The sequence below is a fragment of the Paramormyrops kingsleyae genome, chromosome 21 (genome assembly GCF_048594095.1).
Source record: "Paramormyrops kingsleyae isolate MSU_618 chromosome 21, PKINGS_0.4, whole genome shotgun sequence".
NCBI classification, from domain to species: Eukaryota; Metazoa; Chordata; class Actinopteri; order Osteoglossiformes; family Mormyridae; genus Paramormyrops; species Paramormyrops kingsleyae.
In genome coordinates, this window is record NC_132817.1 from 9,776,976 (window position 1) to 9,881,120 (window position 104,145).

Genomic DNA, 104,145 nt, shown 5'->3' on the forward strand with positions numbered 1-104,145 from the left:
CCTGTTTGTCATGCCACAATCCCTGTCCCATTGCCCAGTCCTGCCTTTGTTTTGTTCTGGCTTGTGTCCCCTGTGGCCCTCTCTCATGTTTCTGTCCTTGTCTCTGTTGTTCCTCCAACTGTCTGCCCTGTCTAGGTGTATGTTTTGCTGGATGTCCTCTTTGTTGTCCCTAGTTTTGTCTGGATATGTTCTATACCCTAAATCGTGTCCTGTGTTTTGTCCCGTTTCCTAGGTTTGTATTCATCTGGTGATCCTGGTATAGTGTATTCTGTCATTTCCTGTCCTGTCAGGGGGCCCTAACACTATGGTATTTTGGGATGTCAATCCCTTGTGCCCTATCAGTCCTGCCATATCCTGTCTTGTCCGGTGTCCTGTCTATCCCCAGTCCTGTGTGTCCACTCTGTCATTTGGTCCCCTTGGTCACCTCCCTGTTTGTTCATGCCCATAGGGCATGCTTCGGGGGGGGGGGGGGGGGTTCTCTCACATCTAGCCCGCCATGTCCACCCAACCGTCCTGTCTTCACCCTGGCATAAATCCTAACAATCCATGCCTGTTGCTCATTTGTTTTACCTCTCATCCCTAACCCTTAGGTTAATCACTCTCCCAGCTGCCTTTCATTAGCTCCCTTGTTAGTCTTGTATATATGTGCTTCCCAGTCCTGTGTTCTACAGTCCAGTCATTGACGTTGTACCTTCTTGTTTCCTGTGTCCCTCATTCCAGGCCCCCTCACGATCCCGCTTGTTTCCAGCCTTTGTTCAATTAGTTTAATAAAACCCCTTTCTGTTTCACCAACACGCCTACTAGAGAATGTGAGCGGAGCGGAGCGGTGAGAATTTCCGCTCCTCGCTCACGAGGCTGTTGGCTCCGCCCGCTCCTCCGCTCTAATTCGCACTAAGCCGCTCCGCTCAACACCGCTCCTCGCTCCACTAAAATGTCCTCCCGCTCCAGTCAATCATGACAGTCCTCATATTAATTATTAAAGGTAACCCTTCCATCTTGCTCTAGCTAATAGTTACCAAGACAATACGGCAAAATAAGAACGTTACATTACCGATGTAAATCCAGCACACAATGTTTAAACATTTATTTTTATTATGCTTTTATAAGGAAAAAAGAATTACAAATAAATAAGATTAAATGTATAAATAGATGATATATTAGAAATATTTCTACAACAAGGCTATACTTTCCAAAATACCACTGATTGCTCAATATGCATAAATTCATAAATAATGATAAAGATGCACAAATAAATAAAAGAATTATAAATATATACGTGTTATATATATATGTGTGTAGAGGCATTTCCAACATCAACTCTTGGCATTTTCATTGACTGCATTGAACTGAACACATGGTTCATACAGTAAGGCTTGTGTTATGATGATGCTGTAGATTGATGTTCATTGTAAAGATATTTTTTCTTAATCAAATAGCTTATCCATGTGTAGACATTGGATAGTAGTACGTGTGATTAGGATGGTGAAGACTTATTTCTTGCTGGTATCTGCTGATATGTAGCTCAGGATTCTACTGATGGTAATTGCACGGACTTGGAAACCCTTCAGTATTTTGCACATCTGCAATCTCTCATCAAAGGTGTGATCTCTGAAATCGGAATTCTGCAAAACATAAATATTACCAGTGGTTAAATGTAAAGTTTTTATTTATTTATTTATTTATTTATGCGTTTTAGCTATATTGTGATTAAGAAAACACATGATGTTTGAATCTGTGGCCTGTACTACGAAGCGGGATTACTGGCTTATCGGGGTAACTTGTCGGATTTAAGGTACCACAGTTTAAATGGACTTCATATTCGTTCATTTACATTTTGCCCAGACTACCTTAAATCCGATAAGTTACCCCGATAAGCCAGTAACCCCGCTTCGTAGTACAGGCCCCTGCTGATTTAAAAAAATCCCTTACCTTTAAAGTTGAAGGGTTTGTAGGTGAAGCTGAGAAGCAATGCTATTCAAGACAAAACGGTAGAGACTTATGGCTCATTTTTATCAGCAACAGACAGCAGTACATACATATATGTTAATAAGTTAATTGATATTTAAACATAGTTCACATTTTAAAAATATGTTATTTTTCACGATACTGTGAGAGTATGTGGTTAAGTAAGGGACATTCTTCATACCTCCGTGAGATCACTGATTGCCCGCACCACAGTGGAGTCCAGGGTGGGGTCTGCGTACTTCTGAAGCAATTCTTTGTAGTGCTCGAGATCCGCAACGACGTTCCGCAAACATTCTTTCTGCAAAAAAAGCATAATCAAGCATAATTAAGACAGGGGTCGGCACCGACCCGTCTAACATGAGATAGGAAAAGCGCGCTTTATTACCCTACATTTTCTGGGTCATGCAAATGCCGAATCATAATCAATCAAACTGACGGGGTCAAGTACCTGATCAAGGTTGCTGTTCTGAAATCCAGCGCATCCAGTTCCCATCTGTGGGATTGATTAAGAGTGGACATGTAGTATATTAATAAGATAACTAAATATTATAGCCCAGTAGTAATGGCGCATAGTTATGCACGTAGGCTATAGACATTATATGTGTATAATATTTGTCTAGTTGTTCGTTCATTCATTCATTTATTCATTCAAACATTCATACATACCTGTACTTCGGAAGGCAGACAGGCCGATACGGTTGAATTTGATGTGTTCATTTTTATACGTTGCTCTGAGCAGTTTATTCCTTTGAACACACTGTCCTGTGTAGGGATGGGTATCGTTAAGATTTTAACGGTATTACTACTTCTATCGATACCACTTATCGATTCGGTACTTTAACGGTACTCTTATCGGTACTTTTTGTTGTGTTTTTTAATTAAAAAACCAAAACAAATTGAGAACAGAAATAACAACATTTTATTTTTTAAATATAAAATAATTATCTATAGCTTAGCAAACACCAATGTTTGAGCAAATATCTATTACACAAACAAAACCAATGATTGTAAAACAAATAAATAAACACAATTTTCTTGTAAATGAATATACAATGATTTAAAGGAACATAGTTGGAGCACGCAGGTAGGCTGCAAAAGAACTAGCAGCTTTTAACCATTCTTCTGGAGAAAAATCAACATCAAAAAAGTTGCAAGATGCAGCTAAACAATCATCTGTGGCTAATGTTTATGTTTTACCATGAACACATTCACATAAATTAGTTAACTGTGTTTGGGATTAAAAGTAATACAGGTTTGGAACCTATTGCAATGTACGCTAAATTGAATGTATTTAATCACTACAAATTAATTTTTAGGTAAGCTCTGCTTTATAATTTCTTAGTTTATTATTATTTATCTAGGCCTATTTGTAAAAGCAGTACTATAAAGGTATTTTAATGTTTAATATTTATTTAGGCTACTACATAAAAAAATACTCTAAATATTTAGCCTATATGTAGGCTATATGTAACTGAATGTGTGTTTTTTAAATTATTAACATTATAATACTGATTTAGAGAGACCTTATATGTTTATGTCGTTATTTTAACATAGCATACATACCTGAGGAGGCGGATGCTGAAGTAGAAGCTAGGCAGTGGAAAACTTCTCATTTCTCTATCTACACATAATGCACTTTGACTAGATGTTTTGATAAATTGCTTGTGTTTCCGACTTTACAAGCAAAAATCTTGTTGCAACGAGCATTGTCCGTGTTCACACGGGTGAAGTGTAACCATACTTTGGATCGTTTGGCTCTCTCCGCCATCGTCACTCCATAAGCGCGAGCTCTCTCGTGTTGTGTGCGCGCGAGTTCTGTGTACTGCGAAACAGACTACATTTCGTGCGTGAGATTGCAAATAACAGCAGTGCAGGCGAATAACGAATATTATCGCAAATTACAAAAGGCTGGTCAGGTAAAATATGCTAGGTAATGTTTATTTAACAATAATAAATGGGATTTATTTTTATTTTTTTTATTTCTCCAGTACCGACAGCAGAACCGTTAACGTCAGAGCTTATCGATACTTCGGTCTTTTATAATTAGGCACCGGGACCGATTAAGTACCGGGTTTCGGTACCCATCCCTAATCCTGTGCATAGCAAACATTGCCTCATTAAACCACCGAAAGCTCTGTTCAGTTTTAAAATTATTTTAGATTTTAATATGTACAGGGAATATTTTTTCTTAATTTCCCTCAGTGAACCCGAACGATAATAATCACAACAACGACAATAATAATGGTTCTGTCACTATGACTGGGAATTACTTACAAGTGCCATAACCTCCGTGACATTCCACAGCAATGCTCTGGAAAATGTTGCACAATCCCCATTGTTCCCTAGACTCAGTTTGTCGAGCGCTCCCAGCGGGCTGGTCATAGCTGGCTGAAAGCAGAGCTGGACGAGCAGCAGCCAGGGGATGAACGCTATAGTACGGCGCAAACAAACGGACAACAATAAACAAATAAGATCTCACGTTTTGTTTGCAGGTGATAAATTAAGGTTAACAACATATTCAATCCACGAGAATATTTAAGATGTCATTGAACAGTATAATATCTTCTTTTAAAATATCCTAAAAATACCCTATATTATTTCATATGCACGCACAAATAAGGTTCACAAGGTGCACTTATTATTTAAATTAAGGTTAACAACATTCAATCCACGAGAATATTTAAGATGTCATTGAACAGTATAATATCTTCTTTTAAAATATCCTAAAAATACCCTATATTATTTCATATGCACGCACAAATAAGGTTCACAAGGTGCACTTATTATTTAGCTGTATATTTCGCTTGCATTTGCTAGTACAACAAGGCGGAGGAAATGTATCTCCTAAAATAGTAATTTAAAGTTAAAAATACTTACAAAATTTGATGTTTGGCAGCATTTTGTATCTCCGTGGCTCTGAAATTCGTTTTTGTCTTTTCGGCTCATTTCTGTTTATATATATTGTTTGACAGCTTAGGGATTTTCCTTCAACAGCAAAATAATAGAAAAAAAACAATACACACCATCTAAGAATTTGTCCCCTGCGTGTAGTTTCCTGTTTTGCCGATACTATTAGAAATAATACGTAGAAACTGGAATTAACGCTGCGACGCTGTTTCGATTTTACGGTGTTGGGAGCAGAATCAGTCGTCTGGAACTATAAAGCGATATTAATTCTTTGAAAGAAGTAACAAAGTCAGAAATGACTTGGTGGGTTAATAACATTAATCAGTAGACCTATTAGAGAGGAACTTCATGACAGATTGTTAATGAGAACTATGATGACGTGATTGGGGAAATGTCATCAGGTGAGTGTTTAGCGGTTCAGAAAATTAGCGGGGCTCGATTTTGATTGAATGACAGACACCTTGAGGAAGTTATAAGGGTAGAGACCTTGTTCAGAAAGGGAGAGATACGGCGGGTTGTTTCGTGAGGCAGGGACGTTGTTGGACCGCTTAAAAAAAACTTGGTGGCAGCTTAAATAAAGAAATTGCTGTTACATTACACTGGGAGCGATTCCACACGAGTGCCCAATGAATTTGGTCCAGGTCGGTCAGATAATGTGCAGGATCTGCAACCTGTTGAACCTATTGCACAGCCATTACAACCTAAAACCCATACAGAGACCAGTTTTTATGCCAGAGACTTTAACTGGGATGGGGGGGGACTGGTTCTGAAGTCAATCATTGGAGTGAAGAATTAAAGTTAAAATTTATGTCTCTATTACTTTAAGGATGAGCCTGGGAGATAAGAATTCAGTTAAGAAGTGCTAAGCCACCCACCCTAGAGGAGGCCATTAGTGTTGCAACAGAATTAGAGTTGATTCATGATTTAGATCAAACCGAAGCAAAGGTAGAATCTAAAGTCATGGGAATGAATCACAGATGGGGGTTTTATTAAGTGTTGTAGAGGGGTAGAGACAAGAATTAAAAACCTTATAAGCTACAGTCGTCAAAATGAAAAACTTGCAGGGAAATTTACATCGAAATATAACCCAAGGGAATCACCCACATCCTGACCTAGTAAATCCCGTTTGACCAGACCCTTCAGTAAATCATAATGGTAGGGAACGGGGGGATGGGTGTTGGGAATGTGGCTGTAATAGACACATCAGAAAGAACTGTCCTTATTTTAAATAGATGGGGCTGGTACAGAGGGCCAAATGCCTGCCCCTCATCATTGCTATTCTGGCCTAAGGATGGAGACTCTGGGAGATGCATGTGGGGTGGGGGTTTATGTATCTGCTAAAGTGGGTGGGGTTAATTGTTCCCTTTTGGTAGACACAGGAGATCAGCTGTCAATTATATCTCATACTTTTTGGTTGAAGAATAGGTCGGAGGGGGCTCTGTTAATTGGGTATAATGGCAAAGTGTCTGTGGCTAATGGGGGTATATGGAAATATTTGAGAGGTGGCAAACAGTTTGTGAGTTCGATAATTTAGCCTTAATAACAGATTTTCTAGTAGCAGATATTGCACCAGAAGAGGGGTTGCTGGGAACAGATTTTTTATGTAAATTCAGAGAGGTAATTGATTTGAAGGGTGAGTTTTGGTATGCTAATGGGGAAGAAATTGCCGTTATAACTCGTTCATTCTTTAGGGGAGAGCAGGCCAGTGACTGTTGAAAAGGATATTGTCATTCTTTCTCTGAGTGAAGCGATCATTCCAGGGAATGTCAATGGGGCCTGTATGGAAGTTAAGCTGGAACCCTCAGGAGCCCTCCCAAAGCATTTTGATGTATTAGTTGCTAGAGTGGTGAGTAAAGTGGAAATGGGCTTGATACCTGTTAGGCTTATAAATGTGGCAGAACATGCACATACGTTGAAATGGGGATGTCAGTGGGTACTTTTTATCCTGATGTCCACGTGGAAGAGGGATTAACAGAAATCGTTAAGACCCATGAAGACCAAGGAGGTTGGTCTACAGACTCCCTGGCGAAAGAACTGGGTTTGCACAATACGGTTTTTGTGCATCTGATATACAGGGAATTTATGGACTTTTGACCAGCCACTTGTCTGTATTTAGTAGGGACGACTCTGATTTGGGAAGGACTCATCTGATTCTCCATCAAACTGATACTGGACAAGCGCCACCTCTTAAAATGGCACCTAGTCATGTGCCCTTGCATTTGCAGCAGGAAGTTACGGATTTGAGACAGTTGTCGCATATGCTAGTCAGGCTCTTACAAAAACAGAGCGTAAATACGCAACGATCAAAAAGAAATTGTTGGCAATGGTAACTTTTAAAAACTTTTAAAGTTTTTTAAGTGTTATTTGCTTGGGAGAGAATTTATTTTAAGAACAGACCATAATTCCTTGCGTTGGCTATACAGTTTCCATGGGTTAGAGTGCCAGTTAGCCCATTGGATGGATCAGCTTGCAAGTTTCCAGTATTATATTGTGCAGTGTCCAGGTAAGCAGCATAGAAATGCTGATGCGCTGCCTCGGTTACCCTCCACAACAGCTAGTAGGGCTGAAGTGACAGCTGGTCAGGTGATAAGATCGCAAACAACCATTACGTCTGTAAGGGCATTGCAGGAAGTCCTGGAGCAAGGTTTACTCTGCGGGGCCTTCATAGACGAAGGGCCTGGGCTATCAGAGAAGGGGGCATTGATGTCACAAGGGCGTGGCGTTGTAAGTGGGGAGGAGTTGAAGATGGCTCAACAAAGTGATTCCAATATAAACTTCTTGATACAAAAAAAGTCTACTGTGTGGGAAACTGACACTGGTTGTCCGGCGGAGCTGGGGAAGTTTGCTGGGGTGTGGAGCCATCTTCAAGTGCGGGATGGGATGTTTGTGCAGGTACCTTGTAGTCAAGGAAATTTAGAGTGTATGAGCCGAGTGGTGCTTCCTAAAGCTATGGTGCCATACATTCTTACACAACTCCATAATTAATTAATAGGTGGTCATTTAGGGGTACAGAAATTGCGAAATAAGGTAAAAGACCGCTTTTTCTAGCCAGGTTGGTCCGGGAATGTTAAGAGATGGTGTGTTGAATGCAGAGAATGTGCTTCAAGTAAAACTGTAGGTCAGGGACCTTGTGCCCCTTTACAACCCACTGTTACGTCACACCCTTCTGAGCAGATTGCCTTAGACATCATACATTCTGATTATTGGTGACTACTGTGGACAGAGGCCTTTTCTATGAAGAATCAAGAGGCATGTACAGTTGCAAACATCTTGACAGAGGAATGGGTATGCAAGTATGGGACACCATATACCATTCACTTTGATCAAGGGAGGAATTTTGAATCATTGTTATTTAAGGAACTGTGCCGGTTGCTGGGCATACATAAATCCAGGACAGGTCCATATTCACCTCAGTCAGATGGAAGGGTAGAAAGATTTAATCGAACACTGGTGTCTATGTTGTCCTCTTTTGTGGATGTGAACCAGTTGAACTGGGATGCTCTTCTACCTTATGTCATGATGGCGTATCGGAGCAGTGTGCACTCAAGTACTGGTTTTCTCCCTTTCGGGTTCTCTTTGGGCAAGATCGCGGCCAGCTGTTGTACATCCTGATTCAGCTCCTGCCTCTGTGGTGCCTGCTGCTGCTCCTGCCCCTGCCTCTGTTTTGCCTGCTGCTGCTACTCTTGCCTCTGCCTCTGTGGGGTGCCAGCTGCTGCTCCTGCCTCTGTTGTGGTGCCTGCTCCTGCCCCTGCCCTTGCTTTGGTGCCTGGCTCTGCGTCTGCGTCTGCCATTGTGATGCTTGACTTTGCCTCTGCCTCTGCTGCAGTGGCCTTTGACTCTACCCTTGCCCCTGTTGTGGCCTCTGACTTTGCCCCTGCCTTAACTGTGGTTCCTGATTCTGCTATAACCCCTGGTCCTGCACTAGCCATGGTTTCTGCCTCTACCCCTGCCCCTGTCTCTGCTGATGTCTTTTTTTGGCTCCGACTCCATGATGGCATCTGTTTCTAACTCTGCTGTGGGGCCAAACCAGGATGAGAATGATGTGATGCAGTCTAGGTGGACAAGGAAACCTCCAGCATGGACTAGGGACTATATATTATAAATGAGACTCTGGGACGAGTCTTTAGTCAAAGGCGGGGTAGTGTGATGACATGTGATTAGGAAAATGACATCAGGTGGGTGTTTAGCGGTTCAGGCTATTAGCGGGGCTTCATCTTGATTGAATGACAGACACCTGGAGGAAGTATTAAGGGTAGAGGACCTTGTTCAGAGAGCAAAAGAGACGGCGGGGTTGTTTCATGAGGCAGGGATGTTGTTGGACACTTAGTTGACAAGAAAGGATGTTTGGAGCTATGTTGGATTGACCTTCGGATGGAGTGACTGGTGAGGGACGTGCGGGATGACCTTGTGTGCAGTGTATTGTTTTTTTGTGTGCGTTTCTTGGTGGGCATTCAGGACACCGATGCCCACAGACTGATCTACAGACAAACCGGAGGGTCTTGGTGGCTGCTGGACAGAGAGAAGTTCGGTGGTTGTTTTAATCTTGTTAAGTGAATCGTGTATGTGTGTGTGAGAGAGAGAGAATGAATGAGTGTGTGAATGAATGAATGAGTGAGTGTGTAGGGAAATTGGAAAAGGGATATTTACTATGGCTTAGCGTGGAAAGTGGGTGGCTTATTGGGAATGTTTTATGTATTGAGCATTTAAGCCTAGTAATTACCCTTTTTAGAGTGACTGCTGTGCCTTGTGTTACTGAATTGAGGTAGTGATTTATGCATAATAATGGAGTGTGTTAAAGTCTAACCTATCCCGTCTTTAGACCTTTTAGGGGTGTGATAGTGGGTGGCGCTAGTTGCTGGCTTGGTGTTCCGTAGGTTAGATAGCATACCGCTATTCCTGCCTGTATTCACATAAACCTGGTATTCTTTATTAACAGTATATTTTTTAAAGAATAAAGGAAAGTGTATTTGTTACCGTTTTCTGTGTGTGAGTTTTTATGGGGAATCTGGGGATGACTACTGGACCGGACTGGTTAAAAAAAAAACATGGTGGCAGCTTAAGTTAAATAAGGAAATTGCTGTTACATTACAGAGCGTTGAAAAGACACCGTTGGCAGATTCTGGCAAGGGCAAGATGGGAAACTGGGGGCCAACTATTTTATCATGGCCCTTCCCTGACTGACAACCTCTACTTTCACCAGCTGGAGTACAGGTCCAGCAGACTTACGTTTATCTGCAGGCATTTGGGAAACCAGGCTACTGGTATTAAATCCACCTGAACAATGAATAATGTAATAATTTTTTTTTTTTGTCATGAAGAATAACGTGCATTATTTATTTGTTTGTTTATTTGGCAGATGTTTTTTTTCTAAAACAACATACAAGCCAGGCAGACTAATAGGTTTATGACAAGCATACCACTGTCAAAGGTCCAGTTTAAATACAAGTGTAGCTAGGCTGAGCTTCCAGTGAATAATCAGTAACAGAGCACATTATGATTTATGGGTTTGGTATTTCTGTATCTGCTGCCTTTGTAATGTGTGTGTTGGTATAATTCTCAGCTCAGGTTTTACTCTAATTAATTAACTGCATTTAACTAAGATTAAGCACAATGTATATAAAAGAACAAATGCTTCAAACAATCAAAGAGTAATTCAACTTAAATTAGAAATTATATTACAATAAGAAATAATAGAAATACAATTAAATCTACCATTATTTAAAAAGTAAAAAAAGAGACAAATTGCGTTACAAACAGTGGGTTCTGGAAAAGGATTTTGTTGTCCTGACAATTAATTCAAGGAGTAAAATGCATATTTGTATTACACCAATAACCAAGTGTTTTGTGTTGATTCCTGTCACTATGTGGTGACAGGGGCTGCATGGTAGCTGGTGGGTAATACTGTTAGGTTATGCGTTCCGGGTGGAGCACCCTGCCCAGATTGTGGTAGCGGCATTTCCAAAGGCAAACCTCACATTCATGCGAAACACTTGTGAAGGTGAAAACACTGATGTCAAGCACACTATCCGAACTTATGACATTCTTCTTCTACATCTCTCATTTGTATGTATACAATCTCATTATGGTGGGACTCATAAGACAAAAAATACTTGGTGCAATACTTAAAACAGTTTTGTAAGTTTGTAATATTTTGTAGTCAAACTATGCTGTCGGGGCATGTATTTAACGAAATAACTAGTATTAAAATTTCATATCTCAGTGCTTTACAGTTTGTGATTGATGTTTCCTTCAGATTACCCAATTTAAAAATACAAGATGCACACAAGACACATATATGGCACTTAAAACCAGAATTTTAAAATGATACTTTTGAATTGTTACTATTTTGCCATATACTTTCAGATAATGACAGTATATCAATACTGAAATGATACAACATACACTTAACGATTACAAAAATATGGCAAAAAATCTTGTTTAATAAAGTTACACTATTGGCTTGATCATACCCAGACCTGCTTCCAGCTCTGACTTGTAGCATGAGTCACAGGATTCTCTGGAAGGGCCAGAGGGGGATGTTTCAGTTAGGAATCAGTGGCTTCCTTTCTATTTGCCACAATAATAATAACAATAATGTAATAATATTTGGGATTTGGGATTTTTCGTTTTTTGATTGCATTCACAGATCTTTGTGGAGACCTGAAAAATGGTCCCCATAACGTCAAAAAAATAGGATTTTATTGCCCCCCCACGTCAAAAAATAGGTTTTTATTGCCCCCCCTACACACAGGTCTGTAATTATATATTTTTCCATTCATTTCTATGGGGAAAACTTGAATCCCAACATCTCAACTAGATGGCCTTAACCCCTATCCAGCCCCAACCTTAACCATAAGTAACCAAACAAAATACAAGACTTTTGGTATTTTTAGATTTTTGATTGCAGTCACAGATCTTTGTAGGGACCAGAAAAATGAACCCCACAGTGTCAAAGTAACAGGTTTTTATCAAATTATGGGGGGCATTTGGTCCTGACAATGTAATATAAACATAATCCATACACACCCCCCAATACACACAACCTAGTTAAACCTAGTTAAAACATACAAAATCTAAGACCTAAAACACAATATCAGAGTAATTTGGTGAATGTCATAAGACCGAAATTCTGGCCTTTCACACAATGGCAATAAGGTTAGTCACAATATTATCACAGCCTCTTAGCAGAGTTACTGCTTTCTGATCACATCATTCTTCACTGTCATTGAAAAGCCAAAGCATTCCTTCTGCTTGCCATTGCATCACACTAACAACAATGAACATACTCAATGCATACACTTAATAGGGAAAATGTTATTTAGGTCCTATATAATGCAATACTTATTAATATATATTACTTTGTAATGTAAACCAGATTCTGTGAAAAACTGTGCAGTGTCAACATCCATAGTAATATCCATCCATCCATCTATCCATTGTCTAACTTCTTATCCTGGTCAGGGTTGAGGCAGGGCTTGAGCCAATCTCAAGCAACACAGGGCACCAGGCTGGGGTATACTGCAAAAACTGTGCCATTGTGATATTAAAAATGAATATATTTGGGCTGACAGGAGGTTTTAATAGGTTCTAATAGGTTAAACTAATATTATTCAGTATATAGTTGGAGTATTTGATGACTGAAATGTTGTGCTTACTCTACACCTTTTGGATCCAGTTAATCTGGTATCTGGAGGGGTGACTGCAGTTACAGTATAAGCAACATTGAGAAGTTTACTTTTGACCTCCAGTAGGTTACAGATTACTAGCTACCCTGTTAAAAATGTAACTATTTTGATTACTTCATCAAAGTAATGTAACTTATTACATTTGATTACTTGATAACTTGACAAATATTTCAAAATGAGCAATAGAGCTGAAAAGTTAAATTTCTGCTAACAGCTTTGCTGACCCATTTTGCCTAGAAACATGCCAAAAGAAGGCATTTCTGCATGTCAAAAAGATGGAAAGCAACAAAATGAATGTTATATTCTACATAAATAATTTTACCTAAAATAATATATTTGGAAGTTACCCCTTCATAGTAAACACTATTTTGATTAGTAACTGTAACTTAATTACATATTACACCACTAATAGTACCAAAAGCAAAACTTATGTAAAATGGCATGAATTTGTCATGAATATTCCCTCTTGTCCAGGAGTTTGTAATTAATAGTCAAAGTCATCTGGAATTTCCATCTTAATTACAAGACAGCACATCCACTAATTCTGCACTAGCTTTTTCAGGCTCATCGACAAACGTGGCCTGAGTGAGAGTCTTTTTGTTGTCATATAAAAGCCACTGTGAGAACTCGCACTTCCTCAAGGTCCACCTCACTTTAGCTTCCCATTTAGAGGAACTTTGCTTGTTTCTGTGAAGTGCTTGGGCATGCGAGAGTAAGCTTGTCTCTTCACAGGGACAGCCCAGTTTGGCTGCAGCTCTTACTGGAAATGGCACTTTTTCTCCCTATGACTCTTGCCTGGTTGATTATGGTTTTAAATATGCATAGTCTGCTTTCCCGGGGAGCTCACAATGTACGGCCATTCATAATCTCAGCAAAGTGAAATGAAATGGAATGAACTGTACTGCACTTTGATGACTCCTCAATTCAAGTAAAGAGTGAACAGATAAATCATAACACTACCTTACAAAATTGAACAAAATGTTTCAACCAGGAATACCTCTAAAGAGATCCTTTATAATTATGCATTTTGAATATCGTATCTGCAGTATCTAGGTATGTAATATTTATATTGGCTGCACTGAGTGGCGTCAGGAGGAGTTTGACATAGGGTGGGGGGACTGAACTTACCCGGGTGGCGATTGGTGGAGGGTGGGGCTGCAATATATATTGCAACCATATCCCAACAATAGTCACATGCACATGCAATAGTCACATCGTGAAAGGATGCGATGTCAGAAAAAAATAAGGTAATTTTATAATAATAAAGATTTCATCATTTTAAAAAAGACTAGAACTGTTTAGAGTACAGTTTCACAAAAAATAAAAATAACTGATCCTGTCTGATTCAGGACTACAATCTTCATTAGGAATATTTCGCCTCGGGCTCAGCCTGCGCAGCGAATTGGCAGATTCATAGTAAAATATAAGAACATGCTCTTATTTGTTTGTTTGTTTATTGGGGAGGGGGGTCTGCCGATATTGGGGGGGATGCTTCCTTCCTATTTCTGATGCCCCTCAGTGTGCCACACTGTCATCACTGGGACGGAGAAGCTGTTGTGACGGTCCACATGTAATGTCTGCGTGGGATCCTCTCTGACATCATGCTCTCACGCCCTGTCATAGTCATGTGAGTGGCGTCATGCGGGAAGTGAAAGCCCCAAGTCCCAGGTAACATTGCCGCGACCTCATCCTGCGATACCAAGCATTTGTCCACCGTCATTATGAAACGTACATACATAGAAAGAGACTTGGCCGTATTTTCCATAGCGTCCAGGCATTACGTGGCGGCATACGGTACTCCGACGGTATTTTAAAGAGGAATTCTATTCCTACGGAAGAGGATTAGGGCCACCATGAAAATATTATTTGAATTCTGACTTTTATCTCAGAATTCTGACTTTAATGTCAGAATTCTGACTTTAATGTCAGAATTCTGATTTTAATATCAGAATTCTGACTTTAATATCAGAATTCTGACTTTTTTTTCTCAGAATTCTGACTTTTTTTCTCAGAATTCTGACTTTAATCTCAGAATTCTGAGTTTAGAAAAAAAGTCAGAATTCTGATATTAAAGTCAAAATTCTGAGATTAAAGTCAGAATTCTGAGAAAAAAGTCAAAATTCTGACATTAAAGTCAGAATTCAAATAATATTTTCATGGTGGCCCTAATCCTCTTCCGTATATTCCACTATTTGAACATTGTTCGATAAAATTAATTCACCGCGCGAGGGCGTTTCCCCCAAGATGCAGTTTCTCTGAAAGAAAACACCGCGGTTTTCTGTCGATTTATGCTGCCTTGTCGAAAAATGCTATCGTAGTGCTAATCGATAGCCCTAACTCTAACTCTTACCCAAACCCCCCAAAACCCCCTAAAATCCTTACCTTAACTCTAACCGTAACCCCTAAAACCTAACCATAATCCCAAGACGGTGACTGCACATGGCTCGATAGCATGTCTCGATAGGTAGGATTTTATGACAGAACAGCGGTATGTCGTCTTAGCCTAATCCCCCCCAAGTTTTAATAGTAATTCTACTAAAGAATGATGTAGTTGATGTGAAAAATGTTTTCAAGTACAAACATGTAAGCCAATTGTGTCGATGCAGTAGTGTAAATGGGTTAAAGCACTCCAAGCCATGCATTATACGTTTTTCGCTTCCATAGCCATGCATTTAAACGGCAAAGTACATAAAGTGTACAGATACAAACATGTAATGCAAAACAGACAAAATGTAAAGACAGGACACAAAGTGTAGACGACTAAACAGTGCAAATAAGTTTTAAAAGTACATACAGTTCCAGTTTGATCACACCTATCCATAGCAAGGTTTATTTGTACGATTCTCTACCTTTAAGAATAATTACAAAGACATCAAAACAATAAAATACCATATTAAATTATATGCTGACTAAATATATATGTATATATTAGTATATTTGTATGTGTGTGTATAATTAATTTGTTGGGGGGTGGGCAGTTCTGTGGGTGGGACTTAGAAGGTTGCCACTTCAGATTCCTGGGTTGCCAGAGTGATCCCACCATTGGACCCTTGAGCAAGGCCCTTAACCCCAATTGCTCCAGGGCCTGGCTGCCCCTAATGTCTCCTCTACACCACTTTCATGAGGTGGCCTCCTGGGATGCTTTTCCAGCTGTCCTAAAGGGGTTCCCACATGCTGAGCACTCATTGGCCACTTTTCCTTCACTCTCTTGTCAGAGTCCTCCAACCCCATTCCTACTGGGTTTATGTCAGGCGGCCGGGTCCTGTGATGAAAAACATAAACAACACTGGGACTTTTACTACGGGATTTTATTATGCTTTACAAGTAACATGTGCGTGTGAGTGTGTGTTGTCCAGATATACATTACATTGTAGGGACCAAATAACCCCACAATGTGATAAAAGCCTGTTATTTTGTTATTGTGGGGACCATTTTTTTGGTTCTCACCAGTGTTAATTTTGACAGCAAATTTTTATTTAGTTTTAGTCATAGTCTTTTGCCCTTAAAGGGGCCAGGTCCATTTGGGACGCTATCCCGTGGGTCCCCAAGTTCCCGAACTGGGCAGCCTCCCCAGTGGCTCCCGTGCCTGCAGCTGCGACGCCCCCAGTGGTTCCTATGCCTGTGGCTCCGCCCCCAGTGGCGCCCCCTGCTGGTGCTGAGCCAGCGGTTTCTGCGGCGCCCCCCACTTCACCGCCCGAGGCTCCAGCTGCTCTGCCCACCGGGGATCCTGCTCCAGCCATGTCGCCGACCCCCGAGACCTCTGCTCAGCCCCCAGCGCTCCCGGAGGGCCCTGTACTGCCCCCTGCTGGTCCGGAGTCGGCGGTTGCTGTGGCGCCCCCTGCTGGCCAAACTGCCAAAACGTTACTTTTTATCAGTGAAACATGGAAAGTTTTGCTTTCCCACTGTATTACTAGGGTCTTTGCTACAACTATATAAACAATATTGCCCTGGTCATGTTTTCCAAAGTGACTATGTAATAAAATAAATAATTGGCAGCCTTATCACACAGGTGCAAGGATTATCTGAGCCCTGGAAAGGGAGGCACCTTGATTGCAATTGGTCCAAAAGGTGATGCTTGGAAAACCCCTGTGATAAATATCTTGATAAGAGATATGAAAAGTGTATAACAATCAGGGTAATTCGCTATGGGACACATTCCTGCAGGGGGTCCAGCCTTGGTTGTAACTTTGATGTTGCAATAAAGAGCAGCTCTTAACTCCTGATTGGCAGGGAAAGAAAAAAAAAACACAGCACCACAAGGGGAAATTCAACTTAGTAATAATATGTGACTGCAATCAAAAAACTAAAAATGGCAAAAAAACTTTTGGTTACTCATGATATGGTGGGCTGGGTAGGGGTTAAGGTCATCATGTAGTTTTCCCCATCGAAATTAATGGATTGTCCTTACAAAAATATAATTACAAACCTGTGTGTGTGTGGGTTATGGTTGTCGTTGTTGGGATTAGGGTTTTGCCCAAAGAAATTAAAGGATGGTCCCCACAAAGGTATGAGTACAGGTCTGTGTGTGTGTGTGTGTGTGTGTCAGCAAGCATGTAGGCCTATATATTACATTGCAGGGACAAAATAATATCACATTATGGGGATGTGGTCCTCACCATGGGCAATTCAATTTAGTAATTTAGGAATCTAGTATTTTGTGATGGTTACTTATGGTTAAAGTTAGGGCTGGGTAGGGGTTAAGGCTGTCATTTCTGGAATTAAAGTTATGCTCATAGAAATGAATGAAGAGTCTCCACAAACATATACAGTCAGCAGGAACAGTTCTATGGTTTTACGTATCACACCTATAGTTTTGTCATACCACAATCTGTTCCTGCTGATTCACCTGGATGAACGTTTAATTTTTTCATCCTGAACATTTGTGAAGATGTGACATTTATCTGCATTGTATGGAGAGGGTGGAACCTGCAACAAGAATATGTTACTTACACTTATAGGACCCAAAGTTTCACCTGTCATTTCATCAACATAATGTTGAATAGCATTGATCATCCATGATTTTTTGTTTATTTGGATCTTTTGGCACCAATTAGTCGTGGCTTGTTTGAAGGTTTTTCTGCCTTCCGCCTATAGGGAGGTAGTAGAAAATAGGCTGTGCAGGGTGATCTTCCTGGTCCCAAGCTGAGGAGTTGCTACAGTAGGTGTATGAGATAAAAAAAGATAATGATGCAGCTAGTAATGGTGACTCCCAGGGACTTCAAATCTGCTGACCCACTGCACAGCTTGACACTGTGAAACACTGAGTAAATTGATGTCTTCAGTATCTAAATGTTTGAGAAGGATAAGTTATATTACAAAGTGGTAAATTCTTTACTGTCCAGACTCTCTTTGGAAAATGTACAAGTACAAAAATGAAAATGAGTGCTTATTTCCAATAAATAAACAAACAAGGAAACAAACAAACAAATAAATATAAACTGTTAATTGAAACATGAAATAATGTGGTTTTCCCATCCACCCAAGAACTTATTCTGATCAGTGTCATGTGGGGGGGGGGGGGGGGGGGGGGGCACAAGTGGGGTCTACCCCAATAAGCATGGCCAGGAGATTGGGGCACATCATGGATTGGATGCCAATATACATACACACACAAGAAAGAAAGAAAGAGAGAAAGAAAGAAAGAAAGAGAGTGCCCTCCACAATTATTGGTACCCCTTATATAGATTTTACAAAGGGTTAGAAAAAAACACCTTTTTGGTGAAGTAGCTTCATCTCACACTGAAAAATTAGGAAAATCCAACCTTTCATTGAAATACATTTAATTAAAAAAAAAAAGAAATCCATCATCAAGAAATAATTATTTTTAACAAAAATGCATGTGCCACAATTATTGGCACCCCTGGAAATTACACTGAACACAATGTAACTGAAGCATGTCTCCCACGTATTTGTACATCTTTGAGTTGATTGGAGTATGTAGGAACCTTCAGGCTGTAATCCATGACTTCCTGATTAACTGGGGTACAAACATGAGGAGACACAGAGGACAAATTCCATTAGTCATCCATCTACATATGAGATAAGACAACATACCAACCAAATGAGGGAGAATTGTGTTGACCTTCATAAGTCAGGAAATTGGTATTAAGAAAATAGCTAGTCGCCTAAAAATGCCCATTTCAACTGTTAATAACTGATAATAATAAAAAAGTGGACATCAATTAGAACTGTTACAAACCTGCCTGGAAGAGGACCCACGTTTATTTTGCCCCCACTTACAGTGAAGAGGATCATAACAGAGGCAAAAAAATTCCCCAAGGATCACTGTTGGTGAATTACAAGACCAAATCAAATCTAGGGGTGACTACGTCTCCGAAAAAATGATCAGATTATTTGGAAGGTATGCCAAAAAGAAGCTTTCTTGTCACTTAACCACAAATGTAAGCACCTGGAGTTTGCGAAAGACTACAACTTTGACTGGAACCATGCTCTTGGTCTGATGAAACAAAAATAAAGCTTTTTGGTAATAAACATTCAAGGTGGGTTTGGCGTAAAAAGAAGGATGGTTATAATGAAAAGAACCTTATGCCAACTGTAAAGTATGGTGGAGGTTTTGTGATGTTGTGGGGCTGTTTTTCCTCCAAAGGCACTGGAAACCTTGTTAAGGTACATGACATTATGGACTCCATGAAATGCCAGGACATTTTAAATCAAAATTTGGCTGCCTCTGCCAGGAAACTAAAACTGGGCCATCACTAGATCTTCCAGCAGGACAATCATGAAGGGCACTGTAAATAGATAGATAAGAACATAAGAACATAAGAACATAAGAACATAAGAACTATACAAACGAGAGGAGGCCATTCGGCCCATCGAGCTCGCTTGGGGAGAACTTAACTAATAGCTCAGAGTTGTTAAAATCTTATCTAGCTCTGATTTAAAGGAACCCAAGGATTCAGCTTGCACTACGTTATCAGGAAGACTATTCCATACTCTGACTACACGCTGTGTAAAGAAGTGCTTCCTTAAATCCAGTTTGAAATGTTCTCCCGCTAATTTCCACCTATGGCCACGAGTTCTTGTATTTGAACTAATGCTGAAGTAACTATTCGGTTGAACAGCATCCAAACCTGTTAGAATCTTATAGACCTGGATCATGTCCCCCCTCAGTCTCCTTTGCTTGAGGCTGAACAGATTTAGCTCAAATAACCTTTCCTCGTATGACATTCCTCTAAGACCAGGAATCATTCTTGTGGCCCTACGCTGCACCTTTTCTAAGGCCGCTATGTCCTTTTTAAGATATGGTGACCAAACCTGTACACAATATTCTAGGTGAGGTCTCACCAAGGAATTGTATAATCTTAGCATTACCTCCCTTGACTTAAACTCCACACACCTGGAGATGTACCCCAACATCCTATTGGCCTTTTTTATTGCTTCCCCACACTGGCGAGAATGAGACATGGAAGCATCAACATACACACCAAGGTCTTTCTCATAATCAGCTACCTTTATTTCAGTAGGTCCCATAAAATACCTGTACTTTATATTTCTGCTCCCTACATGGAGTACCTTACATTTGTCTATGTTAAATTTCATCTGCCAGGTGTCAGCCCAGTCACTAATTAAATTAAGATCCCGCTGTAGCTGCTGAGCCGCTAGTTCAGTATCTGCTACACCACCCACCTTGGTGTCATCTGCAAATTTCACCAGTTTACTGTATATATTGGTGTCTATATCATTTATGTAAATTAGGAACAAAAGTGGTCCTAAAATTGAACCCTGCGGTACCCCACTATGAACGCAGGCCCACTGTGACATCGAGCCTCTTATAACTACTCGCTGCTTCCTATCCGTTAACCAGTTATCAATCCAAGTCGCTACAGTTCCTAAAATACCTGTCGCTTTGAGTTTAAGTGAGAGCCTCTTGTGGGGAACAACATCAAAAGCCTTTTGGAAATCTAAATAGATGACATCATAGGCCTTCTTATCATCAACTTCCTGAGTAGCTTCCTCAAAAAACTCCAACAGATTTGTTAAACAGGATCTACCTCTCCTAAATCCATGCTGGCTATCCCTCAAAATGTTATTTGAGTCCAGGTAATCTACCATTTTCTCTTTGATTATAGCCTCCATAACTTTACCAGTTATACAAGTTAGACTGATTGGCCTATAGTTTGACAAATTACTTCTATCCCCTTTTTTGAAAATGGGCGTTATGTTGGCATGCTTCCAATCAGAAGGTACCACACCTTCAGATAAGGATTTTTGAAACATAGATAGATAGATAGATGGTGATGCTTTACTTGAGTGGACACCATTATATAGAATTATGCTCATATGTTTATTGACCATAGCTACATACTGATCTCATGTTCGTTCATCATTATTGAATTGTGACATCTTTTATCTCAAGCAGTTACTATAGTTGTTACTACATCTGTTAATCCTGCAAACCATTTTGAAGTACCGAAGGAACAAGTTATGGTGAACACAAGTGAAATGTTGATCTCGTATTTGTTCATCATTAATAAATCTTTTATCTCAAGTACCCAAGTGCTATATTTGTTCATTATTTGTACTTCATTAGTAACGGAGTTACTGTGTATTTGTGCCTCCTCAAGTAAAGTGTTGCCAAGTATTTTTCATTGCCTCAATTTATACTGAGCACACTTCAGCTCCCATTCTCTTGCAATCAGCCTATGATCATTTGTCCCAGTGTTTGTCCAGTGATGTATGAAGTGCCATGCATGCATCTAGCGCCTTCTTCCGACTATCATTGGGAATGTCTCATCGCTGCAGGTGCATTATGCAATCATCATGATAATCTCGCTGTTTGACACTGGCCTTTAACACGTCGGTTGACGCATTACATTTTTTAACCCATACGACAGGTACTAGGTAGATTCCAATTTAAAGGTGTGGTTTGGAGAAAATCAACATCATAATGCGCCTTGTCGCTAATTTATGAGGCAGTATCGAGGTTGTCCCTGTTGTGCAGTAAAATTACAAAAAGCCTCACACAATCATCTATCTGTAAATTAGAAAAGTTTATACAACAGGAACACTGAACTCATAACAATAAATACCGGACAAATGACAATTTACAATAATACCTTTGGATGAGAATAAAACACTGTACCTCAGTCCGATCTATTACCCAGAATTTGTGGATTTCATGTATTTTGTTTTTATTTTTCTCTTCACTAGTCCGTCTCGTGCGTCTCGCGTGGCTTCCACGAGCATCAGTCCTGCGCACTGAGGCTGCCGGGCCGCCATCACCGCGAGCAGCAAAACAAGATCCGAAATAGGGATTGGCGGCGGCGGCGGCCACTGGAGCGACGACACCGATCCAGAGAGAGGGACGCAGACTCGCAGGGAAGGATTAGGGGGAAGCCGAGCCACCTTCTTTCCCCCCACCCGCCCGCATTCCTGTACCCCGACGACGGTGGAGAAATCTAGAGGCGAAAACATGTCCAATCTTAGTAAAGGCGGCACCAAGAAGGACACCAAGATGAGGATACGGGCCTTTCCTGTGAGTGCTACACGGGGATGGGCGCTTCAAAGCAGGCGAGCCTGCGCACTCGAGCACCGGTGATATGAGCAGGCCGCCTGATAACGACCAGGCCTGGGGTGTAATAAATACAGCCGAGAAAATTCACGTTTCTTTAGACATGCGGTATCTTTGTGTTACGTGCAAAAAGTAATTTTTATAACTACTTTTTCTCTTTTTGTATGTATGAGCTGTTCAGTTTTAACCTCATGCAGAGAGCCATGTTACCCTTTTTCCATATTACTGGTAATTGATGGCTATGTCACTGCACAGATCATGTAGTATGCGAAATGCATGCCATTAAATTGTTTATTATCTACTGATCTTATTTACAGATAATTATTTAACTTTAGCTTGTTAGTCGACTAGCTTGTTAGCTAACGTTGAGTTTGTGTAGCAGTAAACCAATGTTTCCTCGTTTCTGAATCTAAGGACATCGAATTATTAACATAACTCAAATAATTTGATTATTAATAAGAAAAGATTCAAATGGCAAATAGTACGATCTCTTTTCGTCTGTGTGTTTGTTGGGTGTTTATCTCAATTCAAAACTGCGTTTGCAAAATGGTTGTCGCAGTGGCTGAACAAAGTCAGTAACTGAAATGAGGATTCTACAAGACAAAATGCATGTCAAGCCCTTTAACCACTGCCATTAATGCCATCTAATTAAGTTAATTTGATCAGGTAAACGATTTGTTTAGGAAACTCATGTGGTTTGTTGTTATGTCAAGGTTGCATAGATTCGACTTTCTTGCTTGTTCAATGTTCAGCATGATGATTGTAGATATTGCAGTGGATCGTTGTCTGGCAAAACATTTTTAAATACTTGTTTATTTGCCTGTCCCAACTTAGTTAATTCACCATGGCTCATGAAAGTTTTCTGGTATGTTTGAGTGTGTGACTTCATTCATATAGGCTTGCATAATCTGTGGGTTGTTAAGTTTGTAGTATTTGACAGATTAGATTCATCTGGAGGTCTCAGAAAATTGTAGTAAGAAACAACCTTAATTGTGTGTTATAAGAACATGTTTTGTAACTTTAATGATGTAAAATGTTCTCTCTATTTATGTGAAATTGAATGTGTGGCATATGTGCACCTGCTCTCATGATAAGTCAGCAAGGGGCAGAGTGCCAGGTACACGCCCCCTCCCCCCCAGGCCACTTGTAATATGAAGTGGACACTAATAATAGTAATAATAGAAGCAGTATTAATTATATATTAAATTTGGATTAATCATTTCAGAAACCCAAAGATGCATAGATTAGGTGAGGGGAAAAACAGTGTGTGCAGCTAGTTAATAATAAATGTAAGAAAATAAGCAGACAGTTGAAAGAATATTACAATATTAGACAGTGCAGTAATATAGAAATACATGCAGGTATTGCAGGCACTGAAGCCAGTTTGCGCAGACTCGCGACAGATGGTCACAGTGTCTCAGCACCTGGACTAAGAGCTACTCTCCTCTTCACTGTGGAGACAGGGATGGATGTGGGAGCAATTGCCTAGCTGCCACCTTTCATGGAAGTGTGTGAACAGAGACACCAAACCAAAGCTGAAAAAGCAATCCTAGAAGCTCACCCTACTTTTTCTTAATTAAATTTATTAGCTTGTGGTTACTTTCGACTAACATTCCCACTTTACTGGATGGTGTGCTGGAATGTATGAAATCGCTATATTTTAGCCTTTTAAAAATATCTCATCTTTTTTTGGGACAAGCATGATGGGAAGTAGTTATATAATTGTGGCCTACAGGCTATCACTTGGATTAACATGATACAGAATCATGACATATCTTGTATGTCATGTTTTTCTAGTTGTCTACTTTTATGATCATACTTCACGCCGCCCAGTGTATAAAGCTCTGGTCTTGTTGTGAATTAAGAGTATGCATTGTATTAAGGTGGAGTTGGGCAGGAACTGTGAGGAAATTCCAAAGAAATGGCAGCTTGGATGTTGCACACTTTTCTATAAGGAAGTCAGATCATTTGCATATTGTGGCAATAGCCTGTAATAGCTACATAGCCGTCTTATCTTCAAGTAAATTTGTAGTGTTATTTTTCTGATGCAAGATGAGCCAAGTAGGCTATGTTTTGGTATCAGGGATTGTGGTACAAAACAAACACTTATTGGCTTCTAGGATCTGTTAGGCTCGTGTTGCTGTTCTCACTAAACCAAGCTGCAACGTTCTTTAATTAAAACAATAATGTTTAATTTTATCAAAAAAGCATAAAAATGTTGGTCCATGCATGAAATTGGAGCAATGCTTATACATTTCAATAAGAGTAAAGATCAGATGCATTGTGGCTTGCAAACTTGTGTGTCATGTCTGGACTTCAATTTGTAAGACAAAGGAATAAAAACATTAGATCAACTAGCAATACCCAGAGGGTTTTAATTAAATGAATATATTTACCTAAAATAAAATGGAAAACACTTAAATGATTCATATTGGCTTTACTTGACAAATGTGTTGCAGTGGAAAGGGAATTAATAAACGCAGTAACATAGTATGTTTGTCAATAAAGGATTCCATTTTTCTAAAATACCAGCAGCATGTTAGGTCATGATAGAGGAACAGTGAGGGGGTTTATCGTCATGCTGGAATGTGAATGTGGGGAACTCTGAGGCTTGCCCATTATATGAAATTATTTAATTAGTTTAAATTCAGATCTTTTCTGTACAGCTATACAATACATAGTATACATTAGTAATGCTCAGTTACTGCAGTATCGTAGCTACATATCAGAAAGGTTATGCATGCAATTTTTTTCCTCTTGAGTATTAATATTGAGTGGTGCATTGCAGGTTAACAAGTGGGGTATAAAGTGCAGAAATTAAGGTCTATATACAAAGAATTTTGCCACTCAGCTGCTTATAAAGGAAAGCAAAGATAGTTTGTGAGCCAGTTTTTCAGCTTTTTTAACTAATGTTTCTTCTGCTAAAACAAAGTCAAGAATATGTATTGTCATGTTGCCACAGAAAAATCTCCTAAACCATGATGATTTAATAATTGAAACTCTTGTTTGGTTTTGCTCTGATCCATAATTTATTCTCTTTATGTCAAGATACTCTTGATACATTGAACTGGTTATTTTACATAGTTTATTTCTTTGTTCATTCTGAGGAGACAGTTGGTGTTTGGCTCTGTGGGTTAAGGATCTGCTCCTGTGTCTGGAGGGTTGCCAGGGTTGATCCTTTGGCTGGCAGAATATCATCATATGACTGTTAGGCCATTGACCCAAAAGCCTGAATACCTGTTCCAGGAGTCCCCGATACAATCCTGACCCTGCACTCTGACCCCAAGCTTTGCTCTCACCTGTATGTGTGTGTATCTGACGGAGAGCAAGAAGAGATATGCAGATTATGGAATTCCTATGTACATGTACTTGTACAAATAGAAAATAAATGTATGTTACTAATAGCCCTGCATGATATGCGCTGTCAAACTCAACTTTTCATGTTCTGCACATGCAATAGTAATAATTATTTTTATCTTTGATATTTATGCAATTTTATCTAATTGTCACATTGCCTGGACCATGATAATTAGCTTGGTCGAGATTTGGTTTGGACAGTATCTAAATTTACATACCTTCCAGAAATTATACCACAGTATACAGTATTTTCAAAAGCAATGCTATTCTGGGGTCTTGGATATTGAAGTAAATTAATGACAAAAGTCGTTGATGAAAAAAACACATTGAATTACACTTATCAAATAAATACGCATTGCATTAATGACGCTTTGAATTTTTGGGGACTGTAATTTAATATGTGCATACATTTAAACATTGAACATTTCAACTGAAAACATTTCAATCGTAATTTCATTGCTTAAATATTCAGTACAAAAACATTCGGCTTCCAAAATTCAGTTCCAAAAGATATGTATTTTAAAGTGCATGTTTATAATTCAACCACATGAATTCAGTTCATTTAATTTCGCCTCAAAATAAATTTCAAAAGAACAAATTCAGTTGAAAATATTCCATGTGTTTTATTCGCATCTTTATTATTCAAGCAGTAACATTCAGTCCTCTTATTTCTGCTTTACAATATTCAGTCCCGTTATTTTCGCTGTTTCAAATACGCTGCCACAATTTCAGTGGTTTAAAATATGATCCGAAATTCAACCCTCTACATCCGGGACTAGCAGGATGAGCCATAGATTGCCGATAGAGTTCTCTTCGGGAACCGTGATCAAAATGGAGCAAGCGATCAGTACAAGTACTGATTGACTTGGCAGCAGATTTTTGTTGATTGTGTTATTTATGTTTCTTGTCGTTTACTGGTCAATACGATAACTTATTGCAACCCCAACTAGTAGGTTTTTATGTAATATAAAAATCTCTTTTAAGGGGATGCTGAATATTATTCCTATATATATGAAACTAAATATGGTTAATCCCACTCAATATTTCAGTTCTTTGAACATGGCTGTAAAATTTTTCTTCAGCTCTCTGCAGATTATTCTACTTTGACTTACTATGAAAAATATATTATTTACATATTGTCATAAAGTGTTATCAGTATTACTCATTGTCCATTAATATATTTACTGTACATGCAGTGTAAATAAATGCTCCTGGATTATTACCATTGACAGTATTTCTGGCATTGTTTTTCACATCCTATAATCTATTTATTCATAATATTCCTCCAATCAGTAACTCTAACAGAATTATGAAGTTATGAATAATTATGAATAAAATATTTTTTGTCTGAGGGCCTTAGTTAAATTGGAGACGCTTTCATAAATTATCAAGGAATATTGTCCTTGAAACACCAAGGCATTTAGCAATGTATGCGACTGGCAAATGTGTGTCCAACAGATTTTTCAGTTTTTCTCTCTCTCTATTACAATTTTGGGGTAGCCAGAACTAGGGTTGTGACGATGAGGAAATTTCCCCACCGGTTAATGGACATGTGACAACACGTACCGGTAATACCGGTATCACCGTGGGGGTGGGGGTTTCCTCTTTTTTTCCTGCTTTTAAATAGCTTATAAATGCGTGCGTATTATACTTTCACTTTTAGTTTTGCGGGAATTGGCAATTCGGCATCAATTGTTTGAATGGACGACAACGAAACTACAAAAAAAAATCACTGATATTAAACAGAACTTTTATTAACATAACACAACAAAAAACACAACAATGCTACAGGCTGAAAAAACTGTGGAAGTTGGAACCAAACAAATAACAACCATAGAACGTTTATTACGTAGCCTATGTTAGAACGTTTTTAAAACGAAAAACTAATTTTACACTGGTAAAATTAGACATGCGGAATTTAATAAAAGCTGAAAACAATCAAACTAAAGCACAACAAACTGCTTACATGTGGCCGTGGTGCGCTATTTTCGTGTTGCTGTTCAAATTCCGAGAACATTGTCAACCGCTGAGCTACCCAAAGATAATAGAAGAAAGATGAGTCAAATTCGTTAAATATCGACCGATGGTTGGAGGACTGTGGAAATATCGTAAAACCGATAATTGTTCTACGATTCACTAAACGAAATAGGCAGTTCTGTAATAGAATTCAATAATAAAAATATTAACAGAAAACCTTTGGAAAAACTTGATTTACTTTCATATATTTTATGTCGGGTGACAGACAGTTTCCGGAATGCTGATTGAACAGGAAATAGCCAATCAGAATTACATCAAACCTGCGATTGGCTGGTTTTGTGTCACTTTTGTAACAATGTGCCCAACTTGAGTGAGCTTATAAAAAGAGTTGAGCGAGCACGTAGCCGAGATGTGTGAGAGCGAGAGACACACTGTGAGCGAGAGTGCAGTGGCCGAGTTGAGCGCGCGTAGGACAGGTTGAGCGAGCGTGCGCGCCAAGCTGAGCGAGAGACACGCTGTGAGCGAGAGCGCGGTGGCCGAGTTGAGCGCGCATAGAGCAAAAACATTGCTCGCGAATGTCCTTCTGCACGCTCAGGAATGTGGCACTAATATAACGCCATAAGATTACAGTCCCCAAAAATTCAAAGCGTCATTAATGCAATGCGTTTTTATTCGAGAAGTGTAATTCAAAGTGTTTTTTTTCATCAACGACTTTTGTCATTAATCTACTTCCATACTTGGAGATATAATTCACTTGGTGGGGGGTCCCCACGATAAGATTCGCTGAACACAAGTCATCGATAAGTTTCACTACAACATTTACCAACAACTTGGTAAAATTTGCAATTTTAATGAATGTTCCTTTTCATGATTATCTAGTATATGTTTAATAATCAGTTTAAAGTTTACCTCCGATGTTTCGCCATGCTTTACTTGTGGTGTACTTTGGCTTTACACATATTGCAAATTGAAAGCTGTGTGTCTTCAATCACAGTGAAGAACTTCCACGCTAAGAGCATGTTAACATGTGGCCATGAGTGTGTACGCAGCTGTGAGGTTATTGCCTGCACCGCTTTGCGTATGATGTGGTGCATTCATAAAACGGACTTGTTTTGTGTGGGAAATATATGACACTGACCGGCTGGTCTCCAGTCAGGGCCGAGCATACTGTTTTCTGTCTGATGAGACAACTCATGGCAACAAAGGCAAACTTATTTGATAGATTAACTAGTTCTCTTTTGCTATAATTTATTTTGGGTACATTTTCAGCTTTTCTTTTGTTTTATAAATATCACAGTATTTAACACAAAAAAAATCACAGTGACACTTAAAGCACTTATGTATAATGGCTTATACTGACTTTAGTAATGCATTATGAATGTATATATAGTGCATTATAGATGAGAACTTCATAGAGCATTTATAATGTATAATAAATATGGTTATAATGTCATGCCTTTTTATAAATAGTTGGTTATAATGCATTGTGAAGGTATCTATAATGCATCATGATTAAGTATTAAGTAAAGTGTTACCAAATTCCCATGTTATTTAGCCCTACTTGCAAACATTATCACAGCATTGGAAGACCATGGAGGTAATGGAATATCAGTACCTCTTGCAGTGTGTGCATGTTTAAAGTTGTTTTGGGTTTGTCTTTGTTTTTTAGGTATCATGGGTAATTAAACTGGCAGGTCAGATTTTCATGTACTATTAAAGCAGTTTGATGGTTATTACCAGTATTGCATCAGTTCAGTTATATTCAGTGGCTCCTTAACACATTTACATTTCCTTTTACTGGATATTGCATCAGGATTGTAATTTATGTTATGCATCTTATTTAAAAAAAATGATTGATCACCGCTTGTAACCTGAATATTGGTGTTCGGGTCCCTGTCCTGCTCTTCTACTAGCAACCTTGAGTAACCCTGAGTCGCTTCGGTAAATCATCCACATTGAATGGAAAACTTTATAGCTTAACTTCCATGTGGAAAAAAAAAATATATATGTGTGTGTATATGTATGGCATTTACATGACATTCTTCCATAATCCAGATGACAATGGATGAAAAGTATGTGAACAACATCTGGGATCTCCTAAAGAACGCCATCCAGGAGATCCAGCGGAAGAACAACAGCGGCCTGAGCTTTGAGGAGCTGTATAGGAACGCCTACACCATGGTGCTCCACAAACATGGAGAGAAGCTCTACACGGGTCTCCGGGAGGTCGTCACAGAGCATCTAATTAACAAAGTATGAAAGTTTCCCACAATACACTGCAGGAAGATAATGTTCTTTATAGGCAATTAGGGCCTGGCACGAATTTTTGGTATAAGTCAGTTTATTACTTTTGTTTTAGGTTAGTGTTTCTTTTGTACAAAGCTTGATAATATAATCTCTAGCTCTCAGCATGTGTTTAGACCTTGGGGAACTTTTTATAGGACCTCATATAATCACTTCACTAGGTGTTTTTTATTATGTATCTTTCCTTGCAGGTACGGGAAGACGTCCTAAACTCCCTAAATAACAATTTTTTGCAAACATTGAATCAAGCTTGGAATGATCACCAGACAGCCATGGTGATGATCAGAGACATACTCATGTACATGGTAAGCATCTGGCTTTTATTGATGGCTTCTTGATGAACTCAGCATCTTGATTCTGAAACCATTTTCATTTGAAATCAAACAGTACTTGACTGGCATTTGAATCCATAACCATGTCTTTACAGCTGCTTTCAAATAATTAATCTTTTGCAAAAGTGTGTAGTAACATTTGGTCAGGTGTGCCGTTTTATAAATGATTCTGTAATTTAGAACTAGGGTGCATTGTTTGCATTCAGTAGACATACCACTGGTTAGGTTTGCCGGCCAAACTGCATTAGTTTATTGCCTACTGGAAAAGATTCAAACCGAGTGTTTCTGTTTCATTAGACTATGAATAACACAGAAACTTTTCTTTCACTCATGGTTAGTGGTTGGCTGGAGCCATTTATTGTCAAACAACTGTGTTTACTCTTTTTAAATCATAACAACAACAGAAACTACCCAAATGACCCTGATCAAAAGTTTACATACCCCAGTTCTTAATACCGTGTATTTCCCCCTTTAACATCAATGACAGCTTGAAGTCTTTTGTGGTAGTTGTGGATGAGGCTCTTTATCTTCTTAGATGGTAAAGGTGCCCATTCTTGTGTGTGTGTGTGTATGTATATACATGTGGGTGTGTGTATATATATAAATTTCATGCCTGTGTTTGATATGTGTAATTCACATGTCAAATATCATCACGATCAAAAATGGCTACCCAAAAAATTACTATGGAAGTTTGAATTAAAATGGAACAAGCTATTGTTTATTATTATTATTATTATTATTTATGTTAAGTGATGATAATGATATTAAATTATATTTTATAATCATGCTATTCATAAAGTTGGTGTTTGTTGTTTTTGTTATTCTGTTCATTCTATTATTGTATGGATCTCAGATTAATCTTCAGCTGACTTATTTGTCTTCCTCCCTCTCTGAACCACTAGGACCGGGTCTATGTCCAGCAGAACAATGTGGAGAACGTGTACAACCTGGGTCTCATCATTTTCCGGGACCAGGTGGTGCGTTACGGCTGCATCCGGGACCACTTACGGCAAACACTGCTGGACATGATCGCGCGCGAGAGGAAGGGCGAGGTGGTGGACAGGGGAGCGGTCCGCAATGCCTGCCAGATGTTGATGATTCTAGGACTGGAAGGGAGAGCCGTCTATGAAGAGGACTTTGAGGCGCCATTTTTAGAAATGTCTGCTGAATTTTTCCAGGTATTTTTTGAATCAATATTTTATCAGTTATAGATCATTTTATGTTGCAAATGTGTGTTCAGTTTTGTTGAGAATATTTTTGTTTCCATCTCAGATGGAGAGTCAAAAGTTTTTAGCAGAAAATAGTGCCAGCGTCTACATCAAGAAGGTCGAGGCCCGAATCAATGAAGAGATTGAGCGAGTGATGCACTGCCTGGACAAATCAACAGAGGAGCCCATCATCAAGGTGGTGGAGAGAGAGCTGATTTCTAAGCACATGAAGACTATTGTGGAGATGGAGAACTCCGGTCTTGTTCACATGCTGAAAAACGGAAAGACAGAAGGTAGCCCATCTTTCTTCAGCTACTTGTTTCTAGATAAAGAACTTCTGTTCAAAATCACCCTATGCTGATGTTTGGTCTTCATTATTGAAAAGTTGTAAATGACCCTTCATTCTGTGATCCAGATCTATGTACCACAGGCCATATTGTCATTAATCCGCCTATTAAGTCATAACTTTTGAATTACATGGTAGTACTTTTGCTGGGGCCAACCTGGGTACAAACCAATAAGCCTCAGTGTGGTGTGTTTGAGTCTTTTAATTGATTTGAAACAAAATAAGTAAAGAATTCTCCTTCTACCACTCTGCCATAAGTAAGAGAAGACAAAATGACTGTGTAAACAAAGACATTTTTTTACAAGTTTTTTTGTGTTTAGTATTGGGGTGTAAAGTACAAACCTCGGATTTGGGTTCACGATTCAGTGTCATTTCAGTACAGCAAAGAAAACAAAATTGGTTCTGGGATAATTATTAAAACTGCAAACAGAATTAGGAAAAGTTGTAAACCAAACGCTGTGCATCCAATGGCATGTTTGAATAACGAGGGTCACTTATTTGTGCATTGGAAAAAAAATATTAGAGATGCACCGATCCGATGATCCCTTTTTGACAGATCAGGTATCGGCCATATGTGACCGATCCACGTACAATACTTAGTTGCACGATAGCTCTTTCCCATTTTAGATATGTTTTTTTTTGTGGCATTCAAGCTGAACGGTAACTCTGCCAGTCCGTTTTATTGCTACTGAGTGGGTGTGAGTGCAGTGACTTCCGCCTGCTGTGACATCATCCCCATACCACTTGCAGTACGAGGAGCATAAGAACATCAGAAAAGAAGGTGACAACCTTTTAACAGCAGTTAGTAGCAGGTGGGAGTAACGTTTAGTGGAAAAAAAGCGTGCATAATTGCGAGACATCGCGACTAATATGAAAAAAGGCAATGGAGTCACTACCTTGGGCTGTTTTGCGCATTTGCTGCAGCTTGTGAAATGTGAGGGATTGCTATCTCAACGATGTGTAAGTGATGCGTTTGCCAGGGGGAGAAAAATTGTGGGGCATTTTAAGCATTCGGCACTTGCGTATCTTTACTTGGAAGATATTCAAACTGAACTGTAAAACGCCTCAAAAAACACTTAAAACAAGATGTACAAATGACGTGGAACAGTACATTATGTATGTTTCTAGTAGCCTAAGTAAAGATTTTTTGGCATACATTTTTCATCTGTACTTTACTAGTTTAAAAATATTAATAAAGTATAAATACATATTATGTATTTATTAAGTTAAAATATTAAAGTAAAAAGAGCTCTAGTATTGGAATCTGTATCCGTATTGGCAGTATCAGAATCGGATCGGAACTGAAAAAATGTGGATCGACCCATCCCTAAAAAATAAATAAAATTTAAAAATCAAAAATATAACAATCGTAATGGACTAAAATCTGTGTTCTCTACCATTGAGTATGGTGGCCTGTTTGTAGCTTAGTCTCTCTGGAATTAAAAGACTGTTTCTGCCTTCTCCAGTCGTACACGCACTCAGAAGATGCCGTCTCAAATGCATTAGCATGTTGGATGTGTTTTAAGGAATAAAATAAGGAATAAGTTGGTATAACAGAGCTGACGGACAGTCTTGGTTTTATCAACTGTTTATTTCTCCAGTGCTGGTTTAACTTTTATGAAACCTGAATGTTCCCATTCTGCGAATTATGACTGACTAACCATCATTAGCAGTAACCAGCTCTCAGCCTGTTAGCAAAATGTTTTCCATGTTGAACATCTACTTGTGAATTTAGTTTATACCTATATTGAGAAATGTGATCATTTGTTTCATTGTGCATACTGAACTGAAAACAATGTACAGATCATGTACCAATATTTCCTCCTGGGAGAATAGCTGCATTCATCGCTCTATTTGAATGAAAGGAATTTTGGCACCTTTTTTGTCACACTTTGCTGGAAAAAAGAAGTTATGGTGATTAATGTTACAAGTTCGGGCATTGTGGTTAGTTTAGAATGTCAGACCACAGAAACAGATTTTACGTCACGTGTTGTGTCGTATTTAACAAGCAGATAACATTGCAGGTTGTCATTCAGGCTACATTGCTTCCACTCCTGGGGGGCATGTCTTTCCCTTGGAACTTGCTGGGGTCTCTTACTCCTGTTTCTTGTGTGTCTCAGACCTGGCCTGTATGTACAAGCTGTTCAGTCGTGTCCCGAATGGACTGAAGACCATGTGTGAGTGTATGAGCTCTTATCTGCGAGAGCAGGGCAAGGCTCTGGTCTCTGAGGAAGGCGAGGGCAAGAACCCTGTGGACTATATACAGGTAACCAGATCCAGGCCTTAATAACTGTTGATGCTTTTTTATGACACAAGGAATTGACCTAATCGTGTAGTACCTTGGGCTACCATTGGTGGAGGTGAGGGCAGGATAGTGCAGATCCAACTAGAGAACTGTAGTCCACATTTCTTGTGCACCATGGTGGAATTCAGAATTGAGTACTATACACGGTGCTCATGGGACATACTATTGTCACTGTCTGCTGCTAATGGCATTCAGGCAGGTGTGTAAAGTTACAAGCCGTTGTACTCTTAGACTAATGCAATTGAGTTTGCTCACACATTGTATAATGTGTTGGATCTTTTTGGATTTTTCCAGCCAAAATGTGGAGGTCTATGATCTTTAACCTGGGTTGTTACAAGAAGATAAAAGATGCTTTTCCTGCCTGAAACTGTCCATGCCGCAGCTCTGTTATTAAAGCTCTTGTTTGTTCGTCTAACCCTTTCTCCATCTTGTCTTTTCAGGGGCTATTGGACCTGAAAACTCGCTTCGATCGCTTCCTACAGGAATCCTTTAATAATGACCGGCTGTTCAAGCAGACCATTGCTGGTGATTTTGAGTACTTCCTCAACCTTAACTCACGCTCACCCGAGTACCTCTCCCTGTTCATTGACGACAAGCTGAAGAAAGGGGTCAAAGGGGTGAGCTCCCTTCCAGTCCGGTCTGCTTCATCTAGCCTGTAATTCACATGAGGGCACTTTGGATGTTTCTTTTCTGCATTCCTTCTGTAAACCACTTGTCCTGATCGCTGCAGCTGACGGAACAGGAAGTGGAATTCATCTTGGACAAGGCCATGGTGCTGTTCCGCTTTATGCAGGAGAAGGACGTCTTTGAGCGGTATTACAAGCAGCACCTGGCCAGGAGGCTTCTCACCAACAAGAGTGTGTCTGATGACTCTGAGAAGAACATGATCTCTAAGCTAAAGGTAGGTGGGTGGTTGGATGTTTTATTTATCCCAGGGGGAAATTTGTTTGCCTATGACAGTAGATGGGTGGAATTGATTCATGATGTCCTCCAATTTTGCCATCATCATGTATGCTGTGATGGATTATTGCTACAGATGGTGATGATGTGAAGAGCTCACGCGTGTAGCTGTGTGCGGTGATTATCTTTTTAACAAGTGCCCCTGTGTTTGTCATCTGGGCAGACAGAGTGTGGCTGTCAGTTTACGTCCAAGTTGGAAGGAATGTTTCGAGATATGAGCATCTCAAACACAACCATGGATGAGTTCCGGCAGCACTTGCAGACAACAGGGGTAAGGGATATCCACTGCAGTCATATGCAGGCTTTAAGTGTAGAGTGTCCCCTACAGTAAGGGATGGTTCACTAGATGGCAGATATAGTCAATAGTATTCATTCACGGTAGCTGAGTATGTGGTGTTGCCCATATGAACTAACGATTTTACTGAAAGTGACTGAAGTAATAGTCATTCCCATTGGCCTCCAGGTCTCTCTTGGTGGTGTTGACCTCACTGTAAGAGTGCTCACAACTGGTTACTGGCCCACCCAGTCGGCGACGCCCAAATGCAACATCCCCCCATCGCCCAGGCATGCTTTTGAGGTGTTCAGGAGGTAGGTCTGTCAGCTGCAGGAAGCCACAGGAGTTAAGTGCTCAGATGCCAGTCACTGACTACCCTCTGCACCCGTAGTATGTATTATTTGATTGAGAAGTGATCCCAAAGGTAACCACATTCGTGCCATCCACAGGTTCTACCTAGCCAAGCACAGTGGTCGACAGCTTACACTCCAGCATCATATGGGCTCAGCAGACCTCAACGCAACATTTTATGGGCCAATCAAAAAGGTGGGAAGCCCGCAATCTTAGGCAATGCTGCGTCTCAGTAGGTTCTACCGTTGTTGGTGTTGGTTCCTGTCTACACTCCTTGCCAGTAGTAATAATGTCTTTCCACAGGAGGATGGTTCAGAGGTGGGTGTGGGCGGTGCCCAGGTGACCGGCTCCAACACCAGAAAACACATTCTTCAGGTCTCCACCTTCCAGATGACAATACTCATGCTCTTCAATAATAGGGAAAAGTGCACATTTGAGGTATGACTATGGTACCTCACTCGAAGACTATACTGGGTCCATGTTCCACTTACTGCATGGCTAACTCTTGTCACTGCTCCATGTCTCTTCACATCGGCACCCTTATAGGAGATCCAGCAAGAGACGGACATCCCCGAGCGGGAGCTGGTGCGGGCGTTACAGTCCCTGGCCTGCGGCAAGCCCACGCAGCGTGTCCTCACCAAGGAGCCTAAATCCAAGGAGATTGAAAACGGCCACGTGTTCACTGTCAATGACCAGTTCACCTCCAAACTGCACAGAGTAAAGATTCAAACAGGTGTGCCTTGTGGCTTTTGGGAAATTCCAGTATGAGTCGGGGAAATATTAGGATGTAATTATTTTTCTCCTCTCAACCCCAGACCGTCTAATGGTCAATTCCTAGTTTGGAAATAAACCATAGCATCACCTTCACACTAGCAGCATGTATCAGGTCATACTTTGGTTTATACAGTTTTACTGTGCAAAAATTGTCACATCCTGTCAAAGAACATTTTTAAATCTGTTTATCTGGAATGGAAGTGTATTATTGCTCAGAATTTAACATGAAAGTGATTAATTAGTAAGACGTGATATGCTACTGGTTGAGTCAAGAAATGCGTGGGTATATTACTATGCTTGCAAGACTGCAAATACTGGGGTGGCTAAGTGGTTTTGAAATGGCTAAGCAGACACACTTTATCACACATACTTTTATACCGGTGTAAAGATAATTTAGACAGTATTCTGTGGCTCAGTCCTGCACATCACACCTCAAGCGTCAGTTGCCGTGTTCTGACTCACATCGTGTGCACAGTTGCTGCTAAACAGGGGGAGTCCGACCCAGAAAGGAAGGAGACGCGGCAGAAGGTGGACGACGACAGGAAGCATGAAATCGAGGCCGCCATCGTACGCATAATGAAGTCCAGGAAGAAGATGCAGCACAATGTATTAGTAGCAGAGGTGAGCGTAGTAGATTATAGGGGCAGTGAGGGGTTATGGGGGCAGTTATGGAAGGGCTGCGGAATCTGGAGCAAGATATGAGGGAGTGTGGAAGATTGGAGGCTTTATTGATCTCAAAGGAAATATGTAGCAGGTGCAGCAGCAAATAATACTGCACCCTAAAAGACAAAATCCAGCCATGGAAAAAATTGAGACCACTCTATATTTTTAAACAATTCTGCATTGTTAAATCCTGGCTTAGTCGTGGTTCTGCTGGCAGAAGGCTACACTGAGCGGCAGGTAGCTTCCAGGTTCAAAATTCCTAAGACTGCAGTACAAAAGAATAAGGTGAAGCAGGAGACACTGGGAATGACCAGAAACCAGCCTGGTAGAGGGCAGAAGAGACATTCTAATGCCAGAGATGACCGTTAACTTACACGGATTCTCATGAATCGTAGGATGACATCAGGTGACCTTCAAATGGAATGTGAAACATTAAGCGCAGGTGTGAAGTGCACTGCTAGGACAGTTCGTATCAGGCTCCTAGAAGCAGGACTGAAGTCCCATAAAGCAAGGAAGAAGCCCTTCATCAATGAGAAACAGGGAAGAACCCGGCTGCAGTTAATTAAAAAAAATGTTATTCACAAAGGCACACCCATAAACAGAAATGAAACAAAAAATTGTGCTGTGGTCTCTTAATTTTTTTCCGTGGCTCTATAGATACAAATGACAAAAAAAGGCAATTGACCAAGAAATATAATGTGCAAAAGCAGGGTATGCAAATGTACAGTAAAATTTTTTTAGTGCTGTGTTTTTATGGTGGTCAGGAGGGCAGTGTGCGTACTCTTACTCTTGTCAGACTGGCTGATCTGGCTGCCCTGTCTATCGTGTGTCTCACAGGTGACCCAGCAGCTGCGCGCACGGTTCCTGCCCAGCCCTGTGGTAATTAAGAAGCGCATTGAAGGACTGATCGAGAGAGAGTACTTGGCACGGACACCGGAGGACCGCAAAGTGTACACTTACGTAGCATAATCACTTAAGGTGGCGCGGAAGAGCCTGCTCCGGCGAAAGTCAGGATGAGAATTTCAGTGGACTGTTTCTTTGCATGGACAGAGAAAATCCTTTTAACTAAAGATACAAGGAAGCTGAATCCTTCTCCATTAAAAAAAAAAAAGTTAAATAAAATCCAGACATCTATTAAGTGTTCTATATAATTTAAATTGGGCTTCTGTTCCCTGTATTTCAACATGGGTGGACCCGGGTTCCGGCTTGTCACTGTTTTACCCTTCAACAACAGCTCCTCGGGACAAATGTGAATGCAACTCCTTTTTTCAATATTGTATAAAAGAGCAAATATGAATTGCTTTAAAGACTAATAAAATTGTTGAAATCTCTCTCCCGGGTTTTAATGTTTATGTAAATGTATTTTTGTGCTCAATAGCACAACCTGCTGGTCGAATGGAAAATGGCCTTTAAATCTGGTTTGCTGTTGGATCCTAGTGAGAGTGTTTTAATTCTGGGATTGTGGAGACAGAGGACACTTGCGTAGCATGCGATGGTTGAACGAATAGAATAATTTACACAACCTCTAAAATTATATATAATTTTATTTTTGTTTTGTTGTTGTTGGGGCATATTGTTAATTTCCCATTTTTTTCTCCTTTTGCTCCTGGTCTTCCAGATGCAGTTCAGTGGGCTTAGGTTTTCTCGGGTGTTTAAAAAAGGAACCTCAGATTAACAGTGTTTTAATGTGTATAAATGTAAAATATATTGTACTCACTACTTTAAATGGATTGTACAAGGCCTTGTCTTCATCATATTAAATGTAGAAAAATGAAGAATGATCTGCTGATCTTTTTTTTTTTTTTTTACCCTGCTTTTTTTCACCTTTTGCAGAAAAGAAGTTGGGAAACCACGTTAAATATTTAGCCATGATTGAAGCTGTGCTTTTTTTTGCCACTGGAAATGTGTGTGGCCAGAGGAGGGATGGTGAGTGTTTACTGCGTGAACGTTGTTTCTGAAACAAAACTGTTCACCTTGCACTGATGTTTGTTCGCCTGCTCGTTCTGGGGCACTGTGCTGACAGATGGGTTTGCCTGAAAAGGAAGAGCTATTGTGGATTTCGCTCTTAAATGTCAGTTCTTTAGCCTGTTTTTGTCTGTTTGTTTGTGTGCTTTTATTATTATGATGCAAGTCTGTCTTTCCTGGGTTTTTGTGCATTTTTTGCACTCAGAAAGAAACTGAAGTATTTCACAAGATGGCCAGTTAGTCTTTTTAACAAGTAGTTTTTAATGTGTGTTACAAGTAGTTCAATGTTCAGCAATCAATTTTATATAATATTTTATATAGTGAGCCAAAACATCATAACCACCTCCACCCAATGAGCCTTGTCATTCTGGAGATGCTCTGATCCAGTTGTCTGGCCATAATGATTTGGCCCTTATCACAGTCACTCAGATCTGTACCCCTGCCCATTTCTTCTGCATTCAACATGTCAACTATGAGTATGGAATATCTCATATGTCCCAGAACCTCAGTTTAAGTGTTTTAATGTGCGCAAATCGAACATGCACTGGTTTTACTAGATGGTCAACATTTTTCACTTCATGTGTGGCTGGTTATAATGTTTTGGCTCATCAGTGTATGTATATAAGTATGTATGTGTGTCTTTTGCGGTCAGCCAAAATGGAAACGGCTGAAACTAGAATACGAATGTTGGGACTTTTAAGGGATTTCCAATAATGGTGATAGTCAGGCTTTTCTTTTTCTAGGTGTGGATTTGTGCTGAGACTAAACCTTCTCTGTGGGTGCTCTGTGTTGTCTTTCTTTTGTTCCATTGAGCTGTTAGTTGAGTAAATTAGATCGAACAGACAAAAACAAATTTTAAGTCATTTTTATTGTATTTAAATTAACCATTTGTCAATTTCATATGCACTCAGGGTAGCAAAATGGCAACATTTATTTCCTTCCTTCATCAGCAGCAGGCATGGCAGTGGTTCTGATGTTTTTTCTAGCAGGATGTCAAACATCGTAGCGTTATTGCAGTTTCTGAGTTCACCCTATTCCAACAGTGCAGGCTATGCGCCCCTAGAACTGAAGTGTAACACTGGCACTGTTGGATGATGCCACAAAAATGGGCTGTCCCAGTGTAAACAGCACAGAGGCCCCATCCACCTTTACAATGAGGAACATTCAGCCCAACACATATGCGTACCATTCATCTGCAGTCCCGAGGACAAAGGTACTCAGGTCTCTGAGAGTGAAGTCTACAGAATGCTGGATGAGTGAGACACTCTACTCCTTCCTCTCCCATATCATACCAACACCGGTCTGGGTTTGTTGCCTGTATTTTGGTCATGAGGAAGCAAAGGTCCAGCCAGTTGGGCTGAGTTAAGTTGTTTCAGTCCAAGACAGTGCTTTGGAAAAATCAATTTAGTGTTTTATATGGGCACTATCGCTAGTATCATAGACCAAGTAAGCATAGGTTAATAATATCATAGGGGTGGTCAAACAGGAGAGACTACAGTTCTTTTCAAGTTAATACTGGGCTTTGGGCTCTTAATGAACTAGTCAAGTACACACAGAACTTGTTTGACAGGTCAGTCAGCGAGCCTGAATTGACTTTGATAACTCTTCAAGCCGGGTCATGAATTTCTGCTCCTGTTCAGGAGATGTATGGGTCCAGGCAAAGGGGAGGTGGGTTGAAACTGGTCTCCGATCTACAAAATACAGGAGAATGCTTCATTTAAAGTCCTCCTGTAAGCATGGGTGTTCTGTCGGATTCTGGGTGTTTGAAGAAGTGAAGCTGATTACCTTGAAAGAAGCAGCCACTAGGCAAAGTGACAGCGGCTTGGGAGACGCTCAGCCACACTACCGTGTCGGCACCCTGATCGGCACTGCGCAGCTTCTCTCGCATCGCATGGTGGAACTCCGGCATCGCCATGGCAATTGCTGGTAATGAACCCCAAGGAGACGATGCAAACAAGAGTACAAACACTAGTAATAACCGTTTCTCCAGTCCACAGGCCTGTCGACAGCCACTAAGAGCTGTTGGATATAGGGAATGGGATTCAGGAACTGGATGATGCTATACACACACACACACACACACACGTGTAGGGTAAACATATCCTTATGGGGACCGCTCATTCATTTCAATGGGAAAAATGCTAACCCTAACTATGACAACCTTAACCCCTACCCTGCCCTAACCATAACCATAAGTCATAGCAGTCACCGATTTTTATAAAATATTTTTTTCCCCATAAGGGAAAAAAAACGTACATTTATCATGTTATGGGGACATTATGTCCCCATAAGGATAGGTAAACCCGCTCACACACACACACACACACACCTGTGCAATATTCATGCTGTCCAATCAGCACCTTGATATGCCACACCTGTAAGGTGGGATGGATTATCTCGGCAAAGGAGAAGTGTTCACTTACACAGATTAGATTTGTGAACAATATTTGAGAGTAATGGGTCTTTTGTGTATGTAGAAAATGTTCAGCTCATGCAAAATGGGAGCAAAATCGAAAGTGTTGCGTTTATATTTTTGTTCAGTGTGTATATATATATATATATATGTATTTCACTTTTTCTAAAACTGCCCTCTATACCTGGGGTATCAGCCCATCCGGGATGCATGGCAGAGAAGTGGATGTTGGGATGAGCCTTTGCCCATTGTTCAGTCATCACCACCTGCTGCCTCTTGGTCTGTGCGTAGACCATAGTCCCATCAAAGTGGTCATTTTCTGACTGCAGATCATCGCTCTGGAGCTTTTGAACCAGCATTCCTCCGGAAGATACCGTGATCTAGGTTGTTCAAGTTTGGAAGGGCACAGAATATTTGAAGTATTTGAAATGTATTTAAATGGAAGAACTGATTTAGAAAACTGCTGTGCATTTAACTATGTACATACCACTCTGGGATCACTGCTTTTCTCTAGTAAGGGAATCAAACTCTTGGTTAAAATGTAAACCCCTAAAGAAGAGAGAGAGACCTTATACTGAATACACAAAGAGCAGCTAAGAACAAAAGACTATATAATGAGTAATCAGATTTATTTACATGTATTAGTTTGCCATTTGCTTTTGTACTAAGTGACATACTTGTTGGGCAGATTGTACTCCACTGCCACTGATAATAAGGTTCTTACCCAGAGTGTTTGTTGCAAAGTTCCTTTCCAAGCCCTCAGAGTTTACCTCTCTTTGTTTCAACATGCAACCTGCATTGTTGATCTGCAATAGATATTGTTTCTCCATTTATTTTGCATTCTGCACACACACAATGCAGCCTATATCCTATATGAATTCTTAATCACAGGTCAGTCAGTGGTATGGAAGATTAAGGATGTATCATAAAATTAATGGATAGGGACAAGTTTATTTTAGCTTTCTTAGTGCTTGTTTGCATCATTCGTGGTGATGTCATTCTGATTTGATTTCTAAGCCAGCAAGCTGCTAGTGTGTGTGAGCAGTAGGATGTTGGAGTAGAATTATAATTCAGTTAGTTCACAGACACTGTTTCTGCAAAGCAACATACAATTGAGAAAGCAGAGTCAGAGTCCCTGGAGTTAAGGATCTTGCTCAAGCACCCAGTGGTGACACTACCAGCTCTGGAATTTGAGCTGGTGACCTTCTGATCGCAGGCACTGCGTTCTAACCCCCTGTGCTGCATGCTGCCCCCAGCTAGAAGGCTTACAATAATGTTCGCTTAGAGGTAGAGCTGTGTCTGGGCCTACCAGCACGTTCAGCTGCTTGTACTTTTTCTTGAAGCCCTCTGCAAACTCCAGAACTTTCTGCATTTCAGACATGTCCAAGAGATGTACATAAATTTCCTTAAACAAAAAAATAAAATATTGTTTAAATCAGAAAACCATACTTATTTGAAGGTGAAATATAAAACTCACTGATACACGTCAAGTGGTTGTTTTCATGTTATGTTTGAATCAGCTCACATGACAATATTATATTTGGGTCCTCTGTGAACTGGTGTTTACCTTGTTTCCTGTCTCTTTGACAATGTCTGCTTTGGCCTTCTCTGCTTTTTCCTTGTTCCTACACACCATGTGGATCGTACCACCTGGAAAACAAAAGGGGAACAACCAATGAATTAAGAATGCACCTGATGTTTAGATGAGAGTATAGGGTCATTACAAGAAGAGATTAAATTCTGGATTGTGTAACCTGAAAACTTCTTGTGCCACACACACCCCCCCAAACACCAAGGTTGTACACCCTTGACCGCAAACCTTTCTTGGCAATGGCAAGGGCCGTGGCCTTTCCAATCCCGCTGCCGGCTCCTGTGATCATAAAGGTCCGGCCTGCTACTGCGACCTCCATGTCCTTATCCACAAATTGCTTGGAAGCGGCTTGAAAGCCATTCCTGCAGCAAACAGTCAGGTACTCAGATACATTGCCAATCAAAACCCAGTAGTTCTAATAGGAAAACACAAAAGGAATCCCCCAACTCCCACCCCTTTAATGTCCTCTATTTTAACTCAATTTCACTTGACATATAAAGTGTTGTTGGTTGACGCGTTTCACATTCTATCAGAAAATTGTTTTTTGAGGAACAAAAACACCCCCAATATATTTTCATTACCCCATGTAATATATAACATTACAAATTATAAAAGTATCTGTTCACCAGGATTGTTGTTAAGTTTTCCTAAGGTACCTCCACCTACAATATTTTAATCCACTTCCAAAGTATATAATATTTCGTGGCCTACACCCAAACTGTGTATTAAAATCACTTTATCCCTAGCTGTAAAAAAACTGCGCATGTGAGACATTGCGGTACGCTCTTTAGGATCATGTGTGGTGATTATTAGATGAAAACACTACGTCAAAAATGAAACCTTGAGTTGAACTGATGAAATTTAGCTTCTTCAATGGTCAAAAAGCAGAAAAGTTAATGATGAGAAATGTTCCGTCTTAATACCCTAAACCTGCTGCAATTAATTAAATATCAGATTATAGTCGTGACGCGGAGCTAGAAAGATTTCACTGGGGGATGCTCATGGTCTCATCTAGTGTAGCATCACCAGTTACATGAGATCATAAGAGGGAACAAAAACAAAACACTTTAGTTTGTAGATAACAACGGATCAAGGCCGTGCGATTGGCGACAAGCGGCTCTCTCAATGCCGGTATTGTCTGTCGCTCCTTGTGACTGCAGCATTGGCTGGATGAGCGCCTCGGATTATTCCCGGTAAATGAGCGCTCTGTTCCGGGCGTTGTTATCGCCGCCCAATTTGAATTCATTAGGTAAAGAATACTTAACAGAAATTAATTTCATTGCACGCTTTTAAACTTATGTTTACATTCCGATACTAAAGGGGATATAGAAAATGGAGGGATGGAGTGATCTGATGCAATGTCAGAATGTTAAATGTTAAATCAACGCATAAATCAATGAAACTCACTACAATAAAGCGAGACAATGTAAAAACAGAATTTAAATATTTCAACCAACTTAAGCAGCAGCACCAACAATCCCTAGGACAGCATATATAATGTACTTGAAACAAAGTTCAGAATTATCAATTCCTTTTTCTACCCCATGACAATGTACTGCAGAATAAAACAAAACGTTTAACACCTAACTGCAATACAGAGCATATCTTTCATACATACTGGTTTTACTAGAACCAGCCAAAGTGACACAATTGCCAAGATATAGAACATATTCAAGTGAATTTCTTCCTACCTGGTATATTCATTAATCCCCTTTAAGAACCAGACGATATTCCGATATACAGACATTGCTAACCAGTCCTCCCTTGACTTACACACGCTCCAACTGTTATGAGCGAGTTCACTTGTCACCCCTTGAGGTTTATTTTCGTGCGTTACATGCTGCCATCTAGCGGTTGCTGTTATATCGCAAGTCGGGAAAGGGCAGGGAGGGTTAGCTCCTTACTCACGCTGTATTAGCCTACATTATTTGAAATTAAAAAAAAAAAAACTGAAGAATCATGGATGATAATTAAATTACTTGAAAGTGAGTCTGTTTCCGCTAAACATTTTAAGAAATGAACCTGCTATATCGCTTATCTGCTTATTATTGTAAAAACCAGAGCATTTGACAGTGTAATAAAATATTAATTATTATCATTATTCTTGTTGCTGAGTTTATTTAGCAGATATTGTTAGGCATTACTAGTCTTTTATCTATCCATCTCCCATAACTAAAACAGGGTGACGTAGGGTACAAGGCATGAAATACACAAGCGCAATCTACGGCTCTTTAGAAAGACTTCACTTATCTGCATGTTTCCAGACTATGGGAGGAAACCTTGCAAACTCCACACCACGCAAAGCCGAGTCTGGGATTTTTGCAACATAATATATATTAAATTGGCATATGTTACAATATATTGTTATGATTAGACCTGTATATCTTATATTGCACTTACATTATCTTGCCCAGTATTGTACTGCTGTTTGTCTTGTTCCTCATGTCCCCGCCTTAGAACTAATCATGCCAATATTAAATTGTTTTTGTGATGGGCAAATATCTATTAACAACAACAACCCTTAGTGTTTGACAACTAACACACATCGGAAGAAAAGGCCGTAACCAGCAGAGCACACACGAGAGCGCTTCCCCAGGTATGAGGCAAATGCGCCAATCCAGCACGTCTGCTTTAGACACGCAAGCAGTGAGTTTTCCAGACAGGGGCGGAGTTTCGGAACTTTCTGTTCGGAGAATTCTGGGAAAGGCAGATATGAACCCGTCTAAGAGAGTCAACCTATGCGAAATAACACTCTGATTTCGGATAATCTTTTAATATACTTTTATCAGTAAAACAGAGGCATTATTTCTGAAAATGGTAAGTTAGTCGGGGCCTTTATTCTAAAGAGGTATTATACCCTACTGCGCGTTGCAATTTTGCGTATTTAAATAGTCAACACCATATCTGCACCTGTTCCCAACAGGTGACAATTTTGTTTTTCCTTCGGAAGTCTGATAGCGTTAATTTGTTATTTTTTTGTGCGCTGCCATGATTAAGTAGATAGTAAACATATATATTGGTGATGAGAATGCCGATTATTATTTACTTTCTGTTTGCATGTACTCATACCGGTCAAACAAAGTTCTCAGTCTGCCTGAACAGGTTTTCTCTACGTCGCCATTCAGCTTGTACTTATGTGACGGTTCCAATCTGGTTTGTACTTATTTTGAGATGCCTTATCAATACATTTTATAACAACCAAATGTAAGTGATTTTGAATTATCTCCTCGATTTATTGTTGGAGCCATTTACGCATTGGTAAAGTCATGTATTTTGTAAACATTAAGTTATACAGGGGAATGGCCACTGCTGTTACTGTACAGAAGTATAAATAGGCCTACATTGATTTACTTGGTTTCAGTGCAGGCCGGTCATCTGGGCCTTTGAAACAATGCACAATAAGGCACATCCGAAGAGGGAAGTATGGCCAGAAATGCCTGGTTCTTTGAACCTCCAAATTCTACAGGCAGCACAACAATTGGAGGAAGAAGTAGGGATCTTGGGTTACATCACTGACTTCTCATCGATCGCCTAGTTTAAACAAGAACTGGAAACTTAATCAATATTACTTCAGTTTTAGAATTGTTGGGCCTATCAAACTCTCTCCCCCATGACAGTATCTGAGAGTCTTCAAACAGTCCTCACATCATATTATGGCTTTTAAAGACTTCCCTAAAGATCATGGAAGTCACCAGCAGTGGTGGAATGTAACATTATTTGTACTTCGTTACTGTACTTAAGTTCATTTTTATGTATCTGTACTTTACTTAAGTAAAAATAATAATGCATACTTTTAATTTTACTCCATTACATTTTGTGGCAATTATCTGTACATTCTACTCCCCTACATTTCTACAATTTATGCCGTTAGTCGTTACATTTTATGAACACAATTTCCTCCAAATCTTGCATGAAAAAATGTAGTTAGCCTATTGCGTTCTGGCGTTGTTTGCCATTTCCTACCAATCAGGTGGCTTTATTATCTCCAATGATGGCAGATGTGTTGAATAGTTTTGCAAGTACATAAATGATTTAAAGATATATCATGTCCTGATTGGTTTATTTTAATGGTATATTAGTGGGTAATACCTAGTAGATAACTTGTCATCCACATAATTCTAAGTTAGGGTACACACAGTATTGCAGAGTGCACGCACGATAAGCACACCAAACTTTCCAATACACATATACTGTATAGTTGCTTGTAATTATTACAAGCAATGACATCGGTAGAGGCGTAAGTCAGTATATCTACTATTCTTTTACAAAATGGCACACCGGAGACGTTGAGACAAACCATTGTGTGAGTACTTTTACTTAAAAAAATACTTTAAAGTAAATTTAAAAGTGAGTACTTAGTACTTTCACTTAAATAAGATTGTTGATGTAGCACTTCTACTTTTACTTGCGTACATATTTTGCAGGATATTTGTACTTTTACTTAAGTACTAAGCTTCAGTACTTCCTCCACCTCTGGTCATCAGAAAACAAGGCCTTGAAGCTTGGTATAATCATTAGAATGATGTTCCTCTATTAAGCCTCATGCCAGCTTAATGACCACAGTCTAGCCATTGGTAGCAAGCCATGGTTCAATGTCAGAGACATGAAGGCTGCCATAGTTGCTCTCCCAGAAGCTTTATCTGTTTATGTATGTGCTTCCTGCCCCTCAGATGCGCTTCCTGTTGCTCTTCAGCCGGCAGGGAAAGCTGCGACTTCAGAAGTGGTTTACGCCGCTTGTGGAACGGGAGAGAAAAAAAGTGGTCCGTGACATGACCCTGATGGTGCTGGGCCGCCCACCTCGCTCCTGCAACTTCCTGCACTGGAAGGACCTGAAAGTTGTCTACAAGAGGTGTCTAAACCTCTAGTCTTTGCAATGACCAATGGTGCCCTTTTCTCTGCTAGACAGAATCAACAGAGTGCCCTGTTCAAACCGCTGTTCTAAAAGCATACAGCAGTGCCCCCCATGTATCCATGGTTGGTATATTCCAAAACCTGTTGTAAATAGCAGAAACCACAGATAACAGCGACCTAACTGTGGACTCCATATGTAGCATGAATTTTGTGTACTTTCATATGGAAACTTAACTTACACACAGTAAGACATTACCAAAATTCAATACAGTAATAAAAGTACATTGTAGTTATACAGTACTGTACTTTTACTGTACTTTCTCGAATAAAAGGGATTCTGATGTTTTTGCTTAATTCTCAAGAGATGATATAGCAATGGAAAATATTATGTATCAAGGGGTGATGGAGCAATTAAAATCAAGTTTTTTATACCCCTCAAAGGACAAAAGAACCATGAAAAAAGTTACACATTTTACATTTCTTTGGACTGCTGTAAACCATGGGTAGGCTTAGCTGAAGCTAAGGTTACTGAAAGTATGGACATGGGGACTACTGTATATTTGATAAGTGTGTTAACCAGTCTAGGCAGCTAATTGAACTTATAATGATTGCTGTCCTCAGAGTGGGTATACCAGCCTGCGTTAATGAGTACTTGTCCATGGATTTACACCAACTCTTTTAAGAAGAGGTCTTTGCTGCAGCTGTACTAGCACTAGCATGCAGTAGTAGTTATGTATGGTGGATGTAAGAAATGTACACACCCCTGTTAAAATGCCAGGTTTTTGTGATGTAAAAAAAAAAAAGACATCACGATAAATCATTTCTCAACTTTTCCCACCTTTAACATGACCTATAACCTGTACACTTCAATTGAAAAACAAACAAACCTGTTAGGGAGGAAAATATATAAAATAGAAAACATACAGTAAGCTGGTTGTATACAGTAAGTGTGCAACCCCTTAAACTTGTTGAAGCACCGTTTGATTTAATTACAGCATTCAGCCTTTTTGGGTAGGAGTCTTATCAGCACGTCACATCTTGACTTGGCAATATTTGCCCACTCTTCCTTGCAAAAGCGCTCCAGGTCTGTCAGATTGCGAGGGCATCTCCTGTGCACAGCCCTCTTCAGGTCACCCGCAGTTCTGGGCTCAGGTTGGGCTATTCCAAAACTTTAATTTGCTTTAGGTGACGGCATTCTTTTGTTGATTTGGATGCATGCCCGGGGTCATTGTCATTCTGAACGGTAAAATTCCTCTTCATCTTCAGCTTTCTAGAAGTCACCTGAAGGTTTTCAGCCAAAATTGACTGGTCGTAACTGTTCATAATGCCCTCCACCTAGACAAAAGCCCCAGTTTCAGCTGAAGAAAAACAACCCCAAAGCATGATGCTGCCACCACCGTGTTTCACTGTGGGTATGGTGTTATTTTGGTGATGCAGTGCAGTTTTTGCACCGAACATACCTTTTTGCAATTGTGGCTAAAAAGTTCATCCTTGGTTTTATTAGACCATAACACATTTTCCAAAATGAATTTGGAAGATGATGTATTTTTTATGCAAAATTTAGCTAGGCCTGGATGTTTTTCTTTGTAAGAAAAACTCTATACTATAGTCCAGACTTAAGGAGAATACGTGAAATTGTTGTCACATGTAGTACACAGCCAGTACTTGCCAGAAATTCCTGCGGCTCCTTCAGTGTTGCCTTAGGCCTCTTGGATTCTTCCCTGACCAGTTTTCGTCTTGCTTGTTCATCAATTTTCAAGGGACGTTCATTTCTCGGAAATGTCAATATTGTCCCATATTTTCCACACTTCTTGATGGCTAGCTTCACTGAGTTCCGTGGTATATCTAATGCCATGGGAAAAAAATGTGTACTCTTCTCCTGATTATTAACTTTCAACAATGAGATTCCTTTGATGCTTTGTAAGCTCTCTGCGAACCATGGCTTTTGGTGTAGGATGCAACGGAGTAAATGCCAGAAAAATCCTACTAGAACAGCTGAACCTTAATGGGAGTTGATCAGAGTCACTTTAATTAATGGAAAGCGTGTACCCAAAAAGACTGAATGCCGTAATTAAATAAAAGCAGATTTGTTTTTCAACTAAATTGTACAGGTTATAGGTCACATTAAAGATGGGGAAAGTTTTGAAGTGTTTTGTTGTGGCCTCATTCTTTTACATCACAAAACCTGGCATTTTAACAGGGGTGTGTACACTTTTTATATCCATTGTAGATCTGCCATTTCATTAGTCATGAAAGCAGACTAGCATACCCTACAAGCAGTCAACAGAATGGGAGAAATTGACCAGTACTAACCAGTGCTTCTAACTGCAGGTATGCCAGCCTATATTTCTGCTGTGGCCTTGATGACAAGGATAATGAGCTTTTGGCTCTAGAAGTTCTGCACCGATATGTGGAGTTGCTGGACAAGTACTTTGGCAATGTAAGAGCTACGTGTTTGACAATGCATACATTTTATACTGGCCTGTTCAGAAATCTCATTTTCATTTAGATTTTTGTTACGTTTGCTTTGCAGGTCTGTGAGCTGGATATTATCTTCAACTTTGAGAAAGCGTATTTCATCCTGGATGAGTTCCTGATGGGTGGGGAGGTGCAGGAGACCTCTAAGGTGACTGTGGCCAAGTCCATTGAGGCATCAGACATGCTGCAGGAGGTGAGACCTTTGCATCACCGTGTGAGCAGCTGGTGGACATAGCAGCACATTACTCCCTATTTATAATATTTTAGACTTACGGGTGTCAGTGTGGCTCAGTGAATAGCACTGTTCCCATCTCCATCTCCAGGGTTTGGGGTTTGATTTAGTGAATCCATGTGCAGAGTTTGTATGTCTTCCTCCTGTCATGTGGGTTTCCTTTGTCTACTCTAGTATCCCCCTGCAATCCAAAGATATGTAGGTGGGCTAAATGTTGTTTCTATATTTCCTGTCTGTATGTCTGTCTACTTTCTATATATGTCTGTCTGTTTACTTTTTGTGTATCTGTCCACTTTACATGTATCTGTCTGCAATCCATGCACCTCACTGTCCGCTTTGTCTGTCTGGAACTCTCTGCCTCTCTCTGCAATGGGCTGGTATCCTGTCCAGAATGTACCCCTGCCTTATACTCCTGCCTTCCTGGGATAGGCTCCCCACCCTTGCATAGCTCTGTCCAAGATGGGTGATTGTGGATGGATGCTATAAATATACCTCATTGCCACCCTTTTCTATCATTTGATTATTGAAGCTGGTAACAGATAGCATGAGCTGACACTCTGGGTGGCTCTCTTTTTTCTGCAGACTATGGAAGAGTACATGAGCAAGCCTGCATTCTGATGAATTGCCTGCAAGCAGCAAAATGAACTGGAGAATCATGCTGGTCAACCAGGCTGTCATATATTGTGTAATTGTTGTGCCATAGCGTCTGATGTGGGGAAACTCTGCTTAATTTGGACTGCAGATGCAAAGTGGAAGTTCGTGTTTATTCACCTCAGTTCAGCCCAATGTGTGTGATGAATTCTTCTCCCTGAGTATGAGTGATGAACTACAGTATGAGGCCAAGTGCTGGTTCTCTGAAGCAGGACAGTAGTTTTAATGAAGTCTCTGTTTTATATATAGGCATACGATGCTCTGGAAATAGTAGGAAATATGCAAATTATTTTAGGAACATCTGAAATCAGTATACAATTCTTTTCTGGAGTCCTTTTGAATGATGTTGTTTTGCAAGTGCAAATGTAGTTGCAGTATGGTTTGGGGTTTTTAAGTAATTGTTTTTAATAATAAATAAGCTCAATATCAAGTGTGTCAATGTTGGGTTTGACTTTAAGTATCACTATATAGCTTTAAATCCTGTTGAAATGTGATTAATAGTGTTTTTTCCCTTCAGATTGTAGGACATTTCAAAAACATTTTTTAAGTGCTCTGAAAAACTATTTGTGTAAAACTGTTTGTGGGGAGTTGTTGCAAACGGCATGTTGCGTCAATGTTTCAAATCAGATCATCGTCCTCAGTAAGAAGCAAATACCAGTTGACATTTTATTAACCTTGAATAGTTTATACTTTATTGAACACACATGATATACAGTTGTAAGAAAAATAAAGCTGGACAGATTATATCCAACACTTTTGCATCTTTTCAGGAATCATTGGCTTGTAACTATCAGAAATACACTTCACAATGTCAGACATCACAAGGAGTAAAATCTGTCCTTGATACACAAAATTTGAATAATTTTAATGTACAAATTATGCAACAAGGTAAATGACTTTTGATAATTCCTTTTTCCCCCCTCAGTATTTTTTTCATTAAACATCATGGCATGAGTTTCTGCTACATCCCCCTGACTGTTTTATCATAAAGATTCTTCAGTTGTTTCTCTGACTTTGGGATTAGATAGCTCATCTCTAGTAACCTATCATCCTCAAGACCTTGTGCTTTTGGTGCCTGGACAGTGTATTTTGTGGGTTTTCGTGTTTTCAACAATGAGCTTTTTTCATTTTCTGGTTGGTCAAAGTAATCCTTTAAGACTGACTCATACGCCCCGTAGTTAAGATGCTCTTGTGGTTTTGGGGTGTGTTGGTCAGCCTTTTGCGCAGTCTGCTTGGAGTTCTGGGCTAACATTTTGGCAGTAAGAAAATTTACCAGATCTTCATCTACATTGCCATCATAATTATCTTTTCCCTTGTATGGCTTGGGTGGAATGTAGAGTGGTCTGCCACCAGGGGGAGCATATCTTGAAGGCAAATCCCTAAACTGGCCTTGCTCTTCAAAATGCTCTGCATTCTGCCGTTCTGGGCTCTCCAGTCCTAGGATGCCAAGAATGTCTTCCACATTTGAGTTATCTGGAGTTTTCGCTTGCTTTTTCGGAAACCCTGCTTTAAAGATTCTGGTTTCTGGCCTTTTTTCTCCATTGTAGGATACGATTCTGGCTAATTTTTCTTCATCTGTAAGCAGTGGTTCAGGTTCTAACTCGGATTTTGGCATTTTGTCATCTTTGGTCACCTTCCCATCCATCACCATCTCTATTAGGTCCTCAGGATGGATTTGTAGTTTTTGTGAGATTTCCATCAGTTTGTAAATTACAATGGGGTCCAATTTCTGCAGTAGTTGAGCTATTCTTCTTTTGCTGTTCTGTTCCTCATCCCTTTTCTCAGTTTGTGGTGTTTTATGTAAGATTTTCAGCAGGTATTCATCCAGGAGTTTGCTGAGATCATCTTGGTCTTCTTGGTTTCCATATGTAGGCTGTGTTGATTGCTTAGAGTTACCACCATCGCTATGGTTGTCTTCCAAGCTTCTATCAAACTCCTCCCGGCTGTCATTGACCACCTCTTCCATCTCCATCCTCTCCTCCATAGGAATCCACTGCTCAACCCCAATTCCATCTTTGTAAGACACATCCCTTATGCTGACAGAATTTCCCGGGTTGCTCCAGTCAAGTGTCTGGTCTTGTCCCAGGTTCTGGTGTTTTATCTTCTCCAGCTCCTCAAACACAGATTGTAGGTTGGCCAGACTTTGTGGAGTGTACTGTAGTTCTGCAGCTTCATTTGCACGCTTGGAGGCACTTCCATGGGGTTCTTCATCCTCAAACATAAGCCCGTATTTCTCTGGAGGCTTAGGGTAGTCGGCATAATCTTCTATGTCTCCCAGCATTGGTTGTTCGCCATCTCCAATGTTCTCTCTGTTCTTGGGGGTGTAATGGAGTTTGGGCAACGTTGCCTTGGGCTCTACCCTGGTCTGTGGCAGGGTCCTCAGCAATGCATTCAGCCACTGCCGGTCCTTGCTGTCCTGACCTTCACTAGCATCCACGAGTTCTCTTGCGTCATCTTCTGTAATCGGCTCCTCTCCGGCCTGTTGCCGGAGGTTCTGGATGTACTGTAATGCTTTGAGCATGTTGGAGCTGGGGGTGAAGTAGGGGTTGGAGTGTCTAGACTCCGCTATCCCACCATGCATGGAGGCACCCTGGACCCAGGGCTGCAGAAAAACAGAAAGCAGGACAGCTAATCCTGCCATTGAAAGCTTGGGAATGGACATCTTAATGTCACCTGAAAATTACAAGGAAAATAATTAGAATTCTTAATTTCTGCTTTCTCCCAGAATGGAATGGAATAATTATGCTTTACTCATTCCTATGGGGTTTTTGCAAACCTCATCTTGCTCTTAATGATACACAACAGACAATCTGCCACTACCACATTTTTTTTAAAACAAAAAAGACAATATAGCATAGTCAGTAATACATATTTATATGCATTTACCACTTGTTTCCTTGAGATTGTAAGTACGTAATACTATCAGGTTATAAAGGAGTTGTCGATGGTTCAAACCTTTTTCATACCCAGTTTATCCCAGAATGTGTTCTGCGCTAGCTGTTTAAAGTATATATTTAAATATACGAAACAAAACTATTTTAAAAAGCATTAATTAGAAAGAAAAGAAACTAGACGCAGTACAGGCGATTTTAAAGATACCTACAAATGATACCTTAGTCACCTTTCACTCGAGTTTAATTAATCGTTGTCGCTTAAAACTAACACTCGATACCAATAATTACACATGAATTACAACACGATGAATCAATAAGCCGTATAAGTAGTCTAATTACAGTTCAACGACTGGCAGCATCTTTTAAAAATCGTCTTATTTTGTTTAATATGTTGGAAGCCTTGGCTGTATTTACACAAAACTGAGCAAATGGCGAAATCTTTACTATGAGGCGAGGAAACGATGCACGGACCCGATGTTTAGTATTTAGTTCTGTTCATCTAATATTTGAAAACCACTATTCATTGAAATGAAAATAAATAGGAACATCGTTTATATAATTTATTATTTACTTTGTATCTATAGCTACCAACTTTCCGGTGGTAATCTGAACGAGAAAACAAAGCGCCGCATCATCATTCTGCGAAACTGTACATCTGATCTCTGTTAATTTCAGCAAAAATAAATAAATAAAAATACTCACGACCAAGAAACCGTAAATAATTCCCTTTAAATAATAACAGACATAAAGGCAAGAATGCTCTTGATTGAAATCACACACAATAATTTGTAATTTATCCATCGAATTATTTCTGTCTAAGCTTGTGACTAACATTCTCAATATTTTGCCGTACTGTAAAAAAGTGACAATTTTATTCGTTTACACGTTACAGTATTTCTTTTCTGTTGAGTTATTTCCATCTACTGCTGAATGACTCATTGGTTGTCAAGGAAACGGTGCGGCTAGTTGCAATCCACCAGGTTATTCGCCGAGATTTAAGAAAATTTTTAACATAAATAAAGTATCCATCGTTTAATGCATCGTGTCAGTGGGTAGAATCTCTTTCGCATTTTCCATTCTCTTGGCAATCCAAGTTATAATAAGTCATGCATCTATTCTAGTGAGAAAAACGCGAACTGAGCAAGCATCAGGTTGTGGATTTGCAGTCATCAGTACATTAGAGTATCTTGATTCTGTCACTCCTTTAAAAATGAAGCATCGCAAGGAAAACGCGTCCTTACCTTCGGAAGTGGCTCCGGCGACAGTAGCCGTACCCTTCTGATTTTGGGTCGTGATCGGTGTTTTTTGCTGCCTTCAGGACCCGGACAGCTCCCAGTCATTGGAAGCGCCGCCTCGATCGTGCGTCACTGGGACACACGCAGTGCAGAGTCCGCACGTCCAGCCTGTCTTGTCGTGATTCTGGACGGCCAAGCAGCAAATAATCGTGCAGTCGTAGTCAAACCAAATATTCCTACACTTTAGGAATCGCGGTTGCTTCGATAACAAATAATGATGTTGACAATAGACGTATTATCATAATGTCATCATTATTAAATTATTATTTTATATTCAGACCCGCTCAGTTTTTTCGCGCCCCATTTACTGTAAAGGGTCTCATCGCATGGTGTACCATGCAACGCATTTTCGGCTTCATAGGGAATGGTCTGTTGAGCGATCAGTTCAACCAACAAAACTCGATACTATGATTATTTTGCAAAAAGGATTCATTTTTCTATTTGTTGTACCCATGACCAATATTAAATGTGCTGTTTATCTTCTAAAAAACTTAGTCGATGGGGAATAGTACTATGAATAGTTTACTGTAGTAATTTGCTTTGTGCGCATGGCTGCGCATCTTATTCATAAACCAAAAAAACAGTTTATTTGTACATAATTGCACGTTATTCGTCAGATTTTAACATTTCCCAATATCTGGCACATACGTTTAACCTCGTTTAGTTATTGTATGGCTATGTTCACTGTCTATTCAACAATGTGAGCGTAAAGAGGATGCAAACATTATTATAAATCTAATACATTACTGACTACTATCAACTTACTATGCATGCAGTTAACATACCTACTAACGCGCAGGCGAGAGATGGTTAATACTGTCGACGGTGACTCAGATGCTATATCTGAAACACCGGCAGACATACTCGATGCACGATGCATAACTAATCCCAGATTGCTGTCATAGACATTGTAGTGAGTCTTACCATGAGAAGACTACTTTTTCCATACATATTTTTGCACGCAGGGAGCAGTGTGCGAGCATTGTGTCATATAAGCATATTAATATTGATATCGTCTAATAAATATGCTACTCCCCATTTATCAAAAATCTATATCCTTATTATATTGTTATGAAATTCATTTAATAATTTATGCTATTTTGGTAGCAGATCTATACTACCATCTGGGGATGCAGATGCATATAAATGACATTAACTGAAGTTAAAATGTAAATTGTATTCGTCCTTATACTCCTAAGATGAAAACATATTTACAAACACACACACACCCGAGTATTAGCCTACATATATATCACCAAGCACCTGTTTCTGTCTTCAGACCTTTCCATGTTTATATTTAGCGGTTTACGAGCTCCACACGTTCAGCCACCATTACCTGAAAAGGTGCCCCAGAACACTTGCAGTTCTAGTGCCTCGAGATTTCTGTTTCAGTCTGAGTCTGTTATTACTAAGTGTGTTGGAAAGACCTCAAAGGATCAGCGAACACGCCTTCTGGGGGGGGAGACGTGAAAGCCAGAGGTAAGTGCCGCGCCAGTGGTGCTGACGTCAACACACCCCGGGATTTGGCCACGTACATTTTAAGGGAGGGGTGCAGCAGGAACCGAGCGATATGAAGTATTAAATGGCTGCCACTTTCATTGCTGTCGTGTTACATGTAGAGTCTCCTTCTCTCAATTTAGGACCTGAAAATCACACTCCCAAGACGCTGGCACCTATGCGGGTCACTCCAAAGGCCGAGAAAAAAGTAGGATGCAGGGTCTTACCCCTCCCTCGTGTACTGGACCCAAATAAATGTCCACAATAACCAGACGTTAACACGTCAGTCTGTGGAGGTCTTGCGATAACTTTTTGTTACTAATATAGGTAAAATAATTTGGACTCTTTCTGTGATCTTGTTGCATTTCATATATTCACTTCATTTATTTTAACCTCCTTTAGCTCCAAATGTTAGAAGTATGGGTATCAATCCACCTTTTCATTATCTAACTCTATGCATTCTAGAATTATCATGGACCCAAATAGTTGCATCTATTTTTGTTTAGCATGGCATGCAGAGCACAGATGCTGGAGCAACCAAAAGAATGTGTACAGAATCTGTTGTATTTCTCAGACAGAGTTGGAAAATGTCATACTCATATTGTGCTATTCATTAATGATGTGAGGTCTAATTGAGAACATAATGTCAAACGCCTGGTTGATATTGCATAGAAAGGAGCCAGCTGATGTGGTTCAGGAATCAAGGAAACTAGGATGCTGCCTGCATGCCATGTCCAACCAGGAGGAGACCCCGGAGAAGATCCAGGACACACTGGAGAGATTATACACTATATTGCCAAAAGTATTGGCACACCTGCCTTTACACACAAATGAACTTTAATGACACAAGGTTTAGGAGTGTGTTTATGGGAATTTTTGACCATTCTTCCAGGAGAGCATTTGTGAGGTCAGGCTCTGATGTTGGACGAGAAGGCCTGACTTGCAGTCTGCACTAATTCATCCCAAAGGTGTTCTATCGGGTTGAGGTCAGGGCTCTGTGCAGGCCGGTCAAGTTCCTCCACACCAGACTTGCTCATCCATGTCCTTATGAACCTTGCTTTGTGCACTGGTGCGCAGTCATGTTGGAACAGGAAGGGGCCATCCCCAAACTGTTCCCACAAAGTTTGGGCCAGGAAAATGTCCAAAATGTCTCCGAATGCTGCAGCTGCAGTTCCTTTCACTGGAATTAAGGGGCCAAGCCCAACCCCTGAAAAACAACCCTACCCCTTAATATCTCCTCCACCAAACTTGGCACAATGCAGTCAGGCAAGTACCGTTCTCCTGGCAACTGCCAAACCCAGACTTGTCCATCGGATTGCCAGACAGAGAAGTATGATTTGTCACTCTAGAGAACATGCATCTCCACTGCTCTAGAGTCCAGTGGTGGCATGCTTTACACTACTGCATCCGATGATTTGCATTGCACTTGATGATGTAAGGTTTGGATGCAGCTGCTCGGCCAAGGAAACCCATTCCATGAAATTCTCTCCGCACTTTTCTTGTGCTAATCTGAAGGCCACATGAAGTTTGGAGGTCTGTAGCTATTAACTCTGCAGACAGTTGGTGACTTCTGCACACTGTGCACCTCAGCATGAGTTGTCCCTGCTCTGTGATTTTACATGGCCTACCACTTTGAGGCAGAGTTGCTGTTGTTCCCAATTGTGTCCGCTTTGTTGTTATACCACTAACAGTTCAGGGGTGTCCCAATACTTTTGGCAATATAGTGTATCTATCAGCTAGCCCGGGAGCACCTTGGTATCTCACAGGAGGAGCTAAAGGAGGCAGCTGGTGAGAGAGAGGTCTGGGCAGCCCTGTTTAGACTGCTGCCCCATGACCCGGCGCCGGATACGCAGCAGAAAATGGATGGGTGGATGGACTTATTTATTAAGTACTTATTCTTATATTGGACTTCTTGTCCTATATCTCAGTACTGTTTATTTTATCCTCCCATGTCCAGTCCCAACTGTGGCGCAAAAAATCCATTTTATTGCCTGAATAACTGTAACAGTAAAACTTCTGACAGACTCTGTAGTGACAGAGATGTTGTTTTCCCTGCTTTCTTTCTGTCCAGTAGCGGATCCTTCGCCTTAGCTTGGTCTAACTCAGGACCGCCCTTCCCCCCTTTCCCCAGAGTCACCGAAGACGTGGAATGACGCATCCTCTGACGCTGAAGTGGGGGTGGAGAAGCTTGCCGTTTGTTGTGTGTCTTTTTAAGTGTTTTCCCCAGTGCGTTTCGTCACTTAGTTTTCATTAGTGGTTGCTGTTTCCTGACCTTGGGCTTCCGTCAATCCGACAATTGCAAGCCTGCACTTAAAATAGGGCGCTGAATACTAAAACGAGAGGTAAACCGCTAACATTAAAATATTTAATTCTGCACGTTTTGTATTGAATTAAAAGTGTCCATATCCAGATTTCCTCCTGCTAATAATAAGAAATGCAACCCTTTACAACTCTAAGCGCGCAGAAAATGAAGAACAAACAAAAATGTTTGTTCACCATAAATCAATGCAATTATTCTTCTCTGTATGTTGTGGGGTTTTTTTCCACTTTGTCGCTTTTCTCCCGACAAACGGCAGGAGGTCTCTTTCCCTCTTTCTGCCACAGAGTCATTTATTAATGTTCTCCACCTACCTACCTGCTATAAATACCCTCAGCCAGTGAGTCATCAGCCCTATTACCAGCCCTACATCTCTCCCATCATGCCTCGGAGCGGCTAGGTGCAATGTGGGTGGCCCAGGAATCCGGGAATCTTACGTGGAAGCGCGGGGCTCTCAGGCGGCTTGACCGGAATAAGAATACGGAATGTACCAGCATGCTCCACTATTCTCTACGTGTCCCACTGCTGTCTTGTGAGCTTTCGCACCTTGGACACGTACTGAATCACTTTCAACCCATCGGGCACGACGTTTTTCTCGAAAACAAATACAAATAGATAACTTGACTCATACTACTCTGAGTCAATGTAGCTCATTTTGAAATCTTTTATTCTCTTATTCCTATATCGCTTTAAAAAAATAATTTGAAATTAATCAGCGGCGTTGTGTATCCCAGTAGGTTAGGACTCTACTCGTGATCAGAAGGTTGCTGTTGCAATATTGCAACAGCAACCTACCCACGTCACATATGCAATACGTGAAATGCACAAATTGTTTGCAATTTTCTTTCTTATTTATTTCCGTGTTGTTATAGTATGGTTGGGATTGTCTTTTTCTTTTGCTATTCTATTTTTAGGCTGCTGTAACAAGTAAATTTCCCCTGTGTAGGATAAATAAAGTTATATCTTATCAAATCCTGTGGCTGGAGAACGATACTGTTGTTAGGCCCTTGAGCAAGACCCATATCCTGCGTTCGATTATTGACACGCATGGTGCCGGGATGTGTGCGTAATAGGTGTGTCACTTCCGGATGTAAGCCGCGATATCTCTGTGGATTAATAATGCAGTCTGTTCATTTTCAGTGACTCAGTGTGAAATTGGGTAAAAAGCACTATTTTAACTGTGAAGAGGGCGCGTCATACACATTTTCTGATTTATGTTTCTTACGTTGGATTGCAATGCTAATAACGTGTTATTTTGCTGCTTTGTCAGAGAAGAATGCTTATATTTTCTTTTTGTGAACTGTGTTGTATGATTGCTAAAACACATTTGCACATTGAAACAAGTTGAGAAGCCAGTGCATTGTATGGCTCATATTGTCTACACTCTACAGGAAACGAAGGAAGCATTGAAGTTTACAGTTCTTCACTTTGATAGCAAAAGTGGTTTATAATTATGTGCAGTTATCAATACGAATATAATTAGAGTGATATCAATAATTTAGCAGGATCTTACGTCAGTACCTATAACCAGATGCTCTAAATATAGAGTAGTTGCTATAGAAATTGCAGCTTCAGTGACTGTAAGGAAAATACATTTAAAATACCTTCTCCACATTCAATAGCATATACAACGTTCTATAACAGCGTAACCAACACAGTTAATTATATGAATGTTTTGTTTTGTGGGGTGTAAACCTTTTTAAAAGTAGTGTTTTCAATAAGAAACTACATGCACAATATTTATTTTTATTCTGTTTAATTAGATTTTTGCCATTTCTGAGGTTGGTCGAGACCCTCACCCTATTCCTTGGGTTTTTAACATTCAGTAACCATCCATGCTAAGTTCCAGACATGACGACTCCGCACCCAAAGAGCTTCTTCCCCCATTCCACTGTTCTCCTAAATAAGGTCCCATGAGAAGCTCACTGATCCCCTGGGGCTCCTTCCCACACATACTCAGCCACTATACTTCACACTTCCACTGACTCCAAGCTTATTTGCACATCTCTCAAACTGCTGTTATCCCACATCTTGTTGTCGTTCCCTTATTTATATGTCTGCATGTTTGTTTCTTAATTAACTGCACATCTTCATATTCTTTATTCAATATATTATTTTGTGTATTTCCATCTTGACAGTATGTTTAAAATTGCATACTTCTGCCACCACCAAAACAAATTCATTGTACGTTTTGTACAAAGCGAATAAAAAGATCATGATTGTTTACAGTTTTGCACTTTGTGCAAGCAGAACAGTCTTCCTCTACTGGCACTGAGAGGGAGCGACAGGGTTTGTTCATAACATAGATATTAAATAAAAATGTTGGCATTACTGCAGGCAAAGATTTTGAGAGAAATTAAATGTGTATTGCAGTAACAGTAATTCCTTTCATATTCAAATGTGATTAAAAGAATACAATCCAATAATTAAACGTGTTAACATGGGTTGTTGGTAGCCATTGATTGCCTGAAGAACATTTCATGGACTAAGACAACACAGATGACGCGCAAATCTGAATTAGATACATGACCAACATTCTGAATCTTACCCCTCAGATTCCTAATTATGAGGCAAACACCCCTAGAAGCTGTAATATCTGTAACGATCCTCATTTGAGACTGTAGTACATATTTCATATAATTTATCGCTAGTTATTTACTAACACTCAGCAGTTGTAATCCGTAGCATATAGTCACTAATCCCCCCAAGCACTGTTTTCTGATGAAAGCTCATTACAATGATAAACTGAAGTATAATGGAGAAAATAGTGTACATATTATCACACCACAAATAATTAAAATGAATGCATTTGGGGCTTATTAATAATTAATCTTTTTTTTTTTTTTTTTTTTTTTTTTTAAATAGACCTGTTGTAAACAGATTTTTTAAAAAGGTTGGGGGCAGCTTTCATTGAAGTTAAGCACACAGGAAATGTATCCAGTCATCAACAAATAAATACATTCCGTTAATGTCAGGCTGCTGCTGGATCCAACCCTATTCATAATAATGATTTCTGCTGAACAATTGTGCCCTCTACTGGCAAATGTCTGAATAAAAGAAAAAAATCCTTCCATCCATCTTCCATTTATCTAGAACAGGGTCATGGTGAGCCTGGAGCCTGGAGCCTATCCCGGCAAACATAAGACACAAGGCAGGGGATGATCTGGACAGGATCCCAGTCTATGCAAAAGGCACAGTCTCAAACACTGTGGGCAATTTAGAGATACCAGTTCACCTAACTGCTGGCCAGCAGGAGAAACCACACAGCACAGGGCACACGGCAGACGGACAGCAGCCCATTACAGGGCACACAGACATATGCAGATACTCACAGACTACAGGCGGTTGAGACACCACTTCCCTTAACTTCATGCCTTTGGACTGTGGGAAGGAACATGCACAACATGGGGAGGACATGCAAACTCGACAACCAAGGTGAGATTCAAACCCACAACCCTGAAAGTGTGAGGCAACAGTGCATGCTCAGACTGTAGACACCCTCAAATCATTGCTGAAAGGGCAGGAATTCGTTAAAACATGACTGATAAACACATTTAGACGAAGCACAAAATTTATGCTTTATTACATAATTTAAGGCCAAATTACAAATAAATAAAATAGGACACACTACCAAATATTGTTACAAGGCAGTTTTCAGGCAAATGTGGAAAGAAGACCCCAAAACTGGTCAATATAACAAATATAAGAGATTTAAAATGTATATTACAGCTGTACATCTGGGACGTCTAACAAGCATTGATCAAAAGTATATACAATACAAGAGTAACATGGTGCACCCCCCACAAACATCTCCCCTTCAGCATGTACAGCATATAAAACACAATGCTTTTTTCCCCACCATCATGCTCTCTCAATTCATCAACAAAGCAAACAGGACGTTCTGCACATGTGCACACTATTTCATGTTCCTATTTCCATGTAAACTCCATATTAATAAAACACAGACAATCTTCTCCTGAGGTACAAATACTGTACGTCTCACAGTACTGCACTGATGCTATTTCTGCTGGCAAATTTGTGGCAGCCACTGTTCTCTGTCGCCTTGTTCTTCAGAAGACCATCGCACTAAAAAAATACATTAGGATTTCCATCTTTTAAAATACCCTTTAAGACTATTATAGTTCGTGGGGAAATGCAGTCCGTCGGTTTTGTCCTGGAGTAACAAACTGGCTCAATAAATTTACAAAATGTAAACCATGCAAAACCAGGCTGGGTGCAGATATTTCAATTACCGTTTCACTTCTAAATATAGGTTGATTCCACCATGAGCTTGTGTAGCTTCCCAGTCCTATAAGAGTTGAGGTGGACAAACATGCATTATGGAGGAGGGGAGAACGTACATGTGAGAAGATCCCTAAGAGGATATAATCCTAATCATGTTTGGGTCAGGATGGCAAATCGCTTCAGCTGATTAAGACAGTCAATGCCGGTGCCCTTTGTTGGATACAGGCTGATCTATTTTGTCCAGAAAGCAGCAGTCATAAAGCCCCCCTGACCTGGTGCATCCGGGGCTCAAATGGAAAGCCTTACAGTCCTCCATCCAACCTCTAATCACCTAGGCAGGGTTTAGAAAAATAAATAATAATGGCTGCAACATTAAGGATAAATGTATGGGTGTAATTCTTTCTTCATGTCAACCTTAAGCAGCAGGCAGTGCCAGGTTCAGTCTCTTAAAGCTGCGAAACGGACATCAACCCCCTGACACTGAACCTAACCCCCTTTTAATCATTCGGGGTTGGGGGTCGCCCTTGGTATATTTTGCCAATTGTGATCAACTGGTTGTCCACCAATGACATAAAACTTTATCCATTAATCATCTCCTGTGATCGACCTGGAAACGCAGTGAGATCCACCCGAGGGTCATGCACTTCTGGTATATAGGCAATGTAATGCGGGGGTGGGGGAGAGAGACCGCCCTCACAAGACCGGCTAACTGGAAAAATCCCCGAACTTCCCGATGGCCAGTACGTGCCTGCAAAGAGGTCTCCAGGAAGGACAACATGCCCACTTTGAGGTAAGCAAGGTTGAGAAGATGGTCGTTTGTCAGAGCCGTGGGCAGAAAACTGGGCTCCTTCACTGTCCTGGCGGGCAGAGTGGCACACGGCCTCTTCTCATTGCCGGCGAGTGTCACTGCTAACGTACACACGCAGTATGCAAAGACAATACTAACACAACAGTATTGCACAGAACCTCTCATGGCTTCAACTGTGAATCCTTTCATGGACTATACAGAGAAAAAAACAAACAAAAAAAAAAACTACCAGCACTCCACACACATTTACAAAATATTCCTTGAAAAACTCAAACCCTGATGTAAAAAAAGAGGTCACTCATTCAGTAAGAAACAGACTAACGTAACGCAGATTGGTTGAGCGACAGTCATTGTCCATTCGATTTCAGCGGGACCAATCAGACGGGATCTTTCTGTTTACTGAATCCTATATTCATTTTCTTTTTCCTTTTGGTCTTACTTCAAGTATTTTTTCCCCAGTTCACTGAGAGGGCACTGTAGCAGGGCAGGACAGTGTGGGGGAGGTGTGTGTGTGTGTGTGGGGGGTGGGAGGTGGGGGGGAAGGGAGGCTCAGACACCAGCTTCCTCCCAGCCCTGCCTACTTTCCTCCGTACATCCTCTCAATGTCGTCCTGGTAGTGAGTCTTCAGCTCCTTCCTCTTCAGCTTGAAGGCGTCAGTCACCAGGCCAGTCTCTGGTGTCCAGGCCTCTGCGCTCAGCCGAATCTTCTTGGGGATCTCGAAGCGCTCAAGCTGAGCTAAAGAGCACAGACGTGTGTCACGGCCGGAAACGCATCACAGAGCCTGGTTAACATTAACAGGGTGTCCCACTGGTGTCTGGAGGGAGCCAGGCAGCCCAGGGAAGCTGAGCATTTAAAGCACACAGCTTTCCATGTCAGAGAAAAAGCTAATTATTGGCCCACATCGATTGTAGTACAGTTTTTGGATACAAGTCAATTAGTAAGCATTTTAAAATCAAGTAAAAAATGTGTGATTAGACATCAATATATAAGGTATTTATCTGATATTACATCCATATAGTGCTCTTGTCCAGTTAATTTCTGAGCTAGCAGTATACTAATTCTGAGGATGACATTCTCTCCTTTTCTTGACTTAACAGTATTTAGATTTTCTTTCACATTTTACAATTTCATTAGCTGGATATTAAAATGAAATGTTTCATCTAAATATTGTGCCATGCAGAATTCAACATGGGCAACATTGCCGAAACAGAAACCCTTAAATTTGCTAATTGGCATCATTAAGTATAGGCCTGCCTGCATGCTGACGAGCCTCCCGGCCTGCCTGCATGCTGACGAGCCTCCCGGCCTGCCTGCATGCTGACGAGGTTGCCGGCCGGCCTGCCTGCCTCCCGGTGCTCCAGATCCCCTACCTGCGACAGCTGCCTCCGTTATTATTGCCAGTACTTCCTGCTCCATCACGGGATTGTTACAGATGTCTTCCCAGGAGCCCCTGATACCCTTCTGCCCCGCTAGAGCTGTCAGCTGCTTCTGATTGGGCACCACGAAACCAATCACGTACGACTCGTCACTGCATGTGGGGCAACACAGACAAAAATCCTGTTAGACCAACGCAGATACTGAACATCACATACATTTATTTATTTAGCAGATGGTTCTGGCATAAAAGTGTGTGAGCAGGGTCAGCTAGTCCCTGGAACAATTGGGGTTAAAGGTATTGCTTGACGGACCACTGGCAATCTGATTATTTAACCAGCCCTGGGACTTGAACTCACAACCTTCCAAATGTGGGAACAGGTCCCTGTCCTGCTTAGCTAGACATCGTCCCATCAAATACTGGGAATGAGTGCTTTAGATCAAAAGAGAGTGCAATACTCAACTTGACTAAAACCAACTGCATGAACAGAGCACTTGAAATCTATGTGGTGGCTGGTTTTACTATGCATGGACCAGAGAGCTTGGACATGACTGGTATGCAGATGGTATCTGAAGGGTATTGGGCTTAGAGGATAGACTGTATAGTGGACAGTGGACAGAGCCCAGACGGGTGTAATGTGTTGAGCACCAGGTCTGGTACAACATAATGACTGTGGGTCTGATGACTGGTCGCCTGACCTGTTGGCGTAGGCACAGATGTTGTCGATCAAGGAGCAATTCTTGAGCATGGCCTCCACCTTGCCCAGCGACACGTACTCCCCGGCCTGTAGCTTCACCAGGTCCTTCTTACGGTCTGTGGGAAAACGTGACATATTAGGCAGCATAATAACATTGTAGGAAGGCTGCATACAGGTCGTATTCAGATTAGTGTAGGCTTGCTGACGTCTTGCGAATTAAACAAGTTGAGGGTTACATAGTTTACCCGTATCTTGTGTGCGTCGGGCAGACGCTGGCTAGGATGTATGTATGCTATGTGGGTAAGCATTAAAAACATCCATCATTCCTTCTAACTGCAGGGCTGGGATTCAAACCTCCACCGTGAAGGTTTAAAGTGACAGTGGTCCACTTAGCCTCCTTGCATTGAAACGTCTTCATAAACAACTGCATTCCCTGACACTGTCTATCTTCACAGAAAGCATCACCAATGCATTTTGAAATTATCCTCCTTACCAATGATCTTCAGGCAACCATCAGGGTGGAACTCGCCGATGTCGCCTGTGCAGAACCACCTCTGCTGCTTAGCATCCACAAAGAAGTCCTCTTGGTTCTTAGCCTCGTTCTTGTAGTAGCCCATGGTGACATTGGGCCCTCCTATGATTATCTCTCCCCGGGGGTATGGCTTGTCGGTGCTGTGGTAACCACCTGGGGACAAGGGTGTCAGTCATCAGGTAGGTCTTCTTGTATCGCTCAGGCTTCAAGGTCAAGACTCATTCAAGGCCAAGACTCATTCAAGGCCAAGACTCATTCAAGGCCAAGACTCATTCAAGGCCAAGACTCATTCAAGGCCAAGACTCATTCAAGGCCACTCACCATCCTCCCAGTCCTTGAGAGAGATTTCTGAGCAGATGAGTGGGGCTCCCACACGTCCCGTGCTGTAGTCCCACACTGTAAAACAAGTGGACGTGGACAAGGTCGTCAAGGTCTAGCTGAAGGCTTAGCCGACGGGCTGGCAGGCGGGCGGCCTCGCAACTCACCCTCGGTTATGGTGCCAGCACCGCATGTCTCAGTGAGGCCGTAGCCCTGGCCCACCGGGCAGCAGAAGCAGATATTCATGAAGCGCTGGGTGGCGGCCGACAGCGGAGCCCCCCCCGAGAGCAGCAGGCGCGTCCGTCCCCCCAGCAGGGAACGCACCTTCCGGAAGACCAGCCTGGGGATCCCAGGGTTACAAGCTCAGCAAGGGCTGTGTGCTAATTTACCGAACACTGGCACCAATTTGCACACAGTTTACATGCAATTTTCACACAATTCACATGGTTACACCTCTACGCCTCCATAACTAGATAGGTAGATTAGACAGATAGACCAAGAGAAAGACCAAGATAGACAGACAGATAGACCAAGACAGTGGTGGCTTAATGGTTAGGGAAGCGCATTGAAAGATTGCAGGTTCGAATCCCCAACCAGCAAGGCACCACTGAGGTACCCTGAGCAAGGTACCGCCCCCAAGCACTGCTCCCCAGGCGCTGAATTAGCTGCCCCCTGCTATGTCACATTGTCACATATGGGTTAAATGCAGAGAACACATTTTGTTGTTGTGCACTGTGTGCTGTGGTGTGTCAAAAATGACAACTAATCACTAAATAAAATAAAAAAAAAGATAGATAGACCAAGATATAGTCTTGTGAAAAAAATTACGACACCCCATTAAACATTTAGATCATTATTAATATCAACATATCAATATTAAATATTCTTTCAAATTATATGTGTAGATAAAGTTGATGTAATTGCATCATCTATGCAAAAACAAGAAAAATTCATTTATTTACAAAATGAAATTAACTAAGATGCTAATTTACACTGAGGAAAAGGTTAGAAAGTTAGGACACACATTCATCACTATTTAAAATTCCTAGAATTAGATTCATGTGCACCATATCAGAGGAAAATGATTAGAACATTATTACAGAGCTTTTCCGTAGAGCCTGTCTTATTTAAACCATAGACATTTAGTTTGGTTTGCTCTTGATTGTTGAAATGAGTGGGATCACCATAGTGAGATCCAAAGAGCTGTCTGAGGCCTTCAGAAAGAAGCATGTAGATGCATATGAGTCTGGGAAGGATATAAAAAGATCTCGAGACAGTTTGGAATCAGCCATTCCACTGTCTGGAGAATAATTTACAAAGTGGAGAACATTTAAAACAACTGCCAGTATGGCCAGGGCAGGCTGTCCTAGCAAGTTCAGGCAAAGAACCGACCGCAAGATGCTAAAAGAAGTCTCCAAAAATCCTAAAATGTCATCACGGGTCACACAGGAAGCTCTTGCCACAGTTGGTACATGCATCTACCATCAGAAAGAGACTCTGCAAGTTTGATTTACATGGGAGATGTGCAAGGAGGAAAACCTTGCTGTCAAAAAAACATCTGGGCAACACTGAAGTTTGCCAGAGACCACCTAGACAAAGACTGGGACATTTGGAACAACGCGCTTTGGACAGATTAATCTGAAATTGAATTATTTGGGTGCTGTAACAGAGGACATGTTTGGCGTAAAACAAAGCTCTTAAGCAAAAGAATCTCATACCAACTGTGAAGCATAGGGGGTGGAAATGTCATGGATTGGGGCTGCTTTGCTGCAGCAGAACCTGGCCAGCTCACTATCACAGAATCCACTATGAATTCTACATCATATCAGAGGATGCTTGAGGACAATGTGAAAACATCTGTCCAAAAGTTGAAGCTGAAGTGGGGGTGGACCATGTAAATGACAATGACTCAAAACATTCCAGTAAATCTACCAAGGAATGGCTTACAAGAAAGAAATGAGTTCTGGAATGGTCAAGTCAAAGCCTGGATCTGAATCCTATTGAGATGCTGTGGGGTGATTTGAAGAGGAAGTGCATGCAAGATCACATAGCTTAAGGAATTCTGCATTGCAGAATGTAGAAAACTCTCTGCCAGTAAATGTCAGAGATTGATAGATGGCTATAGGAAACATCTCATTGAAGTTATTTCAGCCAAAGGGGGAAATACTAGCTATTGGGGCACAAGGTGTCCATAACGGACGCGCGGGGATACATTTAATGCATTTAATCTTTTTCCTCAATAGGAATTGGCATCTTAGTTAATGTCCTTTGTTAAATAAGTGAATTTGTTTCTTGTTTTTGCATAGGTGAGACAATTACATCACCTTTATCTACAGATATAATTTGAAAGAATATTTAATATAGATATGTTGATATTTCTTAATAAAGAATTAAATATTTAATGGGGTGTCCTAATGTTTTCACATGACTGTAGATAGATAGACAGGCTTGTAAACACAGAAACAAAGGTCTGGCAGCACACTGAATTCCACACGAGCCCTGGGGCTGTTTGGAGCTTGTATCTGACCATACCGGTCACACAGTGGTGTGTTGTAACCCTTAGAAATCTGCTCCATCTTGTAATTGTAGGCCAGCACGAACAGAGTCCTCTGCAGGGGGTGCATCTCCTCCACCTTGGTCATCACGTTCTTGTAAATGCGGTCCATGATCTCCTGTGAGGTTTGGGGAAGGGGTTATGGCTTGTGGTTAAGATGCTGATCTGAGAGAGCCTTGGGAGGTGGGGGGGGGGGAGAGTCCCACCCTCCCACTGCTTACCGGCACTGCGGCCATCAGGGTGGGCTTCAGTGCCGTCGTGTCCCCTCGGCTGCCCTTCTTGATCTTTGAGGACTATTGAGAAACCGGAATCACATTAACGAGGTAAGAGGAAAAGCCAGGTCTCTCAGTGGCTTGGACGCGTGTCGAGTGGGTATGAGGTGGGCATGAGGTGGGCACGGGGGCGCTCACCTGGTCGGCAAGTGTTTGGGCAGAGGAGTATCCGATGCGGCAGCCGTGAGAAACGCACACCATCTCCGCACTCAGCTCCAGTACGTGAGCCAGTGGCAGGTACCCGATGTAGGTGTCATTCTCACTGCGCAGGACACAACCATGGCATCAATACGGTCTTCACAACAAAACCATGCCCGTTATTCTTAATATTCAACTCTATTTATTAGACTGCCTCCTCTTGGTCTATGATACCTTTTTTAAAAAAGTACATTCTGTTTAAAAATGGGAAATTGACAGGACAGCATGGCTGTGTGTATCCCAGTGTGCCTAGCCTTTCAGCCCTGTGGTTCCTGGGAGGTTCTAGGCTCTCCATCTGACCAAGTAATGAGGGAGTAAGCTATAGATCTTCGGTTTGGTCATTAACCACACGGCAGCCTCATACTCGAGCTGAGGGATGCGTTCGGCCATGCCCGTCACCCCGGCGATAAGGTTGCTGTGGGAGATCATCACGCCCTTGGGAATGCCGGTGGAGCCGCTGGTGTACATGATGACGGCGATGTCAGAGGGGCGGGGCGGCTGTCGGGGGCGGGACACTGGGGGAGAAACATAGTGATTGATACAGAGTTGTGCAGGCCGACAAGCCCAGCAGCCCTCCTCAGCAAGACCACGGCGACATCGTCACGCTTACTGTTCTCAGGCTTGGCCCCAAGCTCCTGCACTGCAGTCATGTTGTGGACCATGATGCCTCTGGGATACCCGGGCCAGGCCATCGGCTTTTTGTCCACCACAATGACGTGCTGGAGTCGGGGAACCTCCAACAGGATCGGCTAAGGTTCCAAATGGAGAAAAGTCAGCACTGTCGGTTTCAGCTGATGATCTCTAATGTCGATCACCGATCGCACACGCTGAATTCGTCCAAAATGACAAATGAGGGATTAAGGCTTGGGGTTAGTCTACCAGGTATGGGATTTGAACCCATCACCTAACCCTAACTCATGAAGATACACGCCACCCCTGACCACCCTCAACAATTCTCTTCAGATAGCTAATCAAAGATGCGATAAGCAGTTACTTCACTGAGCTAGGCATTCTGGAGGTGAAGCGGAGCAAATATTTGACATAGCCGAGGGTTCACACAGGGGTAGTGGAAAACCCTTTAATTCCAATCTTTAGGGATTAAGTGATAAAGTAGCTGCCCGGAAGGTTCATAGCTACATGTAACATTATCAGTGTAGATTAAATAGACAAACACACTAAGCTAAGTGCAGGTGAGACAGCGTACCTTCAGCCGGCTCTCCAGTAGCTCTTTACTGGTGATTATGTGTGTCACCTCTGCCTCGTTGAGGCCGTGGGCTATCGCCGGGCCTCCCAAGGTGGAGTATAGGGTGACCACTACCAAGAAACAGAATTCAAAGTGGAATGACAGAAGAAAGGAAAAACGAGCGGGGGGGGGAGAAACAGACGAGGCTCATTAGTTTAGGCTCTTAGGAGTTCATCATAAAGCTGGAAGAATGCTGGGGGATGGGGGGTGGGGGGGGGTGTCAACATGTCAGCGCAGGGGCCACACTCACATGGGAAGTTGTGCATGAAACAGGCCTGGGCAGATATTATCCACTCGGCCCGTGTCTCGCAGCAGATAGCGATGTTGCATTTAGACTTCTGGCCCAGCGCAGCGAGGCCGCTACCAAACAACGCCGCTGCCTGGAACGTCTTCTCATAGGAGAGCCACTCATAGTCCCCGAGGATCACCTGCAGGGGGTGACAGAGCGAGGTCAGGGGTTAAGGGTCACTTTTTTAAGAGATGGATGCATGTCTATACAAAAAAAAAAAAAGCTAAAACTGTTTAGTTACAGCCCAATATTCCTCCAGGAAAATGTACTAAAATGTGATGTTTCATACATTTAATGCATTAAAACTGTGAGCCTCATATGTCCATCCGTGTCTCCTTGTGGATCACGAGGCATGGGTGCAATGTAATGGGGGGGGGCTATAGGTGGGGGCTACGAATATGCAGACATCAATGTACCACCGTTGTTGCACAAGTGTTTTATTTGATTTATTAATGTTTAATGCCGGCATGTTCCCTCTCCATGTCTATGGAGGTAAACAAACAATTATACGAATTTTTCAGTGGTTGCTAAATTAAAACCTCTACAGTTTCTCCGTCAGCAGTGCTTCAGTTAATGAAGTAAGAACGGCCTAACTGCACCTTGCACAGCCTGTGTCTATGACTCAGGCTAATTTAGTGGGTTTGCTGTGGGAAGTAAGACTTTCCTGGTGTGTGACCCCCAGTCACGTACGAAAAAACAACCTGGGATAGATACATTTTCATTTCCACTTCCATAACGGTAAAGTAATGGGTGTCGTGTACACCCAACTGATATCAATGTAGTCAATAAAGGGCAAGAAGCCCTCCCCCCGCCATTCTCGAACATGGTAATCTGTTATGGTTCTGCATTCACACTGGAGCCATGTCAGAAAATGACTGCTACTGTTGCTAGGTCGCCAGACTTACCGCTTTGGTCCCATTCCCCCATGACACCGAAACAGTAAAATAGCGAAGAATAAGTGAGTTTCAGTGTGTGTGAATCGCAGCGAAAAGAGAGATGCCAAGTTAGCTCATTTTATTAGACTTTATAAGAGTGTCTGCTAAATGACAATGTAATATAACCTGTTAGTGCTGTTAACCAGCTGAATTCCGTAATGCATGCTAAGGGTGGGGGGAATTGAGCTTTACGTATGAGTCACCAAGTCATTGGATTAGAAGACTGATTTGCTGGATAGATAGTTTTTGCCATAGTAGGCCACTATGGACAAATGTAATCAGTGGAAACACTGTCTTACTGAGGACAGACATAAATACATACATATGTACACTATATGGACAAAAGTACTTTAATTATTCAATTCAGGTGTTTCATTCAGACCCATTGCCACAGGTGTAGAAAATCAAACACTTAACCATACAGTCAGGTTTACAAACATTTGTGAAAGAGTGGGGCGTTCTGAACTACCTTTGCGATATGTGCAATTTGTGAAATTTCTTTCCTGATAGATATTCCATGGTCAACTGTAAGTGGTATTATTGCAAAGTGGAAGCGTTTAGAAACAGAAAATCACCCACGAAGTGGCAGACCACGTAAAGTAAGAGAGCAGGGTCGCCGAGTGCTGAGGTGCATAGTGTGTAAAAGTCACCAACGCTCTGTTGACTCAATAACTACAGAGTTTCAAACTTCTTCTGCCATTAACCCCAGCACTGGGAGCTTCATGGAATGGGCTTCCTTGGCTGATCAGCAGCATGTAAGCCTCACATCACTAAGTGAAATGCCTGCTGTCAGATGCAGTGGAGTACAGCACGCTGCCACTGGACTCTGGAGCAGTGGAAACGTGTTCTCTGGAGTGACGAATCACACTTCTCTGTCTGGCAGTCTGATGGATGGGTCTGGGTTGTTGGATGCCAGGAGAACATCACATGTGTGACTGCATTGTGCCAACTGTAAAGGTTGGTGGAGGAGGGACAATGGTATGTGGTTGTTTTCAGATGTTCTGCTAGGCCCCTTAGTTCCATTGAAGGGAACTCTTAATGCTTCAGCATACCAAGACATTTTGGACAATTCAATACTTCCAACTTTGTGGGAACAGTATCTGGCATGCTGACAATTCCCATAGGCACACTACAAAATCTTGTGGAAAGTCTTCCCAGAAGACTGGCAGCTGTTACAACTGCAAAGGGGGAACCAAGTCCATATTGATGTCTTTGGATTTAGAATGGGATGTCATAATGTAATGGCCAGGTCTCCCAATACCTTTGTCCATATAGTGTACATACGATCTCCCCATGGCAGCACTGTGGTGATTTAAGGGCCCAGGCCCATACTACCTGCAGTTCAGACTAATCCATCTGAAACCAAGCATGTCTGGGCCTGACCAGTATGTGGATGGGAGACCAACTAAGAAAGCTGGGTTGCTGCTGGAAGAGGTGCTGGTGACCAATGGCGGAGCCCATCTTGTGGTCCATGTGGATCCCAATACAGAGTAAACATGTCTTAGTGGAACTTAAAGTCCCTGCATTATAATGTCCATATACATAAATTAAAGTAAGAAAAAGCCTGATCTTAGGCTGACTGGTGAAGTAAGAATTGTACGACATGGGATGTTAGTATTAATACTGCATGTTGTCCAGCCCTATAATATACAGTCATTTTTCGATTTCAGTACAAAAATACCCCACCCTACGTTGAGATGTCATCCAGCACCAGTATCAGTACCAGATTTTATGCCAGTGGAAAACCAACGCCTTGAAGTACCGTACTTTTGGTACTTTCGTGACGTACCAAATGTAAGGTACCCGGTATGGTGGAAAACTGCCCTTTAAAGAGAATGCAGAATTATGGGATACTTGAGACTCTCTGGGGAAAACTAGGAGCGCTTGTTTTGGTCCAGCTGATGTAATACAACGCAGAAGAAATGCTGTAATTTAGAAATGAGATATGAATTGAGACTGTGGTTTTTTGTGATTAACTGTGCAGCCCTAGTTTGAGTGTCTTGAAAAGCGCTATATAAATGTAACATTCATTCAGTCATTCATAGGGCAGGGGGACACCTCGGTCAGGAGGAGAGTTAATTTGCCTTTACAAAAAATAAAATTTTAATCTTGGGATTTTGCATGGGATAAGCATATTTTTTCCAGAATCTACTGTTCCGGGTCACTGTTGTGTAAAGCAGGCTGGACTGAGAAAACCTCTGAATAACAGGCTAATAAATAAATAACTAAATAACAGGTTGGTTGATTTGGCTGATACAAAAATCCCACTTGCCAGTACACCAGTAAACCAGATCATATGATTAGTCTGAGGAGTAAATAAGTTTACGAGGTGGAATGTTTTAGCTCTCTTGTTTTAGAAAAGGCTGTAAATAAAACTAAGAATATCTTCTAAACACTTTCCCTGCTCAGGGTAACATGGAGGCAAGCAAGAGCACTCCACACACAGAGTGGAGGTGAGATTCGAACCCCCAACCCAGAAGGCCTACGGCGTTAGTGCCAGGGACTGAGCTAACATGTTGTCCTATTAGCATTTTTAAAATTCATTTATCTGACACTTATATCTAAAGCAACTTACAGTAGAGGGAAGGGTAACAATTAGTTTGCGTTCCAAGGTATAATCCAGCTGAGAAATTCAAAATGGCATCAAGCAAGAAGAGAGTAATGTCATCATAATGAGGGAAGAAGGACCAGCCACTATTTACCCTGTAAGAAGGATGGCATCACTTTCGATGGGTTCAAAGTGACAAATCGATGTAACCACCATGTGTCACAATCACAGGATTTAGACATGCTGACATTGACAGTAATAACCACTAAGGCCAACCTAAGAATCTACCTGGCTTAACCCATTAAACAACCAATTAATCTCGTACCTCTACTCAAATGGCAGTTCCCACAATGCACCAGGAAAGCCATGTCACATATCTCCCCCCCTTGCCCCCCGAGCTAGCGCCCAAGTTTGCCCTGACCTTCTTGAAGACTTTCCCATTGGGTTGCAGCTCATCCTCCTCGCTGAGGAGCACCCGAGTCCCCAGGCAATCCCGACGGGGGAACATCTTGGCCGAGGTCGCGAACACCTTGTCCAGCGTATCACAGCCGGGCCGTAGCGAGCTGGCCAGGCACTGTGTGCTGTTCACAGCCCTGTAGGGCCCCGCGGGGCCCCTCATTGGCACCGCCTTGCTGCGGCGGGCACGCTTCTGCCTGACCGAAGCACCAGAAAACAGGGACCAGGGCAGGAAGATGATGCTGGAGTAGATCCAGACGACACAGTGGAAGAGCAGCGACAGCAGGGGGTGCACGTCCGACTTCAGCTTCATGGTGAGTGGGGGGCGAGGATGAGCAGCAAGTCTCAGGCCTGTGATGATGTCTCTGCTGGGCGAACCCTCTGCACCAAAGTAACCAAAGTAAAACATGAGAGAGCCTCTGAACCTGTCAGCCAGCCATCACCTATACATTTTAGATCTTTAGAAGATACTGATGAAAGGGGAAGAAAATAATAAAAGAATAATCTCTTGTCCAGTAAGTGACCTACAGTCTATGCCGAAATGTTTGGGCTTGAGATACACCCTGAACTAACATTAAAAAAATGGAAAGATACTAAAATCAGATAAGGCTGTCACTTCTTAAAAAAAAACTCAACAATTACTTCCTTTTAATGATTTCATTTAAAAAAAAAGCATAAGTAAATCAAAACCGAGCAAATGTCACTAACCTTCCTGCAAGAATCAAAAACTCTAAGCCCTCAAATGCCAAGCAAAACAAGCTGAAAGAAACCCCTGTCACCCGAACTGAAAAAGGGACGTGTGAGATTATGGCCTTAACCCTTACCCAAAGTCGGGACCCAACACCAATGAGCCGCAGTAAGAGCCACTGGGCTCTCCCTTCCCAGCTAGAGAAGAAGCGAGTTATACCACGATTTTCATAGGAAACAAACTGGGAGCATTCATGTGGATTATCTCAGCAAGCCAAGTCCAAAGTAGGTAAAAGGTATCCCCAGTGGCAAAACAACCCACCTTAAGGTCCTGCGGGTGGAGGGGGGTCATAAATCTCAGCCAAAAATTGCATGAATCCCCAGATTAACACACAAATATGTACACCCTGTCAACATGACTGGACAGTTTCAAATTTAGCCACACAGAAATGTAAAACTACCCCAAACATGACCACAGGAGTTCTATACTCGGGTGAGTGGCCGATTTTATCAGTGCAGAGTCAGAGATGTCACAGTTGCAAAAGCACACACCAGCAGGCCCCTCATTAATGTTGATGGCGATGCAGGCTGCGGTCACACACACAAACCCCTCCCCGACTGCTATTAACCTCCTCAGGCAGTACTTAAAGACGCCAGCAGCTCAGTGTGGAGATGCCGTCAAGCATTCACGTGTCACCCAGGATCAAGCAGGAAAGATCTATTAGCCTTGGACTGCAGGTATGACGATGTGTCACCGAGCGATGGCAGATAGCCATAGTAAGAAACGGCTATGCAAACCAGAGAACCTTTATTATTAAAACGAAAAAATGCGAAAGGTCACTCTAAATAACTGTCAAATTACGGCAAGGTGTCGAGTTTAGGCAATGACTCAGTCTGTCCTTAATTTCTCCACCCACTGCAGAATTAAAATAATTGTCCCAAACAGGAATTTCTTCCGACTATAGGTGAGGCTATGTTAAACGGCCGTGTAGGAAGCAAGGTAAACTTTCCACATCGAGTTTATAGATGTGGCTGGCAACACAGAGCTCCGGAAAGGAAACGGGATCTGTGGCTCTTGCCAGCCGTCGGAGTCGTGCAAACCGAGGATTGACGGGAATAGACTACCGTGGGCTCAACAAGATTGCAGACAGGTTGGGCAACAAATCTAATGTTGTGCAACAACTTTCCCATCATAAATCTTTTGCTTGCATTTATAAGGAAATGAAGGAAGAATGTCTGCTTCATTTCAGCTTCGTCTTTAATCGAAATCGGCATGATCTTTCTGGTTCAGCAGGGTCATCAGACTCGCTGTCACCCCAATTGCAAGGCACTCCTCCACAATAACATAGCATCGTTTGCTGAAGCGGATCCTGACATGCCCTGATAGTGGGTCCTACATAGCTGGTATTTGTCATATTGGCAAATTTAAAGTGCTAAAATGGCTGATTACATACCTGCCTATGTGAAGTTGATTGCTCCCTTGAAAAATAAATCAACTAAATGTAAAACTCGACAAATATCTCGGACATACCAGTCGTATAATCTGTCGGATCAAAAAAAACCACCCTACCGTTAAAAGGTATTATTACGATGGCGCGATGAAGTGCACATTACGATGCTTTAAAGCATGCAGATATCCACTAACATGCCTCCTCCCTGCCTTTCCATAGGCCAGTTTTATTAAACGTTATCATATCTCATTTGCAATGCTGTACAACAAATGAGGATATAACAGCAAAACCCCGCTGGATTCTCAAGATCAGACAGCGACATTCAATGTGAAGACGAGATAAGTAAGCTGGTTAAACGGGCTGCGTACCGGCCATATCTGCAAATCCTATCCGCTGGATTTAAGGTTGTTAAAGCGATAGCAAATACCAAGACAATACACTCACCTTATTCTAGCTATGAGTATCCTCACAATAGCGGTCGCTTTTGTCTGGAAAAGTAAGCAATTACAAATATATAACAATCTGTAGAGAAAATAAGAAATATAGTAATGCACGACGCAAACAGAAAACCCGAAGCAAATTATTTCTTCCGATACCGGTCCTCGGAATTCTACGGGGTAATAGTAGGAAACGTCGTCAAGGCATAGGCCGATCCTGGCCCCTGATTGGATAATTCGGGGTGGCGCGTGCTGGAGTAACGTCTATGACGTCGCAAACGGGCCCGCGAGGCTACTCGCGGTCAGCGCGCGAGCCCCACTTATGCAGTCAAATTTATATCATCCATGTGGTATTTTCATTTCCTTGTCACTATCAGGTGACTCTGGGACGCATTTCATTCACACTGGAAGGAAGAATCAAATGCGTCTATAAGCACTCTTGTAGTCTTTGCGAAATTTGGGTGAATTTGCAAACAGAACTCTTTTAATTATTGTCACAGATTCCGCATCACTTCCCCATTCTTTGTTTCTGTCCAAAACGGCGTGCCTCGTGGCTATCAAGTGTAGCCGTTTTTCAGTTTAAGCATTCATCTCTCATTCCTGCATGGCTATTTTGGCAACATGTATCGCTACTGATTAACCATTTTAAGTCTAAAGAGACATGGAGGGGAGGAAAATTAAGAAAATAAAGTTTCGAGGATGTGAGAGAAAGGGTGTAAGGAAGGAGAGGACTCAAGATGGAAGGGGAAGTGGCGCATGGAAACCAAATAAACGAGAATGAACGTTGAGCTCGTGGAGAAAGTCGCGATGAGTGGATTGTTTGAAAGTTTATGCATATATTTATATATCTAATCGTATATCACACACGACGGGCATTGAATCTAATATAGGTGCCACTTAATCTAAATGCATATATTTGGACTGTTGGAGGAAACCAGGGAACTCTTGACACAACCTAAAAATGTATGGAGAAAAAATGAACCCTAAACTGAAAAAATAAGGAGGAACTGCTGCAGAATAATTATCCTTATGGAGAGGCTCAGGACACTGACAGTCTGGTGCATCAAACGCCAAATGCTATATGACGCATAACTAGGTTATAAGGAGAGGTGAAGGTTATAGGTAACATAATACAGGTTATTTTAATTACGTTTCTCGGTAAAACTGTGACAACAAATACCGCGGCTTGACTTGACACATTAATTCATTACTTTCGGTAGCTATGTAAGAGATTATGGACGCTGCCTATGTTAATGCTGTTCCTTGTACAATAAAAATGGAATGCAGTGGGACCTGCATTTTATTAAGAATACACTATTTTAAGGCAATCTTTATGTGTCAGAGCCACCATATTGTGAAATGTATATTTGTAGCCATATTGTGTAGTTTATGCTCCCGAAGAAAACGACGTTTTTAATATGTTTAATACATTTTAATATTCTTTAGCTATTCTTGATCCAGTTTCACTTTTATGTGTAAGCGCCGCTGGTGTAGTGGTATCATGCAAGATTCCCATTCTTGCGACCCGGGTTCGATTCCCGGGCGGCGCACTAGCTTTTGCGTATGTTATATTATTGCGGGTTTTCGCTGCAACTAACTAATTAGATTACTAATTAAAGGACTGAGTGGCTGAAGAGTCCTTACACCTGGGTTTGAACAGCTGACCTAAAGGTTTTCCGGAAAACCTGCATACACACCGGCCCTTTCACAGGATTTCCAACCCCTGTACAAAATCATACAAAATGAATACGGCGACATCTAGTGAGTAGAACGTGTAAACATATTAGCAGCCATTTTATTATTAGGTGTCTTACACTCTGCCTATATGGAATAGTACAGTTGTCGATTAACAGAAGTGGTATATTTTTTGACTAATTGTGAGAATCTTACTTTAATAATTAAAAAATATATCATTTATAGTAGGGGTCTCCAACTCCGGTCCTGGAGAGCCGGTCCAGTCGGTTTGACCTGGCTTCTGAAGAGCCACACCCGTTCTCAGGTAAATATCAGGGCAAGGTGTGGCTCATCAGAAGCCAAGTACTGTAGGATAGAAAACCTACTGCATAGTAGCTCTCCAGGACTGAAGTTGGAGACCCCTGATTTATAGTATTGATTTTATACAGGCCCTATAGCAGTCTATTCCGGCCACATTTGGGTCCTTCGTAACAAGAACGCTGTCAGGTTGTGAACATGCCGACTGTAAGCGTTAAAAGGGATCTTCTTTTTCGAGCCCTGGACAAGGAATACAGTAAGATTGTTTTGTTTTCGAAAGATAATTTAGTGGTGTTCATATTTATTTGACATGGAGTTATTTGACAGATATTGTCTTATGAATGGAAGCGGCTGGAAGGTTGGGTAGATCTCAAATGACCGCGGTCAGTTTTCTTAAAGTAACATCAACATAGTTTTTCCAGATGACAGGTCGTAGACAAGGTAGCAATTGTATTTACACTGACTATAGAAACAAGGAGTATCTGTTTCGAATAGCCAATGTTAATATTTTTCACGGAAGATTTGTAAAAACATCATGACCACTAGGTGGAGTAACGATGTGGTCTTTGCAACACGATTGCATCATTTCATCATTTAAATGTGGTACCATCCAAGATTCCTCATTGTTGCTTTACCTGTTATGTACTGGGGGAAGTGTTACCTTTTTTGTAAGTGTTACATTGACGTGTTTTATTTATCTACGTCTGTCTGTTGACTTACTTGATGCCAGACATACCGATCTGCATTATGCTTTTGTCCTGTGATTTTTTTATTTTTCTTTAATGGAAAATGTTTTATTCTGATGTTTGACATGTTCCTTAGGCTTATTATGTACTAGCCAAGTGATTTTTCTTAATTCCCCTACAGCTGATGAGGAGTTTGATGAGCTCTGCTTTGAGTTTGGCTTGGAGCTTGATGAGATCGTGAGTCATACATTCTGAGTCTGTCACTGAATTATTATTAGCACTGAAAATAACATATAACATACTTAACATATGAGGTAACCTAATAAATGTTACATTGATTTGAATGAGCAGAAATAGCATTGTGGTTGATGTAGAAACTGAGGTGTGTATGGCCTGTGTGCCTAGACGTCAGAGAAGGACATCATACTTCGAGAGCAGGGGGACGTGAAGGCAGAGGGGGCCTCTGATGTTGTCCTGTACAAGATCGATGTACCAGCCAACCGCTACGACTTGCTGTGCCTGGAGGGCCTGGTCAGGGGGCTGCAGGTCTTCAAGGAGAAGTAATGATCCCCTCCTCATGCTCTCTCCCACCTGCCTCTACACCATCACATTTGTTTAGCAGTAGGGAGAGCAGTCTGCCAGTCCCTGGAGCTGTATGGGGTAGTAGGCTCAAGGGTCCAATTATGAAATCACTCTGCTGACCACAGGATTCAAACCAGCAACATTCTGATGACAGACAGAGAATCTTAACTTGCAGAGCTACACACTGATCCACTACACATTTTGTGTGTCTGTGTGGCTTTTCACATATGCTTTGGCGTGTCTGCTTTGGCGTGTGCAGGATAGATGCCCCTCATTACAGGCGCGTGCCTGCATCCAGCGGGGAGCCACAGAGGCTGATCATCACCGAAGAGGTAGGTGACCTCCCAGGACATGCCTGACTCCATCTTAAGGGGCGTGGCGTCTGCCTGGGGCATGTGGATTCACAACCTGGACCCCCCCACCCCCCCCCCACACAGACGGTGGCTGTGCGCCCCCACGCAGTGGCTGCTGTACTTCGCAACATCACCTTCACCCCAGAACGCTATGAAAGCTTCATTGAGCTGCAGGAGAAACTGCACCAGAACGTATGCAGGTCAGTGTCATACACTTTCAAGGCCAGATGTGTTTACTCTCCACTTGATAATACACTTCTACATTTCATTTACTTGGCATATCCAAAGCAACATATCAGTGATGATCCGACAGTAGAGTCAGTCAGTCCCTGGAACAATTGGGGTTAAAGGCCTTGCTTGAAGGTCAGATTTGGGAAATCACTCCAACTGCGGGATTTGAACCTGTGACCTGATCACAGGCATAGAGCCACACACCACCTGACATGATACGATGACTGTCCCCTCGTGGTGTCACTTGGTAGACCCCACGGATGGGTTCTCTGGGTGAGCCATTGTAACCCTGGGCTCTCTCTGCAGGAAAAGGACTCTTGTGGCGATTGGGACGCATGACCTGGACACCCTGGTGGGGCCCTTCACTTACACAGCCAAGCCCCCAGGGGACATCCTGTTCAGGCCCCTAAACCAGAGCAGGGAGTTCACTGCCACTGAGCTCATGAGCCTCTACAAGGTAAGCCCCTCTGTGTAACCTGAGCCACTGTACCTCCTCTACACCTCTGTAGATCTCTTCAGGATGGGTGTATGGGAAGGAAGGAAAGAATGAAAGAAGCTTTATTGGTCCCAAAGGGGATTACAGGCATTACAGCTGTGAATAAACACGACTGGACCATAAAACATGCAATATACGGCACAGTTTAACCAAAAAATGTAATGTGCAAAAACAGTACGTGCAGAACTGTAGTGACAGACAGACTGTGTTCTGGTAAGTTAGGTCAGGAGAGCCACTAACTGCAGAGTCTGATAGCAGCTAGAAACGTCTCTGCGGTACTATCAAATCCACACGGACAATAATGCGTTGAGGGAAAATACACCTGCATGGGAGGGGTTTTATTCTGAGAATAAGATCAGAGCTTCTGTCATTTGTGACTTGTTATATAAATGACCAGTGAAAACTTCTAATGGGAAAGAGGAGTGTGGAAGACTGCAGGACCGGGATCACATGATGTGAAGGTTTACGCATTTTCCTAATGTTCCAGACGGACAGCCACCTGCGCCACTACCTGCACATCATCGAGGACGAGCCGGTGTTCCCCGTCATCTATGACAGCAACGGTGTCGTCCTCTCCATGCCTCCCATCATCAATGGTGCACCATGGGCGGGGGGCATTTTATCCCTTCATTATCTCAGTTGGATTTATTTGCGGCGTAGAATCATTTTGCAATGCAGGATTTATTTGTGTGCTTCTGTGCTGATGATGATCTGTTGATGTTCTGCTCTCGTAGGGGACCACTCGAAGATCTCCCTGAACACAAAGAATGTGTTCATTGAGTGCACAGCAACTGACCTCACAAAGGTAAACGCGTCATAACAGACATACAATACGTCGTTATATGCAGTGCAAAAGTTTTGAGCAGTCAAAGAAAATGTTTAAAGCTATGTATCTGTGTTGTAAGTATATTTGCTTAGGAAAAAAAATAACATTAGAATATATGCAAATTAGCAGTAACAAGAAAAACTAGAGCTGTAACAACTATGCGAATAAGGCGATAATAATCAGTAATTAAAATAGTTGACAATGAATTTTATTTGCGATTTGCGATTTGGTGCATAAATTGCGTGTAATTACATCACCTAGCAATGTTAATCTTTCACATGCTTAAAATGATGCAGAACCATTGTTCAATCTATGTCACGCCACAACCCTAGAGAACAAGCAATATATGGTGGAGATATTCAGTGGTACCTCAGTACTCAAACTCATTAGAACTCGAAATTCTTAAAGGTCGAACCAACCAGTTTGGAAAAAAAATGACCTAGAACTCAATCTGAATCTCAGAAGTCGAACCGTGACAATGATATCTAATAAAGTCGATTGTTCTGCACAAAATTAAAACGCTATTTCACTGTAGCATTTTGATTTTGCTGACGGATTCAAATATCCGTCAGAATGACCAAATATAAGCATTGTATGCTACTGCCATGCTTTCATTAGTAGTTTTAGACTTGTTCTTGCATATAGCCTTCTATTAATTGATGTACTGAAAGTATTAATGATCCCCAGTGCCCTGGCCAGTGTAACTGGTTAGAGGATGGATGGATGGATGGATCAGGCTCAGATGGCCCTTCACAGGCTTATAATGAATATGGCAGGTTGAAAGCAGTGTGAGCTGGAATGAAAACATTCTGGCTGGGGGTTTATTCAGGAATAGGGTTGAGAACCACAGCCCTACACTACCTGGGATGTGCCCCAGGCCCCCACCCAGCTGAAAGATGGAAGGATTGAACAGTCCTCCTCTGTTTTCAGAATCTGTATTCCTGTTGCAAATTCTTGTGATGTTGTACTTAATCTAGATTTTTCTCTTCTGCATGCTTACTTAGGCTAAAATAGTTCTGGACATGGTGGTGACGATGTTCAGTGAGTACTGCGAAGAGCCATTCACGTAAGTCTAGACTCGGCACATTGCAAATGCATAACATTACACGGCATTTATTTGCCAGCTGCTTTGTCCAAAGTGATGTACAAGTGAGGATCAGAAAGCTGGGTTAGTCAGTGCTCCAGGTGCAGCTGAGCTTAAGCGCGCGATAAAATTCGAACCTACAACCTTCCAGACACACGCGCAGATCCCTATCTCACGTAGCATACATTAGAAATGTATGTGTATACCCAGAAGGTCATTGGTTTGAATCCTGTTTTGGAAAAGTATTTGTTGTGCCCTTGAGCGTGACCGTTTAACCCCAACTGCTCCTGACGTGCTGGATGCAATCTGACCTCATGCTCTGATTTTGCTTACTTTGGGTGACACTTATAACCAAAGCATCTAATAAATCAATAAAGGTTCAGGCATTCTTTAGTTATGTCTAAAACCCTTCTGCGTTCCTCCCACAGCATAGAGGAGACCGAGGTGGTGTATCCAGATGGAAGGACAATCCTGTACCCGGTATGTCCTCTTGCCCTTCACCCTGCCGTGACACTGCTTCACCAGTGTACATTTACCTCCATGTTTATTATAACATCCTTAGGAGCTGGAGTACAGGACGGAAATCCTGTCCGGAGATCTCATCAACACGCGGGTGGGCATTAGGTGAGTGCGGCTTGGCGTGACAGCAACGGGGAAGCGAACATGCTGAGCTCAGCGTGCTGGACTCGGGTTTTTACCGGGGACAGGGCTCATCTTGCAGCCGGCATGTCCTCCTGGTCGTCTGTATACATTTCCGGCGCTCGTCTTCCATCGAGTATCGAGTAACGTCGCTGTTGCTTGGTTACGCATGGGTGGTCAGGGTTGCATTCAGTCTGTGTGGATGTGTGTGTGTGAAAAGAGAGCTGCGTATATGAATCGTGTTTACGCTATGCTGCATGTGCTGTGAATGAGGCGAATATGATCAAAAATGCGTAAACATTCTGTATACAAGGGGTGGTTTGTGGTTGTGAGATCAATCTGTGCCTGTTAGTGGAATGCTTTGGGTTCAAATCTCACCACTAGAAAGAAATAACATCACTATTAGGTCCCTGAGCTATAGGCACTCAAAAACTACTCTAGGGAGGCCAGATAAATGGCTGACCCTGTGCTCTGACCCCAGACTTTGTTCTCACCTGTACATTGTGCCGTGGGAAAATACTCGCCTCTGTTTTTCTTAATCATAACATGTAATTATTTCTGATCTCCAATCACAATATAAAGGACAAGCTGAGTACACACAACATAGTTTTTAAGTGACCCTTTTATTTATTGAATAAAAAATTCACCAGCACCCATATCACCCATGTGACATAGTAAATGCCTGCTTAGTCACTCAATGAACCGATGAACTAAATCTAAATTATGGTGGGTTAAATTAGGCACACCCAAGCTTGATTGCTGCCAGCCCCGTTGAGTCTACTCATCACTTAATTAAATAGAATCATTCCAGCAATGTGGAGTGGGACACCCTGCCTCGATCAGAAGAACACTTCTAAAGTTAGTTATTAAAATATATCAGTTGAGAAAAGCCTTGGACTCCGTGAACCACTCTAAGAGCCATCATCTCCACATGGACACGATTTAGAACAGTGGCAGATCTGCCCAGTAGTGGCCGGCCTAGCCGAATTAGTTCAAGAAGGCATGGAGAACTCATCAGGAACGTCACAGCAGACCCCAGACAATCATCTAAGGAAGCACAGGCCTTTCACAGGACAGTTAATGTCTGCGTTCATGGCTCCACCATTAGAAAGAAACTGGGCAAAAACAGTGTCCAGGGGAGAGATGCACAGTGAAGCCCCTGTTTAACGAGAACAAGAACATGAAAGCACCTTGATTTACCCCCAACACTTTCGGGAGAATGTGCTGTGGACTGATGAGTCAAAAGTGGAACTTTTTGGAAGCCAAGGGTCCTGCTACATTTGGCATAGAGACGGTGGAGGTAGTGCGATGGTGAGGGATGCTTTGCTGCTTCAGGCCCTGGTCGACCTGCCATAACTGAGGGACACATGAATTCAGCCATCTACCAGAAAGTGCTGAAGGAGACTATCTGGTAATCAGTCTGTGATGTGAGGGTCAAGCACAACTGGGTCATGCAGCAGTACAACGATCCACAGCACAGGAGCAAGTCCACAAATCAAACTTAAGGTTTTGGAGTGGCCAAGTCAACATCCTGATTCGAACCCCGCTGAGATGTTGTGCAAGGATCTTAAATGAGCTGTTATAGTCGAAAACTCTCCAGTGTGGCTGAATTGAAACTATTCTGTGAAAAAGAGGGCAAAAATTCCCCCACAGCAATGCTGAAAGCATTGGAATTCAGTTGTTGCTGCTAATGGTGGAACAACCAAATATTAAGTTGAGGGGGTATTTACTTTGCCACATGGGTGATGGGGGGGGGGGGGTTGGTGAATTTTTCCTTCAGTAAATCAAGTGAAACATTTAAAAAACTGTTGTTTACTGAGGTCGTTTTTGGTATTATCTTAACTTTGGAGATCAGACACGATTAAGTGTTGGATAAGCAAAAATGGAGAGAATGAGGGTCGAGGGCTTTATCAAGAAACTGTATATGTTTCTCAAAGGATAGCAAGAAGAGAGATGCTTAGGCTAAAGACTGTATCTATACTCATCGTGCAAACGTAAAATATATTATTTCTAGTCCACCTGGTTGTGAATGCTTACCCATAAGTCCTCTGGCCCGTGGAGCTGTATTACTGCGTGATAGATGGACAGATCGATAGATGGATGCTTTGTCATTGTAAGTACAATGCGATTTAGTTTGGAACACGCCAGCAGATGCACAGTACATTTACAATTACATAGATTCTGAGGCATAAATAGAATGGGGGAGTATGTACAGTCACTATATATGTACAAGATTATATATATATATATATATATATATATATATATATATATATATAAAAACACAATAAGGATGTCAGCTAGCGTGTCTAAGGCCACGCCCCATCTGTCTCCGCAGCGAGGATGCAGAGAGCATTGCCCGCTTGCTGACACGCATGTGCCTGCGCTCCGAGGTGCAAGGGGACCGCATTCACGTGGAGATCCCACCAACACGCTCCGACATCATTCACGCCTGCGACATTGTGGAGGACGCCGCCATCGCCTACGGCTTCAACAACATCGTCCGCACTACACCGCGCACCTATACCATCGGCAATCAGGTGCGGCTCACCTCAGAACCGGCCAACCTGGGTGAAGCTGCAGGACTGCTTGGGGACGAACCCCCGTGACAGAGCAGGAGGCCTGCATTCATCACATGTGCCATGTATTAGGGGCTAAATTAGTGCCAGATGTTAGGGAAGCCTGATAGAGTGAAAAGTCGACGCATCTTCATCCACCTTCCATGAAGTGCTTTAGTACAGGGTGACGGTGAACCTCCACCTTTCTGAGGCAGCTGAAGGTAGCAGGCAGAGCGATACCATGGATGGATGGTTTGTTGGGTCTGTCTGTCTGACTGACTCTGTCTGACTGACTGACCGCTTGATCGAGACATGAGGAAATCATGCAAACTCCCAACACACAGAGCCAGCGTGCTTCGACCTCCCCGCCTTGACGGTTTGAGGCTTACAGGAGTCCCTGCTGCACTTCCCTGTCGCTTGGTGTAACCCTCTCTGTCTCTGTCACAATCTGCTTCCCTGTTTCAGCTTCCCATGAACAAACTGACAGAACTTCTGAGGATGGACCTGGCTGCAGCTGGATTCACCGAGGCCCTGACTTTTGCCCTGGTAATCCACACCTGGCCAAACACAAAAGCACACCAAACACTACATGGGGACAAACACCGAAGCAGGTCCCTCTGGCCCTCGTCTGCCCGGCTGCCCCTATATGTGCCTGTTTTCAGTTTTAATTCCTCGGTGTCTTCCCGCAGTGCTCCCAGGAGGACATTGCTGATAAACTGGGCCACAACATCGCTGAAATGAAAGCAGTGCACATCGCCAACCCAAAAACGGCCGAGTTCCAGGTGGGCTGCCGTCCTTTCTCTCTGTCTGTCGGTCCTTGCACTGAATTTACCTGCTTTCCATTATGATTTTTTTTTTTTTTCCTCGTGATGACTCTGAAAATGTAGTATGTCCCAGAAAATACTGGGTGTCACCTGCCTTATGCCCAAGATAGAATTATTTATTTGTTTTCCCAAATGTACTATTGATTCTATGTAATGGTTGTTTTTTTTTTTTCCTCCTCCTGCTAGAGGGTAACAATCTTCTCCCAAACAGAAGTAACTGGGGAGCGTTTATTTTTATGAAGTGCAGTAACATGTGTTTTCCACTAGGTGGCACGGACCACACTTCTGCCTGGCTTGCTGAAGACTGTGGCGGCTAACAGGAAGATGCCATTACCTCTGAAGCTGTTTGAGATCTCTGACGTAGTGCTGAAGGATGAAACAAAAGGTGCGTGTGTCTGTGTGCGTATGTGTGTGTGTGCATGCATGCTTGCCTGTGCGTATATTTGCACACCCATCCATTTGCTTGAAGGCTTTTAGTGCAGTTTCATTAATATATTGATTTCGCCGAGATTCAGCTTGTACCTCTCTAGATGATACAGTCTTATAACAAGGAAATTTCCTGCTGAGTATGATGGGTAAACAAGTGTATTATCTCCCTTACCTTTCAGATGTGGGTGCCAGGAACAATCGTCGTCTGTGTGCTGTCTACTACAACAAAAGCCCAGGGTTCGAGGTCATTCACGGCCTTCTGGACAGAGTCATGCAGCTGCTGGATGTCAAACCCGGAAAGCGAGAGGGTTACCACATACAGGCAGCTGACGGTGAGGCGGAACAGTAGCCACCACTGCCAGACTGCAGAATTTCATTTTTTTTTAAACAGTCCAGTAGGCATTCATCTGTGTAAATACTTCTGAAAGATCAGTTTTTGTCAAGAGAAATGAATTATGCACACGCTATCGATTGCCTGTCATTATGGCGGGAGTTAAAAATAGATTCTGGAACGCTGACAGGACAGGAAGCTCCTTTTGTCCTTCAGAGTGCTGGCAAAAGATGGCCATCCCTCATTTATTTGTCTTAGGGAATTAGAATCAGGTAGGAATTTGTTTTTGTTTGTTTAGGACAGCCCCTTTGTTTAGCAGAGGGGCTTCATATGATTTTGCGGAGTATCTTGATTGGGTGACTGACAAGTTACCTCCAAAAAGAAAGAAAGAGAAACCTCGTTTGCCACATGCACTCGTACACGTGTATAGGAAGCCTTTGGATTTTGCTTTTCACGAGAGACACAGACGTATGTATAAACTGGTGAGAGCAAGGTTTTTTTGGTGCCAGAGTGTAGGGTCAGCCAGCATCCAATACCCCGAAAGCTGTGGGGATTAAGGGCCCAACAGTAGCCGCAGGATTCAAACTCAGACATGGCTTCCGGACATGGACCCAGAATCCTCACCCCCCCCGAACCACACGCTGCACCCTCACGAGCTCGGCTGGCTGAATGGTGAAACCACTCCGTTTTGGGTCCAGTGATGGTTTTGGTCGGCCCAAGTGATCTCAGATGACGGCTGTGTACATGTTGTGGTGCTTCTGTGGGACAGAGGCTGCTGGCTTGTCCTGTTTCTTCACTCTGCATTTTTGGGATTTCGCTCCCTCACCACCCCTTCCTCTCCCCTTCAGATGCCACGTACTTCCCCGGCCGCTGTGCTGAAATCTTTGCCCATGGGATGAGCATTGGACACCTGGGGGTCCTTCATCCAGACATCATCAGCCGCTTCGAGCTCACCATGCCCTGCTCTGCCCTGGACGTCGATATTGAGCCCTTCCTGTGAGAGGGTTCCTTGTCCACCTAAGCAATTCTGGCTCCCCCACACCCCACCCCGGCCCCCTCTGCTGCTTATGGGTATAATGCAGCCCCCTCTCCATAATCCCAGCCAGTCATGTTCAGTTTCCCAGCTGACCCCAGAGCTACTCCTCATCCTACGGTGCTCGGTGATGGCCCCAAGCAAAGCTACCCCCCACCCCCGAATATTTTTCTATCATCAACAAAATCAAAACCATTTCCTACTTAAATTGGTGCAAGTCATGCTAGGGAGGTTTGTCATCTGCACCTCCCCCCATCTTTCTCACTTCCACCACCCACACTTGTCTGTTGCAAGCTTGTTAATATCTCTTTGGTAACCAGAGCAGAGCTTGTAGGGGAGGGTCGTGTTGCCTGTTCCTGAATGTGCCATGTGCGCTCTGTCTCCCCCTAGTGGTCACCCAGGGCCTGTGTCACCTCCAGGCTTCTCTTTTAGCCACATGACCCTGATCAATGGCAAACCTCTTGTTGATTATTGTCCTTTGCTAACATGTAGGCCTCAGCTTCTGCAATTGGTTCTTTCGGGAGTGCATGCCGCTCAGCCCTGCACACCCCATTGTGTGACTCGCGTACCCTGTAATGGGATCCTAGTAGAATCACTTGGGCTGGCGGCAGCGCAGTACATATTTATAAACACCATGACATATCCTTTTACTGTCACTTTGTCTGCACCTTACATTAAATCAATAAGAGAAATAAAAGCCTTGAATAAATCCCTGTTGCATTTGTTGTTCTCTGTCACCCTGGGTGTGTTTGGTGAGAGCTGAACACATCCGGATAACAGATCGTAGAAGAGACGTGTTGTACGTGAGCTGGACCCAGTGCAGGCTGCGGATAGCATACTGTTGGGGGGGGGGGGGGGGGGGCTAGGTGCTGTTTTGGGTGCAGTCTGAGTCAGACAGTGTATTGTTGGATAGTGACCCCCCTGAAGCAAACTGGAATGCCATAGTACTGCCCCTGAGCAGGAAACCTCCCCAGCAAGTCATAAGCTAAACCAGATAAAAACTAGTCATTGGTCTGTCCTGCCCTGAAACATAGATGTCATGCCATGCTAGGCCACAGTGCCCCTTTTCAATATCTCTAGTGCATCAGTGAGGCTGGTCCACATCCAGAAAATGTAGAGAATTCAGATTTCAGATGGATGCCCAGAGAATTGTGCAGGCTTAGTATAATAGTGTTTTTCTGTTCATGCCGTAGCTTGTAAACACTGATGTGACCAGGTAAACAAGTGCAGGTATAGCATTACTATGTAATTCAATACAAACAGGCAGTATGTCTGTGCAGGGAAATCTCAGCGGTGTTCAGGAGCCTTCATGCTGCTCTGCACTGCCTTCCTCTCCCTATTCCAGCTTGCGGGACTGGGAAGCATGGCCATCAGTCACTGGAATTAATGTCTTTCAGCAACAGATGGCAGATTCTAAATTTTACTTTTAAAATGACGTAATAATTTGATACCCCCCCCCCCCCCCCCACCACACACACACACACACACACACACACACACACACAGCTTTCCCTGGCAGCAGTTGGCAGTGCAGTGTGGAGCCATCTTAGTGCTATAGGGCTGTTTGTGTATTTATGAGTAAAGGCTCTTCGTAGAAATGTGTACACCAGCCCGAACTTAGTGACCGTCTGCCGTAACTCTCTTGTACGGATTGTAGCAGCAGAATCAGGAGGGTCTCTAATGCTGTCTGCTGAGGATGTCAGCTCTGGGTAGTTACAGCTTCTTACATCACCTGCTGGGGTCCATGCTGATCTGGCCCTCTCTCCACCTCACCTCTTGTCTGAGCTTCCTGGGTAGTCACGGCGACGGGGCCCCTATTTTAAGACCTGAGGTTATATTTAATTAATGCCTGCTGCAGAGAGATGCCATACTGAATTGCTCTCCCTTGGCATTAGTTTGAAGGGCACTCTTACCTCTGGGCGGAGTTAATGCCTTATCGACCTACCTGCGTGGCATTGGCTGTCTAGTCCTGAGTTGTGGGAGGAGATAAGCAGGGCCATTCATGCCCTGGGGGGTGCTGCTGGCATGCTACCAATGCTGTAACCCACAGATCCATGCTCGTTTATGTTAGTATGAAATGGCTTAGTCCCAACGCAGCAACTGAACAGATCTGTGCTTGGTTATAATAGTCTTCTACATCTTAATCCCAACATGGTAACTGAACTCATCTGTGCTCGCCTATGCTGGCCTGCTACAGCTTAATCCTAGTGCAGCAATCAATCAGATCTGTGCTTGACTTGCTAACCTGTTACATCTTAATCCCAATGCGGTAACTGAACAGATCTCTGCTCGGCTTGCTAACCTGTTACATCTTAATCCCTATGCGGTGACTGAACAGATCAGTGCTTGGTGATGCTAGCCTGCTACATCTTAATCCCAATGCAGCAGCCATTCAGGTCTGTGCTTGGCTTTCTAATCTGTTACATCTTAATCCCAATTTGGTAACTGAACAGATCCATGCTTGGCTATGATAGCCTGCTACAGTTTAATCCCAATGCAGCAACCAATCAGATCTGTGCTCGGCTATACTAGCCTGGTACAGCATTATCAAAATGTCGTAATTGAACAGATCCGTGCTCAACTAAGTTAGCCTGCTACAGCTTAATCCCAATTTGGTAATTGAACAGATCCATGCTTGGCTTTGCTAGCCTGCTACAGTTTTATCCTAATGCAGTAACCAAACAGATCTGTGCTCAGCTATGCTAGCCTGATACGTCTTAATCCTAATGCTGTAATTGAACAAACCTGTGCTAGGGTATGCATCTTAATACCATGCTGGCAGCAGCATTACCAGCTGGCTCTGGTTTTTTTTTTTCTTTCAAATTTCCGTTGTTTCTCAGTCTACCACAATTTAAAGGGATAGACCAACATTTATGTTACCGTCTATTTTCTCAAAGCACTAAGCGTACAAACACTTAAAACCTGCTTATCTTTAGAGCTAAACCACTGTTGATGCTCTTGGCATTTGGGTCCAAATGTAGTTCATGCCGTATTTCTTGTGGCTTGTTCCATCATCGTCTTTGTTTCTGACATCAATCTTGCTAGCTAGCTGTTTCCTTACATAGTAATGATAGACTGCGAGAACCAAAACATCCACAAGTACAATTTAGAGGGTTTTATCTACCGTCTGTTACATGGAACAAGGGCTGGAACACATTTTCTTTCTGTATGTCAGCACTGAGCTAGAGGGGAGGAGTCGACGTCTGGGAGTGAGGTTCGACCTGGACAACATATATATTGAAATATCGGAAAGAGGGTGAGACACGCAGCCGGATGCAGACTGCAAGTGTGCAGTTAGTGGTGATGTCTGCTGAATACTGTGGAGCCTGAAGCCCATGTACGAGCAGCCAGATGAAGATTCTTTTTAATTGGGGGAAAAAAACACAAAAGCTGCAGTGATGAAACAATCTTCTATATATCCTCATCAGTGATGAGCAACATGATCTCACCCTGGCAACTGACAAGAAGGCATCAGGTAAGCCGCTCGGATGTAAAAAGGAGAGAGTGTCACATCTGATCCCTTGGTATTATAGATGTTATACCAGAAAATACGTCATTTTCAGATTTTTTATACGTTATAATCTCTTCATAATACAACAGAAATTCCTGTTGAATATGAAAGTTATCACCATAAAAATTAAGTTGTTGTATTCAGTCTGAACTTGGTTTAAACATGTTGTAAATACGTCTGCTACTGGTAACCGTACTGCCTTTAAGACAGTAGGCACTTTGTCGGTCATGCTTGCACGTCTTGGATTTCAGCACCCCTGCGGTGGGACAGCGCCCTTCCGGGGTAGACAGGGTCGGCGCAGCGCAGACGTGGGAGGCGAAACGATCCATCTGGATCACAGAGCTTGTCAAAATCCAGACTGCACCTTATTGATAGGGTGGCCCTATTAAAGTGGTAGCTATCAGAAAAATCACTATGGTTTCAAGACGATTTGATTTTCAAAAAAGCTTGAAATATTATATTTTACAGCATTAGATATATACTTTGTAGCTACAGTTGTTACAGGTTAATATCTCGCATGTATGCATAATGCTGTAAATACTACTATATAGTCTCTATGAACGTAGTTGTTTTTATGTTTTAACAGAAATAAAATCAAGAATCCCGACCAAATGGAGCACATGTAGCTTGGAAAAAGAAGCTGCTCGATAACCCATTAAATAAAGTACCGGTAGTGATGGGGATTTTTTTCTACATGAATGTCTAAGTACAACCCGCTTCTTCAGTTGATGAGTTCATACATCGATTAACGTAGCCTATTTAATTTGTTTCATTAGCATTTTATTTGCCGTATAATTAAAATAACACCTTATAAAAATGAAATGTGAATTATAAGATCTTACTAGATTCGTCGTAAGACCCGACATATAAAATAAACAGCGCGGATAAAAGTCCCCATTAGGGTCAATAAACTTTTAATAACAAAGGTTAATATGTTAATATACAGATACGTTTTAGTATTAGTTGGTGAATTTTCAATGCATTTTAAGCTTATTGTGTTTTTGACCCTGGTTTCTTAATTTAGGTTATATGTATTCTCTTTACCCGTTATTAGTTTTTTTTTCTTTCTTTTTTTTCTTTAGCTTCAGGTGAAGTTTGTGCGAAGCTAAAACAAGCTTTGATGAAGATATCGGACCGGACTAAAGCTGCCCGTCTCCTCCTTACTCATCCAACCGTAGGCGGATTAGGGAAGCGAGGAAAAAAAACGGCATTGAAATAACCCTCATTACATCACCAAGTTTCCATCCCAAAGGGGTGCAGTTTTAACATCCAGCACCAGATGACAAGCACCAAAGAAGGGGGGAAGAAACCGGGCGTTTTGGGGGCATATTAAACCGCGATCGGCGATGAACCGAAACAAGGAGTTTCTAAACGCAATCTTAGAGAAGTGTAATGTAAGACTGTACGTTTCGAAGGAGCGTGTGAGCGCCGGAAAATGAAATGGCAGGGGCGAGCGGGGCCGCTGGCGGACAAGAGCAGCGGGATGCAGCGGCTTCGCCTTATGAGGACTACGAGTGCAAGATCTGCTACAACTATTTCGACCTGGATCGCCGCAAGCCCAAGATCTTGGAGTGTTTGCACACGTTTTGCGAGGAGTGCTTGAACACGCTGCACCTCCGGGAGGACCGGCCATGGCGCATCGGATGCCCGCTGTGTCGCCACAGGACTCCCATCCCAGAATACCGTATACAGAACCTCCCCAACAACACAAAAGTGACAGAGGCTTTCCCCCTCTATATCGAGTCGGATCCCCTGCCCCAGGACAGCTTGCCCCCGCACCCACCGCCTCTTCATCCAGCTCTTGCAGCCCTGCGCGGCGAGGAACCCGCAGGAGCGGCTGCAGGAGCCCCTGACACCCAGGCTGGCGCATCTGCCACCGGCGTGTTACCCGATGTGACCGCGACATACGGATCCGGCCGCCACGATAGCTGCCAGAACTGCAAACGGGCGGCGCTGACCACTGGTTGCGTTTGCGCCATCTTCGCATTCCTCTCCATGCTTGTGCTCCTCTTCATGGGCCTGATATTTGTGCATAACTATAACAGCCCTCCCTCCCCGGCTGGGCCCATCTGTCTCTCGGTCGCCAGCATCTTGGCCATGTTTTCGGTCGTTGTCACATGGCTAATCTGTTGGTTAAAATACCGGCCTGAACCCGAGACATCGCGCACTTCTGCGCCTAACGCGAACCGGAGAAGTGCGTAAAAATGGTTTTGCGCAATTTCCATATTTCATAATTTTAGACCCGACCTAATTTCTATTCGCCATAAGGGTAGGCTATAAAAATAGCTATTAATTAACAAAAATACAATGTGTGCGCCCACCCCCATTTTTTAAAATTACAATTGTAATTCTTATAGTTTTACACGTTTTCCCGATAGGTTTTATGTTTTTGGTTTGTCGCTGCGTGTATTCAGTATAACCCTATTCTGTGGAGTTTAAACTACTGTGGGACGCGAGTTCGATAAAAATGGATTCATCGCTTCATGTAGTTATGGTTGTATGTTAAATGAACATATACATATTAAAGGAAACCATTTTCAGTGTTCATCATACAGAGATCCTGCTGAAAATATGACGTGTGAAAAAGGTGCTGCTGAAAACTACAGGTAGAGTGCTGTTTACATTGAGATGTGATTGAAAATTAAGCTACATTTATTTCAAAAAGCTTAAACTTGTGGACGTTTGTACGTGAAGGTGTTTCGGTTTCGTAGGTATATGTCGAGATTATGATACAGTAGGTTTAGTTTTTTGTTTTTGGGGATTGAGTGGGTGGGTGCCGGGTTTCATACGTGGGACCAAAGAGGATTCTCACAAAAAAATGACAAATGTCGTTGTTAAAGCTTTTAAAGCTCACATATGTCCAAGAAACAATACAGTGACGCACTTATTCAAATAAATTATGAATGTGAATTGTTTCTATGACAAATAAAAAGAAAACGCAATTTCCAGAGTCTTCAGTGTCGATAACTAACAGCAGTACTACTACTGCTAGGCCTATTATTATTATTATATAATTGTTATTATAACTTGTTGTTGCTGCCGCTGCTGTTGTTATAACGACTATACTTTAAGCAAATGCATCAGTTGAAATTCTGTCCCGTATTTCCAGAGGGTCCGTGGATTCCAACACCAGCATAAAAATGTACAAGTGAGTAGTCCTGCTTACATCAAACCCCGCTGCTCACAGCTTCACGTTGCCTGGCGTCAGGGGCGGATTAACGCACAGGCTAGATATGGCTTAAGCCTAGGGGCCCCACGTGTGCCAGCCTGCAAGGGGGCCCCCATTGGCGCGGAGCGGGGCTGGGTTGGGGGGCCCACAGACTACTGTAGCCTAGGGGCCTCCGTGCACCTTAATCCGCCCCTGCCTGGCGTTTCTTTGTTATGCACTTCAGCCCTCTAAAGGCTACACATGGTATGAAATGTCCAAACCAAATGGTAGATAACGTCAAAACATTAGGTTTGTTTTCTTTATATAAATAAAACCTGGGGTGCCACTAAAGATTTTGGGCCCCATGAAAGCATATCATATTGGGCCCCCAGGCCAGACCAATCCAGTTATGTTCCAAATTTTTACGGCTTCTGTCACTCAGTGTTTCTTGCTAGAGATGAATCGAGTGCTATCCCACAGACCTAACCCGACTCCTTAGTTCGGGAGGTTGCTATGCAGTGTATGCTCTGTGCACATTCTGGTGCTGACGACTAACACATATATTGGTGATTTAATCAAAAAACATTAATAAATAAGTTCTGATTTTTATAGAATACATAGTGGGTCAGTTTGGTGCAATAGTCTGGAAATACCAAATATTTCCATAGTTTCTTTCCTTTTTCCATACATATCCAGACTTGGAAAATACCAAAGTCAAATTCTGTACTTTTCCACATGGCATATAATCCTGAGTATGGGATCATGGGGGACCTGGAGCTATAGTTTCTGGCAGCATATAGGCCACAAAGCTGGGGAACTGCCTGGGTGGGATGCCAGTTCATTGTAGGGCAGACACACTATAGGCAATTTACAACCACAAATTTACCTGCATGTTGAAATCAGTATCCAGAGGAAAATTTGACAACATACAAAGAACATACATGGGCATAGATATGAACTCCCTATAAACTCTATAGAGATCTGAGGTAGGAATGGGATCCACGGAACCAGCAGTCCACTACTTAAACGTATATGCAGTTATGTTAGGTTTGATACTGAAGTTAGGAAACTTAGAAAAAATGAACCACACTTCACAAATCACGGTTCCAAGCGCGGTTCGTTCTTGACATCAACACGTGATTAATGACGTCCGGAGCTACGTTCGGACCACAACCATGTGACTGCTTTGATTTCGGAGTCATAAGGAAGCATGAATTCCGGCCCGGCTGTTGTCGTATCGGTCGAGCGTCTGCTTTGCAAATCGATAATGAAAAGAAAGTAGTGATGGAATAAAACAGGGACGTCTCTAGGTACTGGAAAATTCAGGGGCTAAGTCAAGTTTACTTGGGGCTTGACTTTTAATTTTTTTAAGGAAGATTGAAATCGCGGCTAAAACACTCGGGACTAATTATGGCTAATATCAACATTCACAATGTCCTTTATTCATAAGACAGCAAGTAATTTCACAAGACACAAGTCGATTGATACGATGACGTCAAATTCAGCGCCTGCCAAGTTAACAGTTGCTTCACTTTGACCACCAGATGACGCTATTGTGCACCATATAACCACGCTTCGAGTAATGATCCCTTTTCGGACACTGGTAAAGGAAGCTTCATTGCTTCAGTGATTGTGTCGACATCACTACCGTATAATATTATTTACAATAATAATTTCTCACTCATGGAGTAGCAATATCTTATTTTGCAGATCTTGGTTTCCTGAATCCAGAGCAGTTTTCTGGTTTTTCTTCAGTAGAATGTATTCCTTCCTTTGAGATAAGGTTAAGCTTAGTGTACACTAAAGAATCCTTCATGTAGTACTTCGAAAGTTAACCATTATAATTTATGAAGAAGGAGTGACATTGGTTAGCACTATTGCCGAACGTCTCTGGTACTGGGGTTCAAGTCTCTGCCATGGCCATGTGAGTGTGGGTTTGCATGTTCTCTCCATGTCATCTTGGGGTTTACTTAGGGTACTCTGGTTTCCCCCCCACATTCCAAAAACATGCTGCCTGGGAGAGGGGAATGTTAGCAATTTCTGTTCTGCAGGTTTCATCATGCTGTGGGCTTGTTCCACCTCTGTGTCTCCCTGCAGCTATGAATGGGGAAAGACTTCAACCTGTTTGGTAGAATTCCTGTCCTCTGGTCCTTTCTTCCACAGGTAGCTAAAGCAGTAATACAGGAAATTAAACCTCACTTTAAAACAAACCTGTAAAACAAAACTATTATGCCTGTGGGGAGGCCCTTTTCCAAAGTTTACTAAGTATGGTGCCTCACCTGTTTTTTTTTTTTATATATTAGAAAAATAGCTATGAAAAATACAAGACTTGAAACAAGTCTCTGTTCTGACAGACCCTAACCTAAACCTTTAACTAGGATGACCAGATAATCCATGTCAGGGAGGACCTTTTGAGCTACATAGGTCAGGATTTGTAAACTACCATTTCAATAAAAAGGACCTGGACCTGACTTAAGCACTGAGATCTTGCTGCCGGCAGGTTGGTCAGTCTCATGTAATCATGCATGTGCCACTAATGTTACTATGAAACAGCTGGATAAGTCTTTCAATCAAGGAAACAAACCAATCAAAGCACAAGAAGAACTGAACTATAGCCAAGCACAGGAGCCATTCAGTTTTAAAATAGTTTGTAAAACTTGAAGAAGTTCTAAGTGTCCTCCCTGACATGGATTATGTGGTCATCCTACCTAAACTAACCTTACAATTACATTTGGATTAAGTGAAAGGTTTTGTGGTATAATGCCATTATATTTACATGGTTTGGAAAAGAATGTTCTGAAATTGCTTAATTTTTCCTCCTGTTTTTCAATATTGACCACTATTTAACAGTCACTTTTATTGAAACCAAGGTTAAATCACTTCAAACCAAGGTCCAACCATGTTAGATAAATTCATGTGAAATAAACACATAGTTCGTAATGTTTTCCCAATCATGTGATGTAAATACACCATCTGATTGGTTCCTCCAGCAGAGCTGTGACTCATTGGATTCTGTTGAAGATGGGGACTCCAGTTTGCCGCTTGGATTGGAGTTGCACTTCAGTTGCACACACACTGACTTGAGACTCGTCCTCTAAAGACTTGAGACTTGACTTGGACTCAAGACATGGGACTCTTGAACAATACTGAGGAACTACATTACATGTAAGTAAACTGGAAGACATATTTTGCTTGGCAGCCTTTATGACACATCATGCAATATTATTATTTGTACATTATTTTGATTGGGAAATGATTTAAATGGATATTAAGTTTTTCTATTTTTATAATATTAACCATTTTCAAACATTTTGTTTTCCTTAAATATTTACTAAATTCTAGCATGCTGAATGTAAAAAGAACAGCTTCTTACTCCCTGGAGTAACAGTGCTTGAGGATAACCTGTTCAAAGTGATCATATACCAAGCAACTAATCAGTGCTGATACTGTATGCTAATAGACAAAGCAGTACATGCTTTGGATTGTTTAGACATAGCAATGCAGTGTTCTATGCAGACTGGATGTCATGCAGCAGGTGATGGAACGCTGAGTACATCCACGAGAGACTTGCACTTGTGACATTGGATCGTAGGGTGTTGAATCAAATCGTGTTGAATTGCACCACATCATAATAGGGGTGAACCAGCGCACAAGTATAAATGCTTGCAGCAGCGTTGGCCACTTGCATAGGTTATGGCGTAAGTTCTGCATAGGCTCAACACAGAAGTACAAATCAGTGTCAGCAGCATATTTTCATCAGTTTACTGTTTGCTGAGAGTTGACTGTGATGTTTCATTTAATTTCGTAATTTTATTATTTAATTATTTGTGTAAACTTTGATCATCGTTTGATCTTAGCATGCTATACATTTGGAAAGCTCCATGTCTAAGCTACAACACATGAACATTTCAGCTCTCTAGGTATGTTTTTTTCAGAGCCAAAAACCAAGTTGAAGCTAGTTTCATATAATAAAAGTTATATGTTATATAAATGTTATATAATAAACTTTTTAATGGTATATCAGTTCAGTGTTATCAAATAAAATTTTGGAGTTAAGGAATTAGCAGTTATCGAAGCTAACTTATCAGTTAGCTGTGCCTGACACTGCTTATAACCCTGAGACAAGTTGTTCTGCATCAGACTGGTGCTGAGGTTTCTCCAGCTCTGAATGCAGTACTCTGCATCTTCAGCAGCAGACAGACATCTCCAGGCAGCCAGGGTTTCGTCTATGCTCTTGTGGTTATATACGTTAACAGCCTCTGTATACGCAGACGTCTCCAGGCAGCCAGGGTTTCGTCTATGCGTTTGTGGTTATATACGTTAACCGCCGCTGTATACGCAGACGTCTCCAGGCAGCCAGGGTTTTGTCTATGTGTTTGTGGTTATATACATTAACAGCCTCTGTATGTTCTTGCAGGTCTGTGATATTGTCATATTTACTGCTTCTTTGAAAATGCCCCACTGCATGTTTCCAAAGCAGTCTCACTACACTGGAGTAGCCTCCTGTGGTCAAACTCTGACTTCCCTAAGGAAGGAAGTTATTTATGTTTGTGTAGGCTCAGTTAATGTGTTATTGTCCCTTGTTGCAAAATTCACATTCTGATAGAACTTCGGTGTTACAGACTTAAGACAAACCTAATTGAAATCTCTTGCAGCAATACAGGATGCATCAGGGTGTGCAGTTTGGTGCCTCCTTCACATTGACAACCAATAACAATCATGGTCCTTCGATAAATATGAGGGTCTGCATTTCATAGTAATGAACTCTACACATGGTTAACAGAGTTTCAAAACCACCTCAGGATCTTGGTGCCTTGGGATATATCGACGAAAACAGCCAGTCCGCCTCCCCAGAGCTACTCTGTCCGTTCTGTGGAGTGTCAACTCATTCAGCTGAGCTGCGCTATCCGCTGACTTGCAAAACAGTTGGAATTGCCAGTTTGGTGGCATTAGTTGGGATTAGTGGTTAGCCTAGCTTGCAGTCTTCTGCTTTTGTCTCGCTTCTGTGACCTATCATGTCACTTCTTCATCATCAGTGTAGCTTTCACCGAGGCCATAGTCTCTTTTGAGTGTAGCAGCTCGCTAAGTTGACTTAGCTCCCACAGCCAGTGATTCTCATAAAGATGAACCTTTGACTCAGGGAATGACTTTCTGGCCTCACTGGAGCTCTGCTTTGGCCTCATGTAGCTTTGAAAACTCACATCAAAGAGCTGAAAGTCAAACGTCTTTCATACTGTAGCTGGCAGGCTCTAATTTTCACTCAACCTAATATGACTCACCTTTCTGGCTGCCTTTGTAATTGTCATTTTGTTACTTCAAGGTGCTTTTACATGTCACATTTCCATTATTTGCTCCAACCCCACATGCATGTGTGCGAGGAAATAGGATATTTTATGTCTATGTGTTTGCCTGAGACAGGACAGAGAGCACTTAAGCATTTAACCTTAACTGCACCTCCTGTCACACTTTGGCCCAGAGAGTCTCTCTCCAAGCTTGACAGGGTTCATGACCCTTGCAAGAGCACTTTTGGCAAGTTGACCCCTGTACCTTGTGCTTTTTAAAGAATTTGTCCTACTCAGCTGCACCTGAATGTGTAGCTCACTGAAACAAACCCAAATTTGGTGCCAGTTTAGTGACAATAACAATTCATCTACAGCACTGTGCATGTCCCCACTGCATTGTGGGAAAGTTGTCATGGGTGAACCGTCACTGTGACACACTGTCTGGCTGGCTACAAATTCCTTATTTTCTGTGTATGATCTTTGTGTTTGTTGTGTGTTTCTCTGTTGAAAGAAGGACTCAAACTTCCAATGTTTGGAATTTAATTTAGGAGACGTTCGGTGCGGCTGCCCAGAAATGAATAAATAAAAAATCAATAGCATTAAAAAAAAAAACAATACAGACGCTCCTCTAATTATGAATGAGTTCGTAACTTGAAATGTTTGTAAGTCATTATTCAACATCATTTTAATAGTATACACAGGTACAAAGAACTAGGATACTGGGAGTACGCACACTATGCTGCTGTGTAGCGGGAGTAGCGGCCAGAAATCGTACTAGGCGGAATTGACATGCAGAAAAAAAATTGATGTTGCGGACAGGAAACGGGAGCCCAAGGAACACAGTTTGGACTTGCAGTCCTCTTTGTTCGTATGTCTGAAAGTTCGTAACTTGAAAGTTCGTAAGTAGAGGAGCGTCTATACAGTAAAACCTTGGATTGCATGTAACTTGGTCTGCGAGTGTTTTGCAAGACGAGCAAAAATTAAAAATAAATTTTGACTTGATAAACGAGCGAGGTCTTGCAATACGAGTATTACGTATGCGCTTTGTCTGCCTAGCGTCACATAATCACAACTGAGCCAATGGTTCTTCTCCCTCTCTCGTGCTGCAGGATTGTGGGTAATCGTTTCCCATGCTTGGTCTCAGTCGGCGTGCCACACTCGTATAGTCAAAATTTAGTAGAAAAGCGCCACCCAAATAAGGCCGTAGCAGTGCAAGCGATGAATATATTTAACAGCAATGCAATGTCACATTTCCACGAAATCAAAAAGGAGGCAAAAGCAGCTGTCACTGGATAGGTTCTTTGGTACAGTCGTACAAAAAGAAAATGATTCCAGTGAGCCAACAGATAGCAGTGATTCCATTAATTATAGTGAAAGTCGTCCTACAAAATAACCCTCCTCTTCTCCTCTCTCATCTCCCTCACACCATCCATGATTCTTTTCAAAGGTAAAGTGCAGGTTAATTTGTTTTATGTATTTTTACTTTATATTTTGTATTAAAAAATTTTATATGAACATTTTTGGGTGGTGGAACGAATCATCTGAGTTTCCATTATTTCTTATGGGAAAATTTGCTTTGATATACAAGTGCTTTGGATTACATGCACGTTTCCGGAACGAATTATGCTCGCAAACCAAGGTACCACTGTAGCTAAAAATAATAGCTCTGTAGGTTATTCTTTTCCATGCACACAGGTCTTTCATTCCATTTACAAATTAAGAAAACATGCTATTGGAACTACATATACTCCCCAAACAGTTCCATCACCCCTCCCTCAATCTAATCTCTGTTTCTCCCACATCCCCCAACCTCTACAATTTCTAGAATTTCTGGATGGAGCAACTGGAAATGTGAAAGTCAAAATGTGTTTTTACCCGAATGTTGAGAGTCCTACTCGTGACACATGACTCTGAAATGACATCTATTCACTTATATGCCAATCTTTCCCCAAGGACTAGGTGGTTAATTGT

At 41.8% G+C, this 104,145-nt stretch overlaps 8 protein-coding genes and 1 non-coding gene across 15 annotated transcripts; 5 read left to right on the forward strand and 4 right to left on the reverse strand.

The window, feature by feature from the left end:
- Window positions 1-1,184: 1,184 nt before the first annotated feature.
- LOC111847694 (interleukin-12 subunit alpha-like) lies at window positions 1,185-4,349 on the reverse strand. Of its 2 annotated transcripts, none has more exons than XM_023819104.2 (6): window positions 4,240-4,349; window positions 2,632-2,727; window positions 2,414-2,458; window positions 2,147-2,263; window positions 1,930-1,971; window positions 1,185-1,622 (listed from the first exon to the last, which is right to left on the reverse strand). In XM_023819104.2, the coding sequence occupies exons 1-6, from the start codon at window positions 4,345-4,347 to the stop codon at window positions 1,491-1,493; spliced, it is 540 nt and encodes a 179-aa protein (XP_023674872.1). In that variant the 5' UTR covers window positions 4,348-4,349; the 3' UTR covers window positions 1,185-1,490. The 2 variants fall into 2 exon arrangements, with proteins under 2 accessions (XP_023674872.1, XP_023674873.1); XM_023819105.2 differs by lacking the exon at window positions 4,240-4,349 and adding an exon at window positions 3,529-4,027.
- Window positions 4,350-21,793: 17,444 nt separating this feature from the next.
- Window positions 21,794-38,271, forward strand: LOC111847514 (cullin-3). The gene is made up of 15 exons (XM_023818755.2): window positions 21,794-22,053; window positions 29,479-29,676; window positions 29,919-30,032; window positions 30,962-31,237; window positions 31,332-31,560; window positions 33,734-33,879; window positions 34,359-34,535; window positions 34,649-34,819; window positions 35,042-35,149; window positions 35,342-35,466; window positions 35,602-35,698; window positions 35,807-35,941; window positions 36,050-36,236; window positions 36,753-36,898; window positions 37,778-38,271. The coding sequence occupies exons 1-15, from the start codon at window positions 21,991-21,993 to the stop codon at window positions 37,907-37,909; spliced, it is 2,304 nt and encodes a 767-aa protein (XP_023674523.1). The 5' UTR covers window positions 21,794-21,990; the 3' UTR covers window positions 37,910-38,271.
- A 1,483-nt stretch (window positions 38,272-39,754) lies between these two features.
- Window positions 39,755-45,488, reverse strand: LOC111847516 (dehydrogenase/reductase SDR family member 12-like). 2 transcript variants are annotated; one of them, XM_023818760.2, is made up of 9 exons: window positions 45,310-45,488; window positions 43,138-43,271; window positions 42,886-42,968; window positions 42,628-42,723; window positions 42,043-42,124; window positions 41,806-41,867; window positions 41,503-41,698; window positions 40,691-40,828; window positions 39,755-40,596 (listed from the first exon to the last, which is right to left on the reverse strand). In XM_023818760.2, exons 1-9 carry the CDS (start codon window positions 45,351-45,353, stop codon window positions 40,481-40,483), a joined length of 951 nt encoding a protein of 316 aa, XP_023674528.1. In that variant the 5' UTR covers window positions 45,354-45,488; the 3' UTR covers window positions 39,755-40,480. The 2 variants fall into 2 exon arrangements, with proteins under 2 accessions (XP_023674528.1, XP_023674527.1); XM_023818759.2 differs by lacking the exon at window positions 45,310-45,488 and adding an exon at window positions 44,601-44,753.
- An 82-nt stretch (window positions 45,489-45,570) lies between these two features.
- On the forward strand, window positions 45,571-51,551 carry ap1s3b (adaptor related protein complex 1 subunit sigma 3b). The gene is made up of 5 exons (XM_023818761.2): window positions 45,571-45,726; window positions 47,580-47,758; window positions 50,092-50,200; window positions 50,294-50,431; window positions 51,053-51,551. The coding sequence occupies exons 1-5, from the start codon at window positions 45,724-45,726 to the stop codon at window positions 51,086-51,088; spliced, it is 465 nt and encodes a 154-aa protein (XP_023674529.1). The 5' UTR covers window positions 45,571-45,723; the 3' UTR covers window positions 51,089-51,551.
- Window positions 51,552-51,773: 222 nt separating this feature from the next.
- Window positions 51,774-56,775, reverse strand: LOC111847515 (secretogranin-2b-like). Of its 3 annotated transcripts, none has more exons than XM_023818756.2 (3): window positions 56,647-56,775; window positions 55,257-55,434; window positions 51,774-53,794 (listed from the first exon to the last, which is right to left on the reverse strand). In XM_023818756.2, the coding sequence occupies exon 3, from the start codon at window positions 53,781-53,783 to the stop codon at window positions 52,083-52,085; it is 1,701 nt and encodes a 566-aa protein (XP_023674524.1). In that variant the 5' UTR covers window positions 53,784-53,794; window positions 55,257-55,434; window positions 56,647-56,775; the 3' UTR covers window positions 51,774-52,082. The 3 variants fall into 3 exon arrangements, with proteins under 3 accessions (XP_023674524.1, XP_072560543.1, XP_023674525.1); XM_072704442.1 differs by lacking the exon at window positions 56,647-56,775 and adding an exon at window positions 56,235-56,545; XM_023818757.2 differs by lacking the exon at window positions 56,647-56,775 and adding an exon at window positions 56,096-56,202.
- A 5,902-nt stretch (window positions 56,776-62,677) lies between these two features.
- acsl3b (acyl-CoA synthetase long chain family member 3b) lies at window positions 62,678-78,452 on the reverse strand. Of its 2 annotated transcripts, none has more exons than XM_023818806.2 (15): window positions 78,177-78,452; window positions 75,560-75,975; window positions 71,617-71,794; window positions 71,328-71,437; window positions 70,734-70,872; window positions 70,488-70,638; window positions 70,064-70,187; window positions 69,875-69,946; window positions 69,632-69,771; window positions 67,267-67,439; window positions 67,103-67,177; window positions 66,743-66,934; window positions 66,251-66,365; window positions 65,548-65,705; window positions 62,678-64,912 (listed from the first exon to the last, which is right to left on the reverse strand). In XM_023818806.2, the coding sequence occupies exons 2-15, from the start codon at window positions 75,905-75,907 to the stop codon at window positions 64,755-64,757; spliced, it is 2,133 nt and encodes a 710-aa protein (XP_023674574.1). In that variant the 5' UTR covers window positions 75,908-75,975; window positions 78,177-78,452; the 3' UTR covers window positions 62,678-64,754. The 2 variants fall into 2 exon arrangements, with proteins under 2 accessions (XP_023674574.1, XP_023674575.1); XM_023818807.2 differs by lacking the exon at window positions 78,177-78,452 and adding an exon at window positions 76,419-76,579.
- A 1,196-nt stretch (window positions 78,453-79,648) lies between these two features.
- trnag-ccc (transfer RNA glycine (anticodon CCC)) lies at window positions 79,649-79,719 on the forward strand. Its single transcript has one exon. It is a non-coding gene; the product is annotated as a tRNA-Gly (tRNA).
- A 460-nt stretch (window positions 79,720-80,179) lies between these two features.
- On the forward strand, window positions 80,180-90,942 carry farsb (phenylalanyl-tRNA synthetase subunit beta). The gene is made up of 17 exons (XM_023818808.2): window positions 80,180-80,417; window positions 81,029-81,084; window positions 81,253-81,407; window positions 81,689-81,761; window positions 81,867-81,982; window positions 82,320-82,470; window positions 82,997-83,105; window positions 83,244-83,314; window positions 84,340-84,401; window positions 84,848-84,899; window positions 84,982-85,043; window positions 87,397-87,598; window positions 88,082-88,162; window positions 88,306-88,398; window positions 88,708-88,825; window positions 89,049-89,201; window positions 90,049-90,942. The coding sequence occupies exons 1-17, from the start codon at window positions 80,360-80,362 to the stop codon at window positions 90,198-90,200; spliced, it is 1,764 nt and encodes a 587-aa protein (XP_023674576.2). The 5' UTR covers window positions 80,180-80,359; the 3' UTR covers window positions 90,201-90,942.
- Window positions 90,943-93,120: 2,178 nt separating this feature from the next.
- LOC111847536 (RING finger protein 228-like) lies at window positions 93,121-96,690 on the forward strand. Of its 2 annotated transcripts, XM_023818796.2 has the most exons (3): window positions 93,121-93,708; window positions 93,996-94,137; window positions 94,827-96,690. In XM_023818796.2, exon 3 carries the CDS (start codon window positions 95,185-95,187, stop codon window positions 95,944-95,946), a length of 762 nt encoding a protein of 253 aa, XP_023674564.1. In that variant the 5' UTR covers window positions 93,121-93,708; window positions 93,996-94,137; window positions 94,827-95,184; the 3' UTR covers window positions 95,947-96,690. The 2 variants fall into 2 exon arrangements, with proteins under 2 accessions (XP_023674564.1, XP_023674563.1); XM_023818795.2 differs by lacking the exon at window positions 93,996-94,137.
- Window positions 96,691-104,145: the final 7,455 nt, after the last annotated feature.

Excerpts from the sequence above, each read along its gene's own strand:
- LOC111847515 (XM_023818756.2), bottom strand. The coding sequence starts at position 53,783 with ATGTCCATTCCCAAGCTTTCAATGGCAGGATTAGCTGTCCTGCTTTCT.
- farsb (XM_023818808.2), top strand. The coding sequence starts at position 80,360 with ATGCCGACTGTAAGCGTTAAAAGGGATCTTCTTTTTCGAGCCCTGGAC. Across the intron at positions 80,418-81,028 it reads AGCCCTGGACAAGGAATACA|CTGATGAGGAGTTTGATGAG; the intron begins GTAAGATTGTTT and ends ATTCCCCTACAG. Across the intron at positions 81,983-82,319 it reads CTGCACCAGAACGTATGCAG|GAAAAGGACTCTTGTGGCGA; the intron begins GTCAGTGTCATA and ends CTCTCTCTGCAG.
- LOC111847516 (XM_023818759.2), bottom strand. The coding sequence starts at position 44,656 with ATGTCTGTATATCGGAATATCGTCTGGTTCTTAAAGGGGATTAATGAA. Across the intron at positions 42,125-42,627 it reads ACAAGCAGCTGAACGTGCTG|ATCAACAATGCAGGTTGCAT; the intron begins GTAGGCCCAGAC and ends TATCTATTGCAG. Across the intron at positions 40,829-41,502 it reads CGGATGGGCTGATACCCCAG|CAATTGCCATGGCGATGCCG; the intron begins GTATAGAGGGCA and ends GTTCATTACCAG.
- LOC111847694 (XM_023819104.2), bottom strand. The coding sequence starts at position 4,347 with ATGACCAGCCCGCTGGGAGCGCTCGACAAACTGAGTCTAGGGAACAAT. Across the intron at positions 2,728-4,239 it reads TCACGGAGGTTATGGCACTT|GACAGTGTGTTCAAAGGAAT; the intron begins GTAAGTAATTCC and ends ATCCCTACACAG. Across the intron at positions 1,972-2,146 it reads CAATCAGTGATCTCACGGAG|CATTGCTTCTCAGCTTCACC; the intron begins GTATGAAGAATG and ends TGTCTTGAATAG.
- LOC111847536 (XM_023818796.2), top strand. The coding sequence starts at position 95,185 with ATGGCAGGGGCGAGCGGGGCCGCTGGCGGACAAGAGCAGCGGGATGCA.
- LOC111847514 (XM_023818755.2), top strand. The coding sequence starts at position 21,991 with ATGTCCAATCTTAGTAAAGGCGGCACCAAGAAGGACACCAAGATGAGG. Across the intron at positions 34,536-34,648 it reads TGAAGAAAGGGGTCAAAGGG|CTGACGGAACAGGAAGTGGA; the intron begins GTGAGCTCCCTT and ends TGATCGCTGCAG. Across the intron at positions 35,699-35,806 it reads TTTATGGGCCAATCAAAAAG|GAGGATGGTTCAGAGGTGGG; the intron begins GTGGGAAGCCCG and ends GTCTTTCCACAG.
- acsl3b (XM_023818806.2), bottom strand. The coding sequence starts at position 75,907 with ATGAAGCTGAAGTCGGACGTGCACCCCCTGCTGTCGCTGCTCTTCCAC. Across the intron at positions 70,873-71,327 it reads TACTGGAGAGCCGGCTGAAG|CCGATCCTGTTGGAGGTTCC; the intron begins GTACGCTGTCTC and ends TTGGAACCTTAG. Across the intron at positions 70,188-70,487 it reads GAACGCATCCCTCAGCTCGA|TGAGAATGACACCTACATCG; the intron begins GTATGAGGCTGC and ends TGTCCTGCGCAG.
- ap1s3b (XM_023818761.2), top strand. Across the intron at positions 47,759-50,091 it reads CTGAAAGTTGTCTACAAGAG|GTATGCCAGCCTATATTTCT; the intron begins GTGTCTAAACCT and ends TTCTAACTGCAG. Across the intron at positions 50,432-51,052 it reads CATCAGACATGCTGCAGGAG|ACTATGGAAGAGTACATGAG; the intron begins GTGAGACCTTTG and ends TTTTTTCTGCAG.